Source organism: Aplidium turbinatum, chromosome 8, assembly GCF_918807975.1.
Source record: "Aplidium turbinatum chromosome 8, kaAplTurb1.1, whole genome shotgun sequence".
Taxonomy (NCBI): domain Eukaryota; kingdom Metazoa; phylum Chordata; class Ascidiacea; order Aplousobranchia; family Polyclinidae; genus Aplidium; species Aplidium turbinatum.
In genome coordinates this window covers 5048345-5158882 of record NC_137479.1, presented here as the reverse complement: position 1 = coordinate 5158882, position 110538 = coordinate 5048345, and the positions used below count along the sequence as shown (strand labels likewise).

At 38.9% G+C, this 110538-nt stretch overlaps 1 protein-coding gene, 1 non-coding gene and 1 pseudogene across 2 annotated transcripts; all 3 read left to right on the top strand.

The window, feature by feature from the left end:
- Positions 1 to 5690: 5690 nt before the first annotated feature.
- On the top strand, positions 5691 to 83332 carry LOC145776329 (receptor-type guanylate cyclase gcy-28-like). Its single transcript, XM_082587730.1, has 10 exons — positions 5691 to 5954; positions 29971 to 30197; positions 36980 to 37123; positions 54953 to 55155; positions 65636 to 65827; positions 68090 to 68297; positions 69484 to 69652; positions 81522 to 81663; positions 81981 to 82053; positions 82960 to 83332. The coding sequence occupies exons 3-10, from the start codon at positions 37026 to 37028 to the stop codon at positions 82973 to 82975; spliced, it is 1101 nt and encodes a 366-aa protein (XP_082443856.1). The 5' UTR covers positions 5691 to 5954; positions 29971 to 30197; positions 36980 to 37025; the 3' UTR covers positions 82976 to 83332.
- LOC145775392 (uncharacterized) lies at positions 17128 to 17770 on the top strand (annotated as a pseudogene).
- Positions 64686 to 64790, top strand: LOC145776471 (U6 spliceosomal RNA). The gene has a single exon (XR_014290259.1). It is a non-coding gene; the product is annotated as a U6 spliceosomal RNA (small nuclear RNA).
- Positions 83333 to 110538: the final 27206 nt, after the last annotated feature.

Here is a 110538-nt window from a genome sequence, read left to right as displayed (position 1 = left end):
AATAAATGTCTATCTGTGTAGTTTGTATGTACTGGTATGTATTTTATGATATATAAACACCCATAAATTTTGCTATGAAGAGTAGGGGCCCCGTCATCACATTTCTAATTGGGCCCCGCGGTTCCTAGCACCGGGCCTGGTCACAACTCTGTCTTCCATATTCATAACCTACCAGCTTAAAACTAACTAAAAACGAGCACACCACGATTTAGGCATGCCCTTCAGTTGGACGGAATAAATGAAAAAACGGATAAGCTTCGGATCCCCTTAAGTCCAATATCCCTAGTGTGAATTTGGTGATTCATTGGATACCCAACTTCGTGATCAAGTAATTGATAAATGTCATTCCAATCACTTACGACGAAAGTTTTTGGAAAAAGGAGATGTGCAATTAAATGATATATTAGCTATTGCTAGAGCACATGAAGCAGTTAATTCACAGGTTAAGATGATGGAAAGAAAATCATTAGAACCTAGCATGCAGCATGAAGTAAATTCAGTTCCTATACAAAGAAAGAGTAACATTAAGTCAAAACAGGGCAAAGACACACAAGAGTGTTTTGCATGTGGATTATTTGGTCATTTCAAACTTGACAGGCAGTGCCCTGCAAGAGGGAAGAAGTGCCACAAATGTGGAAATCTGGGACATTTTCAAAAGAAATGCAGATCAAAAGTAAGGAATACAACACAGTTTTATCAAGAAAGAAATGCAAAATCTAAAACCTTTTTAAAATCTAATGCCAATCAAATAGATAATTCAGGATTGGGTGAAAATGAATTTGGAGCATCAACTAATGTCTTTTCAATGAAAAGTTCAGCACATGGGCTGTGCAGTGTAAATTTAAACATTGGTGGTGTGTCTGTGGGAGACATGTTAGTTGATTCCGGTGCATCATGCAACATTGTGAACAAGCAAACTTGGGAATGGCTGAAGACATGTAATATTAATGCAACAACAAGGAAATCTGCTAAAACATTGTACGCGTATGGAAGTAAGAAGCCAATTCCAACATTAGGAACATTTACGGCAAAAGTTGAATCAAAAGTTACACAAAAAGTATGTGTTGCTGACTTTGTGGTAGCAGATACCGATGGACACAGACTATTGGGCAAAGACACCGCAGAGACTTTAGGTTTGTTGCATGTTGGTCCAATACATGTAAATGGTGTTAAATCTGGTGCTAATAATGTTGAACCTCAAGTTGATAATGACATTGTGTCTAAGTATGATGGTTTATTTACTGGTGTTGGCTTGTTAAAAGATTATGAGTTAAAATTGCATATTGATGATTCTCTTAAGCCAGTAGCTCAACCTGTTCGAAGAATACCATTTCCGCTGAGAGAAAAGGTAGATGTGAAGTTAAATGAATTGCTTGATGCTGATATTATAGAAGAAGTCCCAGAAGGACCATCAAGTTGGATCTCTCCATTGGTAGTCATACCTAAGAGTGATGGTGACATTTGCATTTGTGTTGATATGCGACAAGCCAATCAGGCTATAGTTAGAGAGAGACATCCAATTCCCACTGTTGAAGAACTGTTGTATCAACTCAATGGTAGTACTGTTAGTGTACCACCGGTACGGTATATAATATATATATTAATGTATAATAATAATATATATATTAATATTAAATATATTAAAATGTGAAGCCAATGAACAAAATGATACCGGTACTTTGTCAGTTCTGTTCATGTTCAGAATTTGTGCTGAAAATGCTCTCAGAACGCACCAAATTCAATGTTAATTTTAAAAAATTTCTGGGGGAAGCCCCCCAGAATCCCCGCTGTTGCTTTGCCGTCACTGAACACCCTGTCAAAGTAGTCACGGTACGCCACTGGTGTTAATAGCCAGATGTCTTGGAACACGTTATAAATTTCTACAAATTTTATTATATTTTCAACAAAGGACTCAACTTCGGAATCCAAAGTTTGAAAATTTGGGATAGGCCATGGCCCCTTTCGCCCCCCCCCCCCTGGCTACGCCTATGATTGTCGGGAAGAATTTTCTCATTTAAACAAAAGGGATTCCTTGTCATCTGCCATTCTGGAAGTTTGGTGTTACCCAAGTCTGGAAATTAGCGTTCAAATTCTCGTTTCCAAAGAGTTGAAGGTGGCATTGCACTTCGAAGTTAAGCTCGCCCTTCAGTTCAATTGGGTTTTTCTCAAGGACAGTAGGCTACCAAGGTTGGAAAATGAAGCTGAAATGAAAATGAACGTTTAAATAATTTTTTCTAAAAATTATATTTTTACGCTTTTTTTACTCTTTTCCCCAGAGGACACAATAGGTTTTAACATCGTCACATGCTGAAAAACAAAGAAAATTTGATTTCGAAGATTTTATTCAGACTGTTATTTTTTCAATAACAGTCTGATTTAGCGTTTTTCAACTTACGTTTTCTCATTTGCTATTGCTTCCTAAGACAACAAAAAAGTTTTATGTCATTAGGAAACCGCAAAAAGTAAACACATCTCAAAAAATGTCAGTCAAGCACTAGTTGTAATCAAAATCTACAAAATGTGACAAATCTGGCCGCATCTCTAGGTGGCCATGACTGGACGATGCCACAGCCCCAGTTTTGAATTTGATTTCGAAGATTTTATTCAGACTGTTATTTTTTCAATAACAGTCTGATTTAGCGTTTTTCAACTTACGTTTTCTCATTTACTATTGCTTCCTAAGACAACAAAAAAGTTTTATGTCATTAGGAAACCGCAAAAAGTAAAAACATCTCAAAAAATGTCAGTCAAGCACTAGTTGTAATCAAAATCTACAAAATGTGACAAATCTGGCCGCATCTCTAGGTGGCCATGACTGGACGATGCCACAGCCCCAGTTTTGCTATGAAAGCATGGATGGCATCATAGTCTTTGATGCGGTTAGTATTTTTGCCCTGGAAGACCAGATTTAAATTATTAAGGGCTTCGAAAATGTCCACGAGGTAGGCTAGGCCAACTCGACGATGCCAAATTCTGAAGGATGCTTCTACAACTTCTGCCGACGACTTGCAATCTTCATGTTTTTAAAAGAGAGTGGCAACATTGCTCAAGACTGGAAGAGTTCATTTATAGGCCTACAAAAAACAGATTCCTTTATAGGCTAGGTCTGGAGTATTTCAGTGGTCACTATTTAACAACGATTGTTATTATCTAAATGAAAAACTTATATTTTGAAAAGTAAGATGATCAGAGAGCAGTTGGCTCAATGAATTAGCAGTTTACCAAATAGCTCAATATTTGAATGCAAACAAGCACTTATGGTAACACTGAGAGGAAACAGTTAGGGAAGGCTCCGGGTTAGCGGTTACCTTAAATAAAAAAACAAACTCTATGTGTTAGTGTATGTTGAAAAGTTGCAACTATCAAAGTATTAGAAACTCGTTTTCTTATGGTGAAGCAAAATGAAATCCTGTTCTATGAACGGAACATGAAACTTTTCACAAGAACGTTTAGACCTATATCAAAACTTGGTAAAATACAAGTTAATCAGATGGTTTTTATATTTCTAGCCCAATTACCACTAAAAAACGAACCAAATCATTTACAAGTTAGAAGCCCAAAATTAGTCCAAAATTTAAAAGTTTGTACAAAGTAAAAGCAAAAACAAGATTTTTGATTAAAAATGGTATACAATATATTTTGTAAAGTTTTGTTTGAAATTAAACGAAATCAACCAACAAAAAGTCCGCGACTGCTAAAATTTTCTTGCAATTTCGAAACCAATCAAGCCAAATTCCGTGGGAAACAGCAGAACTGGCAACTCTTGGCAAAATACAACATTGGCAAAATGAATTTTGTGACGAAACAAAACAAAACTTCGTTTTTTGATGATTCGGAAAGTGCGAAATATTTCACTTCAAAATCATTCGTAGGCTCAATTTTGCAGAACAAGAATATGGTGTAGGACTGTAGGTCCACAGGCGTTGATTGCTGGATTTTTGTGTGCTTCGGTTCTGTCCTAGCTCATAATGAAATTGGGTGAATTTCGAACTGAAACTGAGAAATAGAGAGAATTTATGTCACCATAAAGTAGTCGCTTTGTTGGACGTAGTATTTAAAGTCAAAAAGATTAATTTTGGTGCGCAAAAACGTCAATGTACACAAATGTACGACAGACATGCACGACAACAATGTACGACAACATACACACAGACAAGACATCGCGCCAGAAGGCCTCGAAAAAACGCAAGCTTTTCGAGCCAAGGCCCCTTTTGGCTTCCTTTAAGGAAACAGCACCAGTTACTGTTTAGTCTGTTTTTATTTCTTACCATCGCATCAAAAAACAATTATGTCAATCATAGCAAAAGTCTAGAAAACGGCCACATATAATCTAACAATATATACAGTTAAACTTGAAAGCCGTACCCTAAATTTTAGACTAATTCACATAAGTTTTGCCTACCAATTTTTGGACTGAAAATTGACACTTGACGCCATTTTATGAGACTACAATAAAGAAACGGAACTATATCATCCACACTCTTGGCTCAGTGCCAATCTGCACGCCGCTGATACGAATTAAAATAAAATAAATAACCGCCTCTGAATCGGTAGACATGTGTTCGATATCGGTCATACCGTACTAAAGACGTTTTAAAATTGGTACTGAGTCTCATTCCTGCATGGCACGTAGCAGTGGAATAGACACTGGTCAAAATGTACGTGTTCAGTTGCGCCTCTATACTGCTGTATTCAGTGTATTGATACTCGTCGTCGTCTGAGCTTCTGGGGCCGAGGGTCTATCCTTTTACCACCCCAGATTCACGATGTTCCCGGACTTCACTGGAAGGCTGCTAGAGAGCAGCCAGTCTTTAGTTTCATCATCCATGACGTGCAGACCTTCACTCCGTTAGGTGGCTTGAAGGTGGTACAGTCATTGATGATGTGGTCTGCGGTCTGTTCCTCGGCACCACATTCACAAGAGGAAGAAGAAACCATTCCCCATTAGTGAATGGTTGAGCGGAAAAGCCCGACGCCCGTACAGAGACGGTTGAGGCGCACCCATGCCTGTCTTTGTAGTGTCAGGCCGATGGGGCGTGTGTCGGCGTCAGAGATGAATAAATGGAGTCTGGTGGAGCTTGACCTCCATTCAAAATTCCATTTATGGTCCGCCCAAGTAGCCGCAGAGATGTCTTGTTCATCAGCTTCGTTGATCAGAAGCCGAGCGGCTGGCACGAATGGGTGTCTTGATTTCAGTCGGCGGGGGTGCCCGTTTGGGAAGGCAGAGATCTTGTGGTGGAGAAGATGGTTAGGCTCCAGTGCCCGTCGACCGAGGGACAGAGTGGCTTTTTCGCGACGAAGCTCAGCAGGTTGGATGCCAGCGAGAATGGGGAGATTGTCCAATGGTGTGGGACGCAGGCATCCGGTCACTGTGCGCAGGGCGCTGTTTATGGCAGTGTCGATGTTGTGGCAGTGCTGTCTGCTTTTTAAAGCGCTGAGGAGCAGCGCTTTCTGCAATGGATTCAGCGCTATGTAAAAACAAGCAATATTATTATTATTATTGTAAAATGTAAAAAAGATTCATATATGCCTCTTTCCGGCAAAAATAATAATGTCAGCTTGTTAGAACTTTAGTTTGTACAATTTGCAATGTAAGTTGGCATATAAAAACGTTTTATCGCTTGATTTTATGATTATACTTAGCCTGATATAAGTTTTGAAATCTGTGCAAATACAGTGATGAAATGCAACTAGGTTTTGGTCTAACGTTTGTTTGTGTGTGTTGGACGGCATCTGCGTCTACTTTGAGCAAAAATTCTCACCTGTTTGAAAACTGTCAGTCTGTTCAAGTCAATCCTATCACATACAAGTTCAATGTATGGATTCTGGTCCCGTTTGAAAGTAGATACAAGTTCGCTCACCAACGAATAAAGCCAGCAATTGAGAGAGCCTTGAATGATTCTTGGAATGATGCATCTCAGGTCCACAACTGGAACATCTCAGCTTTGTTTGACGTAAGAATTTGCATAATTATTATCTTGATAGTGAACCCTAAAATGCATGAAGGATTTCGTTGATTAGCTTTCCTAATTCACATAAAGGTATCATGAAATATCTTATTATGCTCTTTTGAAATGAGATACACCAAAACTCAAGTGCGTACCTATAGAATAGTCCAGGAGTCCAGGAATAGTCTTTAGGAAAAGTAAAGAAGACTTTTTTGTATCTACATTTGGACGTAGAATTCAAATCCCGAGTGCTTACGCGTCGAAAACTGTATATTTTTGAGATATTAGCTTTTTTAATGTTTTTGGGCTACTTCTGTTTTTTTATTTTCTAATTTTTTTATTTACGAATTTTTCATTGAACTAAGAAACTGTCTAATTCTAACAGTGCAATTGGTCAACTTCTGCCAAGGCAAAAGGCTATGTCTGTCGTGGTTTTTGAGTAAATCTAATAGTTTTGTGTTTTTCACGTAAGAACCTGTAACAAAAAAACAAAAACAATCTTATTTTATTATACAAGATACAATTAGATGAAGCTAAAATTATCGTTCTGACTGTTACTCTCATCCGAATCTTGAGATAGATTCGTATTCTCGTAGTCATTGTCATATTGGTCTACTTTCAGAGAGTTTAGCAGGCCAGAACCTTCAAACAAATTTGGCACTGTTTTGCCGCTATTATTCTCTTTCCATCCATGGTCTAGGGTAACTCTGCTACGGGCTTGATTTCATTTGCAAGTTTCCACATCCTTGTAATAACGTATGCTCGCCTAATGTGCTGGATAAAAGCTGCCCAGCGAGGAGGCATTGCTGCAGGTTGTTACTCGATTACCGAGATTGGCAGAGTGAAGTTTCCGGTTGTTGAAGTGTTGTCTGTAAGTTATGTCATCCACTAGGTACCGCTGCATGGAGAGAAGTCCTGAAATACTTTGCTCAAGCGCACACCCCGAGAGTCGAACCAGCGCCGCTTGACCTTGAGTCAGAGCTTAACCATGACGTAACGAGCGGGTAAGTTGAGCATTCCATCAGGACTCCATAGGCGCAGTGATGAGCATTATCGGCGATAAGTATTGGCGATAAACTTTTATCGCCTATCGTTATCGCTCAATTATTTTTTCAGTTATCGTTTATCGCCAAAGGCAATATTGGATTATTGCCGATAAAGATTATTTCGGATCAACACACGTGGAAAGACCATGAAAAGCAATATTTTTACAAGCCACCTAGTTAATGAAACTAAAATTGAAACCAGTTCTTCTTCAGTGCCGGAAGTGTGTGTGTACAGGTCGTTGTCAGGGGAGGGGGCACGCCCCCCTGCAGCGACGGCCCTGACAACACAATAATTTTTAGAGTTGCAAATTGCAATGCAATGAAATAAATTAAATAATTTTTCAAGCATTTTGCGTTTTTTTGGAATTTTTTCAATTATTGCTGACTTTGCTGTAAACAGCCCTGCAGAAAGCAAAATACAAAGTTTGGTATTTTTTATGGTATTTTCATTGAATTGTTTTGCCTACTGCACGTAAGCGGCAGTGTAACTCAATTGATAAAAGCATCCAACTGGTATCTGAAGGTATAATTATAAGCACGGCGGTTACCTCAGTGGTTTGATTCTGGATCAAGAGGTTGAAGATTCGATACCCACTAGGGTGACCCAAAAAAAACTAAATTTTGATTTTTAAACTTTTTCTTGTTTAGACCTCTGCGTTGTGGTCCAAAATGACACCTTGCCAAGTTTTGTTGAGATTGGTCTACATTTGACGCCCTAGCAGTGGGCCGGTACCCCCCGCCGGGTCAAAATCGGTCAACCTGGCTGTATCTCAGCAACCGGTAGGCCTAGAATTCTCAAACTTGGCTTTAAAGAAGCAGAATGCATGGTTTCCTATCTAACTTCCAGAGGGTTTTGGGATCTAAAACATTTAGTTTATGAAAAAAATGCAAAAAACACATTTTTGACCAAATGTGGCCTCCCTAAACGTGTAATAGTCAACTTTTAGTGTAATGTACAACACCAATAACACAAAATTTAAAATACAAGCAACTTTTGTTTAATCACAGACAAGCTTTATTGTTTTTGCACTTTGGTTTACCACTTAACTCTCAACCACTGGCCACTGTAATTACCCATTAAATAATTCAAGACAGTTTTTTTTTCATATTAGTTTACCACTTAACATTTCTTAAAAATGATTTTGTGGTTGTGTCCAGCTTTTTGGTGGACAATGACTTCTTGGCCATATCTCGAACTTTGGAACGGTAAGCATGAGTTTAACACCAACAGCCATCCCAGTGTTCCCCCAACCCAGCCTCTATGCTGGCGATTTTAATTGCCACCACGTTGATTGGGGCTACAACACCACCAACACCGACGGAGAAAGCCTGGCCTCATGGTCAGCCAATAACAACCTCACCCTACTGCACGATCCCAAGGGTGCAGCGAGCTTCTTCTCCGGACGCTGGAACACTGGTACAAACCCCGATCTGGCTTTCGCAAGTGATGACCCCGATAATTGCCAACCGGACAGACGTGTGCTAGAGAAGTTCCCCAGGTCCCAACATCGACCCTCGATTATCACGGCTCCAACGCTCATAATGCCTGTCCCGAGCAAGCCTGTTAATCGATGGAACTTCAGAATGGCTAACTGGGAGTACTATAGCCTCCTCACCAATGAAGCCACACAGTATCTCCCATCCCCTCACACCAACAACGTGGAAGAAGCCTACCAGGACTTTTGTGATGCAATAACATCAGCGGCAAAACAATCCATCCCCCGCGGCCGACGAAAGACCTACATACCGTGCTGGGATAAGGAGTGCGAAAGCCTCTACTCCGACTTCCTCCACGCCCCTCAGGGCAATGGCACCAACAGCTCAGCCACAGCTCTGCTGGCAAGGCTGGACTTAAAGAGGAAGGAGCGCTGGACAGAAGCCGTTGAATCAATCGACTTCACGCACTCCAGCCGCATAGCATGGAGTACACTGAACAACCTAACTGGCAGATCACGTGCCTCTCGTCAACAATGTCCCGTTTCAGCAAACTCCATCGCCTCACAACTTGTGGAGAACGGGAAATACAAATCGAGAGACCGTGAATCTGATAGATCCGTCTTGCAAGAAATGACGGACCTCTGGAGGGTAACAACCCCAGACGGGGACAACATCTCGGGTGAGTTCACCTCGGAAGAATTTTCCGCCGCCCTCCAGCACATAAAGCCAGGTAAAGCCCCGGGCCCTGACCACCTATGCCCGGAGTTGATACTCCATGCTGCTGCCTCCTTAAAGTCCTGGTTAAAAGACTTCCTTTCCTGCTGTTTGCGCCACCTGAGAATTCCCAGAATCTGGAGAAGAGCCCTTGTGGTTGCAGTCCCTAAGCCGAAGAAGCCCCCAGGGGACCCGAAGAGTTACCGTCCAATCTCACTGCTCTGCATCCCCTTCAAGATCCTCGAGAGACTCATCTACGCCCGTGTCGAACCAATAATAGATCCGCAGCTCCCCCGTGAACAAGCTGGTTTCCGACACGGACGATCAACCGTAGATCAGGTCACACTTATGACCCAAGACATTGAGGACAGCTTCTCGGCTAAGAAGAAGGCTGGCGCCGTGTTTGTTGATCTCACGGCTGCCTATGACACCGTATGGCATAGCGGCCTTACCTGCAAGTTACTCCGTCTGCTCCCTGACAGACACATGGTCCATATGATGATGGAACTTGTGCAAAACCGCAGTTTTACCCTCACAACCGGTAGCGGTCGTCGAAGCAGACTACGCCGACTTAAAAACGGCGTCCCACAGGGCTCAGTCTTGGCTCCTCTCCTGTTCAACATATACACCTACGACTTGCCCCCCACCACCTCCAGGAAGTATGCTTACGCAGACGACCTGGCACTCCTGCACTCAGCAGGAAACTGGCAGTCAGTGGAGAGGAACCTCAGCCAAGACATGCAAACACTATCAGCATACCTCCAGAAATGGAAGCTACAGCTCAGCAAGCCAAAGACAGTGTCGGCGGCCTTCCACCTTAACAACCGGGAGGCACAGCGTGAGATAAACAGCAAGATTGATGGGGAACGCCTGCCCTACTGTGCCGAACCTACATACCTCGGCATAACCCTGGACAGGTCACTCACGTACCGCCGGCACTTGAAGTCACTGCGCAAAAAACTATCTACACGCGTCGCACTTTTGAGGCGATTGGCGGGTTCCGGCTGGGGAGCTGGTGCTAAAACTCTTCGTACAGCTACCCTAGCCCTTGTTCATTCCACCGCTGAGTACTGCGCGCCGGTCTGGTGTCGTAGTTCTCACACCCACCAGATTGATACCGCCATTAACGACGCACTGCGTACTGTGACTGGATGCCTGCGTCCCACTCCAACGGACTGCCTACCCATCCTAGCAGGCATCCAACCCGCTGAGCTACGCCGTAAAGGAGCCACGATTTCTCTCGCTCGCCGCGCTTTGGACCCCGACCATCTCCTCCATGCAACACTCAAGAGACCACCACCTATAAAGCAGCGGTTGAAATCAAGACGCCCCTTTGTGCCTGCCGCACAACAACTCCTTAAGAACGCAGAAGAACTTAGTTTAAGTGCGGCACACTGGACAAACCACATGTGGAACACGGAGTGGCAAAATCACACCTCCACGCTCCGTGACTTCATACCCAACGCCGATCCCCGTCCACCAGGGATGTCCCTCGCAAGGCTTGCGTGGGTCAGGCTTAACCGCCTGCGAACTGGCGTCGGCCGCTTTCGTTCGGACATGCACAAATGGGGCCTGGCTCCTTCATCAGAATGCGAGTGTGGTGCCACGGAACAGACCGCAGACCATGTCATCCACCACTGCCTACCCCACCGGCCTCCACACGGTGCGCATGGTCTGAGAATCCTGGACGACGAGACTGCCGAGTGGCTGAAGATTTCCTGCCCTCCAATCTAGCCTGGAAAGATCGCTCATACGCCATCATCATCATCATGAGTGACTTTAATTGCTTTGTTCAACTCTTTCTCACTTCTTGGGGCAGAAACCCTTTCCTCAACATCAGTGACCATGCCCAAAACTCTCTCCACAACATCATTTGTACAAGGCATGTTCTGTAGCAGAGCTTTGAATGATGAAAACTCCTCCATATGGTGCCAAGATCTGGGACTTTCATGAGTTAAACATTCAAACTTAGGCAAAACTCTAAAGAGTTCAAAAGAGTCTGGTCCAATCAAGTCCGGCAAGCGAGTGGAGTTTTGAATAGAAGGCATTTGAACTAAGCCCTTTCCAATAACGGCTCTCTCGGAACTTGATCGAAATGTTTGCATCTTTTGCCACATTCGTACTTTGGTGGATATGCTCACACGATCACTTGCAAAAGCAAACACAACATGGCGCTCAGTGAGGTACCACAGGTGCAGGTTGAGTTTTGCACGAGCAGCAACAGCCATTTCAAGGAAAAGGTCAGGGTAGCCTAAGCTGCTTCTTTTAGAGATGAGCTGAATGGCATTTGTGAGAGCGTTCCACATTTCTAAGTCATTCACTGCAGCATTTGTCAAACTTGGGGATGTAAACCAATATTTAACATAAAAAAGTGTTAAAAAAGCAGCCAGTGAATATATATTCCCAAGGTCACAATCTTTGGTAAAAGGCGGATTTTCTGATAACTGCTGCTTGAACAAGGCAATTTGAATGGTATAAACGATGAAATGCACTTGGAGCCTTGAACGTATAATTGTATCCAAGTGGGAAAGTACCACCAAGAAAAAGAATGGACAATTCAGCCAACTTTTTGTAATCTTCTCGTATGTTCTTCCCATTTTGAAGCCAACTGAACAAGAAATCTAGAACTGACTCTTTGATCCCATTTAATTTTCTGTTGTTCGTTTGGAAAGTTTCATAAACTTGAACGTTTATGTTCACCCAAACTTCTGCAAAGCTTTTAAATACAGCTTCATGTGGTGATTCTGTGTCACCATAGACCACTGAAGCTGCTCCACCACAAACAAGCTCCATGATATGATGCCTGCATGCTAGTTGAAGGATACTTTGTCCTATATGGCTTTGAAGTTGAACGGTGACGCCAGTTTTATAACCACTATTTACTGCAGTTGTGTCAAAAACAAGACCCAAAACTGTTTTTATGTCAAAATTGACAGCATTCAGTGCTTCAATCACCTTTCTTGTTTCATTTTTTGATCCACTTGAGTCCGTCATGTTTATCACATCAACCAACACTTCTGCCTCATTATTTAAACATTTCAGTACCACTGCAAGAACTGGCTTCTTTTTTCCTGTATGTATCTTTTTCTTGAGTGTCTTGCCGTCCCAGTGGAGCACCCACACACTCTCTTCATTTTGTAACAAAGCTGCATTTTCATCGTCAATTTGTTTAACCTTTTTCTGTCGAGCTTCTTTTCTATACCTCAAAAGACTGGTTTGAGACAAGCTGATGTCATTTATGTCTCCACCTGCACCTTCGATTAAATTGGCTGTATATTTCAACTGCTGGCGTGTACTTAAACCATACACATCAGCTTGTAAGCTTACTGTTTTCAACATATCTTTGCTTAGGGTGAGAGTCATTGTGTTTTTTTCCATCTTTTTCTTTTTTGCTATGGGTATGCATACCGACTCATCCGATGATGAAATCGATGTTTCAGTCCCAGTGTCTGAAGAGCTATCGTGAGTCAGACTTCCAGAACAGTGTGGAGTTTCCTCACCCAGAGGGTTTGAGCTTGTGATTATGTGCTTTGCTATTCTTTCATCAGCTTTCTTTTTAGCAGAAGCAAGTGTCACATCTTTGGAACCAAGACTTCCATATCTTTCGTCACCATCAAGGCGATGCATATTCACCAAGTATTGATAGTCTGCTTGAAATCTTTCTTTAGCTTTAGGATCAGTTGTGGTTGATAGAGATAGTTTCAAGTATTCTTCGTATGCCTTGGTAACCACTTGAAAAGTCTTTTTACTGTCTTTAAGAAACTTTTCTTGCTTCTTGTGAGTGGCAGGAGTTAGTTTTCTAGTTTTATTCGTTATCTTATTGTAAACTTGGGTTAGCTGCTTCCAAGTTTTATCGAGGTCTAGTATTTGCAACACAAGTTTATGTTCCGATTTACACTTGTACCCAGCCTTTATCCACCAATTTTGAATTTCTTTCACTGTTCCTTTTGCTGCATCTGTGAGAGAAGACTGCCTGGAAGTTAGTTCTTGTTGTTTTTGGTGGCTTGAACGAAAATTAAACAGAACATCTTCAACAGTTGGAGGCAATCTTCCTTGATATGAAAAATCGTCATCACAAGGATACAAAGATCTTCCAAAGGGCCACAAACATGTTTCACGCCTAGTTTGCATTTTATGATAATACCGGTAACTTAACTTTTATCACAATGATACCACAGAAATCTGAAAATGGCATAATATTAAAAAACATAGTTTTATATTTTGCTGAAAGTTGAAAGTGCCATTTTTACAAAAAAAACTGCCAGATTTTACAAATTTGGCAGAGAATTTTCCAAATTGGCAACCCTGATCTAAGTTACAAAAATAAGACAATTTTATGTCAAATAAATTGGTGATGACAATACAAAATAAAGGGAGTGTGTGGATGCTCCACTGGGATGGCAAGACACAAAGGAAAAAGACGAAAGAGTGAAAAAAAAAGAAGCCAGTTTGCAGTGGTAGGCTACTGAATGTTTTAAATAAAGAGACTGGGAGTGGTCATTTGAAAAAAATATTAAGATTTAAGTGGTAAACCAAAGTGCAAAAACAATAAAACTTGTCTGTGATAAAACAAACGTTGCTTGTATTTTAAATTTTGTGTTATTGGTGTTGTATATTACACTAAAAGTTGACCATTACACGTTTAGGGGTGCCACATTTGGTCAAAAATGTGTTTTTTACATTTTTTTCATAAACTAAATGTTTTAGACCCCAAAACCCTCTGGAAGTTAGATAGGAAACCATGCATTCTGCTTCTTTAAAGCCAAGTTTGAGAATTCTAGGCCTACCGGTCGCTGAGATACAGCCAGGTTGACCGATTTTGACTCGGCGGGGGGTACCGGCCGAGTGCTAGGGCGTCAAATGTAGATCAATCTCAACCAAACTTGGCAAGGTGTCATTTTGGACCACAATGCAGAGGTCTAAACAAGAAAAAGTTTAAAAATCAAAATTTAGTTTTTTTTTTGGGTCACCCTAATACCCACTGCCGCTGTTGCGATTCTATTCATGCATAACTTACAAAAAGTTTTGTCCCTTTACAGTATATTATGTTCGATTTTACGTCATGTTGATGGAAACAGTTCGTGCTGCATGGGATGGGGCAGCACTAATCATGAAAAAAAATTATGGTTATCGGACATTATCGGCGATAATTTTATCGTTTATCGTTATCGCTTAACTTTTTTTTTATTTATCGTTATCGCTTTAGGCATTTTTAGTTTATCGATTATCGTTATCGCTTAACTGAAAAATGAGTTATCGCGCCCAACACTGCATAGGCGTGTGTTTAAAGCCAGCAAAGGTGATTGACCAAATTACATCCCTTTTTGTCACATTTTGTAGATTTTCAGAAGGCATATAGAAAGTTTTTAAATTGACAGAAACTATCTTTTTTGGCTTTTATGTAGCAGGTTCTCTAGCTCAGTGTTAGGGATTTTGAGATTCTTTTTTTCTAATCCAAGACAAATTAGCATTGGTACTATGACTTTGTGATAGGGTTTGTTCATTAGGGTGGGCCGTTTTTAACTTTTTTTCGAAATTCAAAAATGGCTAGTCATAAAAAGTGGCACATGCATGAAAAAATTACGTGTGCAAAATTTCATCAGTTTGGGGGTGCATCTTCTGCTCCCGCAGGGGGGTCAAACTTTCAATTTTTTGAAAAAAAAAGGGAAATTTCACTTTGCGTTTTGACATAATTTTTTTTTATAATTTTTCTACTGGCTAGTTATAAATTGTAAGTGGGATGTACCCAGAACTTTCTTATGTAAAGGCATGTTCGAAGCTTAAGGTTTACTGCCCCCGCATCGACGTCCAAAATGCTGAATTTTCACCAATTTGAAATGCTATTTTGTCATTGCTCAATAAACAAACTTGTCGCAAAAGGGCGAGGTGGTGTTAACGCTGTACGCTCATTTATGTTCTGTCCACTAACTTTGTAGGATGATACAAATTGACAAATTATAAGACGTAGTCTTGCTTAAATAAAAAGCAATAGTAGCCTACGTTTGATCAGTTGTAGCTATAACACGCAGTGGCTCCGAGAGGGGGGGAAGTCGGGCCAGTTTCCCCCTAGCAAAACATTGTAAAGGAAAAACGAGTAGTTTTTTGTTTTTGCACTTTTGAGGGGGGCCATTTTTAGTACTAAAGTAAAAATGTACCAACTAAATAATCAACAAATTCTTACATGAAGTGCGTAGTTCCAAGTATTTCTCAATCATTGTAAATGTCACTCTCGATGCTTCTCATCAAGATCAAATTATTTTCGTGTTAAGGTAGGCGATGTTGAACAGTTTCAAGACGTAAAATCTGAAACTGAAATGATTTCTGTATCACTGAACGGTTTCGATTGTATTGATAGTTTCAACTTGAAAACTGGTGCTGTTTTAGCAAAGCGGGAACTATTTTTGCTTGACACCTGAACCTTAACTTCAAAATCTGCGTTGGCCAGGCATAGGATGTTGTATTCAACTTAAGTTATCTGGGAAAGTTAAAGGTATCAGTCCAAGCACGATTAAAGAAAGTGAATCCTGTATATTTTTTGTTTATGGATCATCATTAGTCATCATCTCCGCCTGCATCATCATGAGTTATTTGCTTCGAAGAGTGGCGATTTTGAGCCAGCTCTCCCATTGTCGCCAAGTTGAGTCCGGTCCACGATTGGATGTTGTCTTGCCATCGTTTTGGTTGTCTGCCACGTTTTCTTTTTTCTTCTACTTTTCCTTCTGTGCAAACTTTGCTGATTCCGAATTGTGATCTTTTTATGTGGACGAACAGTTTTAAAACTTTTGATTTTATTATTGCTGCAATTGGATGTAATTTTGTCATAGTTAAAAGATCTTCTGTTTTCGTTTGGTCAAGTAGCCTTTTATTGGCCATGCTTCTCGTGATGTGATTTTGGAAGGTAGTGAGTTTTTTCTTTACTTGAGTTTTTGGATTATGGATGTTGTTGCTTAAATCTAGTTGGAATTCATAATGTTGCCTACAGACAGCGTCTACCTCAATTGCAAAACGAATTTCATCTATCTCTACTAATAATTCAATAAACAGAAATTTCCGCCGCTGCCAAATATTTACTCCTAAGCACCTAAACTCAAAAAAGTGGAACCATTCCTAAACAAAGCTTCCAGTTGTTTAGATCGATACAGTGGCTTAAAAGGCATTATGGGTAAAATAACTTGGCGTCGGAAAATTTCGTTTTAGCTTTTCCGTTTTCCCGGAACTAGGGGTTGCTCAACTTACCCCATTGCTCAACTCACCCCACCTTTCCCTAACTTGTGAAAAAACAAAAACATTATGCAACGTCGGTTCACAGAGTAATATTGCACATGTGAACATGTAATATGAATCCTGCAGCATGAAATGACAACTGCAACAAAACTCAACTCTTTCATGCAAACCATAAAAAATCTAGCAATGTTGCTAGCAATGTTAAGCTAGCTTAGCCTAACAGCTTTGTTCAAGTTGGAATTCATAAATCTAGTTGGAATTCATAATGTTGCCTACAGACAGACTTGTTCAAATGTCTTATCATTTTTGAATTAATTGATTACACTGTGCTGCGTTAATTTTAAGGCTACTAAAGTATTGACGGTTCTTAGTGTACTTTTTGATGCTGAACCCAAAACTGTTATCCGTTTTCTTCCATCAGGTCTAGTTTTTTGGCAAACTGCATTTGAAATTTTCGACAACTGCTGCTTTCAGGGTCTTGCGATTGAGATTTGTGATGTCATAAAAATAATTTAGCAAATGAATTAAGTTTTGATGAAACTTTAGTGACATCACAATGAGAAGAACATGACGAATGCACCCGATGCTTGAAAAGTTAAACATATGAACTGGTTTTTACAGGTTGCGTTAGTGTGCAGTTAAGATGATAGTTATTGTACTTTATTTGGAAATTAGCTATGTAAAGACTTATGTGCACTCAATACTTTACCACGTCAGTATATTTGACACGTTTGTGTAATAATGATAAGTTTTGTTTTTACAGTACAATGAGAAAGTGCAAAAATGATGCAGACAGGTTCTGTTATGTGGCAAGGTCACCCTGCATAGTCGCCAAGCAAAAATTATGCAGTTTGTTAAGAAAGCATATTATGAGTACTTTGGAGTAAAACTAGGCGATCAGGACAAGGCATTTGCTCCGCACATATGTTCTAGAGCATTCATTGAAAGCTTGAGATTATGGAGTCTAAAGAAAATAAAGAGCTTTCCTTTTTTTATTCCTATGGTATGGAGAGAAGGAAAAGACCATGTCACTGATTGTTATTTTCGCATGACCAACTTACAAGGTATGCTGATACTTGTACTGTATGGAGGCATTTTCATTTATTGTTTGATTTAAGAGTAACAGTGTTCTTTTTCATTTCAGGAATAAACTGGAAGAACAAACAATATGTGAAGTACCCTGATGTTCCTTCAGCCATGAAACCACTATCACATGGCCCTGGTATACCTGTTCCAGAACCACCTGGAAAAATAAGTGAAATGGAGTGTTTTTCATCAACAGAGAGCGAAGCAAGTGAACAAGACACATGGGATGCAGAGCAAAGTACAAGCCAACCCAAGCCTCTTACACAGCTTGAGCTGAATGACCTAACACGAGATTTAAATCTCACCAAAGAATAGAAGCCCTGATTACGAAGCACAGGTTAAAGAGCTGCTTGAAAGCTTTCAACCCTTGGAGCCCGGATGTCTGTGAAAATGCACTTTCTGAGTTCGCATTCGGATTACTTTCCTGACAACTGTGGTGACTACAGAGAAGAACATGGAGAGAGGTTCCACGAAGACCTTCGCCAGATGGAAGAAAGGTACGAAGGATACTGGGAAGTAAACATGCTTGCAGATTACTGTTGGTGCTTAAAAAGAGATCTTCCCAATTCCACACATAGAAGAAAATCTTTGAAGCGACACTTTTTGTCAGCATAAATCATTTGTATTTATATTGTTATTGTATATATCGTCGGAATATCATCATGTGCCGAACAACGTTTTCTGTGTTAAGCTATTTTGAACACTTCGTTTTTATTTCACACATTGATGTTGGCAAGTATTTCGCATTTAAAACACATCTGTGATGTTAAGTGTTCACGTGTCTATAGTGTACATATCAACTTCTACTGTTAGGTTGTTCGCCGTTGAACAAAATTATGTGTTAGGAAGCTTTCTTGGTTAGTTGTAAGTGCCTTTATTTCACTGTGTCATTATATTTTTGTAGTATTTAAAATGGCTGTCATTGCAAAAACCTTGCATTCAAATAAAAATACCATCTTGCGAAAATTGACAACATGCATGACCAATTAAACTACCACAGAAATTAGTTTCTCTGTGCACAATAATGACCAAAGCTAGCATAATTAAACATGTGATAAAAAAAAAACTTGACCTGATTGAAAAAAACTGGTTGCATTTTTGACTTCAGCGCAAAAAATTGATTCAGAAACACTTAAAACATCTTTGACCTTTGCGAAAAAATTTTCAAACGCAGCACAGTGTTATCTGTAAGCTTGTGGCATCTTTAAAGTTATAGCCCAGTCAGAGAAAAAATTCTGAAAAATCTAAAGAAAGCTGTCCTATCATCTTGAAAAGAAAATTGACTTTGAGAGGGTAATCAAGGCGTGGTGCAGTCAAACCCAATGCTTTACATTACCCTTTTGCAATTGAAGCTCTAAAGACGTTTCTTAAATGCATCAAGTTGGAACCAACAAGAGCTTGATCGGAAGCTGAGTCAATGCTAAAGTAGCCTACAACTAGCAGTTTTAAATTTGTGACTGCTTTGCATTATGTGCATTACCGTCCTAAACAAGATTCACTGATGAATTTAATGACATTAAAGGAAGGTGTAATCTATATAAGAGAAAGCTGAGAAGAGTAGGCTACTACTCGCAAGCTAAAATTGCTGTGCCAATTATAAATTTAAAAGAAAATAATTTTCTTTTCCTGAGGACAGAACGCTTTTATAACTCCACTTAACTAGCTGAATCATTCGAAGGAAATGTATTCTACTGTACATTGTAAAGCATTGGATAGTTGTTGGAATTGACAAATGTATCAACAAACTCAAACATATCGTCGATGAGTTTGAAGTTCCATGAAAATTTCATCGTATTTCTGTTGTGCAGTTGCGGGCATGTGGGCCAAATTTAAACAATTTGTAGGCTACAACAATGACATTTTTCAAGACATTTTGGATGAGTTGGTCCTTTTGACAGAAAGCCACACAGCAAACTTCAGTTGCAAACCAGAACGAACCACCCCAATAATCTCTACACAAGGAATCATTGATTGCAAATTTAGAAAGGTTTTTCCAAGTAGCCTACTTTTGTTATGATTTTTTTTTGTGTTCTGGTAGCTACCTCCAACGGTTGCGCTTTGAGAACGTGGTTTTAGCAATTACTGAAATTTGTAAAGAATTATTTGCGCTCCAGTAGGCCTATGACTCAAAACCGATTGAAAAGCCTAACTATACATGTTGTACATCAATTCCAACGTCGCAAAATTTTATTATTTGATGCTGTGATCCGTAACTTTGCATTGCAAAAAGTCCAGAAAGGGTTGAATTAAATCAGGGATGTCCAAAGTCCAGCCCAGGGGCCAACTCCGTGTTGGAAAAAGTTCGGACACTCCTGAATTAAAAGCTTGGTTGAACTATTTTCGTTGCCCGTATTGTGGTTTACAAAGCTTTCTAGACAAAATAGTTTGCCTCAATGGGATTTTTGCTGCAAGTGTAATCCAGTGATTATTGTTGATTTTTACATTGAAGGAAGTTCTTTTCATGCTGAGGAAAGTAGGCTAATTTCAGCTTAACACGAACATGCAACGCAAGATACAAATTAGTTGTATATTTGCTAAAAGATATTATGGGGCCCATTTTTCGTATTGTTTCCCGACCAGTGCTGATTTCTCTCGGAGGCCCTGATAACACGCAACCTATAATTTACTTCAGAATAAAAGCAATATGATCTGCAGGTTCCGTAAATGGAATGTAGCCTACTGTACAGTTCCACGTGAATTGTTATCATGATCTTGTTTACACAAATTTGTCATTTATAAACCATTAAACGCTCACTTGATAGGCTACTACAGAACCACATACAAGAGTAAACTTTGTTTGACAGCCATGTAACGATAAACAAGAACTTGTGTTAACAAAAAAAAAAACGAAATTGTGTCAAAAATACAACAAACAACAAAGTCTTTTAGCCAGTTCCCCAGATTATTGCTCAAATTTAGTTCTGGCTGAAGTCTAATGAATCATAAAATCTTGTTTCGACTGGAACCTAGGATTTTTTTTCCTTGATTGTAATATTGCTTTAATGTAGGCTACTCATCTCTTTCAATGCTCTCCAGCACATGTGCTGAGCATCTGTTGTGTGTGGCAGAGAAAACGTAGAAAACAACTGTTGTGAAGGCATCATTGTTTTGATGTGCTCTTTTATCACATTGCTGTCAACACTACGCATCGCTGGGGGTTCGTAACTGGAATATTTTGCCAGTCTATCATCTCAAAGTAACCCAGTAAACATTGATTGTTGGGGCAACATTGGCAAGAAGTTGGCCGCAACATTGGCAAGATGCAGACGCCAACGTTGGCAAGATGTTTTATGCACCATTTGGATGCATCTGGCCACCGTTGGCGTCTGCATCTTGCCACCGTTGGCTTCTGCATCTTGCCAACGTTGGATTATGCATCTTGCCAACGCTGGCTACTGCATCTTGCCAACGTTGGCTTCTGCATCTTGCCAACGTTGGCAAAATGTTTTATGCACCATTTGGATGCATCTGGCCAGCGTTGGCGTCTGCATCTAGCCAACGTCGACTTCTGCATCTTGCCAACGTTGGCAAAATGTTTTATGCACCATTTGGATGCATCTGGCCAGCGTTGGCGTCTGCATCTTGCCACCGTTGGCGTCTGCATCTAGCCAACGTCGACTTCTGCATCTAGTCAACATTGGCTTCTGTATCTTGCCAACATTGGCAAAATGTTTTATGCACCATTTTGCTTCATCTTGCCAACGTTGGCATCTGTATCTGGCCAGCGTTGGCAAGATGGCTTGTGCACCATTTTGCTTCATCTGGAGCCTAAATTCTGGTTGACGTTTATGCACCATGACGCTGCTTCATCTGACTTATTGACTATTGTGATGCCCGCGCTTTGACCAAGGTTGGCCATGCGAAGCAAGCTGGTGCATAAAACATCTGAACAGCATTGGCATTTACATTTGCCAAACGTCTCTGTACCTAAACCTCGCTTATCACCAAAAGTTTATTGTTGAACCTAGCTAATCCTTGGGCGAAAGAACAGCAGCAACACGGATTTATAAGCAACACTACTCCCTTTCTGACAAAGCAAAGTAACAGCCGAGCTTCTTATATTTTCACATTTATTAGAAACAAGCTACATCAAATCGTATTGACAGATGGATATTCATTGCACATCAGCAGCTTTTTCTTGCGTATCTTTATCATTCTGAATTCCTGCGAATGAAACAAAAATATTTAATTCAAGAGGGCTGTTTGGCAACAGTGTAGGATTTTGATCAGTTGTTGTCCAGGATAATACGAAGTTAATTGACAATCTGCAATATCAATGTAATATCCATGGTAATATCCCTCTCTCCAACGTGCGTGACAAAAAACTTATCATTCGATTTTGCGCCACGCAGAGCGATAATCAAGTTCCAATACATTCTAATTGCGTGTACAGATAGTTATTCAACAACTAAAGCAACACATTCGCAGTTGTCTTTCAAACATACAACAAGGTCACCAAAAGTTAGTTTTTGCCGCTTTCGGCCACCTTGCCTGTCCTTCCAATTTCGAAATCACTCTGAAACTCTTCATCAATTTGCTGCACGGCAGCAGCTTTCAATACAGCAGCCATCACCATGTCTAATCATGAAAGTAAAAAAAGAAGTGTCAAATCAGCATAATGCCGACATAGCCTACTAACCACCATGTTCGTTGTTCACATCAATGCGAGTACACCACTAAAACATTTTCATACATTACTCAATACTCTTCACAATTACATCATACATTAATCAAAAGAGCAAAATGGCATAGTTATGACATAATCATTTAGTCGTAGTACAGTAGAAACATTTATCCGTACTCACCAAGAACAACCTTTTTCAGATTCTTTTTTAAACAATCAAACGAGTGCTTAGACTTCACGATGTTTTTTTTTCTTTCTTTGTTCTCGACATGACTTGAACTGTGTTGTGTTCGATAATAATAGTTGGAATAAGTTCACTGATACAATCGCTTGCATTTTTGCCAACAACTTAACTTAAATTTGCCACCTGCAAAATGTAAATCAAATGTAATGACAGGGGTTTCATCCATCATATTAAAAAGCTTCAGCACTTGTTACAGACATTTTCGACTGTTACAAATGACAGCCAACGTTTAAAGTTTTATTTGGGATTCCAGTCGTGTGTTGCGTATGTAGGTCGCAGTGTAGGCTACTGTAGGCTATGTTGTCGCAATGGGCGCAAAATAAAACATGTTATTATTATTATTATTCAGTTGACGGCAATGAAAGCTACATTTGCAAATACTCTACAACCATCACAGACCTATCCACACGACATAAAAATACAAACACATTCAAGCAGTCAGGCAAACACTGCCGGAGCAGCAAAATCAAAGATTGAGCAAAACCCTACACATGTTGTGGGACATCACAAGCTCTGCTACTTTGCTGATATCTTCTTAGCACTCATCTAGGAGCACTGGCACTAAATTTGTCACGAGAATATTTCATATGAAAGTTTTCCATTGGTCATTGAGTTTTATAACTTTCTCTAAATTGAGTTTTATAACTTTCTTTAAATTGTGTAAACGTAGCCTAGTGACAAAAACGACTTTACGCAATTATTTCAGGTTCAATGAATAAAAGACATTCACTTACCAGGTTTTCATAAACATTGTCGTAAGTCATTCCTATAGTTTCATTTTGATCATTTCTAAAACTTCTTTCGGCTCATTTCTAATTGATCATTTCTAAAACTAATATCTCAATTGAATTCGATTTTTTATATTTTCGATGCAAGAAGCGAAAATTCCTCTTAGCGCTGTTCACATAAGCATTGTGCTTTCGGCTCTCCGGCTCTCCACGTAATTGTGTATTGTGCACAACCGCCATGCTTGAACAGTCGAAATGAATCGAGTGACGTCATAATCCCTTTAGCAAAGGATTAAGTCATGGCCTTTGTCTTCCTTCATCAAAACAAACCAAGTTCTTCTGCTAAATTGCATCTCCTCACGTTGATATCACACATCGCCGCATTCTAAAGCTTTGTTGCCTATTTCACTTCAACACGTCATATTGCCCAGTCAAATTTTAAGTAGTGACGTCATAATGGAGTTTTCACAACAATTATTGTGCCTGCAGTGTTTTTCTATGCACCGCGGGAGGAGAAAAAACGATTTGCCGGATCGTTGAAAGTAAAAGTAGGCAAGTAGCAATCGTTTTGTGAAATCTCGCTTCAAGAAATTGAGGAGAGATTTCGAGGCAACATGACTGCTCCTGAAGCTGGGAATTGCCCACCAGTAGCGGTGTCAGGGGAGTTCAGGGAGTACTTTTGAACTCGGGCCCTGGATAATGTTAGGAGCCCGTAACTTCTTCAAGGTGTCCGGAAAAACAAACAAACTACCGCGTATATTTAGATGTAGTGAATTATTTTTAAAACTGTTTAAAGGCCCAAAGATCTCATTGGTACCAGGCCCAAATTATCTTCTCACTGGCCTGGTCTGTAGCAAATGATGGTGTACATTTGCATAAATTGAAAGAAAACTTTAGAATAGTTGTTCAACTGGCACAACGTTGGCAACATTTCTAACCGATGTTTGCTCACAGAAACATATTTTTAAACAAAACCGCATAAAAAAGGTTTGTAGGCTATTGATATTTTTAAAAATGGAAATAAGTAATAAAAGCATTGGCTACTCTTCTGACCAACGCTGGTCTTAAATATTCATAGTATACTTGTACGGTATCAGAAAATAATAACAACATTGATAGCCTATTATTAAAATTTTAAATTGTAGCAAAATGATGGCATAGCCTACATTTGCATAATTTGAAAGAAAAAACCGAAATTGTTATGAATTGGCACAACGTTGGCAATGCTTCTGACCGATGTTAGCCAATCACACAACTGTGCTTTGAAGCAATACCACATGAAAAGAGGTTTGTGTTAGTATTTTTCAAGTTTAAAACAAATAAGCTTAAACCTGAAATAAAATCTTTGAGATCTTTTTGAACGCTTAATAAGAAGTATTGAAATTGTTGGCATATTGTTGGCAATGTTGGACGAAATTGCCGACCTTGTGCTCTCACATCCAGCATATAGCCAACGTTGCAATTGTTTATTTTGTGGAAACGTGTAGGCTAATGGAAACTTTAAACTGTTTCGGTATCAAGCACGTTATCGCGTTCGCATTTTGTTGCTCCTACCTTTTTCTAGACCTCTGCTCAGTTTGGCATAAACAAACTGAAATGAAAGTACTTTGTTGGCAAAGCATTGACTACTCTTCTGACCAACGCTAGTCTTAAATATTCATAATATACTTGTACGGTATCAGAAAATAATAACAGCATTGATAGCATATTATTAAAATTGTAGCAAAATGATGGCATACATTTGCTTAATTTGAAATAAAACACCGAAATTGTTATGAATTGGCACAACGTTGGCAATGCTTCTGACCGATGTTAGCCAACCACACAACTGTGTTTTGAAGCAATACCACATGAAAAGAGGTTTGTGTTAGTATTTTTCAAGTTTGAAACAAATAAACCTGAAATAAAATCTTTGAGACCTTTTTGAATGCTTAATAAGAAGTATTGAAATTGTTGGCATATTGTTGGCAATGTTGGACGAAATTGCCGACCTTGTGCTCTCACATCCAGCATATAGCCAACGTTGCAATTGTTTATTTTGTGGAAACGTGTAGGCTAATGGAAACTTTAAACTGTTTCGGTATCAAGCACGTTATCGCGTTCGCATTTTGTTGCTCCTACCTTTTTCTAGACCTCTGCTCAGTTTGGCATAAACAAATTGAAATGAAAGTACTTTGTTGGCAAAGCATTGGCTACTCTTCTCACCAACGCTGGTCTTAAATATTCATAATATACTTGTACGGTATCAGAAAATAATAACAGCATTGATAGCCTATAATTAAAATTTTAAATTGTAGCAAAATGATGGCATACATTTGCATAATTTGAAAGAAAACACCAAAATTGTTTTGAATTGGCACAACGTTGGCAATGCTTCTGACCGATGTTAACCAATCACACAACTGTGTTTAGAAGCAATACCACATGAAAAGAGGTTTGTGTTAGTATTTTTCAAGTTTAAAACAAATAAACCTGAAATAAAATCTTTGAGACCTTTTTGAACGCTTAATAAGATGTATTGAAATTGTTGGCGTATTGTTGGCAATGTTGGCAAAATGTTGGACGAAATTGCCGACCTTGTGCCAACATACCCAGCATATAGCCGATGCTGGCCCAGCAATCAATGTTTGCTGGGAACGTTCGGAACTGAACTGCAATATTGAGAGGGTGAATTTTTGCTGACGAGTGCTGTGAGATGATAATATTCTTGAATTGAAAATTCTTCTCCATCTTAATTTCCTTACCTACTCTTTGGTATAACATATGATTGCAATCAAAATGTTTTCAGGATGGGCATAAAACGCATTCCTCTATATTACTTTGTTGAGGATATTGCGAGCTTTATTCGATAGCTTTTGAGCAGAGTGTAGAATTTTAAAGAAATGTTTTTGGGCATTAGTGAAATTGCTTTCCTTTATAATGGCAAACCATACTGGAATATAAACATTCATAATATAGTCCACACGTTCCACCAATACAGCTGACGCGTTAGATGCAACATATAAACGTAGAATTCTATTGGCTGTGTTCAACCATCTTGAGTGGTTCATCATACCTGGACTCCTATATGCGAAATGAATTGATATATCTCCACTTTTCACTGTTCTGTGCATGTGTAGACGATATTTTTTGTCAGTGCTGAGGTCATTTTCATCAATTTCAATCTCTGGTGCCGGAACTGCTTAATATTTTACAACATCTAGTTGTGTGACAGTGGCTAGCTGCGTTATAATGGGCCGAGTGAAGCTATCAGGTCTGCTGGTATTGCCATATCTTTTATAAGATGCCTAAGAGGCAATTCATATTACTATGGAGTAGGCATATTAATCATTGAAGTGGCTTTTGGAAATGATCTTCCAGGAGCTTTATCACGACGCCTTTTTGACCTGTGTTTATTGCGGTTCCATCGCATCCAATTGCCATTACATTATCGTAGCTAATTTTATTGGATCCAAGATATTCAAGAATCCCGGTAGCTATTGACACACTAGATCCGTTGGCTGCAGTAAAATGAACAATGAAATGAGAACTTGGCTCCTCAAGTAAAGTAATGTGCTCTTCAACTGCGAAACGTTTTCGAAGTTGCCCACCAATTTCATCTTGTTTGATGGTTTAATCTTTTCGGCCATCAAAATATATGCTTTGCAAATTTGTGCACATGATAGGCCTACTTTCCATTTGAGTTGTAAACCTGATTTCTTTTCTCGCTCTTTTCACTTTGCTTTTATCTATGACTGATTGACAACTCCCGCATCTTGTAGAAATGATGAAGCAATAAGTGCTGCAAACCTATCTGAAATACCAGTACGATCGCATGATTCAGCAAATACTACTAAACTGGAAGTAACCTTGCTTTTTCTGAGGTTTTTCGAGGCAAAACTGGGTTGATAATCAAAATATTCGCAGCGTTCTTCATTGGATGACAAAGTTTTTGAGCTTGAATAAGAAGTTAAAGGTGTTTTAACTAAAGCGCTACTTGTGCCTGCTCCTGGGTCCGTAAAGAACGGAATTGTTCTGATCTTGCGAGTCTCCTCGGAAAACGTTTAAAATTAGATTTTGTTGCCGATTTATCATGTTTATCAATCACCATAATGCGAGTTGTTCTTTGATCAAAAAAGAACTGTTGTTCTGTAACAGGGACACGATTTTCCTACGGTCAAGTACATTGCAGAAAATTGGAACACTTAGGCTACAACAATCGATTTCAAATATTTTTGCTTTGCAGATTCTTTTATTTGGTCCAAATTTCGTTGAAATTTAGGCCCACCTCTAGAATTTGACTTCAAAAGGTTATTCTTTTTTTTTGTAACTCTTTATCATAAATATGACTGATGTTCGTACCTCATTCGTATTATCCTGCAAAGTTAATGGACAGAACATAAATGAGCGTACAGCGTTAACACCATCTCGCCCTTTTGCGACAAGTTTGTTTATTGAGCAATAGCAAAATAGCATCTCACATTGGTGAAAATTCAGCATTTTGGTCGTCGATGCGGGGGCAGTAAACCTTAAGCTTCGAACATGCCTTTACATAAGAAAGTTCTGGGTACATCCCACTTACAATTTATAACTAGCCAGTAGAAAAATTAGAAAAAAATTTATGTTAAAACGCAAAGTGAAATTTCCCTTTTTTTTCAAAAAATTGAAAATTTGACCCCCCTGCGGGGGCAGAAGATGCACCCCCAAACTGATGAAACTTTGCACACGTAATTTTTTCATGCATGTGCCACTTATTATGACTAGCCGTTTTTGAATTTCGAAAAAAAGTCAAAAACGGCCCACCCTATTGTTCATTTGATCCGTCTAACTCTGTTGTCATATTTTAGAAGCATATTGCTTGTGTATCATGGAGGGTGCCACTGCCTGAAAGAGTATCTTTATTCTCATCATAGTTACTCTCCCCTCCTTTTTGGCACGCGTGTTACGTCACGATATTGAGAATGATGCTTTCAGTTTCCTTGTGTCTTTAAAACAAAGTTGGGAGTTTTGCCAATACCGAACATTCAAATATTTCAGCCACGAATTAGCAACAAGAAACCGTAGAGACTTAGCTTTATTTCGGAAAAATGCCGAAGAAAACATGATCTTATGCTTTTGCTGTGCCACCAGACAGAACTATTTTACAGGAATATTCATACCCACATTTTTGTTGAAATTGCTCTCAGAATGCACCAAATTCAAAGTAATTTTTCAAATTTTTCTGCGGGAGGACTCCCAGATCCCCACCGCTGGGTGTCGTCTTAGGCGAACACGCCGTCGGGCTTCGCTCGCCGGCCTTCAAAACCCCCCTTTTCAAAATTCCTGGCTACGTCGCAAGTCACTCGGCCGACATTTCTGAATTAGCCCCCCTTAACTTTTTTTTCTGGCTGCGTAACTGCTTTAACAGTCTTATGACGTTTCAAGTGCTTTCTGTCTTGTAGTGTGCTCAGAAGTGCTTTGTAAAATTCCACAACTTTCAATTTTTTCCTATGCTCACAAAGCAACGTGGGTTTTTGCAGTGTTGCCAGATATTTTATAATTTCCAGCTCAATTACACTAGAAACTAGCTTAAAAGTAGCCCAATTGTTACAAGTAATGAAACAAGCACAAACGTAACTACATTTAAAAAATTCGTGGTAAGTAAAGTCATGAAAACTGAAAATTGTAAAGTATAAATGATATTTATTCCATGAAAGTTGATTTGAAATAAAACGAAACTAACGAAACAACCAGACCACAACCAACAACAGCTCAAATTTTCCTGCAACCAGGAAACTAAACTAACCCAATTCGGAGGGAAAACAGCGAAACATACTTTGGTATACGTGGCTCAACCACGTATTCAACCAACAACCCCACCTTTCTTCTGAGCTCCAAGCAATGACGTTATGCTTTTGTTAGCCCTAAAATTGCGAATATCAATTGTCCAGTTTTCGGCGTGTAACCACTCAATTTTTGAATTCTACAACAGCGAATTTTTGAATTCTACGATTTGCTCTACAACAGCGCCTTTATAGAGCCTGGCCTAATTTAAAACAGAATTTTAGTTTATGATTCTTTTACATATTGAAAGTTGAGATATTTTAATCTCAAATAGAATTGTAACCATCAAAGTGTAATGAAGTATGGTTGACCAAAATATAGTTTATAACAAATGAAAGAAAGAATCATCATCAAACCCTGTAGGCTACATTCCGTTTAAAGTAGGTTAAGAACCATTAAGTGTTGAGCCTGCCGTAATATCAAATAGGTAGGCTACTGTAAAGTATAGAATACTTGCTTCTTGACACAACCTTAAATCGTGCTGTGAATGAAACACAGTAAATATAAACAGACCTCTCGGCAGAAGCGTCACGAGGAGGGAGGGGAGCAAGAAAGATAAAACCCGTAAATTTAGAAACTGAGTTGAGCACCATTTTAATTAAAAGCATATACAGATCAGCCAATTTCTATCTAAAGACACAAATTGCAACTTCTTGACCATTCCTGTAGCTTTGTTCAAACAACTTTGAGATTCACTTAGCCTAAGTTACTATTTACAAAATAGTCGAGCGCTTTCACTTCCCGTATATGAGGTAGTTTGTCGTTGAGTGTATTAATCAAAACTATGCACTCAAAAGCGAGAACTATAAATTTGTTAATCGAACCAGACTTTGCCACAATCACTGCTCTTTGCTTCAAGACATAACCAAACGACTCCTTGCACAGAAACAGAGATAAAAGATAAACGATAGATCATTATGATTTTGCCTAAATGCCGTTTTACGTTGCTGTAGTGTATACTGTGTTGTCTACAGAGTAATTGTCAATTAGGCCTACTCAATAGAGTTGTTAGTTTTCAAGTTATTTAGAGAGAAATGTTTTCTACTCATGCCCAGTGGCAGCTCCATGATAGTATTCACAATTAAACTTTATAACTTCATGTCATGCTTACATACAGAAATCAGCTATCAGCGTTGTCTACCAAGACACAAAATGTGATCCGGACTGGGCACCCCTGGCAGCGTTAGACATTCATAAAGTCAGTTTGTTGGAACATTGCAACGTCACTGGAAATAGTACGTTGGATATCGACGCCATCATTGGCCTGACATGTGACATCACCTCTCTCCGAGTGGCCCCTTTAGCAAATCATTGGAGCTGGCCTCTAATCTACCCCGGTGTCAGGTAGTTTATTTCACGGTAAAATTAATTACAATATCATAAAGTTGGCGAAAGTTGAAAAACATTTGCTTCCATTATACAATAGCCGAAACATCTCGCAACAGAGAAACCTGCAGCTTCATTGCCTCCAATCCTTGACCAGAGGAAGAAACTTAATGGTGACTATGATATAAAAGCGTTAAATGCACCAGTAAGCTTTATCTGCTATCAAATTTTTTCTTGTTTTTGTTTTTTTAAGTTATGTATTTGCAACTATAATAGTAGTTTTTCATTATTCTGTAAACGTTTTATAATTTTGATAGATTTACCTTAACAATTAATTATTATCTATTATAGTCAGCAAATTAATTCTTGTTTGGTTCAACATGGCGTTAAAACAAAGTAAAAACTGATTTTATTGCAGGGTTTAACTTTCAAAACTATTTTGTTAACTGTGAACTCTCCCTGGTCATTTTTAATCTAGTCGAGAGGTCACCAAGCGTTTTGAGAAAGGACCAGGTTACTATAAGAAAATATCCTCGTGGGCCGGATAATCATTTTATCCAAAGTTCTGTAACCTGTGGTAGTCATTCAGCACAATAGGTGTAATTTATTCAGCTGTAAGCAACAATTGACACAACATTCGGTTGTTGCAGGTGCATGGGTGGTCACAGCGGTAAACCATAATTTCTTCGTGGGAAAATTGTAACTTAAAGTTCCCGGATCCTTTCGTCTGCATATAATGACCGAAGAAACACACACTTGAACTTCTTTTCAAACAGTGTATTTCTGTAAAAATTAGCCCACGGCTACCAAAAACGAGGGGGTGCAACGCGTACACCACTTAAACTGTCACTACACAACAAATTACTTGGATAAAAGACGGAACTTTTGTCCAGCTAGCAAGCACTAAGCCAACAGTTAAATGTGCGGCCAACTTTCAAACAATCATTTTACGAATGACCAGAATAGATATCAATATCTCAAATTCACGTAGAAAGTAACTGTGACGCAATAAATGAAAGACAATTATGAAGTCATTCCAACAGGTGTTTAAGCTGATGTAATATTTCCTGTTTAAACAGGCCCAAACAGGTCCAAACAGGTCTTATGAACGATGGTGCAATTTTGGCACATGCTTTAGGAATTTCCATGACGTAATATTCAGTAGACTTGAACGGTTTTATATGACGTTTGATTTGTACAGAGATTGGCCGTAACATAGCGACCCCTAGTTATGACAGTCTAACATGGCATAACTAAAAAAGAATTGAAGGACAATCGTGAGCCAATGAATAAAACACACGATACACAAATTTTTTGAATCACTCACGTTTAAGTTAATACGCAAATACAAAGGGCATGCAAAGAATGAACAGCAATAAGAATAAACACGACGATACATGAAATTGGTACCATAGGTACACGCTAAATGACGCTATATACAATAGTTGCGATAATAACCGACTGTTCCGGGCTCAGACAAGTATCGGCCACCGCAGACAAAACCAGGCTCAAACCCTAACACTTAGGTGTTCTTTACGGGGGCGAGGCACGAAATATCCCTCAACACGTAGTCTACTTTCACTTTCCCCGTACTCTCATCATAGTTGCAGACGGCAACTTTGGCTCTACGAACCACATGCTTCCCTTTCCTAATTTGTGGAACTACCTCATGCACCCTCCCAAGTTGATACTTCCCACGTTTACCAATGTCTTGGAGAGAACCTACCACTACAAGTTGACCAGGCTCCAAATTCTCGGCCATTTTTTCCGGCCCTGAAGACCTGGCAAGTAAAAATCGATCCATTTATTCCAAAACTGCTGAGAAAGTGACAAATTGAACCGATAATCCCTTCTTAATTGGTCACGATCATGTGGTTGCCCAACAGCACAGTATGGGTCTAAGTATGGGGTCAAAAGTGAGGCAGGGGTGATGACAGTAAAATCCCTAGGGTCGTCACTCAAAGGTACCAAAGGGCGTTCGTTCACGATCCGAACGGCACTGCCTGTGTACGTAAGCAGTTCAATAAAATTGGGCTTACGAATTGAAGAGTCCAAAATGTGAAAAAAGTATTTGGTCACATCAGCCATGAAACCAAATCTTTCAAGCCGAAATCTAGCCAAGACATCTGCCAGAGGGTTTAACAAGTCAGACAATTCAGGACAAGAAGACATTACATCATTTACACAAGTTCCTCGGAATTCAGATTGTTTTAAAGCCTTCTTCTTTAAAGCAGCAGCTCTATCTGACGCCAACACAAAATTGTTAGGTAAATCAATATCTTCCTTCAACGGTACAGGTATCTCAAATCGACCATCTTTCAACTCAATATTCGGTGCGACAAGTTCTCTAGCCAAAATATCATTGCGAGACAATTCACAGGTTTCATTTTGCAAAGTCAAATCCTGAATGACTTTATTCAGGTCTGCTATTTCCATATCGCGAGACTCAATTTTACGCTGAAAGCCAGAGATGACATCCGACTCTGAAGACGTCTGTACTCTGCACACTTTAGCAACGCTTTCAACTAAGGGTGACTTACCACCACAAGCCAACCAACCGAGAGGAGTGAGCAAAGCATGCGGTTCACTACGATTGTCACCAACACGCTCTTCTTTTGCACACATCAAATAAGCGTTGTCGTTGCCAATCAGTACATCTACAGTACTACAATCATTCAAATGAAACATATTCACGTCATGAAAATGACGGAAACCACTTAAATCTTGTTTATGAGGTAAAGTTTTAACATCGTCAGCCCAAGCTGGGTTAACCACCGAGGTTATATCACAAAACAGTTCATCAGTCTCTAACGACTGGATGTTGAGTTTAACAAGGTCAGCACAAGTAGGTTTCTGACCAGCCAGAGTATCTATTTTAAACGACGCTTTATCATACGGTTTAAGACCAAGTTCGCACACCAAGTCACTCGAAACAAAGGTCAACTGCGAACCAGGATCATGCTGACAATACACCAACTTCGATTTGCCAGTCATTGGATTCAAAACACGAGCAGCAGTAACGCGGTTAAAGGCTGCTTTAACATTTCCAATCTTAACATTACGCACAGGAACTCTGGCACCAGCATCATCTTTACCAACCGAATCCAGAGAATCACGTGACGTCACATAAAAATCATGCAGAAGAAAATAGTGTTTCCTATCGTTGGTAGGTCCACACTTACGACAGTTATTTGCATGATTACAGTCTCTAACCATATGCTGGCGCAAACAATTCAAGCATTTGCCAGCTTTCACAATGACATCTCTCCGATCTTTAGGTGTCAAGCGCAAAAATTCTTTACAATTAGACAAAAAATGATATTCAACTTGACCACGTGACGAACAACAAAAACACGCCGGTATGTCACTATGTCTGGCCACACCGCCGCGCGGTGCGCCAACAGCAGTCGAGTACTGCGAACTCCCTGAAATCACATTATCATGGGGCTTTACCGACGTCTGCCTAACCGGACATGAAGGCAATTTTCCTTTGCCAAACTTTTTAAAATGCTGCGACTCACCAGAATCGCCCATTAGCATAATGCTAAAATCAGTCGACTTGCGCGTTTCCTCCCGTACTACAAAATCAAACAAACTCTGAAAAGTAGGTTCCTCAGTGCTACCATACTGATCACCTAAAAAGTCAAGATAACGCTGCTTAGCGTCAAACGGGAGTCGCTTAGCCAAATCCAAAACAAAACGTCCTTCTAATTTATCACGCTGACCATAAGCTTTCGCGTAAAGCAAACACTGCGACAATTCATCTTTAAACTCTTTCAAATCACTGGAAGAGATAGAAGTCAATTTGCTACCATAGCGATACTTTCTAATTTCTGGTTCTGCGAAAAGACCTCCACGAACCCCAAAACGTTGGGACAAGCGAGCTAACGACATTTCTATCCTGTCTTCCTCTGACAAGCCAGGAGTGTCAGAAACCAAATTAGCAATCGTTTGTGCAGCTGTTCTAACACAAGCTGCTTGCAACAAAGTCAAACGAGTTCCCTTAAAGGGCGAAGCTGCCATCAAGGCCATAACACGATTTTTAAAGAAGACAAATGGCATATTATTACCATCGTAACCAATCAAGGCCGCCTTATCGAAGAACGTCCTACTATTTTGGTATTCAAAAAAGCAATCCTGCTGTTGAGAACTCGATTTAGCGGGAGAAGACAAGCTATATCCCTTAATGGACTGAGTGGGCTCAGTCACATGCACAGCCCGATCACGATCCTCACATACGTTAAAATCAGGAGACACGATACGCCTCTCACAACCACCCAAATTACGTGTAGCTGGGCGATCAAAAACTAGCGGCGCTGAAAACTGTGAAGGGGGCAAAGCATTACTGCTAATGGCGGCCCCGTGACCTGTACGCTCTGGGGGAGGAGTTCGGTTGTAATTTGCAGACCTTGGCTCTACAGCCTTCGGAAGATCCTTAGCCGCGGCCCCGAGACCTCCTGAAACAGCTGGAAAACATGTGGATTGTACAGGTCCACTTACGGATTGAACAGGCGTGTGGAAAAGGTTAGGTAAATTAAACTGTGATTGATGTTCACTTCTGGAATGCCTAGAAGAGCCCTTCCTAGAGCTACGCCGGGAGCCCAACTCAGAACGATATTCAGCTAAAACTACCTCTTTACGTTGTTCGGCCCTCAACTGAGCGTCTTTGAGTGCGAACTCAGCAGCTCTAGCTTCGGCTCTCGCGGCGGCCTCAGCAGCTCTCGCTTCGGCCTCAGCAGCTCTCGCGTCGGCCTCAGCTCTCGCGGCAGCCTCAGCTCGTATGGCCTCAGCTCGTATGGCAGCCTCTGCTCGTGCGGCAGCCTCAGCTCGTATGGCTTCAGCTCTTGCGATGGCCTCAGCAGCTCTTGCTTCGGACTCAGCTTGGATCTGGAGCTCCTCTCGTCTTAACTGTAGGTTAATTTGTGCAACTATCCGTGACGAGCTCTCAGACATCCTAGTGCTTACATTTGAGGCGCTATCCTCAGGATGTATGTCAGCATCCAACCTATCTGACAACTCACTTTCTTTTTGTTCGAAGTTATTTTTTAACGAGTTAAATTCGGGATCTACCCTATCACGAAGTTCTGCCAAGATTGCAGAGTTAACAATTTTACTCAAAAGAGCATGGAAATGCCGTAATTCCTCTTCTAAAGTAGATAACTTAGATCTAAAAATTAACAGTTCCTGCTTATCACTCAAAGAACCTAGGGCCACAGAAAGTTTCCCAATTTGAGTCAAAATATCCCGTCTAAGATGCCGGGCCTCTCGAACTGACTTAGCCTCATCGTTAATGGGTCCCTCCCCAGAATGGCCTGCCCGACCGCAAAGAACATCATCAGGCTTAAACTCAGTCGAGTCGACGGCGGTCGAGTCCCTGTCGCCACCGAGTGTAGACATATTAAATGTTAGGGCTAAATTTAACAATTAAAAAATTAAGTTACACAAACACACAAATTACAGTAGTTATAAAAAACTTAACTGCAAAGACCGTAAAAAATACAAAAAAGAATTTAAATGCACGATACCGTAGCTGTACGAGTATGTGAAGTCCAAACGTCCACAAAACTTGCTTGGATTCTTCCACTTGAATCTTCAAGCACAGATGGATTGCCTTTAATCTTCTTTCTTGCCAATAAATGTCAAAGTTATTTTTCTTCTGTACCAAACTGAGAAGAAATGTCTTTACTTTTTAGCTTAAAGTTCTTCAGTTGCCTACCGAGAAGAAATGTCTTTAATTTTCTTTGCTTCTAAGTGCTTCTTAGCCTACCAACTACAAACTTCGTCTTTTATTTTTTGCTTCTAAGTGCTTCTGTGCCAAACACTAGACAGAGAATCGTCTTTTATTTTTTATGGTCACAGCGGTAAACCATAATTTCTTCGTGGGAAAATTGTAACTTAAAGTTCCCGGATCCTTTCGTCTGCATATAATGACCGAAGAAACACACACTTGAACTTCTTTTCAAACAGTGTATTTCTGTAAAAATTAGCCCACGGCTACCAAAAACGAGGGGGTGCAACGCGTACACCACTTAAACTGTCACTACACAACAAATTACTTGGATAAAAGACGGAACTTTTGTCCAGCTAGCAAGCACTAAGCCAACAGTTAAATGTGCGGCCAACTTTCAAACAATCATTTTACGAATGACCAGAATAGATATCAATATCTCAAATTCACGTAGAAAGTAACTGTGACGCAATAAATGAAAGACAATTATGAAGTCATTCCAACAGGTGTTTAAGCTGATGTAATATTTCCTGTTTAAACAGGCCCAAACAGGTCCAAACAGGTCTTATGAACGATGGTGCAATTTTGGCACATGCTTTAGGAATTTCCATGACGTAATATTCAGTAGACTTGAACGGTTTTATATGACGTTTGATTTGTACAGAGATTGGCCGTAACAATGGGTTGTCAAGCAAACCAATTATTTATCACGATCTCCCAAACTCACACATTGGCTATATAATCTTTTGGAAACAACTATTTTGAAAACGTTTTAATAAATAATAAAATTGAGTAAAAAAAATCAATGTAAAAATGACAGATTTTTCTATCTGGGTTATTATCTCAAATAAGCAGCATATAGTTAAGAGTAGAACGAATAGGCCTACTTTTTTAAATTGCTATTTTCTCTAAGTTTTTGTTTATTATAGCCATCTATGATTATGCAACATAATTATTAATCTGTCATTAAACGTATAGAAAAAGTATTTGCTCGCTGATTCATCGATTACTCTATGCCACCACACAACAGTATTTTTGTACAGCTAAGCTCATGCTTTTGTACTTCCTGCAGGAGACCAACTTATGATAAAAAGAAAGGATTGCGATGTTGTTCGACAATGGTCAGACCTGGAATCACCGCAGCAGACTTCGGGAATTTCATGCTTTCTTTGTTCAAAAGATACGATTGGAATACCTCGGTCATAGTTTTCACTTAGTAAGGTCTCATCGTTTTCAGGCTAAGGCTAAATTTGAAAGTTCAAGTATAAAAACTATGCCTCCATTAGTCCATTACTTCGCGTTGATTTTAAAATTGCGCAGTTTAATGATGAAATCATCTTCCTATGTAGCCTAAAATTATAATATGTAAAGTAAACGAATCAATTTGGTCACACCAAGCCACCTGTACAGCATCGTTTGATATTTGCTTGTTTTAGGTTTTAAAGTTTCAACCTCCATCTTTTACGTGGATCTGTTTTGAGGTTGAAGTTGCTTTTTTACTCAAATCTTTAATTAGTTCATAGCTAATTTCTTACGCAATGAATCGTCATCGAAGGTTACTGCGAGTGCTCGGCAGTGAAGTATCACTAGTTTTGAGAGCGTTGTACACTGTACAGATACTTCAGTATAGTCTACCCTCAGTAGCATTGCACCCCTAATCAAGGCGTTGACAGGGGGGTCTAGGTGGTACTTTTGGACCCGGGCCCGGAATATTTAAGGGGCCCGGATTTAAAAGATTTGCCGCGACTTCAAACATTATCAAGATCTTAATATAATCAGATCTAAAGGAATTGCCATCAGAGGTTAAAACAGCCCCTTAAGCCGTCAGATGGTGAAGTATACCGGGCCCACTTCAACTTTGTGGTGCTAAAATAGCCACTTCAGCCACCAAACAGTAAAATAAGAATTTAGTTTAGTCTAGTACTGTATAGTGATTTCGCTAACCATGAATATTTCCCTAATCACGAATAATATTAACCCGAAACACGATTTTTAAAATATCGTCAGACTAATAAAATAATGGAGTAACTCATTTTTTCTTGTTTTGAGATAATCGAAAAAAACTGTCTACGCGCTTGTTTTTATCATATTTCTTGTACAGTTAAACGAAAATAGCATGTCGATGCAAGTACAATGAGCATGTATACTTTGATTTTTTTCATTTTGCATCCCATAATGGGCTGGCATGACTTAGGCCATTTTCTGAATGCACTGACATGACTTAGGCCATTTGATATTTTGACTTTATCAATATGAGTTTTTTAACGGTGACATAACAACAGTGATAATACGACTAGAATTAACAGGAAAATCCCTAATAGCAACTCCAATCTAACAATAGGAGTTATATTTCATGCTAGACTGCATATTTCGCCCAAAAACAGTTCACAGTTGGCAAGACAAGCTGAATAAATTATCAGTAATGAGGCAAATTATCAAAAAAGGAGTGGCACAATATTGGCATAACATGTTTCATAGATTGGAGATTATTGTATTTCCTAAATTTGATTGGAAGATGGCTTGAAAAAATAGGAATCCATGTAGTGTCGTTTAAGTTTGTTTGTGACCGCTGTGGCAGATCCTCCCACTGTGCAGCCTCACATAATGGGACCTTGTACAATGCCTTTCCACTGCTTTCATGATTTCGGCCTATAAGATAATGAACCGTGGGATCTTCAGCTTTCTTTCCAGGCCTAATACTCAACAACCATCATCCATCGATTTTCATAAAATCACTGTGTTGCATCCTCTGTACATTGTTGGGATGCGGTCTGATCTTGGCATTCTGGATGATAATTTCGTAATCTCTCGTCGTAAAAATGTTGTTTACCAATTTTCACTCGATAGTACTGTGCAATGTGCATGCTATCGCACTCCATATGAGTGTGACCAGCCACGAGGTCCTTCTGAGTAATAGTGATGTCATGCTTCCATGCAAGGGCATAGTAGGCACTAGAGACATTAGAGTTACTATTTTGATATTCACACCCATCACTCCACTTTCTGTTTCATTCCAAATAGAGCAATAAGCATCTTTTGATTCAAGATTGAATAGTGTAAAATTGTGTACCTGCAGCTTGGTTTTATAGTAGGCTCCGCTACATACTGCTTGCCTTAGTTTTAGGACACAGAAGTACAGCCTGTAAATCCATTGTCCATACGGATTTTACTGTGCTAGCGGACTCTTTGTCGTCGTCTTCTCATCTCAAGCTTCATTCTTCAACTTGATATGGTCATCGTATTGTTCCTTGGTAATAATACTGTATTTGAATGAAACACACACGTCGCACTGACCCTTTTACGTAGTATGAACAGAGCACCCGGCAGCCCGTTGCAACCAGTTCCCCTGAAGCTGCACATTTCGATTTTATTGGGCCGCATTGGACATGAAGCTGGCCAAGAGTGTGTGCGTAGCCCTTGCGTAGTTACGACCATCGTAAATAAACATACAATCAAATGGCCTAAATTGTTTCAATTTGGACCTGGAACAAACAAAGCCCAATGGCGATGATATCACGGGTAACAGGGACAGGCGTGGTAGAGTTGGAAGCCTCCAGCCCGGTTTCACATATTGGCGGCGGATCTATGATAATCGTCTTCCAGTGCCTTTTGCCCACGTATTTTCCATCACAGATTGGGCCTCCAAAGCCACATACGACATCACCATCCAAACTCAATTTGAAGATCAACCAATGCTCGGACACGAGCTGGAGCCGACGATGAAAACGGAGAAGTTCTCATTATGAAATACTTCCCTAAAATAGGCTGAGCTCCATGGTAGTATTCCTGATGATTCAGCAAGCTCTTTAGCTTGCGGATAAGAACTTCAGCTGCATGGAGACATGGGCCCAGGAATGGAACGAGCTGCCACATATCCCTCCCCAGTTTTCAGTTATACCAGCGCTCTCCATCCCTCCTGGAGCAGACCTCTCAAGAAAGGCATGGGTCACATTGAACAGGATCAGATGTGACGTTGGCTGCACTGGAGCTAATCTGTTTAGGTGGGGGTTGCATAATACGCCGCCCGATATGTGTCTGCGGAGCGGTAGAACAAACAATGCAACACATACTCCACGAATGTCCCATCTTACGGCCCCCAAGTGAAATCATTGGTATTCGACAACTGGACCCAACTACCGTATCATGGCTGCACGATGAGGCATTGCCAATCTAAGCTACTACAAGTCAAACGAGAGAAGAAGAAGAAGCAAGCTCTTTGTATTGCCGATGAAGTTGGGTTATGGTATAGTTCCAGAGTACAAGAATTTCTTCTTTCTGTACATTGTGACCTTTCTACAGTAATGGGAATCTACAGTAGGCAAGTCATTGAGAAATTTCGCTAAAAAGTGATTTTCCTCTTTTCCCACTTTGGCACATTTAAGCTACCTACAAATAAAAGTCAATTCAAACGTTTTGAAATCTATGTTTTCCTATGTTCTCCTTCTCCCATCTGTGAAACTCAAGAATGATGGCGAAGAACTCAGCAACGAGCTTATGAAGTCGCTAAGTGTGATATTAAGATGAGAATTAATTAGGTACCGTATCCAACAATAGCTTGCTACAAAAACCTGCCATGGGTACGAGAAGACTCCGAGAAACGGCGCATTGAGAAGATCTGACCTGTATCACAGTGTGAGGTGATAAGTCGCACTACCAGAGTGCTAGAAAAAGGAAGCTTCTCAAAGGAACAGAGAGAAAACAGATTGATTTAAGTAGGGTGGTTACTTGAAAATGGCCAAGATTACGATACCTAGAATAGAAAAAAAACATAATTATTTTGTGTTAAATTAATCGTCTAGCCTGTGATAAAATGGAAGCTCTATTTCTGTACAATTGAGATCGTCGTCTTCTGACCATCTGCTCTGTTGGAGGAAAGCTTTACTTCCAGCAAACGATTAAAAAGATTTGTAAAATGGCCTAAGTCATGCGTTTGAGTTAGGCCATTTGACATTTTTACGAAAATACCACTTTCCCGTTAACGTAGGTCTTAGAAAATTATGTGGCAGATGCGCTACATTTTAGGGACCTACAAAACACTAATATCTCAATTTCGTCAAAAAGTGAGTTACGCCATTATTTTATTAGTCTGACGATATACAAGCTAATGTTTGTTTAAACTCAAAAAATGAAATGGCACAGGTAAGAAGATAGCTATCCCTATTTCTAGACTAAAAATTAGACCAAAACCGCTTTTCAGATTGCAACAATCATCAAATGTTTGAGTTAGGCCCAACCTTTCCCAAATCAAATTTGAAACTTTTTGACTGCCTGCACTAACTTTGCTGTAAATTGTTTTCTTCTTCGTTTGAACCTTTTTCTTCGCCACTCCAGGGGTCGAGGGGCTCTGCCTTTTACCACCCTTGGGTAGTGGCGGCGACGCGGTCTAGATGTTTGGGCAGGTGTCGGGCAGCCATTGAATTGATTCGTCATCCAATTCACGTAGACCACGCACACCATTTGGCGCATGGTAGATGGCGCAGTTACAAATGGTGTGGTCTACGGTTTGTTCCTCCATGCCACACTCACAGATCGCGGATGGAGCCATCCCCCATTTGTGCATGTTGATGCGGAATAGTCCGACGCCAGTACGCAGGCGGTTGAACCGCACCCAGGCCTTCCTTGGCAAATGCATTCCGTTGGGTGGTGGCTGGTGTCGGAGATGAAAGTTTGGAGTCTTGAGGAGTTCTTCCACTCCGAGCTCCATTGGTGGTCCGCCCAGGTAGCCGCACTGATGGATTGGTCTTCAGCACTTTTCATCAGGAGTTGTGCGGCACGTACAAATGGGTGTCTCGATTTCAGTCGCTGAGGTTTCTCGTTCGCAGACTCGTACAGACTTGAGTAGAGCAAGTGGTTGGGGTTCGTAGCGCGACGAGAGACAGGATGGCTTCTTCGCGAAGCTCAGCTGGTTGGATGCCTGCAAGAACAGGGAGATTTTTCGATGGTGTAGGTCGCAGGCATCCTGTCACGATACGCAAGGCGTCGTTTATGCAGTGTCGATTTGATGGCAGTGGGCACTGCGCCTCCAGACAGGTGCACAATATTCTGCTGGAGCGTGAACTAGCGCGATGGTGGCAATGCGCAGGGTATCAACTCCGGCTCCCCAGCCAGAGCCGGCCAGACGCCTTAGCAAAGCTGTGCGTGTTGAGATCTTTTTGCGTAGTGACTCCAAATGTTGACGGTAAGTGAGCGACCTGTCCAGGACTACCACTAGATATTTAGGGTTTGGGCAGAAGGGCAGGGTTTTTCCATCGGTGCTGATCTTGACCTGACGCTTCGCTTCCCGGTTGTTTAAGTGGAAGGCTGTCGTCACTGTTTTGGTTTGGCTGAGCTTCAGTCTCCATCTCTGGAGGTATGCCGAAAGTGTTGACATGTCCTTGTTTAGAGTCCCTTCTAATGTTTCCCATTGATTTGAAAAGTGTAGAATGGCCAAATCATCGGCATAGGCGTACTTTGCGGATACCGTGATTGGCAAGTCGTGGGTGTAGATGTTAAACAGAAGGGGGGCCGGGACAGATCCCTGTTAAAAACTATGTTCGTCAACTACGACTCAAGACCAGCGGCTAACAAGTCAGCCTTCAAATGCAAACTTTGCACGATATATTAAGGCCTGTATAGCTTATTAAATGCCACCGATTCACGTAGGCCTATACCCACGGTTTAAACTTTGAAATGTTTGTAGCGATGATCAATTAAATTATTTGTTTCAACAGAGCCATATAGCCTACAATGAGTCAATAAAACACTCATATTACTACATTGTGAATCGTAGGTTGCATTATAGCACAATCAGGATGACAGCAAAAAACTATAGGCTAAGTGGTCATCTAGTCAATCACCTCCTCATGCAAATTTATTTGCCAACGCACGTAAGGCACGGACACAACTTCAAATGGTATAATACAAACAAATCAGGTTAAAATGATAGCCTACGTAAATTGTTAGGTTACAAATTCAAATTTCATTCCAAAACAGCAACAATTTCTGGTACAAAACTCATCTTTTAACTTTCATCTTATTTTCTCTTCATTCCCAATTACGTTTCTGCTGTAAATCATGTTGTTAAGATGCAATGGTGGATAAGTCTTCAAGTTCAACATGTTTCCAATGTTGAAATTATTTATACAAATCTGCTGCAAGCGTCAAATCTGAAAACCCTGTTTTAGTAACTTCTGGACTGGCAGTAACTTTCAGACCGCGTATACGCGGTCCAGAAGTTACGGTAACTTTCAGACCGCAGTAACTCCTGGACCGTTACAACGGCATTTACCTTGACCTGACTACGCGATCGCGAGTGTTTAGAGTTTAGACCCTGTAAACATTTTTAACTGACTCGCAAACATATCCTGGCCTAATGCACATTCCGCATCAGCCGCAGCATCGTCTACAAGAGTCCTCAACTCCTTAAACCCTCCACAGCCTCTGCGAGACATAGGCACAAAATCTCTTTTTATTTTCTCGGGAAGGCGATTACATATTTTATGAATCACTTCAGGTGAGTTTAACTCTGCCAAACGTCCTAGAGACAGATACGTCTGCTCACATTCAAACATTCTGTCTCTGAGGCAGTTTAACCCTCTGTCTACCGTGGGGTCCAATGGACCCCAAAACAAATTTCGCTCTTCGATTTCTCAGGACATACAGCAGATGCGATATTGATATACCTTGACTTTTCACAGCTTTGCTTGATCTTTAGGACAATATAATAATTATTGATCTCAAACAAAATTTGGTAGCGTAGAAAAAAATAATAGCATCTTGTACCGTGGGGTCCAACGGACCCCAAGCCTGCTGCATTCGAAGTAATCTTGTATCACAACAGCACTAAAAAAGTAGTCGACACTATTGACAGACTTTTTAGGAAATACAGTTCCAAAAGAATGACGAGAAGATGGCCGATAGCTCTATTTTTCAATATAATCAATGTCACTGCTGTCAATGCTTTTATGATATGGCATCAATTGCAAGGCGGAAATAGCAGCACAACATTGAAGCATGCATGTATAAAAGAGAAGAAAATTTTAGATCCAACTAGGAAAAGAGCTTGCTGGATTACCAGCTTCGACTTCAATATCAACAAGGCATCTAAATCCGCAACAAAATAAAAGAAACAGCTTTTGAAGATCAGGCGCCAAAATCAAAGAAGGCTAGATGCTATCTTTGCGAAAGACACAAGACCAAAAATGCAGACATTTCTGTACTACTTGCAAACTCAACGTTTGCCAAGAACATTCGCAATTCATTTACAATGAATGTGATCATACATCATCATCATCGGCCATGCCTGAATAAGGCGTCGGCTACCGTGAGTATCCACAACGATCGATTGTCCATACTTCTAATTAGGTTTTCAAATTTTTGATTTGTCCATGTTGAAAGATTTTTGAAGATTTCCAAACGTGGACGCCCCTGGTGTCTCTGACCTGGTGATCATACATAAACTCACAATATTTCTTGTGACCTAATATGTAGGCCTAATATGCGTTTTTTTAGCCAAATCCAAAAGCCAAATCTCTCAATAGTTTGACCATTGCTCAAGAATTGACCAATTCCGTATCAGTTTGGTTTGTGCATGGGCTACTGTATGACTTGTTTGTTAAATTTCGAGTATTTTTGGTTTTTCTACAGTGTTTATAAGTTATGATTTTTGAAGTCTATTACGTTCTTTCCTATTGAGCTTTAATTTCATCATCGGAGCTGATTTTTTTTGTCCAAATCAAGTATTTGGAAATTTGGGGTCCAATGGACCCCAACGGTAAAACTTGTATATATATTTTTCGGTAGACAGAGGGTTAAAGCAGATGGGTCGAACTCCTTTATGGGGGGACCATTTAATATTCCCTCTCGTAGTCTTGATGCCAAAAGGTTCTGATTACCAAACCGCTGGTCCAATCTTTCCCAAGCTGTTTGATAAGCCAGAGTCCTGTTTGAGTGCCCTCCAAGACCACGAATAGCTCTTCCTGCCTCACTCGTGCATAAAGATTGCAAATGCAACATCTTTACATCGTCATCTGGATACATGTACGCCACAAATTTAAAGAACTTACGCTTAAACTCTGGACAGGGATATCTAAAGAAGGGGATACGAAGGCTTTTATTACGTCTGACAATAGAAGGGCTTTTGTTTATCGTAAATAATCTGTGTTTATCGTAAAATGACAATTGGGACCGATAGTAGTTTAATAAATCTTGTTATGACAACTTGCATTGCGCTATTAGCATCAGGCCTGGATATTCACAGCATGCTCATGGTTGCTTGTTAATTCAACTACTCATATACTCGCTTTACATCTGGCCTACTGCAAAGACTTTGTTAAAAAAAACAGCTTACTGGCAACTTTTCAACTGACTTTGTAGACAAGTATTCTTTGAATATGCTCTATGTAACGTTTGTTAACTGTCTTCTGTAGCTCATTGTATCAGCTGCACTACAAAACTTTCTACGATTTTAAAAAGAACCACATGTTTAAAGCACTACAAACTACCGCCCTGGTAGTGTCACGAGAATAAGGCAATCGCTGCGAGCCTTCATATTCCCTTCTCTAGATATCTCTGACTCTGGATAATGCAGGATATCACCATTAAATTTCTCAAGTGTCACAGGTGGAACCAAACCATGTGCGCTCTGCCTGAAACTAGGCGTCAAAGCATTACCTGGCGCCACCGATGGTCCAGCTATATCGAAGCCTTGTGGCTGCATTGTATTCGACAGTCTAATCCGCACAATAGGGGACGATGACAAATTACCGACATATGGCTGTCCTTCTTCTTCTTCAATTGCCTTGCCTGAACCAGGCATCGACGGCCTCAGATGAATAATTGGACCAAATGTTCCTATTATATGTTGTATGGATGATTGTTTCTGTTTTGTCGTTAAATTGTTCCAGATGTGTTTGTCTTTGTCTGCCAGGTGCCCGCTTTCCAAAAATTTTACCAGTTAAAGAGAGATGCTCCAGTTTTTGCTTTCTTATTACATGGCCGAGAAATTTATATTGTCTGGTTTTCATACTTTTTAACAGAGTTCTGGTTTGGTTCACTTGGTGTAGAATTTCTTTATTTGTTTTGTCCTACTTGTGAATGGCTGTCCTACTTGTGAATTTTCATAGACAGCCGAATTTACGCTCACACCCGGGTAGACGCTAGTCTTAGCACCAGAAATAAAGGGATTGTCTACACCAGGGCTTCCCAAACTGGGGGTCGCGACCCCGCAAGGGGTCGCGTAACGAACTTCAGGGGTCGCAGAGGGTGTGCCAATTTCACTCAAAATACTGCATATTAACACTTCTGTGCAAGTTATTTACTGTAACCAAACAAGTTGAGAGTAACGCACCCAGTACGCGTATTTTCGGAAATTAGTGTGGTAAAACGGAATCGGAATTCAAAACCCTTTTATTGCAATGTGAAGAAAAATGGCTTTCAAAAGTTTAAGCTAAAATAGTTATTAGTGTTGAAAGCTGAAGTCGTGAATATGCAAACTTTGCCACCATTTTCGCAATGACATTTGGTCTTGAAATTAAGCTATTTATCAGATTTTCTTACAAAACTGAAAGAATTTAATTTGTCCCTTCATAGAGAAAACATATATGTTTTTACATTTGCTTTACATTGAAATCTAAAATTAAAGCGTTTATCAACACATTAAACGTCTGGAAACAGGAAGTTGAAAATGATTCATTTGAAATGTTCTCATTTACTGAAAAGTTTTTGGTTAACAATGATGTGAAATCAAATGTTGTTATGCCTTTGGTCATTAAACCTTTGTCAAATCTTTTGACAGTTTCAGAAGTATTTTTCTCCAAAATTGGACACTACCAAAGTATATTGAATCCAAAACCTATTTGCAACGCAAAAACAAAATAGCTAACCGACCGAGCACTTCTCTCAGAACGAAATTACTGATCTATCTCCCTGACTATTTGTCTTGAAAATTTCCAGCAGAGGAAACTGGGGCAAATGCTGGGTAGGCCTACTCGTTGAGAGGATCGTATCACTAATGACCCAATTACAAAGATCAGTTAAAGTCTCCCTCAACCAGCAAACATTGATTTACAATAGTTGGAAGAACTTTCTAGTGATAAGTCAATCTGGAAGAAGAGAACGAGGGAAGGCACGGAATTTTTCTAAAAAAAAGCAGGATACAAAAGGTTCAGAAAAAATAAAAACATTAGAAAAAAAAGCTAATACAACCACGTTCCCAACTCTCCATACAATGTGACTTTTGGCCACGTCTTTTCCACTGTAGACTATAGGGCTAGGCCCCCAAAGCCACATCCGACTGGAAATTAAACCAATGCTCGGACACGAGCTGGAGCTTACGACGACAATTTGTGAGAGTCAGCATTTTTAACGTTGATGAACATTGAACAGACATCATCAAAACTAAGCAACGTTGAAACTGCCTTAGGACCAGCATTAGCCAATTTAGCCACGGCTGGACTTGCTTTGTAGCAAAAAAACGGTCATATCCATCGCATTCATATCCATCTGATTAAATGTGTTTGGTTCTTTGTTTTGTTTCCAGTAGGCTGCGTCTAAGCTGTAAAGTAACAGTCATTGAGTACCGTTAGCTTGTTTTAAGTTTTCATTTGAAAACCTTTCCATTAGTATCACAAATGTTGGCTATATATCGCATTATTTATTATTTTAACCGTGAAGGGTCGCGAAAAGTTTTAGGAGATTAAAAGGGGTCGCGAGCTAAAAAGTTTGGGAAGCCCTGGTCTACACCATTGGTTAACAGCGAAGTTGTGGTACTTAATGAAGACGTTGTACCAATTGGCACATGAGCAATCGACGTTCCCACAGCACCACTAGCGTTCACTGCACTGGTGTTTGTTATCATAGAAGGGCTAGACATCGCTCCAGACACATAACTAGGAGACGCCCCAGACACGACATTTGTATTAGCCGAAGTCTGGCACTGCTCCCTGATGAAGTCCATAGCACGTCCAAGATCAAACCACCTGTGCCTTACTGTGACAATCAATGTGCAAGGCCTCGCGATGGACTGCTTTGTGTCTTCAACGAGCGTGTTGTTTTGATTGTAAAATTCTGGTGCGATGTGTTATTATCGGTTATGACCTGAAGTAACCTTTGATTGCAAATCTTTGTTATGTAACGTAATTCTAGATCATGTAAGATGCGAATCTCGAACATTCTGTTGTTTTCTCAATCACCAATATCGTTTGTCATGATGTCACAAGGATGTTTACCAATGGATCTCTGATTGCGAAATCATTATTATGCAATATATTTTCTAGAATCGTTTTCCCTACGTGACAATCTAGAAGCTTCTGTTGTTTACGATTAAATGCAACTTGACAGAACAATGAGTCCTATGATGTATCATTACGTAACCTTCTCGAGGTTAGTAGACCGAACAGACCTTCTATATATAGTGGTGTAATTTGCGTGATTTTCATTATGATGAGTTGATTATTATTATGAGTTGATTGTGAGAGATCATTGTTGTAGTGGTGGCAGTTGGTAGTAGATGCAAAGATTATTGGTGATCGAGAGTTGAAGTTATTAAATACGAGTAAAGCAAAGTTGGTGCTAATATAATTTCTGATTGAAATTAGAATCGTATGAGAAGCTGTGAATGGATTACGACTCGATCAATAGTTGCAAGCATTGGAATCTATTGCTGTTTACTGTTACTATTACTTTGATTAATTGCTGGAAGTGGTGAACCATTCGTTTGAGTTATTGACACATTAGATCAGTTGGCTGCAGTAAAATGACCAATGAAATGATCGCCCAGCAATTTCATTTTGTTTGAAGGTTTGCAGTAATCTTTTCGGCCATCAAAATATATGCTTTGCAAATTTATGCACATGATAGGCCTACTTTCCATTTGAGTTGTAAACCTCATTTTTTTTCTTGCTCTTCTCACTTTGCTTTTATCTATAACTGATTGAGATTCGCTATCCGTTACAACTCCCGCATCTTGTAGCAATGATGAAGCAATAAGTGTTGCAGACCTATCTGAAATACCAGTACGATCGCATGATTCAGCAAATACTACTAAACTGGAAGTAACCTTGCTTTTTCTGGAGTTTTCCGAGGCAAAATGGGTTGATAATCAAAATATTCGCAGCGTTCTTCATTGGATGACAAAGTTTCCGATCTTGAATAAGTTAAAGGTGTTTTAACCAAAGCGCTACTTGTGCCTGCTCCTGGGTCTTCACTTAAAGAACGAAATTGTTCTGATCTTGCGACTCTCCTCGGAAAACGTTTAAAATTAGATTTTGTGGCCGATTTATCATGTTTATCAATCACCATTATGCGAGTTGTTATTTGATCAAGAAGGAACTGTTGTTCTGTAACAGGGACACGATTTTCTTGCGGGCAAGTACATTGCAGAAAATTGGAACACTTAGGCTACAACAACCGATTTCAAATATTTTTACTTTGCAGATTCTTTCATTTGGTCCAAATTTTACTAAAATTTAGGCCCACCTCTAGAATTTGACTTCAAAAGATTATTCATTTTTTTTGTAACTCTTTATCATAAATATGTACTGATGTTCGTAGCCTACCTCATTCGTATCATCCTGCAAAGTTAATGGACAGAACATAAATGAGCGTACAGCGTTAACACCATCTCGCACTTTTGCGACAAGTTTGTTTATTGAGCAATGACAAAATAGCATCTCAAATAGATGAAAAATCAGCATTTTGGTCGTCGATGTGGGGGCAGTAAACCTTAAGCTTCGAACATGCCTTTACATAGGAAAGTTCTGGGTACATCTCACTTACAACTTATAACTAGCCAGTAGAAAAATTAGAAAAAAAAATTATCTTAAAACGGAAAGTGAAATTTCCCTTTTTTTTCAAAAAATTGAAAGTTTGACCCCCCTGCGGGCGCAGAAGATGCACCCCCAAACTGATGAAATTTTGCACACATAATTTTTTCATGCATGTGCCACTTTTTATGACTTGCCGTTTTTGAATTTCGAATAAAAGTCAAAAACGGCCCACCCTAGTGGATACACAGTGATGGGCATTATCGGCGATAGTTATCGGCGATAAATTTTTATCGCTTATCGTTATCGCTCAATTATTTTTTCAGTTATCGTTTATCGTTATCGCGAAAGGCAATATTTGATTATCGCCGATAATTAATCGCCGATAAATTTTATTTAGGATCAACACACGTGGAAAGAACATGAAAAATAATATTTTTACTAGCCATCTAGTTAATGAATGAAAATTAAAACCAGTTCTTCTTCAGTGCCTGAAGTGTGTGTGCACAGGTCGTTGTCAGGGGAGGGGGCACGCCTCCTGCAGCGACGGCCCTGACAACACAATAATTTTTAGAGTTGCAAATTGCAATGCAATGAAATGCATGCAACAAGGCTCTTGTTGTTTTGCTGCAATCGGCAATCGCGATTAAATTTTACAATTAAAATGTAAGCGCACAGGCGGTACAGATTCCTTTGAAGCGAAGCGAAAGAAATTGGCAAGTGGTTTGCGAAAGTGTCGCAATACGAGGCCGCTTTTCCATCGGAAACATGGTCTTTCGCGCCACCTCACGATCAACTATTTTATTCTTGTGTTTTCTTTTTTCGTTGGAAGTGTTGGTTTTTAGTAATTGTCGTAAAAAAATAAAATCTCTCTCGTCAAAACATGAAACTTACTGTTTTAAGCGCATTAAATCTTTAGATGAGTAGATTAACTAAAATTGCAAGAACTTGCCTTGAGACGTGCGGTTACGTCACAAACTCAGTTTAAAAAACAAAATTCACACACAATAACAACACAAGATCGGTTGAAAACTGTAAGATCGATTTTTTTCTTGCTTGGCGATATAACTTTCATCCAAAAATAATAACCAAATGCGTAAGTGCCATTTAACTTAAAAAGTTAACCCATTTGTGCCGAAAGTGAAAGTACTTAAAAAAAATTTTCGGAAAGTTTAAATATTGCATAATTATGACCTAAAAAACATATCACAATTATTTTTTTCCTAATTGTGTTTGTACTTTTTGAGAAAAAAGCCGTCCTATATGCAGGGCCGGATTTAGCTGATGGGGGGCCCGGGGCACTTTTAAATCCGGGGGCTCTCGTGCAAAAAAAAATTTCAAGCCTACGGCGCGAAAACCCATCTCTACGTCTACAATAGCATTAATCCAGTACTGCACAGTATTTTTCAGAAACTTCAAAGGCTGAAAGAAAGAAAAAATAACACAAAATCACATTTTTTCCATGTAGGGGGCCCTTCAAAAGTCGGGGGGCCCGGGGCACCTGCCCCCTCTGCCCCCCCCCCCTAAATCCGGTCCTGCCTAGGCTATATGAAAGACGCTAGGCAAATCCATTATCAAATTTCACAAGTTTCTTGTGCGTAATGCTTAAGCGTTATTACATTTTACTTATCGCTCAAAGTGATAAATGGGAAATGTCTTGTTCATGTCTTGTCATGTCATTATTGTCATCGAGCATTTTATTGAAATGAAAGTTCAAAGAATATGAAGATGAAAATTAGCAAAGTAACACAACATCACTGAAACAAGTCATTGCGGAATATGATATTGCTTGAAGCATTTGACATGCAGACCGACATCACATTTTTTGCATCTTGTAGTAGTTTTTGCATGACAATAGGCGCATCGAGTTGCGTTGTAAAATTATGCTAAATACAGTATAACCTTTCTCATTTACCTATGCGACATGGCCTACCTCAATCAAATATTTTTATACCCACAAATACAGTGCCTATGTATATTGTAATTCTTATCTCAACAACTCAGCGTTCTGCCATTGCTTTAATGATGGTGTTCACAAAGAAAACAAAAAAAATTATCTGAAATTATCATTAAATTACGATAATTATGTTTTTGTTCTTAAACAAACACGACTAATTTGACAAGCTTGATGGATTTCACAGTATGCACATTTTTACTACCAATAACGCTTAAGATTACTGATAAATTTTCAAGCATTTTGCGTTTTTCGGAATTTTTTCAATTATTGCTGACTTTGCTGTAAACAGACCTTTAAACAGAAAGCAAAATACAAAGTTTGGAATTTTTTATGGTATTTTAATTTGATTTATTTATTTTGGCTACTGCACGTAACCGGCAGTGTAACTCAATTGATAAAAGCATCCAACTGGTATCTGAAGGTATAATTATAAGCACGGCGGTTACTTCAGTGATTTGATTCTGGATCAAAAGGTTAAAGATTCGATACCTACTGCCGCTGTTGCGATTCTATTTATGCATAACTTACAAAAAGTTTTGTCCCTTAACACTACAGTATATTATGTTCGATTTTTCGTCATGTTGATGAAAACAGTTCGTGCTGCATGGGCTGGGGCAGCGCTAATCAAGAAGTTTTTTTTATCGTTATCGGACATTATCGGCGATAATTTATCGTTTATCGTTATCGCTTAACTTTTTTTAGATTTATCGTTTATCGTTATCGCTTTAGGCATTTTTCGTTTATCGATTATCGTTATCGCTTAACTGAAAAATGAGTTATCGCGCCCAACACTGTGGATACATGTAATTATAAATGAGTTGATGTCATGGTTTCTGTAACACTCATTGCAAACAGTGGTGGATTAAGGTTGGCAAGGGTTTTTACCAAAGCCCAGTTAGCCTTGCCCAAATTTGCAATGGATCAGAGTCGAAATATATTTTTTCTGACGTTGATAGTCCTGATGTTTTCAGGTTGAAGGTTTTCAATATTTTTTTAACCATATGATAATTTTTATAATGTGACCCTGATTGTAAGTAGTTTTTTATAAATTTCATGGAAACCAAAGATGTAAATTTTGAAACTTAATGTCAAATAACATTGTAACATTATTGCATATGAGTCTTTGCTACATTATTTTTGTCATTGTTTTTTTTTTGTCACATATCCATGATTGTTGCTTGCATATCCTTTGTACTAACTACTTAGAAAGTATTTTAAGCAGTACTTAGTCAGTTTGTACCTATTATGCCTTAACACATAACTATGGGTGCAAATAGTTCAAATATAGCATTTTCAATTCTGCAATCTGCACGTTACATAGCTTTCAAACTAAAACGTCATTTTTTATTATCATCAGCTTATGTAGTTAAAATAGAGACAAAAGTTGCATTAAAGCATATATAAACATGCACCTTCTGGAAATTTTAAGCCAAAAACTAACATTCTAGCTTAACCGGCTTCCAAGTTATGGGGTTTTCATGAAATTTGACCCCCGGATGACCTTTAAAAATTGTGGGCCACCTGGGTGTAGGTGGCACAAACCCAAAACCTTCTCAGAAGTTGGTTTTAGGTCCATAAACCAATTTTGGTTAATCAGATTTTTTAATTTAAAAAAAAAAATTTTTCACTCTAACTAACATGCACGGCCTATATGTCACAATCAATGTGCAGTGCTTCGCGATGGGTTGCTTTGTATCTTGACCGAACGCGATGTTTTAATTATGGAATTCTTGAGCGGTATGTTATTATCGGTCAATGACCAGTAGTAACCTTTGATTGTGAAAATCGTTGTTATGTAACGTAATTCTAGATCATTCTGTAAGATGCGAATCTCGAACATTATGTTGTTTTCTCAATCACCAAATATCGTTTGTCATGATGTCACAGGGATGTTTACCAATGGATCTCTGATTGCGAAATCATTATTATGCAATATCATCATCATCATCATCAACCAGTTTTGATCATACAGGCCATGAATTAATCCTCATGTCGAGGGTGTGGCCTGTCTGTCTGTCGAGAACGAAGTCTTCCCCTCCAAACCTCGCGATTTATTGGGTTGGCTGAGTCCATTTTCAGGGCTACAAGGTCACGTTTTACAAGTTCTTCCCAAGTGAGTTTTGGTCTACCTTGACCCCGCTTTGCTGCGATGTTGACACATCTGACCTGTGAGATCCAGCTTGAGCTGCGCTCAACGTGCCCAAGCCATCTCAGTCTGCCTAATTGGAGGACTTCACTGATGTCTTTTATTTTGAGCTTTGATAGAAGAGTCTCAAACTGGGTGTTGTCTTCAGGCTTGACTAGGCAGGTCCATCTTACCATCGCTCTGTCATTACGTTGTAGGCGCTTAACGGTGCTTGCTAAAGTAGCCCAGGTTTCAGAGCCAATATTATATATTTTCTAGAATCGCTTTCCCTACGTGACAATCTAGAAACTTCGGCTTGTTTACGATTAAATGCAACTTGATAGAACCATGAGTCTTATGATGTAACATTACGTAACCTTCTCGAAGTTACTATATCGAACAACCTTCTATAAATAGTGGTGTAATTTGCGTAATCATTATTATTATGAGTTGATTGTGAGAGATCATTGTTGTAGTGGTGGCAGATTTGGTAGTAGATGCAAAGATTATTGTTCATCGAAAGTTGAAGATATTAAATACGAGTAAATCAAAGCTGATGCTAATATAATTTCTGATTGAAATTAGAATTGTAAGAGAAGCTGTGAGTGGATTACGTTAAACTCGATAAATTGTCGCAAGTATTGGAATCTATTGCTGTTTACTGTTACTGTTACTTTGAATAATTGCTGGAAGTGGTGAACCATTCGTTGGAGTCTTTCAAGCGTGTTCATATATCATTTCACTAGTAGAACTATCCATGAATTTAATTGACTGCATTCGGTTATAACCCATTAAACTACGTCATTGAACCTTTCCAAGTCTCTTTTCTGGTAAGAGATAGAAAGAAATCGTGACAGCCTATCTATATTTCTTTGCATGGAATAATTGCATTTGTTTGTGTTTTGAGGACATTACGTCCGCATTTTTTACACCTTTCTTGATTTTTAAAATACAAGTAGCATACCCTAAGCCCGTACAGGTAATATAATACAGTGAAGAGAGTTAAGGAAAAGAGAAAGTTTACAAAAATTAAGAGAAATAACTCGTTTTTTCTCACGTTAAGTCCCTAGGACGAAACCAACTGCTCCTGACTGATTCAGTTACTTTGCAAATATGCTGTTACTCCTAAGCTAAAATTAAATAGTCCCCCATGTTTCCAGCAACAGACTAGATTTTTGAGTAGTTCTAATATATTTCAATAACTTTTAATTCTTTTTGTAGCTTGAACGGACACGGAGCGTCATTGAACTTTAACGTAAATACCGACTGTGGTACGTTACTGAGAGGAGTAACTAACGCTTTCAATGCCGTGGGTTGGACAAGAATTAGAGGAGATTATGAGATTATCTTTCGTTATTCAGACGCCCTCATGGAAAATTCCACCGAGGAAATCTTAAAAGACCAAATACGGAAGTTGGCGCGAGGTAAAGCTATAAGCCTTTTTGACACTTTTTTGGTTGATTATTTAGTTTAGAAAAGGGGTGGCCAACTTTTTTGACCTAAGATGTACTTTGTAAGTAATCACCCCCCTGAGATTTATCAGATTAACGTCAATATCGCAAATTCGTACAAATTGTTACCAATCATCAACATGAGCGGTCGTCGTCGTCGTCTGAGCTTCTGGGGCCGAGGGTCTATCCTTTTACTACCCCAGATTCACGATGTTCCCGGACTACACTGGAAGGCTGCTAGAGAGCAGCCAGTCTTTAGTTTCATCATCCATGACGCGCAGACCTTCCACTCCGTTAGGTGGCTTGAAGATGGTACAGTCATTGATGATGTGGCCTGCGGTCTGTTCCTCGGCACCACATTCACAGGAGGAGGAAGAAGCCATTCCCCATTGGTGCATGGTTGAGCGGAAAAGCCCGACGCCCGTACGGAGACGGTTGAGGCGCACCCATGCCTGTCTTTGTAGTGTCAGGCCGATTGGGCGTGTGTCGGCGTCGGGGATGAATGAATGGAGTCTGGTGGTGCTTGACCTCCATTCAGAATTCCATTTATGGTCCGCCCAAGTAGCCGCAGAGATGTCTTGTTCATCAGCTTCGTTGATCAGAAGCCGAGCGGCTGGCACGAATGGGTGTCTTGATTTCAGTCGGCGGGGGTGCCCGTTTGGGAAGGCAGAGATCTTGTGGTGGAGAAGATGATTAGGCTCCAGTGCCCGTCGACCGAGGGACAGAGTGGCTTCTTCGCGACGAAGCTCAGCAGGTTGGATGCCAGCGAGAATGGGGAGATTGTCCAATGGTGTGGGACGCAGGCATCCGGTCACTGTGCGCAGGGCGCTGTTTATGGCAGTGTCGATGTTGTGGCAGTGAGCACTGCGGCACCAGACAGGTGCACAGTACTCTGCTGAAGAGTAGACAAGGGCTAAGGCTGCTATTCGCAAAGTGTCAGCCCTCGCCCCCCAGCTAGAGCCTGCCAGGCGCTTCAGTAATGCAGCGCGGATGTCAGTTTCTTGCGCAGTGACACCAAATGGTGGCGGTATGTGAGCGATCTGTCTAGTGTCACCCCAAGGTACCTTGGCTCGGGGCAGAAGGACAGAGGTTTTCCGTTGTTGTGGACATGTAGCTCACGATCAGCTTCCCGATTGTGTAGGTGGAAAGCTGCCGCCACAGTTTTGGTTTCGCTGAGTTTCAGTCGCCAGTTCTGGAGATAAGCTGAGATGGTTTGCATGTCCTGGCTCAAGGTGTCTTCTAGATTTTCCCACGACTTTGTGGAGTGGAGAATTGCCAGATCGTCCGCATAAGCGTATTTTGCGGAGACCGTGGTTGGCAGGTCGTGGGTGTAGATGTTGAAAAGAAGTGGAGCCAGGACCGATCCCTGTGGGACGCCGTTTTTCAGGCGTCTCAGTCTGCTTCGCCGTGGGTTGCCGGTGGTGAGGGTGAAGCTTCGATTCCTGACAAGTTCCATAATCATATGGACCATATGTCGGTCAGGAAGCAGGCGAAGCAGCTTGTAAGTAAGGCCGCGATGCCATACGGTATCGTAGGCAGCTGTGAGATCTAGAAAGACAGCGCCGGCCTTCTTTTTTGCCTCAAAGCAGTCCTCGATGTCTTGGGTCAACAGTGTGACCTGATCTACAGTGGATTTTCCGCGCCGAAACCCAGCTTGCTCTTTTGGAAGGAGCGGGTCGATGATTGGGTTGACGCGGGCATAGATCAGTCTTTCGAGGATCTTGAAAGGAACACAGAGGAGGGATATCGGACGATAACTCCTTGGGTCCTCTGGTGGCTTGTGAGGCTTAGGGATCGCAACTACTAAAGCTCTTCTCCAGATTTTTGGGATTGTGAGGTGGTGCAGGCAGGAAGAGAGGAATCTACGTAACCAGGACTTTAGGGCATGGCCAGCATGGAGCACAAGCTCAGGGCAGATCTTATCGGGCCCTGGAGACTTGTGTGGTTTCACTAGGCGGAGGGCGGTGGCGAATTCCTCTGGAGTGAAGTCTCCAGAGATTGTTTCTTCTGGTGGTGTTTCCACTCGCCATAGGGCAGACACTTCCTTGGCAACAAGGCGGGATGCCTTGCGGTCCTTTGTCTTGTACACCCCGTTCTGCACTAGCTGGGAAGCGATGGCATTAGCAGAAACGGGGCACTGACGAGGGGAGTTTGCTGAGCGCCCAGTGAGGTTGTTGATGATGCTCCATGCTTTGCGGCTTGAGTGTGAGAAGTCGATGGTTTGGACAGCTTCGTTCCACCGCTCAAGCTTCTTTGTGTCCAGCCGCTCAAGTAGTCTGGTGGCGGCGGTGTTTGAAGCAGCACCACTTGTGGCGGCTAGGTATGAGCGGTAGAGAGTTTCACACTCAGAGTCCCAGCATGGTTTATAGCTGGTTCGATGGCCACGTGGTATTGTGGCCTTTGCCGCAGTTATTATGGCATTGCAGAAGTCCTGGTATGCCTCGTCTGCGTTGCATGTTTCAGTCGGTGGTAACTTTGCAGCAGACTCATTGGTCAGGAGGCTGTATTGATTCCAATCGGCTTTTTTGAAGTTCCATCGCTTCACCGGTGAACTCGGGACAGGAGCCACAAGTTTTGGGGCGGTGATGAGGGACGGCCGGTGTTGGGACCGCGGGAACTTCTCAAGCACACGTCTGTCTGGAAGAGAGCTGTCGACACTCGCGAAGGCCAAGTCAGGGTTTGTCCCTGTTCCCCAGCGGCCGGAGTGAAAACTGGCTGGTTCCTTTGGATTGAATAGGAGGGCAAGATGGTTTGTAGAGGCCCAGTCAGCCAGCAATTCTCCGTCGCTGCTTGTGTTGTTGTAGCCCCAGTCGATGTGCTGGCAGTTGAAGTCGCCAGCGTAGAGACTGGGGGAGGGGAACGTTGGAAGGGATGATGGCAACATTCGCGAGGGTGGGGGCTTGTAGATGTTGACGATGTTGTAGTCTGAAATACATATGCACACCCACTCAATCTCGGCATCAGTTGGAGATTGGTCGACACAGGTCCACTTCAGGCTCTCATGCACAAACGTGGCAATGCCGTGCTTCCTGCTTAAGGTAGACCCGGCTAGCGTGTAGTTGGGAATGGCTAGCCTATCTGCAGAAGTGCAGTGGGTCTCCTGGAGGAGGATGACGAGTGCCCGGTTGGTATGGGCAAGCTGCTCCACAACTTTGGTCTTGCTTGTTGTGTAGCCTTCTATGTTGAGCTGCAGAATGGTGGGGCGTCTGAACTTGCTATCAATTGCCCCTTGCAGCTGTGCCGTCCGGGTGGAGGCTCTTTGTTGACAAATTTCGTTTCTCATCTGGTTGAAAGCAGATGGTACTCACAGGATGGGGCACGGGGAGCCATTTGTCGTCCATCCCTGAGCGGTAACCATAATTTAATATGTCAACCTACATCTATTGAAGATTCGGGAAGATTAGCTTACTTGCTTCTCTTCAGCAAAACTAAAACTAGTAATATAGATTATATGTAGCTTACAGGAAAACTCTTTAGGTAGGCCTATATGGAGTTGAACGAATACCAACATGCCAGTTGTTTAGCTTCACCAAAACCTAACCAGTGAAGTAGACACTTCAGCAGTGTCGTACATGCGCATTTGAACGAACCTTAATTTTTCTGGCAGTTGAAGATTTGGATTAAGTGGATGGGAAGGCAAGGAAGCTAATCTTCGTGTTCGCTTTCAAGCATGCCTGTAAGTGTCTTGCCAAACACACAGGCGCATGTTTTAAGCGGTGTCGAACCGGCGCTCTCGAACTTTGAACCATGGCACTCACCATTCGGTCATGCAGGACTTGCAGGTAGGCTGTCTCCTGTGGCAGGATAGAAAGAGAAAAATTAAATAAAACAGGTAAATTTTTGAGTTATGAAGAAGGGATATCATTTCCTGCGTTAGTGCAAAGTCTGAGACGAAAAGGCAACGTTCTCGCATTAGTGTCACGATTTCTTTTTATTTCTTACCAGGAAAGACTTGGAAAGGTTCAATGACGTAGTTTAATGAGTTATAACCGAAAAGCAGTCAATTAAATGTCGGTTAAAGATTCCAACGCTTACAACTATTAATCGAGTTTAACGTAATCCACTCACAGCTTTTCATACGATTCTAATTTCATTCAGAAATTATATTAGCATCAACTTTGCTTTACTCGTATTCAAAAACTTCAACTCTCGATCAACAATAATCTTTGCGTCTATTGCCAACTACCACTACTACAATAATGATCTCTCATAATAAAAATGCAAATTACACAACTATTTATAGCAGGTTGTTTGGTCTATAAGTTACTTCGAAAAGGTTACGTAATGTTACAGAACTCATTGTTCTGTCAAGCTGCATTACACGTAAACATCTTTGTGACGTCATAAACCCTGCACCTGGCAAAACATGAGAAGCAAGCAAATAAGCTTCCAGATTTGCTTGTAGGGTAAAATGTTCTAGAAATACATCACGTAATAAAGATTTCGCAATCAAAGATCCACTGGTAAACATTCGTATGACGTCATGACAAACGACATTTGGCAATTGTGGAAAACACAAGAATATTCCAGGTTTGCATGTTACAGAATGCTCTGGAAGTACGTTAAATAACAAAGATTTCGCAATTAAAGGTTACTACAAGACAGTAACAGATAATAACACATCGCTCAAGAATTCCACAATCAAAAAAGCACGCTCGGTCAAGACACAAAGCAGCCCGTCGCAAGGCTTTGCGCATTGATTGTGACAATTAGGAGTGTAGAAGCTAATTGAAAGGCGTAGGCAGGCTGCAAGGTTGTCTTCAATCATTGTTGAACTGTTCTTGGACTGGATGATATTCATCTTCGAAAGTAGACTCGCACAAATAATTCGATTCGAAAGAACTCTCAGGTTTAAGGCGCATCTGAGATTTGGATACTTCTCCACCACTAGTTTTGATAACACCACATGCGCTCCACGTTGAAAGAATGTTGATCTGCCATTGTAATTTTTCAAATTCAGAATCTCATGCTCTAGGAGTCTAGGACGAATGTTCAAATCGAAAAGTAGTGTGATTTTGGCAGCAATGTCACCAACATCAATAACCTACTTGCACCATTGTGAATGGATAACACATAGCCTAAAAGTCAGTAAACGCCTTTCAAACTCTAATAACATGTGAATAAAGAAATATCAGTTAAACTCTCAAGTACATGTAGCTCCATACAGAGTGAATGACTCATGTAAATTTCACTCTGTGTGGAGCTACATGTACTTGAGAGGTTAACTGTTATTTCTTTATTCACTTGTTGATTGATGCATATCAGTTTGTATTCTCTGTGGATCCTTCTCTTGTACCATGAGCCAATCCTATAGATGTTTGCAGGTACACCCCTTCATTTTTTGAATCTTAATGCTTATATGTGCAGGTAGTTGTTATAAAATTATGTTGTAAAATTACGTTTAGTCTACATATGTTCTGTTGTATTTACGTCTTGACAACTTTTGCAATTTGTGTTTGGTAGTTATGCCATCTGCTGCTTGATTAAGAAGCGCGATGCCTCTGGCACCACAAGCAATCTTTCCATTCAACTGCTTTGCCAGAGCGTCGCAGTCTCCTGTTTGAAACTATATGTTACAGTAGAAGTTTGTGTTGTATGCCTACTACGTTACCTATTGCTATCAGTTTGTCTTTAGTTCTTATTGTTTTGTGTTTCTATATTTCAGTGAATAAAAGCCTCAATTGGTTAGTAAATGTTTCATCTCAATTTTATTCACTTGTATTAATGGACAAATTTCTGCGACCCAAGAGGCTGGAGATCCTTCCAGAGGATCCCGAAGCAAAGAAAACATACGATCACTGGAAAAAAACTTTTAAAACTTTTCTAACTGCGGTTGAAAGAAACGAAGGAAATCAAGAAAACATCGACAAGCTGGGGTTACTAGCAAACTCACTCTCACACAGAACCTACGCCTTCATCGCAGATGCAGAGACCTACGCCGCAGCAAGGACAGCGCTCGACAGTGCTTATCATAAACAGAAAAATGTTGTGTTTGCTAGACATTTATTAATGACCAGAGTTCAAAATCCTGAAGAAACCATCGATGAATACATTCACGCATTACGTCAACTAGCAAGAGAATGCTAATTCGAAAACGTAGACGCCGAGACCTACAAAGACGAAATTACAAGAGATGCTTTTATTAATGGCATCAACTCCAATACAATTCGACAGAGATTACTTGAAGAGCAAAAATTGGATTTACCAACTGCCATTAGAAAAGCTCAAATGCTGTACTAAGCCAAAAAACACTCAAATTCTTATTTAACTAATTCACCCCAGCGTGCTTCATCCATTTCTAAGCAATCCAGCAGAGATGTGAAAACGGCAACATTGAAACATACAGTTTCTAACCGATGCACAAAGCGCAAGTGTTTTTTTTGTGGAGGTAATCTCCGGTGGCAGATACTTCTGTCCAGCGAAAGACAAGCTTTGCAATGCTTGTGGCAAGATCGGTCATTTTCAACGTGTTTGCCAAAACAACCTTCGGAAAGCAGCTGCAATACCATTTGCAGTCCAGAAGTCCCCACTTGACGATGACAACACAACCCATGATGATGCTGAAAATCTCACTTGTATTCTGTTCTTGGTACAGTCCCAGAATGCTTAAACAAAACCACACTACGTACACAAATTAAAGGGGTGGATTTCGATTGCTTGCTGGACACAGGTGCACCCTACAACTTCATGAGTGCCAAAGCTGGAAAATTTATTAAACTGCAACCTCAAGGCAAGCCATCTAAAGTTTCAATGGCTTCAGACCAACTCACTGCACAAGTTCTTTGCTACTTGTCGGTTTGTTGTCATCAGTCGAATCCAAGGCTCACCACGTGGAGGTTGACAACTTGAGCCTAGTGGAATCACTGGTATTCGACAACTGGACCCAACTACCGTATCTTGGCTGCACGAGGAGGCATTGCCAATCTAAGCTACTACACGTCAAACGAGAGAACAGAACAGAACTGCACAAGTGCTGGGGAAAGTGTGTACTGACGTCAAACTTCAAAAAAGAAAGTATGCCAACGTCGTCTTTGGAGTAGTACCAAAACTTTGTGCCGACATCATACTTGGCCAAGGTTTTCTGAACCAGCATGAAGAAGTTGTGTTCAAGCTTGATGAATCACAAAGAATGTTAGTGATCGGAGACTCTTACTGCGGAGTATCTGCCTCAACCATGGAATCTCCTCGTTTATTCCATAGTTTGAAACCTAACTCCAAGCCCATCGCTACTAAGTCTCGGAATTTCAATCAAGAAGATCGTAAATTCATCCGGGAGGAGGTAAGCAAACTTTTGTCCAAGAAAATTATCGAACCTTCTTATTCACCTTGGCGAGCGCAAGTGCTGGTTGCAAGAGATGGACGACATAAACCAAGAATGGTTGTTGACTATTCACAAACTATAAATAGATTTACGTTAATTGATGCTTATCCGCTTCTTAAAATAAGGGACCAAATTGCGAAAATCGCAGAAGGATCTATGTTTAGCACTTTAGATTTAAAATCCGCTTATTATCAAATTTCACTTTGTCCTGCTGACCGCCCATTTACGGCTTTTGAAGCCGAAGGAAAATTATTTCAATTCACTCGCTTACCATTTGGTGTTACTAACGGTGTGTCGTTTTTTCAACGAATTGTTGACAAACTGATCGAAAAGCATAATTTGACTGACACCTATGCCTATCTTGATAATATAACTGTGTGTGGCAATGATCGAGCAGATCATGATGCGAAATTAAACGCCTTGTTTGCTGCAGCTAAAGCCGAGGGCTTAACTTTTAATGAATCGAAATGTGTTTTTGCTCGTAATGAGATTGACTTACTGGATTGTAGACTTTCACACCGTAAAATCAAACCTGACCCCGAACGCCTTAAACCCTTGCTCGAACTTACCTTACCGAAATCTAAACCAGAATTACAACGGGTTTTGGGAATGTTTTCTTACTATGCCAAATGGGTACCCGATTTCTCTGAAAAGGTTAGACCTTTAGTACAATCCAATCTATCATATTCTTTTCCTCTACCCTCTGACGCCATTAAAAGCTTTGAAACTTTACGTGAGGGTCTTGCAACTGCTTGCCTCACCAGTGTCAAAGAAGGAATTCCATTTGTAGTGAAGTGCGACGCTTCGGAGCATACCTTAGCTACCACTTTAAATCAGGGGCAACCTGTTGCCTTTCACTCTATAACATTTTCTCGTAGCGAAGCAAACTATTCAACTATAGAAAAAGAAGCTTCGGCTATCATGGATGGGGTTTGAAAGTGGAGCCATTTATTACATGGCCGCAAGTTTACACTTCTGACAGATCAAAGGGCCGTTTCCCTCATGTTTGACCCAAAATGACTAGGTAAAATTAAAAACAACAAAATCCAGCTCTGGCGTGTCGAATTGGGAAATTTCAATTACGACATCTTGCATCGACCCGGTAAGAGCAATCTAGTTCCAGATGCGTTATCCACGCGTGTACACTATCTTCTAACTCGCCCTATCTTACCAAAATCCATGAAAAACTTGGGCACCCTGGCATTACACGTTTGTCCCATTTCATTCGCACTAAAAATCTGCCTTTTTCTATGGAAGATGTCAAATATGTTTGTTTGCACTGCAAAGTCTGCGCGGAATTAAAACCTCGATTTTATCGTAAACCAGCCGAATTGTTGATTAAATCGACGAAACCATGGGAAAGATTTAGCATTGACTTTAAAGGACCCCTCGATGGCAGGAATAAGTATATGTTGATTGTTGTTGATGAATACAGTCGCTATCCTTTCGCATTTGCATGTAAAGACATGACTTCGCCCACTGTTATTCGATGCCTTGTTCAACTCTTTTCTTTATTTGGTCATCCATTGTATATCCACAGCGACCGAGGCTCTTCTTCATGTCTCAAGATCTCAAGCAATATCTTTCAAACAGATGAATTGCGAGTAGCCGGAGTACACCATACCATCCTACCGGCAACTCTCAATGTGAAAGAATTAACCAAACTGTTTGGAGAACTGTCAAACTCTTGTTAAGAACGTATGAACAGCCCGAGAGCTGCTGGGAGGCGGTTCTACCCGAAGCTCTGCACGCAGTACGATCTCTCTTATGCAATGCAACCAACACCACTCCCCATGAACGATTTCTGGGGTTTAGTCGTCGAAGTATGTTCGGTCAATCTCTTCCTAGCTGGCTTATCCAGCCAGGACCAGTCCTAACAGGGAAATGTTTGACACATCGCAATACAGGCAACAATAGTGACCTGCAAAAATATCAGCGAAAAATAGGCTCCAATAACAAGGAAAAAGAAATCAGGCACCATGAAACAAACGCTTGTGGAAATCACCGAAAAATCGTAATTTTATCGTAATTCATGAACAGTCTTCCCTTTAAAAAAGCAATGAGTTGGTTTTCATCCTTTTTGTGAGAGTTTATAAAACCGTCTTTCTTTGATTATTGACAACTCTCACTTGCGGTGCTTATCAGCGTGGCAAGAATTTGTTGATTAATAACATTTTGCAGGACTTGCTTCGGCAGAACATATACTAAAATTGAAACGATACAGAGAAGATTAGCATGGCCCCTGCGCAAGGATGACACGCAAAATCGTGAAGCGTTCCATATGTCTTTAAAAAACAAAAAACATTTTGCAGTACTAAGCTAAATATTTTCATAATACAATCAGAAAAGTCTTTAAATTTATATATAGTATTAGTATTTTGCCAATTTATTATAAATTGAGTTGGTACACCCATCTATTTTGCAAACAAAAACTTGCACAAAGAGAACACTGCTCGTGAAACACAATAAGGGTGAAACGCACACTAGTGTTTACATGACATTTGCAAACTTAAAATAAGCAACCCTATGCTCACAGACAATTTCGAAATTCGAAAACAGACGTTTTAATCAACCACTGGGACAGTGTGGCTGGACATCGCATTGGACCTAGAACCCCCACCTAGAACTATAATCTGATTGGTCGGTCGGTGGAATCGCATGCAAAGCGAAAATATGCTTCCCGGAAAGTATTTTTTGCCTTCGTGCTCTCTTCTCAAGCTTTTTAACTCCTCAAGAAAAGTATTTTTAGTTATACTTGTACATTGATACCTTCCGCGGGCCGCAGCGGTACAGCGTGGCTGGCCGCATGCGGCCCGCCAGTTGGTGACCCCTGGCTGTAAGCTATGCTTTATAAGTACTGTAGTTCCTGCAGCCAGTGGATGCAGCAGGAAAGTTGTGGACATTGCCTTTGTTTAGTTTATATTGTTGGAGCCGGAGTAGTGGTATCAATGAGCTCAGGAGCTGGAGCTAATTTATGATAAAAGTGAGCTCCGGAGCTGGAGCAATTTAACATTTACGCCTGCTCCAAAGCCCTGGTTGAAACAATGTCAAAATAACGTTGATGACTGCTGGGTTGTCTTATGGCTTAAAATACCGTTTAAAATCAATTTCAAACTATTATCAATATTTTAGTGTCGATTTGGTGTATTGGACGTCGAGCAATGCGCAAGGTTATGCTCGTGGCAGACAAACTGAACATGACAACTGGGGAATACGTTTTCATTTACTTGGATTTATACAACTCCAACACCAGTTACTTTTGGACTGACGATGACGATATGATAGAGTACGATACTTCAAACACAGATGATTCTAACTTCACAGGTACAGTATGAAGGCTGAAATGTATGTAGCTTAGTAAACGTTATTCACTATGCATTATGAATCCAGGTTAGGATGATGAGAAAAACAAACCGCATTTTTGAGAGCGACTTTTCTCAAAGTGAGATGCAAACCGTGAATTTTTTAAGCAAATGTTTACAACCTTCAAGCTTTGTTTAACTATTTTATAAAATGCATTGGCTATAACAAACGGTGCACTGAAAAATTGGCACCGGAGAAAATGGTAGGCTACAGGAAAAAATGGCACAATGACCTTTCCTTGCTGAATTTGGAGTTCAATGAGATACTTTTCACATAATTTACACTAGGCATCTCCAAGGAGAATACAATGACCGATACCAGATTTCAACTGTGCCATTGTCTTGCACCCCGCAATGTAGTCTTGGCTGAAGTTCTTCAAGCGTTGCTGTTGTTCAATGTAGAGCATCTTCCTCTTCTTCTTAAAAGGTTGCCCTATTATTTTTGGAACTTCAAGTGGGTCACTGAAATGTCAGTGGTGGGCCACTTCGTGAACCGCCGGTCAGTAGTTCGCCATCCCTGATTTAGATTCTAGATTGCGCCGACATTCTTCTCAGCACAAAATTGTCAGAAATGTCCTTGTGCCATTTTTTCTGTGCCATTTTTTTCTTAAAATCATGACAAATTACTAGAAAGAGGAAAATTAGCAAGAAAACTCACCTCGCTATTAGTGTTTCCAATTTCGGACAAAATTTCAACACCCAAGCTTTGGGTATTTAAAAAACAAAAACCCGTGGAAACCCTTTTTTTCGGGTTTCAAATAAACATCAATTTGACCCGATATTAAACATAATTTTCTTTCTGTATACAAAGACACAAAGAGTAGGTTAGTTCACAACATAAAGTTTTTCGCTACGACACGTTGCTTTCAAGCGATTTTAAAAATACTACTACACGATAAACAAAGCGTTGAAACTTTCATCAGTCTGTTTCTCAATTTGTGACAAATAGTCCAATAGGTGAATATAAGCTCTTTCTGGCACCACTGACATGGGTCTGATTGTAAGCAAGGTATGATAGGGGCTTTCAAGATTTCTAGGTGTTTGTTGGTAGCTCGAAAAAGACTCATTTCCATTTTCCATTCTCACAATTTCACAGTCTTGATTTTCACTTTCCATAAATGAAACGAACTCCTCTGAAAGACTCTAAGAGTTTCAACCTTAGACCTTTTGATGAGTTCACGCTCAACACTTTCTCGATCTTCTTCCACATAACCATCAGTGCTTTGTTGACACTTTCCACAAAATTGTTTACTAAGAATGCAATTTTGGGCTTTTTGTTTTGAGTCCAATTTGAGTCCAATTTAGCATTTTCTATACGTAAAAGGTATTCGACTTCATTTCTATATCAGTCATCACCAAAACTTTACAAAGCTCTTTGATCGTCTCACATTCACCATCGGAAACCTCGCTCGAGGCTTACCGTCGCTACTACTATTAGAAATGGAAAAGCAGCTTGAAAAAACTATTCCTCTGAGTCTTGATACTAAGGAAGTAGCCTAAGTCCTATTTTTTTTCGAAGGAAGCGATGTTTTAAGGTAAATTGTCATCATTACGCACCGCACATGTTTAGAACAGCTTCACTGTCATGCGGAATTTTACAACTATTATCTTAATCTCACAGGCTAATGTGTAATTGCAAATGGGTGTCCTATTACACTTTTTCAACACTGTAAAGTTTAAATCGTAAAATTGAACCTACCCGATTTTGCATTCTTGAAGCAGCAGATGATAATTTTGTATGATGCTTTAATACATTTTGTGATAAATGAGCACAAAACACAAGGGTGAACACTGATAGTATGATTAGCGTACAGCTTAACTAAATGATTTGAAACTTTTTAGATCAAAATCTTTTTCATATTTTGTCTGGAAAACCCTAGTCTTAATTTTACAACGCGGGTTTCGGATAGTGAGAAATACACAAAAAAACCGGGTTTTGGGATCTGGTAAACCCTAATTGCAAACACTTCTCGCTATGCTATAAAGTTTGTTTACATAAAACCTCTGTTCATTTTATCATTTGTCACCTATAAACAGATTCTGTTTTGATGACTTGTTTTCTTTTGTAACCTGTTTTGACGCCACAGTGCTCACTCATTATCACAGCAGCGCCACAGCCATTTGCAGCGCCATGAAGTACAATGACCGGATACGGGTCTTGCTTCGTGTGATGCGAAGTCTGTGTGCACTAAATCCCGTTTTATTATTTGTTACCCTCATACAGATCCACATACTGACGAGTACCTCCGAGCCTTGACAGTTGTCAGTCTACATACCCCAACCAACGCAGAATACAAACAATTTTCTGATTCGGTGAAGCAGGAGCTTAACAGCACAAGCAATGGAACTGTAATGGAATACAACGAATATGTCAATCCATTTATTAGTTATTACTACGACTCCATGAGACTGTTCATTTTCGGGTTACTGAGGTAAATTTTGAATCATACGACATCAAACAATGCATTTCAAAATAAAAGAAAATTTACTTGATAAAATGCTTAGGGTAAAAAAAAATTCGATAAACACATGCTCATTCTTTGATTGAGTGGATCTGTTAAATAGTTACGTCTAAAAGTGAACAAAAAAAATGTCAATAACCTCTCAAGTACATGTAGATCCATACAAACTGAAAGTTACATGACTTTTAACCCTTTTGTATTTCAGGACGATAAGCAATGTCTAGTTAAAATTAACAGTGTCAGTTAACAATGTCTCTTTAGACATGAAATAAAAAAGAGCTAAAAGTCATGTAATTTTCACTTTGTGTGGAGCTACATGTACTTGAGAGGATAATCTTCTTCTTCTTCAATTGCCTTGCCTGAACCAGGTATCGACGGCCTCATATGAATAATTAGACCACATGTTCATATTATATGTTGCATGAATGTGTTGCATGGTTGCACTTGTTGATTTATGGCATATCAGTTTGTATCCTCTGTGGATCTTTCTCTTGTATCATGGGTCAATCCTATTGATGCTTGCTGGTACACACCTTCATTTTCTTTGAGAACTTAGTCTAAATTTTGATTCTTGTGAAAGATATTGTAGATGTCTTTATTTAGTTTCGAAAAGGAGATAATGAATGAATACAACGCAACCTACGGTAGCCTCTGGAAGGACTCAGCTTCAGTGAATGTTTGTCTATGTTTGGAAATCTAGGGAAGAGATCTTGTGTTTGAAATAATTTTAATGAGGTGTTTTTAGTAACTTAGTTTCTGAGATACAGTTACACGGGTTTGGATGAGTTGAGTTTAAAAATCAAGAAGCCCATTCGATAATTATGCCATACTGTAATTGGGATAAATAGGGAAATTGACATTAAATCCTGACATTAAATGTGGATCTATGTTTTGAAAACCGCAGTGAAGGGTAAAGTAATTTAACAAGACTTGAGTAGCTGCAACTGGTAAAAGATGATGATTTAGAATAACAAGGGTGTTTGAAATCATATAGAATCGATAAGCAGAATTTAAAAGTCGACGTTATTATCAATCAATTGACTAGTTTTTAGTGCCTCGACCGGTGATTCTTGAAAACTTAGAGTGCATTCTTAGGAGCAGTTCAGTAGGTCTACGTTTTATATTTCAATGGTCAACATAATGCGTTTTGTTGCAGAACAATTTGCAACAGATCGAACCAGTTTGACAACGGAGAAGAATTTATCAGCCGTTTGTGGGGAATTGAGTATCAAAGTCTCGGAAGAAATATAACGATATCAAACAAAGGAGATCAAAAAATGGATTACTCCGTCTTGGATATGAATAACAAAACAAAGAAATTTGAGGTAGGTGATTTTATTTCTCAGTTTCAGTGCTATAGAATAAATTGCTCCATATCTTATGTCTATTGTTTTATCGCAGTAGAATGTCTTCAAACAAATGAAATGTGCACCAATATTTTCAACTGAAGTTGTGTATAAGCTTAGTTGTTTGCGTGACGCAAACCAGACATACATTGGTATGTCAACCAGACATTTGTTGACAAGGGCCGGGGAGCACTTAAACCCAAACTTAACAACCAAAAGTGCAATTAAAGAGCACATTGCCTCTTGTGAAACGTGCACTGACAATGTCTCGATCGACCATTTTAAGATCATCTCTCGATGCAGATCTGATTTTTAGACAAAGATCATGGAAGCCTTAATCGTAATAAGACTGGGGCTGGTATAATATGCCCGCGTCAATTTCAAACGATTGCATTTTAATGGGCATACGTACTGATAAGCTAAAATTTCTTGACTTTTCCTAAATATTACTTGGCCAAACGAATTTAAAGTTTCGTGGCTGTACCTAATTCGGTTTGGGAGATATTCTACTGTTTTTAGCATGTACCTTGAAATATTTCATTGATTTGCTCCTGGACTGAGAGCAGATTGCGCTTGGTTGGTTTCTTTTATAAAAAGAGTGAAAGATCAACAATTGTTTATTCAAACGCACCAAGCCGCCAAGCAGAGTCGCCTAATGAGCTTCGCGCGTGTAATTTGATTAGTTGTGAAGAAGACACTGCATGATATCCATCACCGGTTTGCGTCTGGCGTAAATGGCCTACAGTTACTTCTGTTTGTGACTGAAACAAAACCATTTATTTTACACTGATTGAACATCATTGCACAATAAATCAACGCGAAAAGTGTGGTATTACAAGTTGTGAATAGAATAGTTTACATGGACAAAACCGCATAGTCGAAATTGATGATATTTTTGATAGTAAACTTGTTTCATTTCGCAATCGTTCAACTTCAAATGTCGAATATTTAAAAGTCGATTTTTGATCGTTTTATCCACAATTTATGTAGTATCGGCAACCATTTTTATTCAGTAATTTCTTAGCCGGCAAAACTGCGCCCATTATTTTGTCGATTCATCGATTAGTGACAGCTATTAGGTGTAAAACATGAAGATTGGCGAATGGATATAATGAGAGTCTAAGCATTGCGACATTGTCAAGCTATAAGCAAATATAATTTATTATTCAATTTCAATGGGACTTGATTCTAGGTGTCTGGTAATGTTTAACAGTGCCAAACTTCAACGTCCTCAGTTGTTGAATTAACGTAAATATAACCGATTTTGTCGGCGGACATTTTCTTCCTGGACAAACCTACTTCAAAGTTTGGTTGCTTTGTCTTTATCAGTTTTTCGTCTTTAGATGTACCTTTGATGTGAAATTGGCAAAATGAGGAAAATATCGACAGAAAAAACAATATGTTGATGGAATGTATTTTGAAAATGAATTCGCATATGTATATGAAGGAATTTCGAACTAGATAAGTGTACAAGTCAAATTATCACTTTAAAGCATCACTTTAAAAATTGGGCAATGGTAATATAAAATGCTATGAATGGTATATCTCTAACCTCATACAAGCCTGATGGCAGCAAGTGCCATGTTTTCATCGATTCAATATCATCAGCTGCTGAATCGATTTAATAATCGTCAAGTTTGCGATGTGCAGGCCAATGCTTGCACACGATAGCCTTGTTGGTTCGCAAAAATAGTGGAATTGTTAGCTGTGTAAGAATATTTTTTTTGCGGCTTGTTGCAAATTCTACATGCGACCATTTAACGTAATATAACGGTGGATTTACGTGTCGATGAAATACAGTGGGACTCCGATTCAGGCACAATGCAAAAATTGATTACAAGACTGCATACGAAAGCACGCGGTATATGTTGATTGGAAACAAGCATTCTGGAATTCGACATGACGTCATGGAATTGACACGCGCTACGTCAGAGAAAATTAGCTCTCGGGCGCCACACATTTATAGTGCATAGTCAAATTTATCTTATAATTGTCATTTTATGTATCTTGCAGATTTAAGTAATTCCTGACTATCAAGTTTCTCGTCCGACGCTTTATGTGTGATGCCAACCAAATGAATTGTTTTCAAGATATTTTTGTTGTCACATTCCGGCTAAGTCAGTAAACGACTTCACAAGCGAATCGTTTAGTCAATTGTTACAATCACTAACTAGTGATAGAACCACTTTCGATTCCGCCAAACCCCGGCCATTTTTTTTAACTTCTGACCGAAGGTGCATGCGCAAGCATTGTGCGAGACTGTGGCCAGGTTCATGATCTTGGATAAATCTAACATTTCCCATAAAGAACAGTACGTGATGCAAATTTGCAACATTGAGCTATAAAGGATCAAATTAAATTATTTTTTTGATTCACTTCCAAACATCTTTGTTGCGTATTGTTCAATATCATGACAGTAGCCTATCCCATCGGGTGGATAGAATACATTATCAAATTTGAAATTTACCCAAAGTTTTACTTCTAAATGGATCATTCAAAGGACCTTAACCCTTACGAGGTTGGGCTCCCTGGAGTCTTGCTCAGTTTGGGGGGGGGCTGTCGATTCTTCTTATGCTTTAGGAGTGATATTTCTGTTATTTTTTAAGGTACGGCTTCAAACTTTGGGATTCACTTTGTAAAATTATTCACGCTGAGCATATCCGAAAATTAAACCTATGTGAATTTTAGAACTGCTCATAGACGTTGAAATGTTGAGGTGACTTATGACTTTTGGATTATTTTGCGATTAAAGCAATTGTAGCGTGAGTTTACACATTATTTTTTCGTAGAGTAATGAAGAACATGCATTGCCATGTTGTGATTAAATTTTTTTTACATAATCTCAATTTGAATCTATATTTTTCATGCAAAATAATAACTTTTCCCACGCTCAAAATAAAGCTCGCTTCTTGACTAAAAGAACAATGCTTCATCAATTACATGCAGTAATGAGATTTCTGAACGCGTGTCACACCAATTTGGATTATGATCTTGTGACCTCGGTTCCAAGAACAGCAACTCCTACGCTTTATTAACAAATGTAGACCAGCTGAAGAAGCAGGGTGGCGTTTATCAAATACTATTATGTAATCCACGAAACGAATGGAAGATCATGCAACAAAAAAAGCGGTTTAAATGCAATGTATTGTAGTTGCAACAGCGTCTCTCAATGCAAGTTCAATGTGAACTCGGCTACATACAAGGCTAGTACTAGGAGTAAGATTACCCGATAAAGTCGATGATGCTTTACATAAACAGAAGTCAGAAAGAAATTCAAAATAAAACAGTTACGGTTCATTAATTAACAGAACGTCACAACGCTTTTCATCAAAAGGAAAATCTGTAATGCCTCGGGTCATTTTCTTGTGGATTCAATAAGCTCTCTAAGATTCATATGCCACACACTAAAATCCAAACAATATTTAGATTTATTCAAAGTAGTATTTATTATGCGTCAAATCATTGTGAACCTGGAGAAATACTTTACAAAAAATTAGCTGCCTTTTTTTTTTTGCCTAATCGGCGTTTATGCGATAAAAATGTCAGTTTGGCAGCAAAATATTGATAAGTATTTTGATTTGGTTACAGCAATACCGGACTGCAGCAATTGGCACAAGGCTCTTGCAGCAACGTTTTTCAACTTGATTCAATGGTAAAGCAACCTGTGTTCTGTCAGGTTATGTACACACAAATTCAGAAATATTTAAGAATATGCAATGAGGCACATTGAAATTACAAGTGGCTGCACATTTACAGTTCGATAATACGAGAAATTGAATACAACGCTAATACAATCATTTCGACGTGGATTCAACATTGCAAGACGATGTAAACATGCGCGGGTTTGCAATTAGATTACTTCTCTTCTGTCCTTGTTTGTATAAAAGTCATAAAATCAGTCGTTGTATCCGTGCTAAAATTCAGCTATGCTCAAACCGCATTATATTGATATTTTCTAAATAGAAAATGGATTTATAAAATATGAATACAATACTGTTTCAGCATATAAAAATGCTGAATTTTACATCGAGTATTACGATTAGTTTTATGACCCACTTTTTATACAAAAAAGGATAGATGATTTTGATAAGCAATCTAATTGCAAAACCGCACATGTTTACAAGTATTCAACGTCTTGATATGTTGAATCAACGTAAAAATAGCTATCTGTCTAATAAAAGGAAAAAAGGAAAATCTCTCATTGAGCTCCGCGTTTTATTTAGGCTGTGGTTGAAGCCAAAGTTTATAAAACCGCAATCATTCAAATAGTTTATTCTGCGCAAAAGCAAACTTGATATACTCGTATGGAATGTGCAGGGCATAAAGGCTTTTCACAGCATTGACATTGGCCACGGTTTTTTGGTAGTTTATTTTTTGTGGCTTTGGCACCTTCTCAATAAGCAAACGCAGTAGTTGTCCACCGTGGGGACTTCGCTTTGCACGTGAATGAACCAACCCATCCTTCGGTCGATGATATCGGTGCCACCCTTTGTGAAGTCGTAAAGCTTATACAAGCCTGGCTTCTTTTTGCCGTCATCCTTGGTAATCCCCAATAGAGGTTGCATGGTCGTCAACATCAACACATTCCGCATGCCAGAATTCTTCGTTTTTACTACATAAGAATGTAGGCTGAGATCAGCCTCACTCGTCTGCCAATAAATTTCGTACGAAGATTTCTCCCTACCACTCACTTGCTTCACTTCCAGGGGTATTCCTCTACGTATAGCGTTGAGGGTTCCAGCTGACATTATACCCCTGTCAAGCAACTGCGCGAGTGGTATGGAGGTGTACAAGCGGTCATACAAAATATTCCGACCTTGAAGGTCACCGTGTTGTTCCAGGCTCATCACCATTCCTTTTACCAGTTCTTCTGTTCCACGAACGTAAAAATTAAATGGCTCTTCCTTCGGTTTACCTGAATAGACCGATGCCGCAAATGTGTATGGGAATCTTCTGGCGTTTACCGACTTGAACAGAAGGCCATATTTCGCAGGCTTGTTTGGATTATATTGCTTGAAGGCAATTTGTGTCCTCATGGGGTATAGCGTTTTGTCCAACGACAAGTAGTCACCTGGAATGACATGTTTGCCGCAGTTTTCGTTAAACATTTCGAAAACGACTCGAAATGCGGCCAACCGGTCATTCTTCCAACGTTGCGGCCTAGTATTTTGGTCGTCGAACGAAATGTTCGAAAATAAAAATTTAAAGCGGTTCTTGCTCATTGTTGCACTAAACACGGGATGTCCTTGCAGTTGATTGAACAATACATCCGTGGAATGACCAGCCTGTCCTAAAAGCCCCCGAAAATACTCCAATTCAACAAAGGCCAGCATCTCCTCGTTGTTGGTTGGGCCAAAATAGCAGTACCTGCTGTCATCTAAAATTCTCTCTGGCAATTGAGAAATGAGTGTGGCAATTTTTCTATTTGTTTCTTGAACAATAATGTTCAAAATGTTTAAAGAAAAAAATAGTTCCCATGCTTGCCGAGGGGTCTTGGCTTCTTTGGCTTCTCCTCTAACACCAATCGGGCCAGATATAATGTTAGCCCGGCCCCTTCTCTCATTGTGCACCGGTCTCGCATTAGACCAAGTAATGCTGACGCCGCCCTCTTGTCTGTTCTTTGGCTTTTCTACAAAAGTTGTATAAGACTTCAGTGTGTCAGGAAAACTCAACAGCATCGTAGTTGTTCATGTCGAGATAGGAATCTATGCTGTTCACCAGTCTTTTCGATGTTATAATCCGTCCTGATGGCGCAAACTCCGGTTGAACATCGCCCATGGAAGGTAACTGGTCGTCAATCTCGATCGGAATCGCTGTTGCGGAAGTTGACGGAGAAGAATCCGCTTCTTCATCTGAATCGGAGTGCCATAAATCCTCCAAATCATCCGCCTGGCTTTCGTCGTCAGAATCCAGTAAAACATGTTGCCATATTTCTTCAGCACTGAATCCTTGCCTTGCCATGTTTTATTTAAAAGTGAAAAGGACGTAATTTTTTTAATAATGGCGTTGAAATACTAAAGAAAATGTATAATGAAACAAATTGTTAGTCCCATAGAAACTAGTTAGAAAAAAACTGTTACACAGAATTATAAAAATCGAGAATAAATCAAAACTTTGCAATATAATAAATTGTCAGACCGTTGTTAAAAATTGTGAAGTGCACTTTACATATTTACCGATGATGAAGCTATATGAATGCTATGGTTATCTATGGTGATTCAGATTAGCTTTTTGAGCAATGCTTCACGTTTATGATAAACTACACGTAGAAGGGAAATCCAACAGGCGTTTGCACAATATCGTCGTTTAGCGACGTAGATTCGACGAAAGCGGCGTAATAATTAGTAGGCCTACCTGGTATCAATATTGGCTGTTTCTGCAATGTTGCGTTATGACCATGAACGCCACGTGGCTTGAAAAACAACATTATAACGCTGAATGAAACCATGTGCATGAAACTGATAATCTATCTAATAAAATTATCTCTGATGTAAATTCAACGATTGGGCAATGGTATGTCACAACAAAATTACCAAATATTCCATCATTTTGACGGCTAGAATGCATTGTTGAATCTAAACCGAAAAATATAGATGCGCTGTTCATTCATAATTTTTGATATTTGTTTATATGTTTAGTGAAAATAAGCTGTCATTCTTGTTATTATATTGAAAACGAAAAGAGCAGTTTGCAAAACGTCTATATTACCATGAATGCGGTTTCATCTATTTTGATTGTCCCTTGCTGTAGGCCTACTCAGGCAAGTTGTAATTATCACAATCTAACTTTTCCAAACTGTGAGCACTATATCTCGATGCGCATTTGTGTATTGTGAGAAAATTTTGATGGTGTCCAAAAATCAAATACTATTTACAAAATAACTCGGTCTCTTACAATATCCTCATATGTCACATCAACAAATACTTTCCTGACTTACCAATAGGCCTAACTAAGGTAATAAAGAAACATTCTACTAACGGACAGTTCAGTGATAAAAAAAATCCAAAAGTTTGATATTTCTTGCAAATGCAAACAATATAAGTTTTTCATAAAAAGATGAAGTTCAATAGCATTACAAGAATTCCATCACCATAATTCAAAAAGAACCTTTCCATTACTTGAGTTGACCCTTGCGATTACCCCGCATATGGGTTATGTTATGTACCACTATAGTTCACCGTACTGCCGATTGCCTAAAGCATGAAAAAAGTTGCATCTGTCTGCGGTTATAAGTTATATTTTTTTCTAAATTGAACTAAAACAGCTATTCGCATTATGAAACAGTTGGATAAGTGCCATAAATCAAACTATGGAATAAGTTTGTATCTCTATAAAAACGCCTGCCTGCAAAATGATACCATGTTAATAAAAATTACTAGATGTACATAACGCAATATACTTTATGATATTATATTTTCTGATTATACATTTCCAGTCCTTGTCACAGACTGCATAATGCTTACTCATTCACTTTCAATGTAACTGAAAGTAGTTGTTAGATAAAACCTATATATCACACGCGCTATTAAGTAAAAGCGTTCTATTTTACATTGATTGGATTGGCTCAATATGAGATGGCTACTTCTAAACTACACTTATGAAGGCAGAGTCTGCAATTACTTGAATTTTTGCAGGTGTTACCTACAATAAATAATGCGATTAATCGAATACAATTCTCACACAACTCGTGAATATGTCTAGTCAATCAGCGCTGACATAATGCTGGATGATGCATTATTGTTTATTGAATAATTTAGTAAATATGCGTAACTTCATTTGTTTGTTATTGTGAGACGAAACTAGGAAGAATGGAAATAGAAATGGATAAAATAAAGGTATTTTTATTCAATGTAAACGCGCTGCCGCGTGTCATTATCTAACTAAAATATCTCTCGCCGCTAGCCTATGTCGATTCATCGCTTTCTGACGTCACGTCCATTCGATAATAAACGATTTCTTTCATGCATTCTCAGTTCAGTTTGGCAGTTACCCGCCTTTCCGTCGATTCAACTTTGCAAGACGTCGCATAAGTTCATATCTTTAGTTTGGTAAACGGAGATAATATTTCATTGTGACATTGCTATGCAAACTTATATTTCACATGAGACAACTTGACAAGTAAATATACAAGTTTTCACAATTTATGACGAGTTATAGCACATGGAAATGTTACGCTACAATTGCTTTGCGAGGTACTGCATCGCGGTTTAGTTTATCAGTGACAGTGAACTTGGTACAAGAAGCCTCGAATATATTGATTCAACTAAGCTGCATCACGTATAAACGTGGTGGAACGATCGTCCTTTTCACAAAAGCGTGATGTTCTGGTTTATCCTACACAAATGAGAAGCGTATTGCATTTCAAATCTTTACATGTCGACTTGGAAATAAATGTTTACAAGTATATGTGAGAAGCTTTGGGAACATCGACGCCTTTTCTGCTTTTGATAGTGTGTCGGACAAAAGGAAAGATTTGAAACCAAAATCATAATATGTTACAGAGCAGCTTCTATAGTAAGCAATAACGTTGTAGCCTATGCTTTGTTTGATTGAAAGGACATAATTGTCTGCGAAAAACTATTCTCGCTCTAGATGCATTGGCACCAAGTTTTATGTTTAATTTTACGCAATTTCAACCGCAAGCGACGGTAACTCATCGTATCAAAGTTGAAGCTTTTCTTGTATCGACGTCGCTTATAAGCCGTGGTGAGAACAAAAGGTCCACGCATACTGTCAATTTCCTTCACGCTGTGAAGCAGTTAGGATTAACGAGACATGGGCCAAATTAATTACTTTCATCCAGCTGGTGGGAAAATTTTGAACAATAGAATATGAAATATTTCAGAGGATGTGCTGAGAAATGCCTTATATCTCTCAATTTATAACCTTTATTCGCTCAAAATTTCAGCTCAATAGAGGTGAATGAAAGTTAGGAAAAGTCAAGAAATCTCATAGTCGCAGCCTCAGTGGTTTTAGAGATACAACTGTTGATGCAAAAAAGTTGAATTGACAGCCCCCCCCCCAACCTTCAAACAGTTAAACAATAAACATTGCCATGAGGCACCTTTTAGAGCGTTTGGTGAGAGTGGCATGCAACAGCTGCGTTGGAACATTGATAAGGCCTATAGTATATATGAAGTAGCCAAAATGTTTCCTCCAGTGCATCACTAAACAACAAAATTTAATGTAAAAGATTTTCCATTTTGTATAGACTGCTGCTGTAGGCCTATCTCTTAGACTAGACTTCGGCTTGTATTGTTTTGGATTGCTCATATCATTTACAGAGCAATTGCTTGTTAAGTTCCGAGAATCTCAAGATGGACAAGTGACGACACTACGTCGGTTCTATGCCACATCTGTTTGGTAAAATTTATTGCTTTGCGATAAAAAAAGCAAAAGTTTCAATAACATCTGCTGGAGGCACCGCCTTCAGACTTGGTTGGTTGGTTTTGAATCTTTATCCTCGGACTGGCAAAGCCTTGATAGGTTATTCCTGATAGTTTCGCATACTTGTAGAGGCTTTTGACGAAGGGCCGGTTACCGAGATTGACAGAGTGAAGTTTTCCGATTGTTAAAGTTTTGTTGCCGGGGAATTATTCCAGTCACTAGGTGCCGCTACTTCTAATTGTAACTTAACCTTTTTGACCTCGGCTTTTTGCTTTCTTCATAATAATGATATGCATATAATGTGTATATTTACAGTAAAAAGTCCCAAGAAAGATTGATTAAGTACCACTTTTAAAAAGTCTTTAGTATAACCCAAAAAGTAATCGAACCCACGTTTGGAGAGTATGTTGGACTTCATTCAACAACTTTTTCAATGGTACTGAGTGATACATGCAACGATTTAGACCAGTGGTTCCCAACCTGGGGTTCTGGGGTCTGTGAGAAAGCATTTGGGAGTCAGTGATTACCTTGATGAATTTAGGAAAAAAGAAACGAAAAGCGATCTTTTTACTTTCATTTAGAACTCTGATTAACCCTTTGAAGGTTGGGGGGGCTGTCAATTCAACTTTTTGTATCAACAGTTGTATCTCTAAAACCACTGAGGCTGCGACTACGAGATTGCTTGACTTTTCTTAACTTTTATTCACCTCAATTGAGCTGAAATTTTGAGCGAATAAAGGTTATAAATTGAGAAATAGAAGGCATTCCTCAGCACATCTTGTGAAATACTTCATTTTCTATGGTTCAAAATTTTCCCACCAGCTGGATGAAAGTAATTAATTTGGCCCATGTCTCGTTAATCCTAACTGTTTCACAGCGTGAAGGGAATTGGCTGTATGTAAAATTCTGTAAAAAAAAATTTAATCATAACATTTCAATGCATGTTCTTCATTACTCTACCAAAAAATAATGTGTAAACTCACGCTGCAATTACAGTCATAAGTCACATCATCATTTCAACGTATTTGAGCAGTTCTGAAATTCACATAGTTTTAATTTTCGGATATGCTCAGTATGAATAATTTTACAAAGTGAATCCCAAATTTTGAAACCGTGCCTTAAGAATTAACAGAGATATCACTCCTAAAGCATAAGAAGAATCGACAGCCCCCACAAACTGAGCAAGACTCCAGGAGCCCCACCTTCTGAGGGTTAATTGCAAATGTGTCAAGTACACCGTAATTTTTTAAGCGCTCTGTCAAGAAGTTGGGTCAGTTTGCGAAGTACTTTTGTATCATTTTGAGGTTTTGATTATCTAGAGGAGAAGTTTCAAAACGACTGCAGCAGCTAAAAAATGAGGTATCAATTCTTTTGAAAGAAAAGGAAGTCCCCTCTCAAAATTGTTTGAGAGTAAAAGTTTTCTATACGGCATGGCCTACTTAGCCGATATTTTGGGTCATATTAACAATGTTAATCGTGGCATTCAAGGACCAGGTGTGACAATAATTGATGCAGCTGAAAAATTGAAAGCGTTTTTAGCCAAATTGCCGATTTGAAAACTCAGATTGGAAGCAGGAAATTACGCTAAGTTTCCAATATTAGAAGATCTTATCTTGATGGATGAAACTCAAAGAGAATGTACTTCTTTGATCTCTATGAGAGAAAAATTTTGCGTATACTTGGAAACCCTGCAAATCTCATTTCAACATTATTTTAATTTAGAACACCTGCCGAACGAAGTTGAAACATGGATTCGAAATCCTTTTCTTTTTGACTTGAACAACATTAACGATGACGTCCTCAGTAAAGATGACCTAATTGATTTGAGATCAAAAGAGTTATTATTTATTACGCATTGAATTTCATTCAAAAACTGTGGAAGAATTTTGGTGCTTACAAATGCAAACCTACCCATTCTTGGCAAAGCAAGCGATTATTGTTTTGTTACCATTCATAACCACTTACCTTTGCGAGGCAGGATACTCAGCTCTTGTTACAATAAAAACTAAACATCGAAATCGCCTGGACGTTGAAGGTGACATGCGTGTTGCATTGTCAAAAACTCAACCACAGTGTAGTCGTTTACCTCAGGAAAGGCAACAACAGCCCTCTCATTAAATTTGGTTACGTTGAAAAAGTTTCGGCATGGCACTTTGGTTCACCTCAATATTCAAATACTGCTGACATTTCTTGAACAATTCATTCGTTTTCTTATTTGAGCAACTGTTTAACCTGATATTTGCCGCAGGAGTCATAGCGGCAATGCAATATGACACAGTACAGTCGTTGAGTGGCATAATTATTACAATAGTCAATTGTATGCTAATTGAGTTTTAGGCAAAATTTAGGTCGGGGTCAGCAGAATTAATAATTTGTCTAAAGGGGTCCGTGACAACAAAAAGGCTGGGAACCACTGATTTAGACGAATCCTTGTTGACTTCATGGCACACGCCTGTTACAGGTTGTGTTGACTTATCATAGCAGCACTGGGACATTTGAAGAGCTTGGAAGCATCGACTGGCCTGGAAGCGTGGTACCTTTGAATGTGCCTTTGTGTGGATATGAAAACGAACATTGCCAGGTGGTCATTGAGCCTGATAGAAGTAAGCGATGTAATGTTGATTCAATTCAATTTATTTTTGATTGTCCAAAATGTATAAAAGAAACAAACGATAGGCTATACAACAGCAATTATTCAGGAAATGAACCAGCAAAAACTTTTTTGGTATAATTTGGTACTTAATTTTAAGTTGACCTACTTTTATTTCAATTTGATTTGATATGATATGGTTAGAAGTAATAAAGTGTTAATTTAAGCAACCGGTTGTTTTTTATGTTGTAAGTAAAACAACGTTTTATTGAAATAAGCTGGATGAGCTGTAGACAATGAATGAGCATTCACACTTGAATGTATTTACAGCTGTTTACTATGTTCTTGGAGGGTGTGCAGGGCTTCTACTTGTAGGCTGTGCCGCTATCTTCATCATGTACAAGTACGTATTTTTGAAGCCAGTCGAAGCTACACATTATTATTAGGCTACGTTGGATATGTCGCACCATGACCACCTGGAGATGCGGCCTGATTTGTCACATTTTGCAGATTTTGATTACAGCTACTGCTAGTGCTTAACTGACATTTTTTGAGATGTTTTTACTTTTTGCGGTTTCCTAATGACAAAAAACTTTTTTGCTGCCTTGGGGAAGCAGTAGCAAATGACAAAAAGTAAGTTGAAAAACGCAAAATCAGACTGTTATTGAAAATTAACAGTCTGACCAAAATCTACAAAATCAAATTTTCTTTGTTTTTCAACATGTGAGGATGTTAAAACCTATTGTGTCATCTGGGGAAAAGAATAAAGAAAGCGTAAAAATCTAATTTTTAGAAAAATTTATTTAAACGTTAGCCCAAAGTTAGAAAAACCTGGAAATTTCTGCAAAATGTGACAAATCAGGCGTATCTTTAGGTGGCCATGGTCGTACTAACCAGCATTATAAAAATCATGGTTTAAACTATTATCGCTTTGGAATCGGTGTTCTAAGCTAACTTTTTGTTGGTGTAAATATCCTTAAACTTAATGCTACATCAATTGTATGGCAAGGCCTCAATAGTATTCTCAGAAGCGGGCATAGGATACTTTAAAGTAGCGTGTTTTCGCTATGTTATGCCAGAAGATCATCGCTTGCGCTGGTCCCTACCAGCCGATGAAAAGTAGCTATGGTCTACCAACAACTTATAATGTAGCTTCCAGTACAGAATTAGGTTATGAAAATTAATTATGTAAAAGTTGGTTGAAGTTTACTATAAAGATTTATGGATTCCATGTTTCCTGCAACAATTATTAAGTTTTACAGAAGGCTGCTCTAATCTATGTCTCCCAAAAACGTGTTCACATTTTTAGACTTCAAGTTTGTTAAGTTGGTCAAGTCACAAAGACAAGTGGGCATCCCTCTACAAACAGCGGATAACAGTGGTCTCTGCGATACAAAACCGGAAGCCGCTCTGATGTTGCATAGAACTGAATTTAACGTGAGCTGGTACAGCAAGAAAAAATAGTTCAATATCAGTTGAGAATGAGCCTGATCCAGGATGTGCTGCTCTATTTATCTCTTAAACACATCGTAAATATTCAGTTATTTTCAATTTCGATTATGAGACTCCTCCTTTGGCACAAGTTTGTTTGCATAGTGTTTGATATAGATGTTGATCCAATGTTGTACAATGTTAAGTCACTTCTCTGTCTCCTGAATAAAATTATTGACCACAGAAATTCGATTACACTTGGAGCCAGTATCATAGCGTCAAAGTGACATGGTGGGGGGTACATGACCCCATCCTTTTAAAGTTGCAGTTATTTAAAAGATGTTTTTATTAGGTTGGTTTGAAAATTTTCTGAACTATCAAAGTATCATAGGGTAGGAGTTCCTGGTCACTTAATTCGAGCAATTTTTAGAATTCAAACTTTTCTGTTTTTTATATAACAGTGACATTCCAAGTATAGGTTACTCATAAAGCTGATATTTTTAAAGGCATTGTAACAATAATGTATTTACAAACGTATTTATGGCACCATTATCGTGTTTCCGTTACATCAAAATTTTTGCGTATTTCGTCTTTTAGATGTAAACGAAGGTCATAAAGTTTAAAAGCAACGGAGTGGATGTTTAACTATTTGGGGAAGTGCCTACTTACTAGAAAAAGGTTATGTTTATAAGCTTCTGCATTACTAAAATCTTTATCCTCATTAGTTTAAGAGTCAACCACACACATTGAGGGTGATATTGGAACTCTTCTTTAGATGTGTTCAAAAACCGAGCTATTTTTCAATAATTTTTCGAATTCTGGTTCAATCAAACCGATCTGTTTAGACAATTAACCCTATCTTAATACGAGCTGTTTTCGCACGCGAAAAGCACGTCACGGGCTATCTTAGTCCGGTGCTAATTAATCGCTAATAATGGAAGCTATGATCACAGAGCCAAAATCACAGAGCCAAAATATTTTACAAGATAGTAGCCATGTGTATTGTGCGTGTAGAAATTAAATTTTTGCCCAACAAATTTTTTGAAATCAATTGTTTGAGATAAAAGAAACGTCAGAAAGTCGGTTTTTATTTTAATTTTCTAAAAATAGTTTCAAAATTGAAATTTTTGAATTATAACATAGAGTAATGCTGAATTAAACAAAACTTACTTTTGCTCATAAATATAAGCCATTTTTGGGCGTTTCTACATTTGAAAGTACTTGAACTAACATTTATATTGCACTAACGTTAACATTATGTATAACTAGCATAGCACGAAAATGTCTAGCTACCTGAGACGAAATGCTTATTGTGAAGGACAGGAAGGTAGAAAAATGACCAGTTTAGGTTTAGAAAAGTCGCAAAGAATAAAAACTAAAGGTCAAGAAATTTCACATTTCTAGCATATTTCCTTCTGTGAAATATTTCACTACTAGAGTGGGGCGTCCTCATAAAACCCCGTGTCGCTACAAATAGGGTTAAGGCGAAATGTAGGTCTTTCGAAGTAAGTAAAATCAAAATTGTAACATCATTAAGTTTGTCGTTTAAAAAAAAAAAAGTTTTGTTGTTCAAAATAACTTCCCACTTTCGCGTTTACTTTAAACATGTAAGTTCGGGGAGACCGGGGATAGCTCGGACGATTTTTTGAAAACAGCCCATATTTTTTTAAATTGCACAGCAAGTTCGTAAATGTTATTTTGTTGTAAACCGTAAAGCTTTGCCGAAAAATGGTAGGAGTATCGTTTGTTTCAGCAAACCGGAAATGCTTATAAAAAGCATAATCTCTACGGTCCTCAAATGTCGAAGTCACCCAGGGGTAATTTCGGACATGCCTGGGGTCAATTTTATGCAGACTTTTTCAGTTGATTTGACAGTGATGACAGAATGTTTGCTTTTCTTTTATATGTCCGAACCATTATGTCTTTAAAATCCAATAAATTATTCAAAAGATCTGAAAATAAGATTTTGTTTAACCCTTACGAGGTTGGGCTCCCTGGAGTCTTGCTCAGTTTGGGGGGGGGCTGTCGATTCTTCTTATGCTTTAGGAGTGATATCTCTGTTATTTTTTAAGGTACGGTTTCAAACTTTGGGATTCACTTTGTAAAATTATTTACGCTGAGCATATCCGAAAATTAAACCTATGTGAATTTTAGAACTGCTCATAGACGTTGAAATGTTGAGGTGACTTATGACTTTTGGATTATTTTGCGATTAAAGCGATTGTAGCGTGAGTTTACACATTATTTTTTGATAGAGTAATGAAGAACATGCATTGCAATGTTGTGATTAAATTTTTTTTTACATAATTTCAATTTGAATCTATATTTTTCATGCAAAATAATAACTTTTCCCACGCTCAAAATAAACCTCGCTACTTGACTAAAAGAACAATGCTTCATCTATTACATGCAGTAATGAGATTTCTGAACGCGTGTCACACCAATTTGGATTATGATCTTGTGACCTCGGTTCCAAGAACAGCAACTCCTACGCTTTATTAACAAATGTAGACCAGCTGAAGAAGCAGGGTGGCGTTTATCAAATACTATTATGTAATCCACGAAACGAATGGAAGATCATGCAACAAAAAACGCGGTTTAAATGCAATGTATTGTAGTTGCAACAGCGTCTCTCAATGTAAGTTCAATGTGAACTCGGCTACATACAAGGCTAGTACTAGGAGTAAGATTACCCGATAAAGTCGATGATGCTCTACGTAAACAGAAGTCAGAAAGAAATTCAAAATAAAACAGTTACGGTTCATTAATTAACAGAACCTCACAACGCTTTTCACCAAAAGGAAAATCTGTAATGCCTCGGGTCATTTTCTTGTGGATTCAATAAGCTCTCTAAGATTCATATGCCACACACTAAAATCCAAACAATATTTAGATTTATTCAAAGTAGTATTTATTATGCGTCAAATCATTGTGAACCTGGAGAAATACTTTACAAAGAATTAGCTGCCTAATGGGCGTTTATGCGATAAAAATGTCAGTTTGGCAGCAAAATATTGATAAGTATTTTGATTTGGTTACAGCAATACCGGACTGCAGCAATTGGCACAAGGCTCTTGCAGCAACGTTTTTCAACTTGATTCAATGGTAAAGCAACCTGTGTTCTGTCAGGTTATGTACACACAAGTTCAGAAATATTTAGGAATATGCAATGAGGCACATTGAAATTACAAGTGGCTGCACATTTACAGTTCGATAATACGAGAAATTGAATACAACGCTAATACAATCATTTCGACGTGGATTCAACATTGCAAGACAATGTGAACATGCGCGGGTTTGCAATTAGATTACTTCTCTTCTATCCTTGTTTGTATAAAAGTCATAAAATCAGTCGTTATATCCGTGCTAAAATTCAGCTATGTTCAAACCGCATTATATTGATATTTTCTAAATAGAAAATGGATTTATAAAATATGAATACAATACTGTTTCAGCATATAAAAATGCTGAATTTTACATCCAGTATTACGATTAGTTTTATGACCCACTTTTTATACAAAGAAGGATAGATGATTTTGATAAGCAATCAAATTGCAAAACCGCGCATGTTTACAAATATTCAACGTCTTGATATGTTGAATCAACCTAAAAATAGCTATCTGTCTAATGAAAGGAAAAACTTTCATTGAGCTCCGCGTTTTATTTAGGCTGTGGTTGAAGCCAATGTTTATAAAACCGCAATCATTCAAATAGTTTATTCTGCCCAAAAGCAAGCTTGACATACTCGTGTGGAATGTGCAGGGCATAAAGGCTTTTCACAGCACTGACATTGGCCACGGTTTTTTGGTAGTTTATTTTTTCTGGCTTTGGCACCTTCTCCCATAATAGCGTGTTTGCATACGTCGCATCTACGTCGTGTCGACGATAGTTGGGGCAGAGTGGCCCTTCTGCCGCTTGGAGTTGTTGTTGAAGGTTGTTTCCCTATTACTGCTTCAATCTTATGTATGGTGTGATAGTTCAGGCCCTGGAGAGATCGCGACTTTATGAATGGCTTCACGAGTTCCATGGCCAGTTCCCAACCGAAGTCGAAGGATTTTCGCTTGCGTGGATCAGTCCCTTCATTTAGTGCTAAAACTGTAGATGCGTTGACGCGGCAAGTATCCAAAAAATAAGCAAACGCAGTAGTTGTCCACCGTGGGGACTTCGCTTTGCACGTGAATGAACCCATCCTTTGGTCGATGATATCGGTGCCACCCTTTGTGAAGTCGTAAAGCTTATACAAGCCTGGCTTCTTTTTGCCGTCATCCTTGGTAATCCCCAATAGAGGTTGCATGGTCGTCAACATCAAAACATTCCGCATGCCAGAACTCTTCGTTTTTACTACATAAGAATGTAGACTAAGATCAGCCTCACTCGTCTGCCAATAAATTTCGTAGGAAAATTTCTCCCTACCACTCACTTGCTTCACTTCCAGGGGTATTCCTCTACGTATAGCGTTGAGGGTTCCCACTGACGTTATACCCCTGTCAAGCAACCACTGCGCGAGTGGTATGGAGGTGTACAAGCGGTCATACGAAATATTCCGACCTTGAAGGTCACCGTGTTGTTCCAGGCTCATCACCATTCCTTTTACCACTTCTTCTGTTCCACGAACGTAAAAATGAAATGGCTCTTCCTTCGGTTTACCTGAATAGACCGATGCCGTAAATGTGTATGGGAATCTGCTGGCGTTTACCGACTTGAACAGAAGGCCATATTTCGCAGGCTTGTTTGGATTATATTGCTTGAAGGCAATTTGTGTCCTCATGGGGTATAGCGTTTCGTCCAACGACAAGTAGTCACCTGGAATGACATGTTTGCCGCAGTTTTCGTTAAACATTTCGAAAATGACTCGAAATGCGGCAAACCGGTCATTCTTCCAACGTTGCGGCCTAGTATTTTGGTCGTCAAACGAAATGTTCGAAAATAAAAATTTAAAGCGGTTCTTGCTCATTGTTGCACTAAACACGGGATGCCCTTGCAGTTGATTGAACAATACATCCGTGGAATGACCAGCCTGTCCTAAAAGCCCCCGAAAATACCCCAATCCAACAAAGGCCAGCATCTCCTCGTTGTTGGTTGGGCCAAAATAGCAGTACCTGCTGTCATGTAAAATTCTCTCTGGCAATTGAGAAATGAGTGTGGCAATTTTTCTATTTGTTTCTTGAACAATAATGTTCAAAATGTTTAAAGAAAAAAATAGTTCCCATGCTTGCCGAGGAGTCTTGGCTTCTTTGGCTTCTCCTCTAACACCAGTCGGGCCAGATATAATGTTAGCCCGGCCCCTTCTCCCATTGTGCACCGGTCTCGCATTAGACCAAGTAATGCTGACGCCGCCCTCTTGTCTGTTCTTTGGCTTTTCTACAAAAGTTGTATAAGACTTCAGTGTGTCGGGAAACTCAACAGCATCGTAGTTGTTCATGTCGAGAGAGGAATCTATGCTGTTCACCAGTCTTTTCGATGTTATAATCCGTCGTGGTGGCGCAAACTCCGGTTGAACATCGCCCATGGAAGGTAACTGGTCGTCAATCTCGATCGGAATCGCTGTTGCGGAAGTTGACGGAGAAGAATCCGCTTCTTCATCTGAATCGGAGTGCCATAAATCCTCCAAATCATCCGCCTGGCTTTCGTCGTCAGAATCCAGTAAAACATGTTGCAATATTTCTTCAGCACTGAATCCTTGCCTTGCCATGTTTTATTTAAAAGTGAAAAGGACGTAATTTTTTTAATAATGGCGTTGAAATACTAAAGAAAATGTATAATGAAACAAATTGTTAGTCACGTAGAAACTAGTTAGAAAAAAACTTTTACACAGAATTATAAAAGTCAAGAATAAACCAAAACTTTGCAATATAATAAATTGTCAGACCGTTGTCAAAAATTGTGAAGTGCACTTTACATATTTACCGATGATGAAACTATATGAATGCTATGGTTATCTATGGTGATTCAGATTAGCTTCTTGAGCAATGCTTCACGTTTATGATAAACTACACGTAGAAGGGAAATCCAACAGGCGTTTGCACAATTTCGTCGTTTAGCGACGTAGATTCGACGAAAGCGGCGTAATAATTATTAGGCCTACCTGGTATCAATATTGGCTGTTTCTGCAATGTTGCGTTATGACCATGAACGCCACGTGGCTTGAAAAACAACATTATAACGCTGAATGAAACCATGTGCATGAAGCTGATAATTTATCTAATAAAATAATCTCTGATGTAAATTCAACGATTGGGCAATGATATGTCTCAACAAAATTACCAAATATTCCATCATTTTGACGGCTAGAATGCATTGTTGAACCTAAACCGAAAAATATAGATGCGCTGTTCATCCATAATTTTTGATATTTGTTTATATGTTTAGTGAAAATAAGCTGTCATTCTTGTTATTATATTGAAAATTAAAAAAAAGTTTGCAAAACGTCTATATTACCATGAATGCGGTTTCATCTATTTTGATTGTCCCTTGCTGTAGGCGTACTTAGGCAAGTTGTAATTATCACAATCTAACTTTTCCCAACTATGAGCACTATATCTCGATGCGCATTTGTGTATTGTGTAAAATTTTGATGGTGTCCAAAAATCAAATATTAATTACAAAATAACTCGATCTCTTAGAATATCCTCATATGTCACATCAACAAATACTTTCCTGACTTACAAATAGGCCTAACTAAGGTAATAAAGAAACATTCTACTAACGGACAATTCAGTGATAAAAAAAATCCAAAAGTTTGATATTTCTTGCAAATGCAAACAATATAAGTTTTTCATAACAAGATGAAGTTCAATAGCATTACAAGAATTCCATCACCATAATTCAAAAAGAACCTTTCCATTACTTGGGTTGACCCTTGCAATTAATCCGCATATGGGGTATGTTATGTACCACTATGGTTCACCGTACTGCCGATTGCCTAAAGCATGAAAAAAGTTGCATCTGTCTGCGGTTATAAGTTATATTTTTTTCTAAATTGAACTAAAACAGCTATTCGCATTATGAAACAGTTGGATAAGTGCCATAAATCAAACTATGGAATAAGTTTGTTTCCCTATAAAAACGCCTGCCTGCAAGATGATACCATGTTCATAAAAATTACTCGATGTAGCCTGCATAACGCAATATACTTTATGATATTATATTTTCTGATTATACATTTCCAGTCCTTGTCACAGACTGCATAATGCTCACTCATTCACTTTCAATGTAACTGAAAATAGTTGTTAGATAAAACCTATATATCACACGCGCTATCAAGTAAAAGCGTTCTATTTTACATTGATTCGATTGGCTCAATATGAGATGGCTACTTCTAAACTACACTTATGAAGGCAGAGTCTGCAATTACTTGAATTTTTGCAGGTGTGACCTACAATAAATAATGCGATTAATCGAATACAATTCTCACACAACTCGTGAATATGTCTAGTCAATCAGCGCTGACATAATGCTGGATGATGCATTATTGTTTATTGAATAATTTAGTAAATATGCGTAACTTCATCTGTTTGTTATTGTGAGACGAAACTAGGAAGAATGGAAATAGAAATGGATAAAATAAAGGTATTTTTATTCAATGTAAACGCGCTGCCGCGTGTCATTATCTAACTAAAATATCTCTCGCCGCTAGCCTATCTCGATTCACCGTTTTCTGACGTCACGTCCATTCGACAACAAACGATTTCTTTCATGCATTCTCAGTTCAGGTTGGCAGTTACCCGCCTTTCCGTCGATTCAACATTGCAAGACGTCGCATAAGTTCATATCTTTAGTTTGGTAAACAGAGATAATATTTCATTGTGACATTGCTATGTAAACTTATATTTCACATGAGACAACTTGACAAGTAAATATACAAGTTTTCACAATTTACGACGAGTTATAGCACATGGAAATGTTACGCTACAATCGCTTTGGGAGGTACTGCATTGTGGTTTAGTTTATCAGTGACAGTGAACCTGGTACAAGAAGCCTCGAATATATTGATTCAACTAAGCTGCATCACGTATAAACGTGGTGGAACGATCGTCCTTTTCACAAAAGCGTGATGTTCTGGTTTATTCTACACAAATGAGAAGCGTATTGCATTTCAAATCTTTACATGTCGACTTGGAAATAAATGTTTACAAGTATATGTGAGAAGCTTTGGGAACATCGACGCCTTTTCTGCTTTTGATAGTGTGTCGGACAAAAGGAAAGATTTGAAACCAAAATCATGATATGTTACAGCGCAGCTTCTACAGTAGCTAAATTTCTAATTATTCAAAAAAGCGTTGTGGCCCAAACAGTACAATCTAAAACCAGTCCACAACGTTGAATATGTCACGAGAAAGGAAAATGCAATCAAAAGAAACCAGCCAATCACTTTCAATGCTTATCTCACATTTTATATCAAATCTACTCCAAATGACGCTGAGTCATTGCAATAACGTTGTAGCCTATGCTTTGTTTGATTGAAAGGACATCATTTTCTGCGAAAAACAATTGTCGCGCTAGATGTATTGTCACCAAGTCTTATGTTTAATTTTACGCAATTTCAACCGCAAGCGACGGTAAATCATCGTATCAAAATTTAAGCTTTTCCTGTATCGACGTCGCTTGTAAGCCGTGGTGAGAACAAAAGATCCACGCATTCTGCCAATTTCCTTCACGCTGTGAAGCAGTTAGGATTAACGAGACATGGACCAAATTAATTACTTTCATCCAACTGGTGGGAAAGTTTTGAACAATAGAATATGAAATATTTCAGAGGATGTGCTGAGAAATGCCTTATATCTCTCAATTTATAACCTTTATTCGCTCAAAATTTCAGCTCAATAGAGGTGAATGAAAGTTAGGAAAAGTCAAGAAATCTCGTAGTCGCAGCCTCAGTGGTTTTAGAGATACAACTGTTGATGCAAAAAAGTTGAATTGACAGCCCCCCCCCAACCTTCAAACAGTTAAATTTGATTTTTTCCACGGGGATACTTCGGCCTTTGTGTCCGAAGTATCCCGGACCACGTGACTACAGGTAAATGAAAAAAATATGGCTACCTGATTAACTGCTGGTCAAAATCATCACTTGCTTATCTGAGTATTGCTTTCTAACTACAACCTGAATCAATAAAATGTTTGTTTTAGTTAACTGCAACGGAATTATAACCTAACACGTACAATTTTGAAATCTCGATAGCGCTGATAAAGTTACTTTTTCGACCTCAACTTTCTCCACTAAAACTTTTCAAAATACTCCACTGTGACGTCAAATGCCTTATCCGAGGTATCCCCGCGTCCGAACTATCCCCGGTCTCCCCTACTTATTTTTTATATTGCGATCAGTTTTCGTCCGCTTAAGGTGTCAATATGAACAAACAACAAAACAGACATTACAATTGTTTGACACCCAAGCCAGTTCCTTTTTAAGTTAGGGAATCGAAATGAGCCCACGACTGTTCATGCAGTGGCGGCTGGTGGCCTCTTAAATGGGGGGGGGGGCTGCAAAGTAGCATATCCAGGATTTGTTGGAGGGCGATATGAGACGAACTTTGCAGGCGTGTCGCCGAAGGCGACATCCACGGCGGGGAGTCTGGGCGGCCTCCCCTAGAAAATTTTTTACAATTACATTTAATTTGGTGCATTTTGAGAGCATTTTCAAAAGAAATTTGGGAGTGGAATAACAGTCAAAAATGCTGCTGTAGAGCTTGAAAAGTACTAATATTTCAAATTTTTATGTTCAAAATAGGTGCTAAATACAAATAGGAAACTATGTTCTATGCACTTCGTCATTTTCTCGATAGTTCGCTCAGTTTGTTGTCTGCAAATATTTATTGTCGAGCGCCGGCATCGGACACGAATGTCCATATACAATCCACAAAAAAAATACACAGAAACAAAAGACAAACAGAAGTAGATTCACAGCAATGACGCTGAAGTAAGCAATTTACTAATTAAGCAATTGTCCATTTCAGATCATGCGATCCATATCATACAAATTAAACATGCGAAACAAAAATCAATTCAAAATGAAATATCATACTTAGCCTAATCTGTTCAAACACCCAACTATAAAAAGAAATTTCAAATTTCAACGTCCTGAGCATTCCGCTCTTTGCAAACATTCCATTACTTCAGACCATAAAATTACTTGGACCAACGCCACCATTCTTAAAACTGAAAAGGATTATACAAAAAGATTGTTCACAGAAAAATGGTACATAAACCAGAAGGCACAACATGCTCTTAACCAGAAAGATGGTCAGAATTTCCCATCTGTGTACAAAAAATTACTTTAACTTTAGCTTCACCTTTTCCATTCTCAGTGCGTCTTCTCTATCATTGCTAATCCCCTTGTTTTCTGTCTTGTCTGATGTCTTTTCAACGTTTCTTGACAGTGGCCCAATAGATAGATAAATTTACGCTGTTTAAAAGTAGCCTACTGGTTTTAGGCATTCACTGCATTTAGTTTAACCTCTAGGTATCTTGTTGCGTGTTTTAATTCTGATTCTTGCTGCTTTACTCTATTCATTTTATTAGTATGTTTTTGTGTTGTGCCATCGTTGCTGAACAGGTTGTGTTAACCTGTTTTAGCCACCTTGATAAAGTCAGTCGTGCTGACTGACGAAACGTCGGAAATACAAAAGCTAGTTATCATCTTTAACATCACGAGGTAACCTAGTAAATAGTCACCAGAAGAACGCAAATTAATTTTATTACCAAATACCTGGTGAACAGTCTCTCTCTGTTTTTATAAAAAGAAATTTAAACTTTATCAATCGATGAATGTTGATATCACTGCAGTGCCATAGCAGCCATCAAGGCGAGGTAACGGCATACATGGTGGTATTATAATGAAGGAGGTAGTTTGAGTTACGATAGCAGTCATACCATATCAGGGAAGCAACAATAGAGTTTGACAATGACTCACTTCTTCCAACAAAAGAAAAGCACATTTCCGTTGTAATGTTACAATGTTACACAAGACTTGATGTTCACGTACGCTGTAATATTTGGGAAAATTGTGAATAATTATAAATGCATGATTGAATGCAACACGCAAGCGATTAATGTCACGTTGGTGATAATTTTCCCAAAGATGACTTGCACAGGCCTACATTGGGGTACAATATAAACGGAAGAGAACATTTTTAACTTCACTGGAGCTCTTGTAAAATTTTGATTTTAATTTATTGGCAAAACAGTATAATGAACGCACTTGTCGGTTTATATCCTTGTCATCACACATTGCGTGCCAAGAAATACACCCAAGTATCTGACGCTATCTACAAATTTGACTTCCGTTGAGCCGTGAAATTGGATTTTAATTTAAATTTAAGTGATTAGTTAGAAAATACATAGCAAACGACATTTTGCAGTTAAAAACGATCTGCGATCGTTAAAAAAAAAACGATCGTTAAAAACGATCTCATTACAAAGTACATAATCTTCGCACACACACAGTATATTGAAGTATACACGTAGTATATGTAATCGTAGCTACATCTTTTTTGGAGCACCCTGTATGTATGTACCCACTGCTCCAGAATTAAAAATGCTTGAAAGTTAAAAATTGTTATTCTTTCCTACAAAATTATCTTTTGCCAGCTGAAGCCAGCTAGCAACCCTGCATGTACCACAAAACAGAAGGACAAAGACAAAATCTCAATTCTATCACAAGTATAAATGCCCACTGGATGGCAAGTACATATAATTCAGTTCAATTCAATTTATTTTTCTTTGTCAGAAAGCAAAAGAAATGATATTGTGAAAAAGAAATACAGTAACAAAACCAACAAAAGGAAAAGGTGGCAAATGGTTTAAGACGTGCATGAAAAGATCTAATATTGCGGTATATGCATTGATAAATATAGTTAAGCACGGCCACCAAACCTGACACTTTAACCCTATCTTAATACGACACGGGGTTTTATGAGGACGTCCCACTCTATTAGTGAAATATTTTTCAGAAGGAAATATGCTAGAAATGTGAAATTTCTTGACTTTTAGTTTTTATTATTTGCGAATTTTCTAAACCTAAACTGGTCATTTTTCTACCTTCCTGCCCTTCACAATAAGCATTTCGTTTCAGGTGACTAGACATTTTCGTGCAATGGTAGTTATATAAAAGTTAATGTTAGTGCCATATAAATGGTAGTGCAATTACTTTGAAGTGTAGAAACGCCCAAAAATACCTTATATTAATGAACAAAAGTAATTTTTTGTTTAGTTTAGTTATAATTTAAAAATTTCAACTTTGAAGCTATTTTCCGGAAATTAGAATAAAAACCGACTTTCTGACGTCTTTTCATCTTAAACACTTTATTTCAATAAATTTGTTAGGTAAAAATTTAATTTCTATACGCACAATGCACATGGCTATTACCTTGTAAAATATTTTGGTTCTGTGATTTTCATAGCTCCCGCTATTAGCGATTCATTAGCACCGGGCTAAGATAGCCCGTGTCGTGCTTTCCACGTACGAAAACAGCTCGTATCAAGATATGGTTACAGCAAGTAGATGAATTAGTTAAGAATCAGTCGCCGCCTCGTTCCTGAAACAACTGGACCGCCAATTCTTAAAGCAATGAGAACACGACTGAACCTAACAACATTACAATAATAAACAGCCGGCAGCGTAGTGCAGGAAAAGTTGAATGACTTTTTAGTACGGGTAGCTTGAAGAACATTAAAACTGACTACAGGAACTGTTTAAAGTGAGAAAGTTTAGTTGGTTTGCTACACACCCAAGGTATGAAGTCAGCTGTCAAACTGGGTTTAAGGGATCGAGCTAAATTGTTGAAGTTGGCAAGGGCTCATGAAGAGTTCAGCTACAGATGCTGAAGCACATGAACTAATCAACTAATTGCTAGTCGAATTAGCTCTCATGAATAAGTCGATAGTCGTGCACAGTTTATGTCATTTTTAGCATGTGATAAGCATTAGTAAATCTTCACTGTATCCCTGTAATGTTAAGCCTCGCTATAATTTAACATACTGTACTGCTTTTTGCTGTGAGACTTAGCCCACTAATGCAACAAAGTCATGTAGAATGGTTTTTGCTAGTGTTGTTGTTTAAACCGCTTAACTCTTGCTTTTTGTTTCAGAACGTGAAACTGAATGTAATAATGATTTAGGGAATTTTTAGACGTAACTTTGGAGACTTTCAGGTTTTCATTTATGAGAGCACTGCCCACATCATGAATTCTGGGTTTTTTTTTTCGGTCATTGACCGATTTTTTAGCAAAATGTCCGAAAAAAATATACCGTAGTCAATTCGGTCAAATTGTCCAAAAAAATATATAGTCAATTGACTATATATGACCAAAAATGACCGAAATAAATAAAATTGACCGAATTTTTTCAAGTCATTTCGGACAAATGACCGAAAAGTCTCAGCAAAATAAAACCCCAGGTACATGAATGATCATCATGAAACTCAGGTAAGGTTTGTTGCAGTTCTAGTACTCAGTATACTTAGGTCTATTCTTCAGGGTAAACTATTTAATACTTTTTACGGCAATTACGCGACCTGTTTATTGGTTGTGAAGTAACATTTTTAGAAGTAGCCTATTCGATTTTTTCAAAAAGTGGTATCTTCACTTTCAAGTGGCATAAAAATGACTATTATGTCTACGAGAAGTGCTTTTATCAGGATTCGAGTGTTGCTACTATCACCGCATTGTGTATATACCACGAGTTTTTTTGCAGATTGTTTTATGAAGTAGATTGCGCAGCATCGGATGCAACCTAATTCGTACTATGAACAGTTCGTACCTTGAAAAGATCGAGAAAAAAATTAAAAAAAGCCGAAGTCGCTGATCACAGTTTCTGCAAACATTTTAAAAATTTTCCACAAACAAACAAAAACTCTTTGGATCATTTAAAGAAAATTTTAAATGTTTGCGGAAACTCCGATCAAGCCTAACCCTTTTAAAATGTTTGCGGAAACTGCGATCAGCGACTTCGGCAAACTCTTAGGATCATTACCGGAAACTTTAAAATGTTTGCATTACCGGAAATTTTAAAATGTTTGCGGAAAAACGGAAACTGCGATCAGCAATGTTCTATTTTTTTCTCTCGATCTTTTCAGTTTGTTTGTTTGCGGATACCGATGCCTAGCTAATCGATACCCTAATCCTTTTAAAATGTTTGCGGAAACTACGATCATCGACTACAGCTTTTTTAATTTTTTCTCTTGATCTTTTCAAGGTAACTGACGGCACGAATTGTTCATGGTACGAATTAGGTTGCACCCCGCAGCATTCACTAGGTTCTGCTGAATGGAGAGTTCTCCTTTCGATGTGTTGCTCAAGAACACATCCCGAGAGTCAAATCAGCGCCGCTTGGTCTTAGTCGGGTGCTTTAACTACTGAGCAAATGGGGCGGACAGATTTTTGTGGTCATGTCACCTTTTCATTGACATACTGGGGTATTGTAAAAGTGTTCACTTATCTTCAAACAATTCTGACAGAGCAACGTCAAATGAACAAACGGTTCTGTGAAATAAAAATTATGCTGAGAGAGAAGGGAGGGATTATCCCAGATAAATTCCTAAAATTGGCTCCGATTCCTGAGGATGTTCCTCTTTCTGCTACAACCATAGCGGAATTAAAAACCGTAAACAGCATGCTGGAGAATGAGGAGATCTATCAGATTGTGGTTAGTGAACACGATATGTTCTTAGTTCTTACTGCGCATTACCTATCTAAAGTCACCCACATTTTTGGTAAGGTAATACATGAGTACAATCGGAAACTTCACTCTGTCAATCTCGGTGACCGGGCCTGCGTCAGTGATTCAAAGCCTCTACAAGTATGCGAAACTGCCAGGATTAAGCTCTGCAAGAAGCTTTCCCAGTCCGAGGATAAAGATTCAATCAATCAATTTTATGTGTGAGGAGTTAATTCTTCTATTTAGCCTAAAGTGAGTTTGAACTTGAATGAATGAATTCTAAACCATTTAATGTCTGCCTCAACAGGCTAATTGCACAATTCAACGCACATAACCACATGGTACACACCAATTTACAAAAATTTATGCTATTGTACGCTGGTGGCCTGGTACGCACCGCGACTGTTTGATGGGACTGCTTTCTATGCTGTTTTAACGATCTCGGCTTATGCATTTCAACATCCATCTGTTCTATTGCAGTTCAAACAACTGTGTCGTATAGGAGGAAGAAGCCTATACGACACGGTTAATCGATTGATGCCTCAGGTGATGTTAAACGAAGTCGCGTGTTACGTCTCGCGGACCGGGAAGGGGAAAAATAAATTAAGTGGAGAAAAAAAGTTTTCTTTTGATTCCATGCAAAATTTAAAGAACATGGTCGTAGGTAAGTAGTTTGTTTAAGTTTTGTATTCACCTTTTGTTGGTATGATATCGTCTCCAGAAAGAATACTTACTGTTCATTAGGGTGTACCATTTTTCAAAAAGTTTTTAGAAATTAGTGCGGCTATGTATCACGGGTTTCCACTTTTGTTAAAAAGTATTTTGATGGAGTTTCAGAATTTTCCCGCCAAAACTGTGGTTCTGCCGCCATTTTGAAAAAATGGCGGCCGGATGAGATATCATGAAGATCTACAGCCTTAAACTGGCGCAATGTGATCATGTAATATGTCGATTACAGGGTTTTTGGGGTCACAGAACACGAATCTGAAGTCAAAAACGCTCTACGGCAACAATTTTGCAAAGTGAATTTAGACATATTGATGTGACCACACTGTTTTGGACTGCAGATTTACATGAAAAGAGCATCTTATTGTCATTTTAACCTTAACCAAAAGGTTCGAAAAACAGAAGTAAACTCTCCCAACTGGGTAAATGCCTTAATTCTGCACGACGAAGGTCTTCATTAGCTACAGTGACTCGAAGAGTAGCTAGTGATCCTACCCAAGTTACAAGATTCAGATCAGTTATGCCACTGAATGAGACGGCCGGTGAAGCATACCCGTCATTGGCACAAACACTAAAAAGAAAGTACTTCCTCATTGGGAACACTAGCACAGACTAGGTGTTTCTAAGCTTCCTAAAAGCTCTGACGTTCTAGCTAGGCTGTTGTTCCTCAGAGACGAAAGTCACAGAACGATCAACCAATCCATCGTGATAGCAAGGGAGGAAATTCGCCAGGTATGGAAACATCATTTTGGCGTGGGTTTGGTATTTAGTAAGAAGAACGAGAAACAATCTGGAACAGAGAAGGAATCGTGTAAGGTTATTGTTAAAATGCGGATATAGACCGGCATCTGAGGAGTTTGTATGAAACTTGTTATCAACTAGAACTTGATTCTAGGCGTGAGAGGAATAAAAGTGATTTATTTAAAAAACGTTAGCGTGATATAGAAGAAAAGATCAAGGATGCTCTGAATATATCTAAGACTACCTCGCAGTCAATTCTCATGCATTCTGGTATCATTGACTGGGAGACAGATCTGGAACATCTGAAAAATCAGCTCCAGCGAGATTAATTAGGTTGCGCATTGTGCACAGATGCTCTGCAGAAGAGATGGGACTTAGCTAGAGAAAAACTACACGTGCAGCTGGTGAAAGGAAATAGAAAGAGGATGTTGCTGACCTTAAAACAGTGAAGTTGGAGTAGGCTACAGATGAAGAAATATAAAGTGACAACTGGAAAACTCCTGAAAGGAAGAGAAAGAAAATGAATATTATGTTGCCTACAGCTTTAACATCCGATCGACTTGGATTGAGCTATCGGCAAAGAACAATGTTCGTGGCTGCTGTGGCTCGAGCGTCCGGCATACAAGTCTGATATTAATATCTCACAATAGCTCATACTGGCTAATAAGACTAGGTCCTCTCACTCCCAAAATATCAGAGATGAGTTCCAGGCCCCTGATTTGGAAATATTTCACTGAGACGGTAAGATTCTGAAAATGAGAGGATATGTTTCATCAGAACGGTTAACTGTGTATATATATGTGTCTGGCGTAAGTTTTGATGATGAAGATAATGCAGAAATGAAGCAGCTGCTGGGAGTGAGATACCAGACGGCACCGGATTATCTCAGCAACAGGCCGTAATAAAGTTGGTAGAAGACTATAGAGAGTGAAAAGTGCCATTGGTGGTATGTTGTTTGATACGACTGCAGCCAATTCAGGGAGGTGGCAAGGTGCTTGCACATTGCTGGAGGCACAATTGGGAAAGCAATTTGGTACTTACTGATTAAGAGTGGCTACAAATGCCAGTATCAGAATGGAAAAACTTCGAAAATTTATAAGAAACTAAACAAATTCACTTTGAACGTAAGGGTGGTCAACGATATTGCGGAACGCGGGATTAAGCTATTCACTGATTCTATTGACAGGTGTTCGGACGAGAGCCACCGGCAAGCTCTCTTGCTTGTTGTGCAAAGGCACAGAGAACAGTTTTCAGATTACAAAATGCTACGTTAGCCAAACTCAATTGTCAAAGAAATTCGTCAAGAATTTAGTGAATTGGGTGTTTGCTTAACTCTGGTATTGCGTTGATGATAATAAAGGAATAGCATGCAGAAGAAACAGGGATGGATCATGTCTGAGAGTGATTACCTCAAATTGTTTGTAAATGAATCGTGTTGTCATTTCAAAAGTTTGACAATAGTTCAGGATTATTCATTCTGGCGTGAGGTATTCTTGATCAGGTTGCGTCCATGTCTGTAAAATTTCACCATTAATTTCAAGGGGTAAAACTTCACTTTGCAAAATTGTTCTCGTAGAGCGTTTTTGACTTCAGATTCGTGTTTTTTGACCCCAAAAACCCTGTAATCGACATATTACATGATCCCATTGCGCCAGTTTAAGGCTGTAGATCTTCATGATATCTCATCCGGCCGCCATTTTTTCAAAATGGCGGCAGAACCACAGTTTTGGCGGGAAAATTCTGAAACTCCACCAAAATACTTTTTAACAAAAGTGGAAACCCGTGATACATAGCCGCACTAATTTCTAAAAACTTTTTGAAAAATGGTACACCCTAGTACACAAGTACCGGTATAGGCATATTTTAAGCCTCAAAACTTCACACTTAATCATTACTAAAAATTATGCCTCTGCCTTATTCCTCATATATATTTAACTCCACCCTGGTGTTTTCATTCAAATATTGACTATGCATAGCCTACCACTCACCTGCATCACATCTTTCAGCTCTACGAAAGTAGTGACAATCCTCTGCGAGTGAATGTGCGTTGTAATAACACAGACGTAATGCTCATTTTCTTGCATTATTGCAGTGGTGCGGACTTGCAAACAGAAGTTTTATTAGAAATGGGTCATGTTTACAACAATACTCGGCGCTGCGTTAACATCAGAAACATTGTTGAGGAGCTCAATGAAATTAATGGCTTAGCCTGCAACTGCTTTGCCAGGATACTATGCTGTTACAGGGTATGATTATAGGGTCGTCAGACCAATCCTCGGCATGCGACTACAAAGCAATTACATTTCAGCTGCCGTCAAGTCAATAAATGAGATTACTCTGTCCGGACTGGTTTGGTTATCGCTTGCTAAACTGAATTTTCTGACTTGTGACATGCCAAGTTTCGGCTTGCTCGTTTATTACTTGCTCAGTTGCATCAGTTGCCAACTTCAGCCACTTGTTAAAAACCTGCTAGCTCAGTGGTCACTTGCTCAACTGCCATTTGCTCAGCTCACAACTACCGACTCTGATTGTAATTCCTGTTTCTTTGGTAAAGGAAAAACTAGACCACTCTTAATTGCGTTGAGATAACTTCAGTTCCTTGAAACACTGGCAGATTTACGCAGTTCCATCAGTGTTAGCTCTGCTATGTGCAACATAAGGGAAAAAACAACTTCATGACGTCAATGAAGCCCGCAGAGTTACTGTATATTTGAAACAAAGTTTACAAGACATGATGAGCGGCCTTTGCAAAAAGTACAAAGTTTGGAACCTACTGCAATGCCTCCTTGAGGGGAAGCTTTTATCCAGCACATTAGGCGAGCGTACGTCTTTAGAAGGATGTGGAAACTTGCAAATGAAATCAAGCCTGTAACAGAGTCACCCTTAGACCATGGATGGAAAGAGAATAAAAGCAGCAAGATAGTGCCAAATTTGTTTGAAAGTTCTGGCTTGCCAAACTCTTTGAAATTAGACCAAATGACTACGAGAATACCACTATATCTCAAGATTCAGATGACAGTAACAGTCAGAACGATAATTTTAACTTCATTTTATTGAATCTTGTATATAAGATTGCTTTTTTTGTTAGTTTCTTAGGCTACGTGAAAAACACAAAACTATTAAGATTTACTCAAAAACCACGACAGACATAGCCCTTTGCCTTGGCAGAAGTTGACCAATTGCACGGTTTGAACTAAGAAACTGTCTAATTCTATGACAAATTCGTAAAGAAAAAAATGAGAAAATAAAAACACAGAAGTTGCCCAAAAACAGTAAAACAGCTAATATCTCAAATATATAGTTTTCGACGCGTAAGCACTCGAGTTTTGAATTCTACGCCCAAAAATACATACAAAAAAGTCTTTCTTACTTTTCCTAATAAAATGTCCTTACGCGTTTAACTCCTGGACTATTCTATAGGTACGCACTTAAGTTTTGGTGCATCTCATTTCAAAAGAGCATGATATGATATTTCAAGAAATGAAGTATTTTCTGACAGGTGTCAAACCGTCACCTCCGAGATAACAAGGCCAATTGTCCAATTGTGACGTAATGTCAACGTCACAGCTAGACTGAGCTAGTGGATACACTGCGGTTTATCAGCAACCAGCAGGTAGCCTATCTTGTTTGTCTTTTTAGCTCTACTAGAGACCAATTATACAATGTCCTGTTATTTGAAAACACAAACCTTTATGCAATTCGTTTTATTTTTAGTACACACAACAAGCATAACTAGATAAAGAGAGAGAAGCCTTTTATTTTGTCTGTTGCGACAATAGTACGGTACAATTATACACAATACGAATAAAATAGTACCATAGCCAGGGCCCACAAGAGGGGGGGACAACCGGTGCATTGCACCGGGGCCCGGTGAGTTCAAGGGGGCCCGACAAAATATCTAAATTCACGCGTTAAAGTTGATTTCAACAATTTTGCATAAAATAGTGTTTTTTATATTAGTTCCGTATGTCGATTGGCCCCCTCATGGGTATGCCCTTTTTTAAAACTACAGAATTTTCAATTTTTTGAGTTCAAGGAGCCCGACAAAATGTTTAAATTTGCGTGCTCAGGTCGATTTTGCATAAAAAATTGTTTTTTATGTTAGTTTCGTATTTCAATTGGGCCCCCTCATGGGTAGCCTATGGATGCCCTTTTTCAAAACTACAAAATTTTCAATTTTCTGAGTTCAAGGGGCCCGACAAAATGTTTAAATTTGCGTGCTCAGGTCGATTTTGCATAAAATATTGTTTTTTATATTAGTTTCGTGTTTCGATTGGGCCCCCTCATGGGTATGCCCTTTTTCAAAACTACAGTATTTTCAATTTTTTGAGTTCAAAGGGCCCAACAAAATGCTCAGGTCAATTTTGCATAAAATATTGTTTTTTATATTAACGGTAGTTTCATATTTCAATTGGGCCCCCCTCATGGGTATGTCCTTTTTTAAAACTACAGAATTTTTAATTTTTTTAGTTCAAAGGGCCCGATAAAATGTTTAAATTTGCATGCTCAGGTCAATTTTGCATAAAATATTGTTTTTTATATTACCGGTAGTTTCATATTTCGATTGGGCCCCCTCATGGGTAGGCTAGCATATGCCCTTTTTCAAAACTACAGAATTTTCAATTTGTTGAGTTCAAGGGGCCCGACAAAATGTTTAAATTTGCATGCTCAGGTCGATTTTGCATAAAATAATGTTTTTTATTTCATATTATATTAGTTTCGTATTTTGATTGGGCCCCTTCATGGGTATGCTCTTTTTTATGACTACAGAATTTTCAATTTTTTACTTTCAGGGGGCCTGACATAATGTTTAAATTTGCGTGCCAAGGTCGATTTGCATGAAATATTATTTTTTATGTTAGTTTTATATTTCGATTGAGCCCATCATGGGCATTCTTTTTTAAAAAACTACAGAAAACATATATTGCAGTGTGAATGAATATTTCAGTTTATTTCAATGTTTTAATTTCAGTGTTAGTGTTTTAATTTTAGTGGTGTTTCAATGTGAATATGTGGGTGTGTACGGTATGTTTTAATGTTTCAATGTTTTCAATTTTTCAATGTTTTAATTTCAGTGTTAGTCTGGGTGCTTTAATGTGAATATTTGGGTGTGTATGTTTTAATAAGCAATTGATTGATCAGGTTAGGTTAGAGTCATTACACAGAAGGTATTCCATGCATTTTTCTGACATCTTGTCAATTTATGACACAAGCAAGCAGTGACAGTTATGTGTAATCATGTTGAACTGGTACAATTTTAGTTGTAGATAATCTTGTTTAGTGTGATATTTTAAGAGTTCAGAAAATAGTAAACAGTACGTACCGGTATTGAATTATTGTTCGAATTGCTTAGCAAGAAGTCGTTACTGTCACTTTTTCAGTACAAAAATGCTCAAGTGTTTTTTTTTGGATACTAATTATACTGAAATCATGGAGCTTCTCTAATATAGCCTGAGACAGTACAGTATTTTTGAGTTTTTAGGACTTGAATGATTTTGCTATATTGGAATGCAAGCAAGTTTCGTGAGGCAGTGCTGGAAAATAATTTTGTCCTTGTAGCAGGGCCAAATGTTATAGCAGTCTAACAAAAATCAAAAAAAAGTTAAAAGATTAGTGAAAGTGTGATTTTTTGAGTAAAAAATCATAGATCTTTACTTCTGTTGAAATTGAAGTATGATATATATATACAGTTTCTTTTAACTCTAGACAGAATCAGAAGTGTCTTAGTTGCAGTGCAAGTTACTTTTTCCAGCACTGCAGAAAGGTGTTGATTTTCAAAAATATGTTTAGTATATAAACAAATATTTTTTTATATATCTTAAGTTTTCCTTTTCATTTGTTTTCACTAAGTATTTCTTAGCAATCTTCTCCAGCCAGGCCAATCCAATCTTACTCTTGAATTTCAGGAACAGTGTCAATATTGACTCAAAACAGCCATTCTGTAGTTATGCAGGGTATTTGTAAAGGTATCGATACATAGTATAGTGGTAGATGTAGGTACATTTACATTGATAGCACTTGAAAATAGAAATATATTCAACTTTGTTTTCTACTGACTGCTTGCTGTAGAAATGAAGAGAAAGTGACCCTCAATCGTGCTTGAATGCAGTTTCACTCAAACAAGCAAAGAAAACTAAAGGAGTAAAACTAAGAAGCAGCCTATTGATCCTGAAATGAAGTTGGTATATAATATAATATATTTCTTAATGTCATGAACAATAGCAATGCATTCATCCAAGTTTGGTCTCCTAGTCTCTGCTGATTATAAGGTCAGAAATGATATTGTACGGTATGTTAATGTAAAGCTGTATGCACACATATGCAATGCTACATAATATGTCAGCCATGCTGGATAGTGTTGCCATTTTTATCTTCAAAGTGGAATATTTTTACCCAGTTTTTGCCATGGTTACAATCAGATGTTGCCAGAGTTAGGATTAAAGTTAGGAAGGGTTAAGGTAAGGGTTAGGAATAAGGTTAGGGTTTTGATCTTTGCCCAGGACTAAACAAAATTTCAAAAATATGATACCGTACAAGTTTTTGTTTTCAACACTCAACAGCTATAAACTTTTCCTCAAATTTGGGCAGAATTCCTTATCTGGCAACACTATTGAGGCTATATTTACACTACATAGTGTAACTATAGCCACAGCCTTTTATCTTTGTGTATAACTAGTGTGTATCTGTGAATTTAAAGTCATAAACACCAGTACAATACTGCATTCTTTGTGAAATGGTGGAGTGTTAATACTTTAACCTAATGTATTCTTTGTATTATTTTTTAAACAGGTCTGGTTTTAAAATAAAAACACTGTGCGGAACACCATGTATGATATGCATTGGCTTTGTGGATTAACGCGCACCGCAAATTTTGCTTGTGATTTGTGAGATATCATGCGACATGTCGCGTTGGGGGGCCCGGCAGCAACATCTGCACCGGGGCCCGGCAGGGCTCTTGGAGGCCCTGACCATAGCTATCTAAAAACCATAACATTTAAACAACAAAGCATGCAGTGAGAGTAACAGAAGCAATTTGTTAATGCGGATAAAAGTCGAATATACAAAAGCAACATAAAACAATGAGATGACAGTTTCACATTGGTTGAGCGTTTGACAATGTTGAATTAATGTAAAGTTAAAACTCGGTCATCATTCCTTCATCATGAAATAAAAGTAGTAAAAGTTCAGACAAATTTCAGCGCAATAAAAATATAGGCTACAAGCACTTTAAAACAGCATACGTTGGCCACAAAAAGTATAAATTACTTCAAAGTTTGCAGTTTTCTTCTTTTAGCCAATTTATCACTAAGTCTATCATTTCTTTCAAAACAGTCAAAATACAATCAATAGTAGGCTATGACTTCTTTGGGAACAAGATTTTTGAAACTGATCAGTTTCACATAATTTATTAATTACAACATACGCCATCAAAACAATATCGGAACATTGGTACTTATGGTACAATAAAATTCCTCTGCTAATGCCTTTTATTAATGAATTTTCGATTTGACTGGAGACTAACTACTCTCTGCTTGCATTCAAAGCAACCCAACCTTTTAGTAACAGCATGACAACAGTACCCAGCAACATAGCCTACGTTATAACCGGCATGTAAGTTTATGATGAAGAAATATCGTCTTGACAAACAGCTACTGAAGCTGCATACCTACCGTTTAACTTGTCACTAAACTCATCCCAATTTAGCAAAAACTTTGAAAAACTGTTTTCCGATTATTTAGTCCATGTTTAGTCTTACTTTTAAAACAGAGAGCAATCGAAGCTTTTTTTCACGCTCATAAACTTGACGCAAGGACACATCATATTAGGCGCCAGCTAACGGACAGTATTTCCAAAACCTGGCCTCTAAGGGGTCGGTTTGAAGTTTTCCCAATAATACATAATATGGACCTAAATCAGACATACAGTATTCCGATGCCTTTAGAAGAGCCTGCGTTGTGTGTTAGAGAGCAGAGAATGTTTCTCTGGTTAACCTCCATGCTGTAGAGGTGAGCTTCCATCTTCCTCAAAGTGATGAATCTCTTTAAGGGCATTAAAAGATGCAGTGCAATGCTGCTATTGGTAAAAACAAACTTTTATTCTTTTTGAATAGCATTGAGCCACTCTTTGTAGCTTTTCATTTTTGAGAAATCCGAATACACGAATCTTTGGTTCATTTCTATAGTTTCCTTGACAGTTTGGCACACAACATGAATGAGGCATATCTTAAGCATAAACTTTCATGGTGTATCAATAAGCTGTAGACGAGAAATTAACATATTAACTAAGCTATTTAGCAACTAACTTTCCAATATGAACGTAAGTTTAAGAGGACAAAAAGTTATACAATGTGATATCCTACTGCTTGCAACCACCTTACTAACGATTTTATTATTGTGACTCGTGTGCAAAAACATAGAAGCTGAAAAACAGATGTTTTAGCCTATTACCTTGCACAGCAACAGCTGCAATTTATCAATAGTGAACTTATGAACAAAAGATGAACAAGTATTGCTTCTGATAGGCAGACAAACGTTTTTTCCGTATTTTTGTGCCTGTAACATGCTGCTGCAAAAGTGCATGTAAACGGTAATGTAAAGATGGCTTAGCCTATATTCAGCAGTCTGTTGAGCACTGGGCTACACACTAGCCTACTTAATCAAGTCATATTTCCTTGCTAATCTAATGAAACATTTTGATGGAATAATTCTCCAGCAACAATAATTCAACGATCGGAAAACTTCACTTTGCCAATAAGCCTCTACATTGTAGAGTCTACATTCTACAAGTAGCTATTCGAAACTACCAGCAGCCTAATAACTTATCAAAGGCTTTGTCAGTCCGAGGATAAAGATTCAAAACCAAACCAAGGTACGATTATAGCTTAATAATCTATCAATGTTGCAAGACCACTATGCTTAATAACTTGCTGCACACCAATCGCTAAACGTTGCTACCTAAACCTAAACGCATTCTGTATTTTATAAAGATCACCTAAACATTTTGCTACAGCAGCACAGCGGCCACAGCCTAACTGCGGTCATGTACTTCAGCAATCTGTATCGACAGTGCATGACGTCACAATCGGACAATTGGCCTTGTTATCTCGGAGGTGACGGTCAAACCCACAACAATGCTTGATATGAACGACTCGGTTACATGTCTTGTAATGCAAAGAAATTTATTCTCACACGAGTCAGTTCAATCATATATTGCTAAAAATCGATTTCGATCAGCTAGAAGCTAGATTATCTTCAGTTAAGCTAAGCTTATTCAAATATAAAATAGAAAAACTGACTCGTGTGAGAATAAATTTCTTTGCATAAGATATTTCATGATACCTTTATGTGAACCAGGAAAGCTAATCAACGAAATCCTTCATGCATTTTAGGGTTCACTATCCACTAGGTAAAAATTGTACAGAGTCTTACGTCAAACAAAGCCGAGATGTTCCAGTTATGGACCTGAGATGGATCATTCCAAGAATCATTCAAGGCTCTCTCAATTGCTGGCTTTATTCGTGGTTGAGAGAACTTGTATTTACTTTCAAACGGGACCAGAATCCATACATTAAACTTGTACGTGAAACGACTGGCTTGAACAGACTGACAGTTTTCAAACAGGTGAGAATTTTTGCTCAAAGTCGGCGCAGATGCCGTCCAACACACGCAAACAAACGTTAGACCTAAACCTAATTGCATTTCATCACTGTATTTGCACAGGTTTCAAAACTTATATCAGGCTAAGTATAATCATAAAAGCAAGCGATAAAACGTTTTTATATGCCAACTTACATTGCAAATAGTACAAACTGAAGTTCTAACAAGCTGACATTATTATTATTACTGCCGGAACGAGGTATAAATCTTTTTTGATTTTCCAATAAGAATAATTGTATATGCGTGTTTTGACATAACGCTGGATCCACTGCAGAATGCGTTGCTCATCAGCGCTTTAAAAAACAGACAGTATCAATACACTGAATACAGCAATATGCAGTGGTTCCCAACCTTTTAGACCTTGCGGTACCCTATCAAAGAGATAAATAGTTTGCAGCACCCGCCTGGCAAGACTGGATCAATTCTTATGAGGTTTCTGTATTTCAAATAGGCATAATAGCGTGCGTAAATAAATGTATTTATTCAAAAGTCAGTGTGAAATTTGGGCTTGACTTCTTGCACAAAGTCCCTTAATATCTGGGGGCCCTATTCGATAAAGCCACCCGCATTTCTTCCTCGACTATAAGCAGTCGTTCTCGTTTTTTAGTTTTTATGTTCGTTTATACAGAAAATCCACTCTCACATAGGTATGGCGTGGAAAACTACAGAAAAGGCACAATAGCTTTCTTTTCAACGCAAGGATATTCATTTGAATTTTTATCCAGAACTCGTCGAAAAGCATCTGCTTGTGCATTAGCTTAAAATTTCTATCGTTACGAATGTCAATTAATTCTTCTTCTTTAAAGGCCTACTAAATGAAATTTTCAAACGGGAATTAAGCATTAAAATGCGTAAACTGAACATTCAAGAATACATTTCAATAAAAATTACCGAAAAAAATTTGTTTTCAATGGCGCTGGCAAGGCCCAAAGTCCAATGTTACATTTAATTTCATTTTTTTTTTCTAAATGACCAAAAAGTGCAAACACAGCTAGAGAATACGTCATAAAAGACAGCAATAACAAAAGCCACGTTACAACATCTGATGTTTTAACATCACATCTGAGGTTTTGAGCAAACTGTCTGATGTTTTGACGTTGAAATCTGATGTTTTGATGTACATACATACATAGCCTACAGTTAAATCGCCGGCAGTAACAACTGTTGCGTGATTAGCTGATTACTCGTCTTTTATTACGTAGACTGTACACTGTGTACAGTCGCACGCTTCGCTGCGCAGGCCCATTGTGGTTTTGAAAGCTCTGACAAAAGCACGCGCGCAATGGTGGTCAGACCGCGATGGGGAAAAATTTTATTGAAAATTGTTTTATGGTAGCAAGTTAAACACAAAGAACGTGGAAAATCGCCAAGTCAGGTTTTTCCTTTAGTACATACCCCTTTAAGATTCAAAACAATGCGAGAGTCCAGTAAAAGTGGATATCTCACCCATGCGTAATTTTCCGTGGACAATTAAGCTGGGGAAATATTTCTAAATTTTTTCTTCCAATGGTTTTAGGTGCTGAGTTATTAATGAGAACTTCTTTGTTCTTCATTTCAGAGAAATGTGAAAGCATGTCAAAGTTTTCGTTCTCCACTTTTAAGGACCACATTCGCAGTTTTTCTCTCAGTGCTTTCATTTAAAAGTTTTTCTCTCAGTGTTAAAAATCGTGTTATGGCCTTAA

What these genes read in the sequence shown, in the direction of transcription:
- LOC145776329 (XM_082587730.1), top strand. Translation starts at nt 37,026, where the DNA reads ATGGTCAGACCTGGAATCACCGCAGCAGACTTCGGGAATTTCATGCTT. An exon ending in AATACGGAAGTTGGCGCGAG is followed by an intron (nt 55,156 to 65,635) that starts GTAAAGCTATAA and finishes TCAATATTTTAG; the next exon opens with TGTCGATTTGGTGTATTGGA. An exon ending in ACAAAACAAAGAAATTTGAG is followed by an intron (nt 69,653 to 81,521) that starts GTAGGTGATTTT and finishes CGCCTGTTACAG; the next exon opens with GTTGTGTTGACTTATCATAG.